The sequence below is a fragment of the Balaenoptera ricei genome, chromosome 5 (assembly GCF_028023285.1).
Source record: "Balaenoptera ricei isolate mBalRic1 chromosome 5, mBalRic1.hap2, whole genome shotgun sequence".
Taxonomy (NCBI): domain Eukaryota; kingdom Metazoa; phylum Chordata; class Mammalia; order Artiodactyla; family Balaenopteridae; genus Balaenoptera; species Balaenoptera ricei.
Window position 1 is genome coordinate 21520748 of NC_082643.1, and position 144179 is coordinate 21664926.

Sequence of the window (144179 nt, forward strand, 5' to 3'; positions counted from 1 at the left end):
GTAAAAAGAAAAATAATTAGATGATTCTAATTATTTTAAAAATACAAATGTCAAAATTAAAAATTCAAATGGTCTTTGTGTCAGTTTTTAGTTGGAAGCAGCAGAAACTATGGATGGTTTAAACACAGATGGAGTAGCTCTAGAACCTGTGGCAGGCATTTAACTAGGCTACTCATCTGTGAATAGTGGTCAGAGTCATGTTATAGAATCATGAATCTATCACAGTTGTTGAGTGCTATCCTTTGTGGCTTGATCACAACTGATAATAGACCCCATGGGCTGGAACTAATACAGCTGCTCCTTTACCCCAGAAAACGGATGTGGCTGATATTGGCTTCTCTAGCATGAACGTAGAGCAATCCCTGTACCTTTGGAACCATAGCAACTGATTTAGTTAGTCTAGGCTCTGTGCGGTCTGTGCCCCGGGTGTGGTGTCTATGCCTTACCTGAAGGGAAGCTACGGAAGCCAGTATCAGGCATGTTCATCCTCTAGTCAGAGGCAAGCTCATAAGACGGCGAGACTCCATAATTGGAAGGGTGTTTAGATTCTGGATGGCCAAAACAATTGACAGTTGTCATCAGCAGTTCTCAACTAATTTTCTCCTTTTTTGGGGCAGAGGTCTTTATGTTTTTATTTTTTATTGTTTTGGCCATGCCGTGCAGCTTGTGGGATCTTAGTTCCCCGACCAGGGATTGTACCGGCGCCCCTGCAGTGGGAGCGCGGAGTCTTAACCACTGGACCGCCAGGGAAGTCCCATGGGCAGAGGTCTTTAAAAGACTGCCACTTGAGAATCCAGACTAATACTCTGTTTCTTCTCTTGGCCTGAAATATTGAGGGCTAAAGAGGAAAATAATTGGTCCTCTCTTCACATAGCCTGATCAGAGTTTGGCTGGGACAGGAAATAGGAGGATACAGGTGAAGAAATAGCTGCCAAAGCCAAAATTTATGCAAAGCCAAAATTTATGCCTGAAAGTACCAATTTTTAATCCTTTACAATACTTTGATTTTAAAATTATACAGTCTCTTTCCATCTGCTTACTTTTTCTCAAAATTGATTTTTTTTAAATTTTTATTTTTTGGCCGCGTTGGGTCTTCATTGCTGTGAGTGGACTTTCTCTAGTAGCAGCAAGCAGGGGCTACTCTTCATTGTGGTGCACGGGCTTCTCATTGTGGTGGCTTCATTGTTGCGGAGCACGGGCTCTAGGTGCGCAGGCTTCGATAGATGCGGCGCAGTGGGCTCAGTAGTTGTGGCTCGAGGGCTTACTTGCTCCGCGGCATGTGGGATCTTCCCAGACCACAGATCGAACCCGTGTGCCCTGCATTGACAGGCAGATTCTTAACCACTGCGCCACCAGGGAAGTTCCTCAAAAATGATTTAACACACTAATATTGTCTTGATGAAAATAACGATTTATTGTTTTTCTATTTTCTAGAATTACAACAGTCAAGTTAGAGCTAGCCATGAAGATACACATGGCCTAAAAATAGTTAATATAATTCCTTTCCCCCAGGCTAATTGCATTAGTTTGTTAGAACTGCTGTAACCAAGTACCACAAACTAGGTGGCTTAAACAACAGAAATTGAATGTCTCACACTCCAGGAGACTGGAAGTCCAAGGCCAAGGTGTCAGCAGGGTTGGTTCCTTCTGCGGGCCGTGAGGGAAGGATCTGTTCCAGGCTTCTCTCCTTGGCTTGTATATGGCTGTCATCTCCTGGTGTCTACACATCATCTTTCCTCTGTACGTGTCTCTGCATCCAAATTTATCATTTTTACAAGGACAACAGTCATATTGGATTAGGGCCCATCCAGATGATCTTGTTTTAACGTATTTATGTCAATAAAGATCCTATCTCCAAATAAGGTCACATTCAGAGGTACTACAGATGAGGACGGCAACATACGAATTTTGAGAGGGATACAACCAACATCAATCTTGTTGCTAATCTTAGTAAAAATGTGCGTTTAGGAGAGGAGGAAAGGAGACTGTAAAAGACTCTTTTGGTTGCATTGGCTTCTAATTTGGGAAGAAAGTAGTGCCAAGGGTCATGAGTCTGAGATAATGGCATTTCCAAATGTGGACAGGCCTGAGAGATCTCTCAGTATACAATCTACTGTAGTGATATTTTAAAAGAATAATTCGCGGGCATGATCTAGGCAATTAAATATACAGCACTAGAAACATTTTTTGTGTGTGTGACTTAAAAAAGCACAACTTCTCTAATTCACTTTAGGTGCTAAAACTTATTCTGGAAACAATTTGACAACATTGCAATAGAACTTAATCTTACCAATTTTACTAAATTTTTCTTTGATTATAGGATATCATATACAAAATCTCAAAACTCACGAGTATTTTCATATGGATTCATCCAATCAAATGAGACCAACTTTTTCTGAGCACCTGTATTTAAAGCAAAATGCAGTAAAGAAATGTACTAGAGTCAGAAAGTATTTTAATGGAAACTCCTCTAATCCTTCTGTCTTATCTATCTCACAGGACTAAAAAACAGTACTGTAGTATAAACTGCATAAAGCTCTACAAGTCCAAGGTATTTTTATACCAAGCTATGAGCACAGCCTAACTTTTGCTTTTAGGTTACTGAGACATATGGCAAATTCTTTGTGGGTCTCAAGCACCTCAGAATTAAAATAGAGATGATTGCTGAGATGTTGCAAGGAACTAATAGTATAAACAATTACTGTCAAGTTTTATTAAATAGCTTTATTAAAATACAGGCTTAAGGTTTTTAAAATAGACTGTAGTCTAAGACAGTTGACTCTCGCCTGAGTCTCCTTTGCACTTAGTCTGTCTATTTAGGTTCCTACCATATTCTATCCTGTATTTTGGCAAACTACATGTATATTTCACAACTCTGGCAAATTATACCTATTTTATGCCGTACTCTGCAATAAGCTCATGGGAAGAATGTATTCTCCTCACTTGGGGCTTCCTCCTTTGCATGCTGCTGAATAACAATAAACATTGTTATCTTTGAAACATTTGAATGTAAATGAGCAAAGCAACCACATGATGGCAGCATGTTAAAAGAATAAAGAGTCCTTCACTCGATGCTATCCTTTTAATTTAAAAAAATCTGTGTGAACAAAGAGGAAAATCTCAACTACCTACTTAGTGAACCTCTTATTCTAGCTGATTTTTACAGCTGCAGGAACTGAGGGTAAATGACGGTTTCCAGATCTCAAGAATAACAAGGTGCAAGAGAGCAGAGAGCTCTGAGTTCTGAGATTTTAAACTAGAACCAGACAACCAGGTTGTGACATTCTTCAAACTGAATGGTTTTTGGTAACAAGTAAGGGAATTATTTGGTGAATTGTACAAAGAAGAATGATAATTTACAGATTGTGCCTAATTTTACTGTCTAGTAGTTATACAAGATGTTTGGAGTTGCTCTGCTGATTAAATTGAAAAACCTCTCAGTTATTATATACATGTTATGTGCTACTTGTTTTTGAATGAATTGCCAAAACATTGTAATGATGAATTTGAACAACCTCCTTGCCTTGTCATCTGTGACTAAGGATTTTTATTTCATTAGAAAACAAATTGGTCAACATTTGTCGAAAACCTCCAACTGTATGATAATTGTCTGGGAATGAGAGAGAGAGTGAGGGAGAGCCTCTTGTATTGGAAAAAGTCTGGGTGTGATTAACAATGTCATCAGACGTGTCTTTCTCTTTCAAACTCTTGACTCTGTTTTCTTTTGCATGGGTTTCATTTTCAGCCAGGCTTTCTTTTGTGATGATGAACATTGCTCCAGGTTGTGTTTAGCTGGAGGTATAGCCGCTTCAAAAAGAGAATGGTCTTTCCCAATGGTTTCAGCAAAAGTTCTGGGGCTGGGTCCCATTGGCCGGGCGTGGATCACTTACAAATTCCTGAACCAATCACAGTGGCAGGGAGGAATGGGGTGCTGTGACTTGCTAGGTGGGTCACAGGTACTCAGCCGGACCCCGGCTTGAGCCACTTTCCTCCCCACTAACAACATGGACTGAGAATGCAAGAACAGAGGTTTCCCAAAGGAAAATCAGGATTCTGTTACCAAAATAAGGGGAGGAATGTTAGGCAGGCAGAAGCAATAGCTGTCCATTAAAAGAAAATAAAAGATGCAGTTCCTGCCCTCAAGAACTAAACTTGAAAAGAATCAAGAGCTGAAGAAATATGGTCTTCAACATTTTGTTTAAAGTCACTTTAGAGTTTTTGAAATACTTATTTCATGTAATACTTACAAGAAGAGTGTCAGGTCAGTCCTATTTTGTAATTAAGGACAAAGAGAAGCATAAACATTAAAGTATTTAACTGCTGCTTATCATGCCCAACATAGAACTTATATCAAAGTTGAAAGTCATATTTATATTTCCCAGATGACAGTAGTTCTACCTATTACAACAGTGTGGAAGGCTTATGAGTATTTATTTGTGAGTGAGTAAAAAATAAGTTTATATTATATGATCGAATATGCAATAATCAAGCGGTGTTTGACATAAGAAAAATCATCTAGCACACTGTTTCTCAAATTGTGATCTACCCACAGAGTAATTTTCTGGGGTGTTTGTTATAAATACAAATTCTAGGGCTTCATCCTTCAGACTTCCTGAATCAGAGTCTCCAGAGATGGGGTCCTAGAAATCAGTATTTTTATACCAGAGGCTCACATGATTTTTATGCACCATGATGTTTTAGAATCTCTGACTTATATTTAATTGCATGCAGCCTTAGAGATCGTGTATTTACAGAAATGAAATCAGAGATCTACAGGATTCTGCTCAGTCCCTCCTTTAGGTTTTGCCTCTTAATCTGGTCATACTTCCCTTTTTGTTCTTCTCTCTTCCCTTTAAGTTAAAATACTCATAAATTAGAAAGGCTAAAAATTATGCCATCATGCCATCTAATTTGTGACATTCCAAATTAATCAGTGAATAAGAGTATCAGTTTTCACAGTAAATACCATAAAATAAAAATTTAGAATTAGAAAGGAACTTAGCTGAACGGCTCTTAGGCTCAGATAAGGAAACCGATTTCCAGAAAACTAAAGTGAGTTGCTTAGCTAGGCAATTAGTACGGATGGCCCTTTTGAAATTACTCGTTTTAAAATGACTATTTCATTTGGGGAAATCGTCATAAAAGTCAGTTAGCATTTAGAATTAAAACCCAGCTTTAGTTACATTTAATTGTGTGCGCACTAGAGCATAGAATTCAATTTCAGAATCCTGAACCATATTTTATGACTTGTCTTTATTAATAGTTATTGGACATTTGCTATTCCTATGCATGTATTCCTCATTGTATGTCCACAGTGGTAGGAGTAAGTACTAGTATTCCCATTTTATAAATGAGGAAGCTGGGGCATGTGTAGATTAAAAGAAGCAACTGGGAAACAGGAGGTCAGGGGTTTCCTGGTAAGGCCAGCGGGTCCTGTTTTCTAAGGTGGGCTAGTTAAGCTGAGTTGGGAGATGGTGATTGGCGTATGTTAGGTTTTCTTGACAGAGGTTTTCCGTTAAGTGCAATCTGGCTTAGGTTTAGATTTGTGATGTTGGCCTGGCCACTGGGGTGGCCTCCATTTTGTGGGTCCGGATGTACAGATTAACTTTATCAATATAATATAACCATGTATTACATTTGCTTCATGATTTCTAACTTACCTTACTTTGCTTTCCATTTTCCTTGGTGTTCCTACAGCTCATTTTCTCCTGATTGGTCTTTTCATCCTATAGTTTCTTTTTGAGCAAAACCACTTGCTTTTTACTATACTGCTATAATTTTAACAGTTACTAAAAATGAAGAAGATTCAAGTTAGTCACCTTTTATATTGTATTACTTTGGTAAAAACAGCCTTTTCTCTGTTTTATTTTTCTTCAGGTGAGGTAATTTGATTGACTTGGTTTGTTCAAACAGAGTGACAAGAGGAAAGAAATCTGGCTGTTCAGCATAAAAAAGAGCTAATGACAAAGCTATTTTTAGGGCAAGGGACTTTTTGTCTTTCCTAGGTTATTCTTCATGTAGGTTTGATATCTCTGTTCTCTGCTTCTTATCTTTAAAAGACAGCTGCTTTACCCCAGGCGTAAATCAGAAGAGAAAAACCAGCTACCCAGTGAAGCTGGGCCGGAGAGAGGATGAAAGGGAAAAGGCATCGAGAGGAGGAGGAGGGAAGAATAAAGGACCCCTGGAGAGTCCACTGGGCCAAACACAACAAACCGAAGGCCTCTAACCAACCATTCCGGTGAACACAGACAGAACAGAGGCGCCAACTAGGGAAGAAAAAGATGAAGCCTTTGATGCCTCAAAAGCAGAAAAGAAGATCCCAGGCAAGTGACATATATGCCTTGGGAGCCAATCTGCCCCGGAAGTACAAGGCACACACTCTGGATTCATGGAATACATGGGAGGTAAGGGCTTAATTCCAGGACATGAGACCCAACAGGAAAAAAGGGAGAAATGCTGTTAATTGTAAATCATAGTTGCATCAAATAGGGACCACACTGTGTTTTTCCACAATGCTCTAGAGTTAAGAGCTTATAGAGGGAATACTTGTTTTCTTGGAAAATATATTGAAAATAGATTTATTCAAGATTACATGCATCAAAACAATTTCAAAATTGAAATGTACACACAAATTTGGACTTCCTGACTTAACCAGTTAATTTATTTAAAAACCAGTAAACAAATAAAGAACTCACACACACACACACAAAAGCTCATTAAAATTTAGTCAATTATTTGATACTGGCTAGCCAGCTTTGCTTTTTTCCATTTTTTAGTCAGCTGCTAGAAATCATATAAACACAGTTTAATTGATACAAACTTAGCTGGAAAATTGGAGGATTAGTATCAATTTCATTTAATGATCTTATCTTTTAAAAATTTGTTTGGTATCAAACATTTAGAGCTTTTAAAAAATTGAAAGTCTGTGTAAGAAGAATAAAAATCTACTATGAAACTTGCTTGCTATTGGTGTTCTCAGCCCATTCATATTTTAACATACTCTTACCCTAAGGTATTAGAAAGTGGATTATTTAAATGCAGGTAAATAAAGGTGATGGGGGCTGCAGAGGTGGTGGAAGAGGTAAATGCCAGCAGTTTTGTGATGGCAAACTAAAGAAAATGTATTTATGAATAGATGAAAACGTGCAAATTTTTAGACATCTATTGCAGCTAGAAATCCAACTTTAGGCCCTTTAATGTGCCGGTCTCGGTTTGTATTACTCCTTACAGCTCCCTTTAAATCTACCACTCTATCTGTCTGCATTTCTTTTCTCTTAGTTGATGGCTAATAGACATTGCACACCTGATATTCTCCCAAAGAAATGAAACTAGAAGGACCTTTAGGGAGCATAAAAATTCAGCTCTGAGCTGTGAACACACACACACACACACACACACACACACACACACCCCAGAAACCAAAGGAAGTTAGGGAGAAGCTGTGATGTATTCATAAGAAAAAAAGCGTTGGAATATATTAATGTAGAACTCAGTTTTACAGAATATTCTTGAACAGATACTATTGTAATTGCTATGCTATTAGGCAATACTGATGTCTGAGTAAGAGCAATTATACGAATATTATAAAACTATAGATACCCCCTTACGTATAGCATTTTAAAAAATCAGCTTAAAAAAACTTTTGCACCATATGAATATGGTGCAAAATTCAAGAATTATGTAGTAAGAAGAAGCCCCCTAACCCATTATCACAAGTTCCTACTCTATCACTCCTAACCTCCACCCACCAAATTCTCCTCCCTAGAGGCTACCACTGTTAAAATATCTTGTGTATTGTCCAGAGACATTATGTGGAAGATTTTAAACTCTCTTTTCTGTCCCTTAGTTGAAACTTAAGAAGCTGAGTTTTTCACTGATTTGAAACAACAAAACTCTAGTCTTTGATCCTGACCTGAAAACGAATTCTGTTATCAGTCCAGATAACTGAGAACTTGCTGGATATGCCAGGGGTAGTCCTGATTCTGCCTCGGGAGAGAGTTCTTTCCTCTGGCAGTGAGATAAATAAGTGACTCTTAGGAAACAGTCCTCCCTTAATGGGCCCTATTTCATTATTTCATTGCTGAGAAATTACAGCCGAATCCAAATGAAAATGTAAAATGAATGTGATCTACTTGTATAGGTTGAATGATATGGGTGGCCCGGACTGTGAAAAGAAACAGATTACTCTGTTTTTTGTTGTTATGTCCAAGCTTTCTTATCTGCTTTGGGTGAGTTATTACCAGGCACCTGAAAATACACTGATAAAAAAAGACAAGGAGAAGCTACACATCTTCCTCTTTGTAGAGTGCTGATAAATTTATATGACTATGTTGTCTGTATAAAATACCAATTATTAATAATTCAGCAATAGATCTTTTGAGTTCTAAGCTCTTCAAAATTGATGATGTCACCAAAATATCTATAATTTGCAACCATTTAAAACTTCCCAGGATGGTACAGCAGAAAGTCCTCATCAAAATATCCATGGTTCTTATAATACCAAAGTTTTGTTTTGATATTTATAGCAGAGTTAACGAAATGCCAGCACGGTGTTAGTTGTCATTGCTATAAGTGTGAGATTAAATTAGAATGATTGTGACAAACAAGCTATGATGACAATAAATGATGGAAACACTTTCTTTTATTCCCTGCTTCCACCTAAATTGGTCCACATAGCAGCACAACAGGTGGGCCGCTGGGTGCAAATAGGACTCTGTAGCAACATCATTCAAATTTGAAGGAACAGTTACATAGTGATGGTGTTCAAGATGAGAATGTCATATCTCAGAAAGTATTCTAATGGTATTGCTCGTTATGAATCATTACACCCTTAGTATGTGCCAGCAGGAAGTCACAAGTGTCTGAACCTGCTCAATACTTATTTTCCTTGGTTGAAGAAATGTTCAATTGTCATTACTTATAAATTAAATTTGAGTCTCTGAAGATAAAACAGTCATTTTTTTCTACCTTTTAAATTAATTTTATTTTTAAAGCTATAAACAGGCGTAATTTAAAAAGTCAAGTATTTCACAAGACGTATCATTTAAAAACAGCAGTCTTCTCCCCCTTCCTTCTCCTGATTATTGCTCCTCAAAAACCACTTTCAACTTTTAGATCTTTTTCCTGGTGTTTACTGCCATCTTTCTAAATAACATTCATGTAATGCTATTTTGTTCAATTTATATACAACTGATAAATTCCTATTTCTAACCTCTGCCCTCCTGTCCTTCAAACACAAAGTTACCCTCTCTTCGTTCTAGTATAGCTACAGCTTTCTTTTTGCTAACCAATATTCTATTTTCATTATTATGACCATTTAAATATTATTTACAGCTGACTCATGTAGTATATTGTAGGGGAGGAAAATAGTTTTCCTTGACCCTTTTGATTGAGTCTGAAAATTAAACTGACAAAGACAGATTAATAGGAGAAAAGCATATACATTTATTTAACATGTTTTACTTGACATGGGAACCTTCATAAAGAAATGAAGACCTGAAGAAGTGGTTAAACCTGAATTTATTTTTCTAGGTCTGATAAAGAGTGGACAGCCATGGAGAAACATAATAGGACGAAAGGTGTGAGGTCAGTGTAATGACTGGGGAAAACTTAGCAAGGCCTGTTCATTTGGATTCTGGGTCTTAGAGATAAGGGTGCTCCTTTCCTACAGGTATAGGGAGGGCATCTCTCAAATAAGGATCTCGTGACCTGCTTCAGGGGAGAAGGACGGGGGTAGGTCAAAGAGACCCTCTTGCTTCTTCTGTTTTCTCAAACTCTTTCAGCTTAAAATATTCAATATGCCAAGGTGCCATATTTTGGGTCTCCTGTTCTGAACTCCATCAATACCATGATTATAATTACTTTCTTCCATAACTTTGTTTTCTGGGTAGTTATAATTCCATTTCTTTTTTTTTTTTTTTTGGCTTAATTTTCCATATGCCCACTTCTAATTCATCTTGTGTTGCCTTACAAAGTATTACCTTCCTCTTAATATATTCTAACACTTTGGATAATCTCTGTTTCCCCTTTGTCTTGAAGACACACCTTCCATCCTGTTGCTCCAATCTGGAAATTTGTTCTCTCCGCCTGCTCCTCAGGGGCCTTCCTGGGATTTCCCAGCACATCTTGCTGGAAATCCCCTTCGCCTTGCTCCTGAACTGGATCCCTTATTCTTGGATCCTGAGACATCCTCCTTCTTGGTTTACTCTCCTGTTCTGTTGGAGTACATCCTCAAGTAGCTGCCTACGAGATTGCATGAGAGGTAGACTTTAAGACCTTTGTGTATCTGAACAGGAAAATGTCCTAATTCTTACTTACCATCACACTTACTTTACAGGTAGACTAGGTGTAGAATTCTAGATTTCAAATGCTTCATTCTTAAAATTGGAAGGGATTGTTCTACTATTTTCCAGATAACAGCTTTGGGGCTGAGACATTTGGAGTATTCTGATTCATGCTTCTTGGTATGTGACTTCCCTTCCTTTCCCTTCTCTTCCCTCCCCTCCCCTTTCCTTCTCCCTCTTCTCTTCCCTTCCCTTCCCTTCCCCTCCCTTCTCTTCCCTTGTCTTCCCTTCCTTCCCATCTCTTCTCTTCTCTTCTCTTCTCTTCTCTTCTCTTCTCTTCTCTTCTCTTCTCATCCCCCACCCTCAGAAGCTTTTAGAATCTCTTTTCTATAGCCAGTGCTCTGAAGTTTCTCAGTGGTATGCATTTATGTGATGTTTTTTCCTTCCCATAGTGCTGGACATATTTCATCATGGTGTGACCTTTCAGTCTGGAAACTCCTGTCCTTCAGTTCTGGGAAATTTTCTTGAATCATTTGTTTGGTAATTTTCCCCTTTTCATTTTTTCTGATTTCTTTGTGGTACTCTGATTATTTGGAAGTCAGATTTCCTGGAAAGATGCTCTAATTCTCTTCTATCTTTTTGTTTTCCTGTTCTGTCTCTCATTGGTTTCCTGCTTATGAAGGGGTTGAAGTTTTGCAGGAAACTAACTACTCTCTAAGAACTAGTGGCTGAACCCTAGTGGCCAGTGATTAAGCAGGTGATTGACATGGGAGTATCCTTTTTATTATTCAAATATGAAATTACCTTACATGAAAACTTCTATGAGGCTGCCTGACTAAATACCTATTAGATAGTCTAGAAATGCATCCACAAAATTTAGGATAGGGAAATGATTTCAATTCCCAAGGAAGAGGAAAAAAACCCAAAATAAATCCCTTGAATGAAATTTCTACCTTGTCCCTAACATTAAACTGGTCCCAAATATCAGTGGCACTCTCTTGGCCATAAAAGCACCCAACAGAAAAAATACAAACATGTCTTTTTACTACTGATCTGATTTAAAAAATACTACAGTCACTAGAATTAATTTATAGATAAGAAAAGAAAATGCCAAATTTCATCCTAGTTTGAACTTCATTTTTTTTTAGCCTTCTTCCTCGATAATTATGATTCAAGGAGCATTCAAGAATGCATGCTCCTGTATTGTGGTTCTCTTTTAGCTAACAGTGGCTTTCAATATTCCTTATGTGTTCCCCCAAGATTTCACTCCTCTGATGTGAACCAGGAGCAGTCTTTTCGGCTGCACAGACACACATGTGGATTACAGGCGCTGCTACCAGCTTTTCCTCTTCCAACATGAACACCAGATCTGTCATTCAGGAAGCACGTGCAGAACGCCTCCGATTACTCCTGGGCTAAATACTCGCAGGAAGAATGAATATGTTGGATAATGTAGGAGACACATAGCAGCCATGAGAGAAGGAGACACACACTTAATTGGAGAAGCCATAGGTTTTGTTATCTTATAATTCAAGAGTATCTTTTCCCTCCCAATTTACCTGCTGCTCAGTTATTTATTAAAGCTGAGGATGTGAAAGGGCAGTAGGCCATGAGTAAAGGGTTAACAGCAAGCTAGGGCTGATTCAGGCCTGCCTAGGAATGTCTTCTCACAGTACTATTTCCTTGGCTACTTCAGAGTGAAGATAAAATGTGGAATGTTGTGTCTATTTTTCTTTATTTACCCTTGGTCTGTGCAGCTGCCCCTGGGTTGGGGCTTCTGTGAGTTGGGATGCAGACCTTAGGCTGACATGACTGGAACAGTTTAAAAGATAGGTGGGAAGTTGAGGGCGGCTTCACTGAGGCCCGGTGACCACACACACCTGCTCTGTGGCAGCCCTACGAGCTGTGGCTGAGGGGTGGCTTCTGGGCCCCCGGATGAGATGCAGAGACTATACTTACTGTATTTCCTGTCCCATCTCCCTCCATAAAGCGGAGCAAACATACTGTTAGACTAAATCCTATTTGTGGCTTGTGATCCTGACTGTCAAGCTGGACATAGCAACCACTGCGGCACTGTAAAGGCAAATTCAAACAGTTATCTCAGGTTCTTTTTGTGTGTGTGCGTATTTTTAAAAATTTTCATTTCATAAATTACCAATATAGTTTATGTTTTCATATTTCTCAATAAATACTTGAATGTCCTCAACTGGTTTTCCTTAGTTGAAGCTAAGGACAAGCTAGAAATAGCCAGTAAATTTCATAAATTAAGTTCAAGTTCTGCTCCACTCAAACTCATTCATTCAGCTGTTAAAGGAGCTACAGTGTATGAGGCAGGTAGCCGGGAGGCAGGAATGCAAATAAAAATGAAAATAAACAAAACAACCTTTCCTTTGTGGAGCCTATAAAATGTGGGTTTCTGTGTGTGGGAGGGCAGGTATCACTGATACTGCAACAGAGGTGGGTACCTGTGGCTATGGAAGGAGAGGAGGACCCTCTCACCCCCTGGCTGTGGTCTGCGGAATGGGCTGGAGGGCTCACGGCTCGGCCTGGAGAGGAGCGCAGTCTTGGTTCAGGTGAGATGGCGGTGGCTGAAGTGAGTCTGTGACAGCTGGGGAAAGAGAAGAGCGGACATACAAGAGACGAGGAGTCATCACACAGGACCTGGAACTGATTGAATGTAAGGGAAGTGACGAGGCGTGAGTTGTGCGGGAGAAGATAGGGAATTCAATTTTGGACAAGTTGTATTTTATTTGCCTGTGGGATGTTTAAGTGGGGACTTGAATCGGGAGCCCAGAAGGGAGGTTTGCTCTGGAAATAGGCATTAGGGTGTCATTCACACGTAGGTACGAGTTGAAGCCGTGGGAGTTGAGGTTATGGGAGGAAAGTATCTAGTTGAAGGGAGTTCAGAGGAGGTTTGCTGATGGAATCTGAGGGAGCGTGGACATTTAGGGGCAGCAAGAGAAGACGATCGCATATGTATCAAGAGAAGAGAGGGTTCAAGGAACGAGTACTTAGCATTGATGGGGTTCAGGATAGGCTACCCTAAAATATGGCACCTTCGCATATTGAGTATTTTAAGCTGAAAGAGTTTGAGAAACAGCAGAAGCAGGAAGGTTTCTTTGACCTTCCCTCCCTTTCCTCTCCTGAAGCAAGTAATAAGACCATTGCGCGAGAGGTGCCTCCCCTTACCCACAGGAAAGGAGCAACCTTAGCTCCAAGATGGAGAGACACCAAGAAGAATTTGAATCAGTAAACCTTGCTCAGTTTCTCCCACTTACTCCTTTGTCTTACCATGTTTCTCCCCAACTGTCCACTCGTCATCAAACCTAGCAATAAGAACACTCAGGCTTTGGTAATTGCAATCATTGTTGCTTTTGTTGTGGTCATCCATTTACAATGCTTGGTGTCAGTTTATTTATCTCTTGTAAAAGTAAAATACAGTGTGTGTGTGTGTGTGTGTGAAAAAAAAAAAAAGAACACTCAGGCTTAAGCGTTTTTTCTGGGGGTCTTCATTTCCTTATGAAGGCTCCCACGCGTTTAAACGTATATTAAATAAATATGCATGCTTTCCTCCTGTTAACCTGTCTTTGTCAGTTTAATTTTTAGATCCAGCCAGGGACTCTGAGAGGGTTGAGAAAACCTTTTTCCTCCCCTACAGTTTCCCCGAGGAGGAGCAGTTGATTACTGTGGCAGGCGCTGTGCTGAGGGCTTTGTGCGGCATCTCATTTAATTTTCAAATCTACACTTTAAGTTTCTAACACTATCCTCCGCACTTAATCATTGTAGTAAAGGCAGCTCAGAGGGCATAAATAACTCGTCGAAGTCACATATCTAATAAACGGCAGAACCAGAACAAGAATCCAGGTCTGTCTGCTGCATGTTACGTGTGTTGACAGTTCCATCCTATGTGTGAATTTCTTTCATCTGGAAGGCTTTCCTGACTCTGTTTTTCTTGCTCAAACTTCAGGGCTGTATGACTATAAAGATAATAAATAATTGTTATTTTGCAAGGCCTACAGTGTGTGGGGCACTAATAATTTGTATATACTCTTTAAAATGTTCATCAGATGCTTGGGTGCCCTGATACACCCAAGTAGGGATTGTATGATTGAGAGTTAAAAGGGTTTTAGGTGATTAATACGAAATATATCCAACTGCACATATCAAAGTTTCTAATTTATTTTGAAGCTAAGGCTTGAGAATAAAATTGATGTATACTTAATTAACACTAAAATATATATTTTAGTCATAAAGGAATAATAAGCCTTAGTGGTCATTCCTGATGGGGCTCATTTCTATACAATAATTATTCACTTCCCTTACACAAAACCTGAGGGCTCATCTACTTGTGTATCCATAACACAAAACTGAGGTGATGATGTGTAAGCCCTACTTTGAACGCCAGAGCATCCTGTACCCGATACAGGGCTCTTCTCTGTGCCTCAAAACCAGTTAAAGAAGAACTTTGCAATTTTATGTGCTAACTATTCTCCAGGCCAGAAAATGTTGGTCATATCAGTGACACAACATTTGGAAGAAATCTACTAGACAGAATTAGGTACCATCCTCTCTTCTCCCCTGAAGCTTTGTACATTCTGCATCTTTATAAAAGAGCTTATCGTTCTGTTTTGCAACTCACTTGTATCTCTGCTCCACAACTTTGAAATGCTTGAAAGCAAGGTCTAGGTCATATGTTTATCTTCATAACCACAGAGTGTAGCACAAATTACGTCCTCAAATTTATAGAAATGACCGTAGTTGGGGACTGAAATATTGATTTCAGTCTTTCATCACTAAGGATCCAGTTAAAACTAGTTTCTCCCTTAATGAATTTTGTGTTTTAATAGAATTCCACCAAGCAAACTGCAATATAAAAATAATCTCTGGCTTCTGATCCTTGTTGATATAAACACACACCATATCGCTTAAAAAAATTCCAACCAAGAGTAAAGCAACCTGATGTTTTGGTTAGTTTTAGCAATGTTATTGTAGTTAAATAGTATTTTCATTCAATTATGAAATACTGAAATAACTTGGAACTTCCTTTTTGTCCTTAACGTGGATTTCTAGGATTTATGCCTGTTGACGTAGCTAACTTCAGCCCATTCTCACTTGAAAGCATCCAGTAGAATGTTGCCCCCTTAATGCTGGCTTAGTGGTCACCTCTAGGAAGAGATAAGGATGAGTGCGTTTTTATTTCTACAATGCTTTAATTCTTTAAAAAACTCCGGTGTGAATATGACAAAATATAAATCTACCAAATATGGCTGGTGGGTGCATGGGTATCTAATTTATTTTCTGTGTGTTTAAAAGTTTCATACTTTAAAAAGTGAAGCTGCTGATTTCAAATACCTTTTATTTTTTTCTTTTCAAATGACTCTTTTAAACAAGTACCCATATAAAAAGTCATTAATACATTTACTCGTGAAAAAAAAGTACCGTGAAATTCTCTTCTAACAACCCGGATTGAAAACATCTGCCCTTAACATTAGAAAGGATAACTTTAAAAACATCAGAGTAACTATAGAATTTCAATACTGACAACAGGGGAAGACAGATCACAAGGGATATGAGAATTTCAAAAATGGAAATTTTGATATTTAAAGGTAAGATTTCATTAAAGCCTATAAAACCTAAATTACCAACTTTATAAATACATAAATGTGTTTATAAATATATTTATGAATACATAAATTTATTTATAAATAAATAAATTTTATTTTGTTTTGCCAAACAAAAGTAAAGCACCCCTGCCCCCTCTCCCCTCTGCACATCCTAACCTGGTTCTCTTATTCCAGGGACAGCAGTCACTGCAAGTCAGAAACCCAGGGCAAGTTTTTGGTCATTAAGCCTTGCAATTAGCATTCACTTCACCCCAGGTTTCTTTACAAGAGTCTTTTTAAAATTGTGTCCACTTTATGAAAGGTATTTCAATTAAACTAGCATTATGTCCATAAACTCATACATACACGAACTGAGACACAGCCAATGAGTGGAAGTACGTGAATGAATGAGGGCTCCCCAGGCAACGCTGTGGAACAGTCCTGCTTTCCTTGGCTTGTCTCTACTCCCCCAAAAGACATATTATCACCTGACATATAGACTAAGCGAATCGCTGGACTAAATATCAGTAGAGCTTACATTTTTAATATAATATGTTAACATAAGCTCAAATATTTTCCTTGCTCCCCAGTGGAACATCTTGTGTACTTCACTTTGGCAGCTGCAGTTCTACACTGCAGTTTTATATATACTGTATTTAGTACCTAGTTTTGAAACTCAAAATGATCATGTTCCCCCCAACTCATTATCTCCCCTTACCCCATATACATGAACACTCCAGAGATGTCCTATTGCTCTTAAAATGGAGACCAAAATCCTTAACATGGCCCTTTGATCAAAAGTTTTCATGATTTGCCCTGTCTCCTTCTCTAGCTTCATCTTCCCAAAACGAACCCTTACTCTTTGATACAAAGAAACGAAGAACTGAACCTCCTTACTATACGGTTGCATTCTAGTACTTACCACAGTTGTAATTTTACTTGCATATTTTATTATTTTATTGTTAGTGTTTATCTCCCATATCATTTAAGCCATATGTGTTTTCATTCTTGTTTTTGTTTTGATCACTGCCTAATATCTAGCATAGTGCCTGGCTCATTTTTTTTAACGAACAAATGATCCAAAAGAGAAAGAAGATAAAGCGTTCTCTCAGAAGATTGATATTTACATAGTGCCTCTGCGTGTGAACACAGATAAAAGAAGGGCATGTGAAAAATTTAAGCATCAATCAATAAAGGGCAAATATAAGAAAATAACATTAATGTGCCTACAGGAAGAAAATGGAGGCTCCTTAAAATTGGAAAGGTATAAAGGTGGTTGTAGATTTATTTGGGGGAAAGGCATAGACTCACTGCTTTGAGCTGATGGCATAACATTACAGATGACAGTGATAAATTTGACTTTTATTTCTTTATCAGTATTGTCATTTGGGTATGCGGATTATGGGAAACGGCCTAGATGTTGTTTTTTTTTAAATTAATTTATTTATTTCGGCTGTGTTAGGTCTTCATTTCTGTGCGAGGGCTTTCTCTAGTTGCGGCAATCGGGGGCCACTCTTCATCGCGGTGCGCGGGCCTCTCACTATCGCGGCCTCTCTTGTTGCGGAGCACGGGCTCCAGACTCACAGGCTCAGTAATTGTGGCTCACGGGCCTAGTTGCTCTGCGGCATGTGGGATCTTCCCCGACCAGAGCTCGAACCCGTGTCCCCTGCATTGGCAGGCAGATTCTCAACCACTGTGCCACCAGGGAAGCCTGGCCTAGATGTTCTTTTTTTTTTTTTTTTTTTTAAACATCTTTATTGGAGTATAATTGCTTTACAATGGTGTGTTAGTTTCTGCTTTATAACAAAGTGAATCAGTTATACATATACATATGTTCCCATATCTCTTCCCTCTTGCGTCTCCCTCTAGATGTTAATAGGTTAGCCTATATATCTTTTGGGTCCAAATGAATTACACACCTAGGAACAGAAAAAGCTTACAGATGAGATTAATAAACCATATATATATGAAGAGTCGTGATACTGTTTTTTATGTTAAAAATATTTTTTGAACTACTTTCAGATCTACAGAAATGTCGTCAGGATAGACTGAAAACTCTTGTATTCTCATCATCTGGGTGGGTGATCAGTTAACTTTTCACTACATTTGTTCTCTTTCTTTCTCCCCCGTTGAATTGATGCCCCCTAAATTCATCACCCCCTAAATACTCCAGTTATACCTCCCCCAAACTGGAATATTCTGCTACTGTAACAACAGATAATTCAGCCAATGAGAAAATCAGCATTGATAGAACATGACCAGGGAGTCCACAGACTTCATTCACATTTTGCCAACCATCCCAGTAATGTTTCTTTTCCCTTTTTGGTTTAGTATTTTGTCCTGGAAATTGCATTACATTTAGTGGTCAGGTCTCTTCAGATTCCTTCAATCTAGGGACAGTTTTAGTCTTGCACTATCTCTCAAGACCCTGAGTTGTAAAGAATATGTGACTTTTACTCTACAGGATGACCCTAAACCTGAGTATGTCTGATGTTCCTTCATGACCAGACACAAGACATGCTTTCTCGTCAGGAATATCACAGAAATGATGATGTGTTCTTCTTAGTGCCTCGTATCAAGGGCCACACAATGTTGATCTGTTCCACCTTTGGATCTTATGTTTGTGTCTATCAGATTTTCCATTGTAATGTCCTCAATTTTCCTTTAATAACCAATTAACACTTGTATGCAGGGATTCTAAGATTTTACACTAATACCCTGTTCCTCATCAAGTTTCCCACATCAGCCTTAGTATTCATTCATAACTCCTGCCTCAGTCAACCATCATACTGAGGGCTGCCAAATGGTGATTCCTTATTTGCATCATTCCTTTTACATTTATTAGTTGACCTTCTAGTATAAGGAAGAGCTTTCTTTCTGCCTTTTGTTTGTTTGTTTCAGTATGGACTCATGGATTCCAATTTTATTTAGTTGTTTCCAATCTGATAATCTCATTATTTATTATGATGCAGAAATTGTCCCTGATTTGGCCAGTGGAAGCTCCCTCAATCTGTCTTCTGTATCCTTTTGACATGTCCCCATCATTTGCTGAACATTACTTTTATGGATGACAGTATGCTCCAGGCACATTTTGTTCATTCCATATTTCAGCCCTGGAATTAGCCATTTCTTAAAGGACCTCTGGTTTCTTTTGGACGATAATATTTAGAAATAAAAATTAGGGTGCTCAGTGTGATCGTTGCTACTGAGGTGTCATTGCATCCAGGCCTTTTCAGTGAAGAGAGCTAGAAATTTATGTGTATACACACATACACATGTGTGTATACACATGCATACAATTATAACTAACTCTGTGTGTGTGTGTGTGTGTGTGTGTGTTTAAACTTGAATTCAAGTTGAAATTTTCAGTTTAATCCTATGCCTTGGAATTCTTTCCAGCAGGCTCTTTATATGTTGTAAATTCCTTCTTGGATAGTAAGAAATGTAGTTTTCATTATCTTTAATATATTTCCCTATATGCTCAATGCTACAGTGTTTTCTCATTGTAATCAATTTTCCAACCACTCAGTAGCGTCCTCTGTATCTGCCCCCTTACCCCTGGACCTGCTTGAACTCTGGACTCACTGACTTCTCCATGGTGGGAAAGGATGGGAGGGCAGGGAAGAAAAGGTGGGAAGATGAAGGAAAGATGAGAAGGGGAAAGGGAGATCCCAACAAGGTATTTGATAGTTCACAGCATTCCTACAGCTGGAGTCTTAATAGCCCAGTTTTTGAATGTAACATGATCTATCCTTACTGGATCTCAAACCAGCACAACTCATTGGTAGCTAACAACCCTGAAGAAGGTAAAAAAGCCAAAGCCACTTGCCCACAGCAAGTTTAAGTGAATTTCTGATTTATTGATTGTGATATTTAGTGATCAGAGTAATCAGAAAGAAGGGTATTAAGACATGAGTTGTAAATGCTTAGGACAAGGAATTAGTGATCATTATGAGCCAGCAATGCTCCCGAACAAAATTACAGCTGACAAACCTTCTTTTTTTAAATGGAATTAATAGCTTTGATATAGCTATTAATCAGTATAATGTAGATCAGTTGTTTTTGAATTTTAACAAACAAATGTCCAAACATGATGTTTGGAAGACAAAATAAAGAAATGTAAGCTGAGTGTTAGAACAGTTAAGTGAACTAATTTAACTGGTGCTGATTTTTTTTAAAGAGATCGGAGTTTATTTATTTATTTATGTATTTATTTTTGGCTGTGTTGGGTCCTCGTTTCTGTGCGAGGGCTTTTTCTCTAGCTGTGGCAAGCGGGGGCCACTCTTCATCGCGGTGTGCGGGCCTCTCACTATCGCGGCCCCTCCCTTGTTGCGGAGCACAGGCTCCAGACGCGCAGGCTCAGTAGTTGTGGCTCACGGGCCCAGTTGCTCCACGGCATGTGGGATCTTCCCAGACCAGGGCTCGAACCCGTGTCCCCTGCATTGGCAGGCAGATTCTCAACCACTGCGCCACCAGGGAAGCCCCACTGGTGCTGATTTAACTATATGGAGCTTTCGGTAAGTTCAGGGTATAATCAGGATACAGAATACAGTGAATGAAATGCGTCTTTCCTTCACAGTCTGTCCCATCTCAGGAAATAGAACTACTATTCACCCTTTTGCTCAGGTCATGAGCCTTGAGGTTATCCTTGATTCTTCTATTTATCTCACTCTTCGTGTCCAATTCATTGGTAAGTTCTATCAGCCTTATTGAGAACTATAGAGTCTGAGATTTTACCTGCATACAAGCTAACAAATCAGCCTGCCACTGTTTCATGGATGCTGGCAAGAGCCACGAGACTGCTGGGTCAGAGATAAAGGACCGCTTATTACAGAAACAGCAGTAGCCAGCGTATCAGTATTTGCACCAGTTTATGGAGTCCCAATTCCCAGAGGGTGAGGTCAGGTGACACCTGCACATGCAGCGGGTGGAATTACAGCCGAGGATTTGGGGGAATTCAGATTTGGGGGAATTCAGATCTTTTATAACAGACAGTAAGCCTGCCTAACCTTTGCTTTGGAGGGTGTATTTATTTCCTACGTAACAAAGAACCACAAACAGAGTGACTGAAAACAACAGAAACTTATTCTGTCACAGCTCTGGAGGCCAGAAGTCTGAGATCAAGTTATCGGCAGGTTTGGTTATTTCTGGAGGCTCTGAAGGAGAATCCATTCCATGATTCTCTCCCAGCTTCCAGTGACTCTGGAAATCCTAGGTGTGAATGAGGCTCTCTACATACTGCTCCTCAAGTACAACTCCCTGAATATAGTTTCTCTCTACCTGTGCCCCGTGAGACTACAGAGACAAGTCAGCTGACTCCATACACCCAACATGCAATGGTGGGACCAACACAGGAAAACTGCCATGGACATTTCAGTTCAAAAAGGGGGGAAAATGGGAGTCACAAAGGAGTTCTCAGTCCATAGCAGTTTTGAGGTGCAGCCAGGCAAAATGGGAAGTTCCTTGATTGGGTTCCAAGGTCTGCTTGGAACCACCCTCTGAGGCTTTGGGCTCCACCCTCTGAGGCTTTTGGCTCCACCTTCTTAGCTCTTGGTTTCACTCTCTGATTCATCCTTTCTTCATGACAGGTAGCATGTATTTGCAGGTGAATAGTTTTCTTAGCCTGCTCCTGAAAGTAGACAATTGGAGGTCCAATGACCTCATTTCATTTCGTACCCTCTCTGTCCCTGGGAGTGTTTTTGCGATACAGCTCTCTCAGATCTTCCCAGGCATCCTGTGACGGTCACTGGGCTTCACTTCATTAAACAGAGCCACAACCACACATTCCTTTTCTACTTCTCTTTGCCCGCCATTTTCATCCACCCTTTTGAAATTTGTACCTCTTGCCTCATCATTTCCTATCCTCCTTCTGTTCTTTCTCTATCACACTTATTACCTTCCAATACATCATGTTTTACTTATTTAGTTTATTATCTGTTCCCTCGTTTTCCACCCCAATTATAATTTAAGCTACAATAGGCCAGTGAATTTTGCTTGTTTTGTTCACTATTTTATCCACAGTGATTAGAGCAGTGTCAAACACATTTAAATAAATACTGAATAAATGAAATAATTTCAAAAAGGATTGAAGGAGTCTCAATACAGGCATTCATCTTCTGTGAAACCTTGTAACATATAGAAATATGTGAAAGATCATCTGTTCACAAAGCAGAATCAATAGAGATGATTTTGAATGCCCTAAAAAGAGGATAAATAATTAAAATATCTCCCAACATACACGCCAACTCCCCCAAAATCTTCAGTAACAAAGAACACCACTACCATCACACACACATACCCACTCACACACACTTGTGCAAAGATTGAAACATAAACTTTGCCATACATTGTTATGAATAACCAACAACTCCCTAATGAGGGAAGAGATATGTTGTCAAAGCTGAAATCAGATTATGGAAATTTTTTAGAGTAATGTATGACTTATAAGTATGTTTATAAGTATAGTTATAACTTACAGTTTTGTCTATATTGGATTATGCTAAGATAATTATTTTCTTCTCTCTTGTATCTTCAATATGACCATTAAAAATATTTAATGATCTTTATTTTGTGCTTATAATGATTCTGAATAAAAGTCTGCAAAACTCCTTCTCTCGTTCTCCAAGTTTTCAATCCCCGACTTATTTGTTTGTCTAAAAGACTTGAATTTCAAAGTCTATTTTTTTTTTTTACAAATTTATTTTATTTATTTATTTTTGGCTCCGTTGGGTCTTTGCTGCTGTGCGCGGGCTTTCTCTAGTTGCAGTGAGCGGGGGCTACTATTCGTTGTGGTGTGTGGGCTTCTCATTGCGGTGGCTTCTCTTATTGCAGAACACAGGCTCTAGGCGTGCGGTCTTCAGTAATTGTGGTGCATGGGCTCAGTAGTTGTGGCACACGGGCTTAGTTGCTCTGCGGCATGTGGGATCTTCCCGGACCAGGGCTCGAACCCGTGTACCCCTGTATTGGCAGGCGGATTCTTAACCACTGTGCCACCAGGGAAGCCCTCAAAGTCTATTTGTAAGGGCAGCTCTTGGTCTTGGAGTAAGTAATAGATCTTTACCTTTCATGGCAGCACTTGAGAATAGGGTTTTTAGGTTTGAAGCTGCATTTTTAACTTCTCCTAGAAGTAGAATCACACCTGAAGGGGAAGATGTCAGTCCCACTGTATTTTTTTCAGAGTCTGAGCTCCTCCTTAGAAGCCAGCTGAGTGTGGCCAAGAGATGGGTCTGGGGCCCCTGAGCTGTCCGTGCTCGTGGAGCACTTTGTGGTCTTGCTACATTTCAAGGCTGCCACACATGACTGAGTTCCCTCTCTGCCCCTGACACCTGCATGAACTGACATCTCAGAAGGTGTTTGCTATATTTCAGGAAACAGTAATGGCCATTCTGATTCGGTTGTTGGACAATGTAAACTTGTTTGGGCATCAACGCATTGCTGAAGTACAAGCTTCTGATGGGAAAGGACCTCACTTAGAAGGGCTTCTTGAAGAGAACTGAGCAGTATGTTCAAGCTGCTAGAGAAGATTGATGTTGGGGGTTCCCTGGTGGCCTAGTTGTTAGGACTCCGGGCTTTCACTGCCGTGGCCTGGGTTCAAGCCCTGGCTGGGGAACTACTGAGATCCCTCAAGAAGCGCGGTGGAAAAAAAAAAAAAAGATTGATGTCAAAGCTCCGGTTAATCCACCAGCTTTTTTAGGAAGTATCCTCCAACTGTCAGCCTAGGATACTGGTATGGGCTAGATTTTGTCCCCCATCAAATTCATATGTTAAAGTCTTAACCCCCAGTACCTCAGAATGTGACTATTTGGAGTCAGGGTCTTAACAGAGGTAATTAAGTTAAAATAAGGTCATTAAGGTGGGCCCTAATCCAATATGACTGGTGTCCTTATAAGAAGAGGAAATTTGGACACAGAGATGTACAAAGGAAAGATGATATGAAGTTACAGGGAGAAGACAGTTATTTATAAATCAAGGAGAAAGACCTAGAAGAAACCAACCCTGCCGACACCTTGATCTGGAAAATCTAACTGTAGATTGTGAGAAAATTAATTTCTGTTGTGTAAGCCATCCAGTTTGTCATATTTTGCTATGGCAGCCCTAGCAAACTGTGAGTTCTCATCTTCCTTCATCTTCTGGAGGCCCACCGGCTCCCCTGGACCTCTTCAGAGGGGAAGTTGAAAGTGCCATCCGTAGGTCTTTTACTCCTGTAGAAGCAGCCGAAAGTGTCAGAAAAACAGACCAGGGCTGCGGGTTCTCCAGACTGTGGCAGAGCCGGGCAGGAATCTCCCTTCCATCTTAGCCTCCACGATATTTCTGCCCAAATAGCACACATACTAATTCTCTTTTCTACTTCCTCTTTTGTTTTTGCCTCCATTTTTTCCCTTTTATAAACAGCAAGATCCTATTGGTCAGCATCTAATCCTAGTTAATTACCTAATCCAGTTATATTACATCACCCAGAAAAAGTACATATCAGAATGACTAAAAACAAAAGACTAGTGACAGTAAATTACATCTCATTCTGAAATGCCTTTCTCGTAGAATATACTCATTCCTCCCACATACGAACCATATCTGAAGTATATCCCCACACTTCTTTTCTTGTTCCTTTTTTTTTTTTTTTTTCCAGCTCCTGGTCATAATGGGAAGCATGATCTCTCTGCTTTACATCTGGCTGTATTCCCAGAGCTTCCATTTCCACGTGGCATATCTTTACGCTCACTTTGGGTACCCCAGTGCTCAGCATATTGTTGGCCAGAGATACCTGAAAGGTAACGTTTTTGTTCCTCTGATGCTTATTCTACTGGGGGACGGGGTTGGAGAGGGGTTTGCTGGTTAGATTTATGTATCTCTAGGTACATAGAAGATTTTAGCATCAAGCAGTTAACTGAGTCCCTTTTTTTCTATGCTACCTTTTGGTTTTACCTGGGAGCTGGTGTGGTGAAGGATGAAGAGATGGCAATGCATTGGTTTAGGTAAGAAAGACAACACCTACCAAAAGCAAAACTCTAGAGCTGTCATTTCAGGAAGTATGGAAATACAAAACCTTATGATTTGGGTACTTTTCCCCTAGAATAAAAATAAGGTAAACTCTCTTAAAGTCTTGGTACCATCTCTTCTTTTTCAGCTTGGTGGTGAAGTAAGAGTAGTGATGGAGGTGATGTGTTTGATACATTTAAAAACAGTCTACACAATGTAAGCAAACAATAGATTAGCTTTAAAAGAGCTAAATTGGAGAATATGTACCATTCTAGGTTAAGATTCAGAACATCAATAATTTTATTAACAGTGCTCTGTATTAGCATTACCTGTTTATTAAAAATTTGAGCTCTTGATCATAAGAGACACATTTATTTGAAATTTAAAAGTAGAAATACATCTTACCTATTGTTTATTCCATTTTTGGCCTAAATTTCATTCAACTTGTTCATATCCAGTGTGCAAATTTTTCCACAGGCAGCTTTCATAATTCTGATTGTATAACATTGACCTGATGAGTTCTCAAAGAAAAATATTTCATATTATATTTACAGTTTGAGAAAGTAAGAATAACTTTGGAAACATACACTTGAACACTCCACCTGACACTCTAAAGGTTAGAGAATGGAAATAAATAGGCTCTGAGATGTTAGAAACTCCATTCTACATGGAGATGGTGGGAGAAAATCAGGACAAGTTAAGTCCGAAGTCTCTTAATATAGAGAACTGGCTTTGGGTTCATCTAGTCTCAATTTATTTAAAAGTAGAAACCCCCTAAAGTAGAATTTTGCCATAGTACTCTTTAAAGGGATATTGTCCAATATGGCAATGACTAGCCACCTAGGCCATTGAGCACTTGAAATGTGGTTAGTCTGAATGGAGGTGTGCTGTACTTGAAAAATACACACTGGATTTCCCAGATTTCATATGAAGAAAGGAATGTAAGATATCTCACTAACAATTCTTTATATTGATTACACATTGAATGATAATGTGGTGGATATATAGGGTTAAATAAAACATACTATTTAAGTTAATTTTACTTATTTCTTTGAAAACTTTTAATGTGGCTATCAGGACATTTAAAATTACACATGGCTTGCACTGTATTTCTATAGGGTAATGCTAAAGTACAGAGTTTCTTATGATCCTGAGAAGTGTTTGATTATCTGAGAGAGAAGGGAGCACAGCTATGGATTTGCCATTGCCCGTGTATTGATGAGATCATCCTTCTCAGATGCTTTCTTTCTTCCCACTAGAATAGTGAGTGACAAACTTGGCTACATATTTAAGTCCCCTGGGGAGCTTTTGAAACATACTAATGCCTAGCTCCAGATTGATTGAACTGTGCAGAAAAGCTCCCCAGGTAGCTGTAACGTGTAGCCAGGTCAAACCGCTACTCTAGAAGTCTGCATTGGTTTTTAAAGTAAACACCAACCAGCAGAGGAAGCCATTTCAGTAACACATTTCAACATGAAGTTTGAAGTGGATATTCTGACCAAGTTCACCTGCCAATGGAAGAAATACCTTTGAGAATCAGGAAGGGAATTACATGGTTCTACAGTGGCTAAGCATGGTTGGTGCTTAACTGTATTTGGCTGAAACCCTTGCTACTGAGACTAAGACCTCACACACACACCACTGGCATCACTAGGTGGGCACTTGTTAGAAATGCAGCATCTGACGTCATAACCCAGCCCTACTGAAGCAGAATCTTCATTATAACAAGATTCTGAGGTGACTAGTATGTGCATTAAAGTTTTAGAAGTGTTGTCCTAAACAACATTTTGTAAGCCAGACCTTCCTTACATGGGACCATACAATTAAAAGCCAATTTGAAAAATCTTTCCATTTTTCAGTGATGGAGTCCACTGTCAGGAATGGGATGGGAAAAGCATTACAAAGGCAAGATTTCCCCCAGCATATTTTAAAAATATATTTTATGGTTTACGACTTACAAAAGAATTTAGGCCTAATGAGGAAAACATTGAAAAAACCAAAAGTCACCTGTATCCCATAGCACAGTAAAAACTACTTTTGACATTTTGGTGAGTATTCTTCTAGACTTTTTTCCAATTAATATGTACATAATATACCTTAATTTACTTGAATATTTCACTCTTTTATGTTTAGTCCTTTTTTCCATTTTCTTACTATCATTAACTGCTGTTGGGAAGAGCCTTTCATGTACATCTTTTTGTGCATCTGACTAGTGATTTTTTTCTTTTTTTTTGGTAAAGAAATAAAAATGGAATTATCAGGTCAGACAATCCTCATTTCTAAAGTTTTTGATATGTATTACCAAACTACCCTGAAAAATCGTCTGGGTTCCCTCTAGTATAAATGCTCATCGGCTTATGAATATTGTTTTTAATCATTTGTTAATCTTTGCCAACTTGAATAACAACATAAAGTGTATCATTACATTTTTCTCTTTTTTGTCAGTTGTGAAGCTTTCCTTTCTAAATGTCTATTGTAATTTTAATATTTTTTTCCTGCAAAAGGCCTATTCATGTAGTCTGCCCACTTTTCCACTGGATTTTGTTATTTTCCTGCTCATTTTTCAAAATTTTTATGCATTAATGATAGCAAACTTTTGTACATTTCCCTTGTATTTTGGACTTTTGTCCCTAATTTTAATTAACATGAAAAGAACTGCAAAGTAACAAGACAATTATATAATTTATACTGTCCAATATGATGGCCACTAGCCACATGTGGTCATTTAAATTTAAATGAATTAAAAATAAAAATTCAGTTCCTCAGTTGTACTATCTACATTTCAAGTATTCAATAGCCACATGTGGCTAATGGCTACTATAGTCGATGGTGTAGACATAGAACATTTCCATCTTTGTAGAAAGTTCTGTTGGAATGTACTGGCAGATTACATTTATATTTCGGCAATTGGAAATAGTGCTTAAGGATCAGGTCACATGTTACTGAATTCCTAACATTCCCAGATAGTCCTTTCCTATATTTTGATTTCCTATATATTTTGGAGAGAAGATTGTAATTATTCTAATATTTGGAAAAGCTGATGAATGGGTTTGGAACAAATAAGTGATTTAAATATTCTTACAACATCTGTGTTTTAAAAAGTGCTGTACTTGTTTCAAATAAGAGACAAGATTTTTAAACGAAAGAGGCTTATTAACATTTGTCCAGATATATAAGACGGAAGTAATGGTTTCCAGTAATGGTTACATATATGTGTTGGCACTGCCTTTGGTTTGATAAAGGGGATGCATTTTCACAGATTGTTTCCTTGTTTTCTTGTTGCATACCCCTCCCCAACCCCATCTCCACTCCCCTTTTCTTTTCCTTTCTTTTTCAGAAGAGCCTCCCAGCAGGACCATCCTCAGGCTTCCTTTAACCTTGCAGTAGGAAAAGTGAAAAACATGACTGGGTCCATGGCAGTAGGGCAATGAAATTAGCTATCTTTTCTCTTCCAGCTGAGATGTCATTCCTTCTAAACCTGCCCCCATATATTACCTGCAATTGACAGACAAAAGCATTTTATATATAGTTCACTTCCCACTCTTGCCTTTTTATCTATTATACTTACATGGCTATGAGTTATGATAAAAGTCACAAAGTAAAGGAATCTAAGATTCATACACGTGCATAGAGCCCACGGAATAAGTTCTTAAGGTAGCCCATGAGTCCAAGATGAAAGACCAGGTTATTTCATGATCCTAAGAGTCTCCTGTGAATTTCTAAGGCTCCTTGGAGTACCATCTTTACAGCCTTATAGCATTTTCTTATAAACAGAATGGAACATATATGAATATAAGGTGGAAAGCTCTTTTGGGGCACAAATTCTCCTTGTGTTTATTGGACTAATCATCTTTTGATTACTCGCAGTCATCAAGAGAAATACTACTATTTTCTCTGGAGAAGTTTTTCTTAATGTTTTTGAATAGTTCATAGTCTGTGACATTTTTATGCAGCAATTTGGAGTCAGAGACATTTTGATAGGGCCCCCCAAATAAACCGTTAAACTTTCAGCTTGTTTTAAGTAATGTAACTGACATATATTCCATTATCAAGTCATGTGTATAACCTCTCCCCCCAACTCTGGCCCTTAATCCACCTCAGGCTGAGGAGTAGACAAGGTTCAGAAAGGGGGAGTCTCAGTGAGAGGCTGAAGGATGGGGTGAGTCTTGGGAATTGGTATAATGCTCAGGGATATTTGTTGCATGCGTTACTTGGTAACGAAATTTTGAAATGACCAGTTGGAAGCAGCCGAGTCAAAATGGTGCGGTCAATATGTTCTCTTTTACAACTGCTGGTTGGCAGTTTTACAACTGACTTATGAGCAGGTTGAACGGAGCCTCACTCCAGTTACCACTCCCAGACCAAAATATAGAATTTGCTGGCAAGAGAGGGGTGTCTCAGACATTACCTAAGAGTCTTGGCTAGAAAAACTTTTCTAAATAGGGCAAAAGTATCCAGCTGGATTCTGACGTTGTAAGACTGCTTCTTTGGGTAGCTTTGACTTTATTATGAAGACACTCATGATGAAACCCAGATGAAACGGCATGTGTTTCCCTCGGTTTCTTAGAATGAGCCTAAACAGGTGTTAACCTGGCCCTTAGCCTAAATACTTGGACATGCAGGTTCTTTCGGTTTACTCTTTCTTTATGCTAAGTAACTGCCTCTCCTAGGGATATAGAGATGCTCCTTCATGTTGCTGTGAGACAGGGGATACAAGAAGCCCAGGAACTTCTGGAGAATGTTATTTGGACTAAAAGCAAGCCCCTGACAACTAAACGAATGGGAAGTTTTTATAAACATTAATGCATGTCCTGCATGTTCTTTCTGGAACAGGGCATGTGAATCTCACGCGTTCACTGTAGCCTTGCAATGCTTTGTGTGTAGAGTTGGCTTTCAGTTACAGTTTTGTATGCTGCTGCAGCTTCAATTTGCTGTTCCAAGTCCTTTAAAGCCAAGTATTGCTTCTGTGTTTTCCTGGGATGTGAGTTTGATCTCTTCTGGATGGACGAGTAATTTCTTTGGATTGCATGACTGCTCACCTCAGCTAAGTTTCAAGTCAGTGAGCATTGTATGCAGTGGTGGGAGGGAAAGAAGGAAGCAACCTGTCACACAGCGATTTGGTTTCTTGGATGTGTGAGTTGGCACCTACAGATCCACTGTGATGGAGCTAAACTCATCATCGGCCTAATCTATGACATGTGGTATTTTGCTTAAAATAAACTTGTTTTCATCTCTCTACATTTCAATTTTCTGCTCTATTAGGTTTCTGTGGTATTTTATTGTGTCCACTTTTTATATTACAAAAAGTCCTTCATGGGGAAAAATAAAAAGGCTGTGAATATTGTCAACGGGAGGGAAAAGGTTAAAGTATAAGAGCTCACAGTTATTGAGCTCCTGCCACGTGTACGGTAGTTTCCTAACTGCTTTACAAGTATGTTAGCATTCACTTGTGATAAAAGCCTTATGAGGTGGGTAGTATTATGATTCCCATTTTACAGATGTGGAAACAGATGTAGAGAAGTAATATGTGCAGTCATAGAATGAGTGGTAAAATAGGTTTAAACTTCTTAACTAGTTGGACTAACATTTCTCCCCCGAATTATTATCTCCTTCCTAAGAAATTCAAAGATGCTCCGAGGGCAGGTACACGGGTTTATTACTAGCACACAGTGAGAACTTACCTTACCCAATAACTCAGCCACATTTTCTAACTGTATTATTATTTGAGCACAAGCCATATATTCCTATTCTTTTAAAGTAGTATTTTTAATCTTAAATATAGTTACCTGTATTTATTGCATTTAGCTTAAAGCACAATTTCTCCTGGGACTATAAATTCAGAAACATGATGTGAGGATGACAAAAGTGTGAAACTAGAATTCAATAAAATGACTAAGCTGTGTATAAGATACTTGTTTCGCTTTTAAGTTCAAGTGTCAAGTTTACACTATATGCGCTTGCAAGATGACTGCCTGAGATTCAATCTCTTTGTCCAAACTTGAACACATAAGCTTTTAAAGGATGTAGGTCAAAATGGTCAAAGGTTTTTTTTTTCCGGATTCATTATTTTATGAAGCACTTTAAAACTCTTCAGTGTAGAAAATCCAAAATCCATAAACTAAATTCTTCACTTGAACATTTGGTAAGTATTTCTGTCATCCTTAGAACCACTTCAAGTTTTCCTTACATTTTCCCAGAGGACATAGTCTTCATTTCAATCTATGTTGTTTGAGATATAACTCTGAAAATTTTATCCTGAGCCATGAATACCTATTTGGATAATACTAGGACAATAATTTCAACCATCGTGTAAATGTGCATTTTTTACCTTCACAATGATACCCACTCTACTTTTAAAGTAGTATTTCAAAGCCTTCTTATAGTGACAACTAAAACTGGCCACTGTGAAGATATACCGTAGAAATAATCACTAAATGGTGTTAAATTTATTTGTTTATTATTAAAATTTATTTATGATTAAAAAATTCTTTCAGGTGACTCCTATAAGCATCTCCAACTGATACTGATTTTGTTTGCGTTAGGGTGCAGGTAATGTCTTTTTACAGTCCATTGCTGCTGAAATAAAGTAATGAACAAATTGAAAAGGTGTAACTACAATTAGAAAGACTATATAAGGACTCACTATAAAACCCCTTTAACTTTGACCTTTATTCTAGAGTGTTAAATAGGGCATGACCTGCAAATCCATTAGGGTTGAAGCTGAACCCTTCATGCAAAACCAGAGAGTGAGAAGGATCAGGAATCCCTGGAAGCCAAAGCAATGCTTCTACCTTTCCTTACTGTAGTTGGAGAAAGAGTCAAGTGGGAAATGCAAGAGGTAAAGAGGGAGAGAGGAAGAGAAAGAGAGAACCTCTACCTGTTTGTTTACTCAGAGATACCCCAGATTTTGCTGACCTCCTTCCTTCTTCCTCTATGCTCCTTCCAAATCACAGTGGTTGAGACTCTTTGCTGCCTTCTAGATGTTCCCAGGTTCCTGTTTAGTTGTTTTGATATCTTGATCCTTTTTCTTTTCAAGGCAGGTCTTGTTACAGTGCAAGAGCTTGTTGCCCAATGAGCATAGAAGCCAATACTATGGCACCAGCTTTGGAGAAAAGAAAGAGCTTTTGTGAGATTGACTGGCAAGGAGACAGGAGGCAAAACTCTCAAATCTGTCTCCCTGATCCAGGGCTGGGGTGAAATTTAAGGTGTTAGGGGAATTTCAAACTTGAAAGCTGATTGGCTAGTCTTGAATCAGTCCATATAAGCTACTTGTGCGGCAGGCAGCCAGATTTTCCTTACTGAAGGCCTTCTCACTTTGTAAAGAGTGGTCGCATTTCTTTAAGTTCTGTAGACTGAAGATTCTTGGTTCCAGGATCATCCTGGAGACGTGGGTACCTGTCTTGCACGTGCGTGGTGCTGTTTGTGTAAAATAATTGAGTCTGATTAATCTATCAGCCTATTTTAAGGAGGCAAAACCAGTTTAAGCTGGTCAGTGTTTTACATGCTGTTTCAGTCTGCCTTGATGTCAATATAAAAAATATTTTAAAGTATATATTTATGGTACACAAATCTTAAGTCTACAATCAATGAATTTTACATGTATATCACCTGCTTAGCCACCACTCAGATGAAGATGTAGTTTTCCAATATTCCTTCCTAATCAATACCCCTAGGTAACTACTATGCTGTTAGCTACCACTACAGATTAGTTTTGCCTACTTGTGAATGCTGTCATATTTGTTTGGAAACTTAGTTGTAAATATTATACTACACAGTGTGTTATGTCTGCATTCTTTCATCATGCTTGTTAGTGAGATTTACCCTGTTTTGCCTGCAGTTAGTTCATTCTCATTTCTGTATAGTATTCTATTGTGTAATTATACCACAATATACCCTTTCTACTTTTGATGGGCATTTAGGTTCTTTTCAATTTCTGGCTATTATGAAAAAAGTGCCTATGAACATTCTTGTATGTGTCTTTTATGGATATAAACACTCATTTCTTTTGGATATATAGCCAGGAATGGAATTGCTGGGTTATAGAGAATACATACATTTAGCTTTAGTGAGTTCTGCCAAATACTTATGTAAAGTTGTGCCATTTTACATTCTCACCATCAATTTTTGAGAGTTCCAGTTTCTCCACATCCTTGCCAACACTTGGTTTTGTCAGTTTTAAAATTTAAGCTCTTCTAGTCATTGTTAGAGTGGTATCTTATTGTAGTTTTACTTTACATTTCTCTGATGAGTAATAATGGGGAGCACATCTGTTTGGAAGTGTTTGTGAAAGGGGGTTGGGTACATAATGCAGCATGTAATGCATTTAAGATCCCCAAAAGAGCCTGTCTATGATTTCCTGGAGGTGAACTTCCCCATGTGGCCACATTCTCAGAGGGATTTAGGATAGACAAATAGCACAAACCTAAACAGTAAATTGGTGACTTTCAATGATCTGAACAGAGCTAAGGTTTTGGTGGTAGGTTGTCACCCTGCAAATTTTTCTGGTAATAATGGATATAAACTTAGCCAGGAAACCAAAGAAAATTATATTAGTAGTTCCTTGGATTCAAATGGAATAATTTCAATATGCTCATGCTTTATTACACAGACTCTTCTAGGGTACAATCTATACATACTATTCTAGTAAGAAATATCAAATCAGGCCCCATATATGTTATTTAGTAAGGTCCATTGAAACTTTTTTTTAACATCTTTATTGGAGTATAATTGCTTTACAATGGAGTGTTAGATTCTGCTTTATAACAAAGTGAATCAGCTATACATATACACATATCCCCATATCTCCTCCCTCAAGGTCCATTGAATCTTGATTTAAAAATGGAAACAATATATTTTTAATTTTATTAGAAAATGTTATTTGGCATATCTTAAAAACTGAGTTAAACTGTTGATGAAGGCTCATCCAAGTAATGCAAAGGCAGTACTAATATCTGAATAAACTTTTTAGGCTAGAACCCAACTTACTGCTAAGAGGTATTGATGCATTTTATTTTATTTATTTTTTATTTTTAAAAAATATTTACATGGTGAGAGAATTGAGAAAGTCTGCTTATTTATTTTGGCTGTTCTGGGTCTTAGTTGTGGCATGCGGGCTCTTCGTTGTGGCATGCATATGGGATCTAGGTCCCCGACCAGAGATCGAACCTGGGCCCCCTGTATTGGGAACGTGGAGTCTTATTCACTGGACCACCAGGGAAGTCCCTATTAATGCATCTTAAATTCTTAAAAAGACTTTGATATCTATGCATGTTATTTTTGTGCCGAAGTATGCATAGTAAGCTCTTCTCTTGTTCTTTTTCCACTCTAAATTCATTCCATTCTCTCAAGGAAGCACAAGTTTGTGTGCCGGCTTTGGAAACAACTGCACTAGTTTTGCAATCTTGAACATGTAGCTTTACCTTTCAAAGTCAATGTTTCCTCAGCTGTGCAGTAATAACTACTCCATAGTGTCATTGTGAGGATTAAATGAGCTAATGTTTAAAAACCACAAAGCACAATGCTTTGCATGAAGCAGTAAGTCGAATGGAAGATGGGTATAAAAGTTGTCTGGTGTGAGACAGTGAGAGAGTAGTCATTTTCTGTCAGAGGTGTTCTCACAATGAAGCAAATGAAGCTAAGCCTCAGGGCCTCACTAACAGGAACCCCTCACAAATGTACTCAGAAAAGGTATTTTAACTGCTGTTGGCTAGGGTCACTTTCTCTTCTCATTTTGACTTCCTCTCTATCACGTTTGCCTTTGCATAAACTGGCATTGGAGGGATGCAGGCATTTCTGGGTTTCAGTTGTGGGAAAGTTGAGTTGGGAATATGTTTAGTTTGGGTTTTTTGGGATATATGTGACTCACACTTCCACGTATAGTTGAGTTACTGCTAGACATCTTGGTGTTGGAATGGCTTCTAGAAAACCTCAGCTGCCCACTGTGATTTGTGCGGGTGCAAGACCAGAGGTGCGGTCAAGCTGTTGAGTGTGTGTACAGTATCTGGCCTCAGAAATATGTGCGTGGCAGAGGGGGACATGGTTTGATATGGACTAAACTAGATGCAACTGGTAGAAAATTCTTCTAAACCCTAGAGCTCACATTATAGAAACTTGGTAAAAGCCTTCCCAATATTGACCATAACCCTAAAAATTCATAGGAAGTTACCAATAATGAGTTGTGAAGCTGAAAGTTTTTCTAAATTATCAATAAAATAAAATTTGAAAACCCTGCTTACAGAGTTACTGAAGTCCTTCTATTCTTGCTATAGAAATTTTGATGTAATTGTCATATGAAAAGGTGCTCCAAAAGCATGAAGTCTAAAAAATAGGGGAAAAAGGCTGATAGAAGTATGCCAGGAAGCTAATACCATTATGTTGTTTTTTTCTGGATGTTTATAGTATATGTCAGTTTTTAGTTTGTTATTCATTGTGATTTCTTTTTTTATTCCCTGATACATTTGTACTCGTTTTTGTATTCACAAGTTTGTAATTCTTTTTCTAAAGGGAGGCCTCAAATTGTACAATCTTCTAGGGCACACTACTTGAATCTGGCCCTCTTTGTGATTGTCTACCCAATGGCCCAAAAGGACCTTGATAAACACACCTCAGTTTGTGGCTTTCCTTGTCTGTGAGTCCTGAAGCACCGTGAAACTGAGAAACCTGAATATAATAGTCAGCACTCCGCATCCGCGGCTTCTGCATCCATGGGTTCTGTATCCATGGGTTCTGCATCCTTTGATAAGGAGGGCCGACTGGGCCATTTTATATAAGGAACGTGAGCATCCGTGGATTGTGGTATCTGCTGGGGTGGGAGTCCTTGTACCAATCCCCAGTGGACACTGGAGGGGCAACTGTATTTGTAGGGATGAGATTTTTAAAAAATTTCATTCTGCTCTCATATTGCTTCAATTCCTTTTGGCAAGCCAAGTATTGGCTTTGCATTGCTGAGGGAGAAATTGGGGGTTCTTAGTCCCCTTCTTTCCCTGTGTAATCACACGGAAGACTTTGAAGCTATAGATGCCTGACCGTACATAATGAAATGACAAACTATGCATCAAATAAAGGGACCATGCCCCAGAATTAAATTGGAGAAAATACATCAATATAATTACAGTTGCTTTATGGGAAAAGAAACTGAGGCCTGAGGAGGTCCACCTGATTAACCACGGACACAGTGATTGGGATTAAACCCAATTAACAGTTGGATTAACTAATGTCTATAACTCCTTGCTACGTTGCTAAACGATTCACTTCAAAAACAGGAGGAAGAAAGATTTACCTTGAATGTACTTAGGTATTGATGTTTCCTTGGCAACAGATTCTAAGTTAAAAGCAAAATAGTGATTGAACATATGCACTTTTGTTAAAAAATTGTGGGCTCTGAAGCAACAGTCTCAGAAGCTCTTTCCCATCCTTTGTTAATTGAAAGAGAAGTTCTTTTTTTTGGATGTTGTTATGTAGCAGTTATTTTAGAAAAATCTGTCTTCTAGGCATAATAATAGGGGGCCGTTTCCCTTTCCCCCTGATTCTCCCTCTGCTTTGGCCTTTTTAACTTTCTTGCAGTTAGAGCCATGTGTGTAATTAGCACTTACCACAACCTCATTGAGATCTTGTCATCAGTACCTGTCTCTAGCTGAAATGATTAGTTACAATTTTGTTGCAGTTAAAGGAAACTAGCATGAACATAAGCTATGTATATTATTAGTAGAATACCTATTTTTTTCTCTAGATACTTTAAATTCCTGCGTTAGGATAAACCACTCCAGTGCTACATTCCTTGTATAGTTTTGTTTTTAGAACGAGATGCTTTCACTGAAATGCTTTGTTTTAGGCCATCCCCTTCCTTAAAGGGATTGTGTAAGATAGAACCTCTTGAAATTGTTGGGATATTGTGCCCTACAGCTATGCCAGTCGCAGTGGGGTCTGGGCCAGCAGCGTGAATATCTCCTGAGAGCTGGGGAGAAATGCAGAATCTCAAACCCCACCCCAGATCTACTGAATCAGAATCTGCATTTTAAGAACCCCAGGTGGTCTATATGCACGTTGAAGTTTGAAATGCACTGTTCTTCAATGTTTGGTCTATTTTCTTGAGGACTTATGGGGAAAAATTATTTCAGATATAATCTAGTGGTTAACTTCCTGGGCTTGAGGAAGGCAAGGAGTTTACTTGATTGGAGGTTGCCAGCCCTTACTGGTGAGGTGCTTTTAGGAAATCCTTAACTTCTTTAAGACCCAGTTTTCTTCTCTGTAGAATGGAGACTATAATAGTCCTCATCTCATGGGCTTATTGTGACCACCAAACAAAAACAATTTATAAATTAATCAAGCCCCATATTATAGTAGTACATGATAACCAATAAATGCTAGCCATCGTTACTGTTACTCCTACTACCAGAAGTTAATTTTCATTTTTTTTTAAACATCTTTATTAAAGTATAATTGCTTTACAATGGTGTGTTAGTTTCTGCTGTATAACAAAGTGAATCAGTTATACATATACATATGTTCCCATATCTCTTCCCTCTTGCATCTCCCTACCTCCCACACTCCCCATCCCACCCCTCTAGGTGGTCACAAAGCACCGAGCTGATCTCCCTGTGCTATGCGGCTGCTTCCCACTAGCTATCTATTTTACATTTGGTAGTGTATATATGTCCATGACACTCTCTCACCCTGTCACATCTCACCCCTCCCCCTCCCCATATCCTCAAGTCCATTCTCTAGTAGGTCTGTGTCTTTATTCCCGTCTTGCCACTAGGTTCTTCATGGCCTTTTTTTTCCCCCTTAGATTCCATATATATGTGTTAGCGTACTGTATTTGTTTTTCTCTTTCTGACTTACTTCACTCTGTATGACAGACTCTAACTCCATCCACCTCATTACAAATACCTCCATTTCATTTCTTTTTATGGCTGAGTAATATTCCATTGTATATATGTGCCACATCTTCTTTATCCATTCATCCGATGATGGACACTTTGGTTGCTTCCATGTCCTGGCTATTGTAAATAGAGCTGCAATGAACATTTTGGTACATGACTCTTTTTGAATTATGGTTTTCTCAGGGTATATGCCCAGTACTGGGATTGCTGGGTCGTATGTTGTTCTATTTTTAGTTTTTTAAGGAACCTCCATACTGTTCTCCATAGTGGCTGTATCAATTTACATTCCCACCAACAGTGCAAGAGTGTCTCCTTTTCTCCACACCCTCTCCAGCATTTATTATTTCTAGATTTTTTGATGATGGCCATTCTGACGGGTGTGAGATGATACCTCATTGTAGTTTTGATTTGCATTTCTCTAATGATTAATGATGTTGAGCATTCTTTCATGTGTCTGTTGGCAATCTGTATATCTTCTTTGGAGAAATGTCTATTTAGGTCTTCTGCCCATTTTTGGATTGGGTTGTTCGTTTTTTTGTTATTGAGCTGCATGAGCTGCTTGTAAATCTTGGAGATTAATCCTTTGTCAGTTGCTTCATTTGCAAATATTTTCTCCCATTCTGAGGGTTGTCTTTTTGTCTTGTTTATGGTTTCCTTTGCTGTGCAAAAGCTTTTAAGTTTCATTAGGTCCCATTTGTTTATTTGTGTTTTTATTTCCATTTCTCTAGGAGCTGGGTCAAAAAGAATCTTGCTGTTATTTATGTCATAGAGTGTTCTGCCTATGTTTTCCTCTAAGAGTTTGATAGTGTCTGGCCTTACGCTTAGGTCTTTAATCCATTTTGAATTTATTTTTGTGTATGGTGTCAGGGAGTGTTCTAATTTCATACTTTTACATGTATCTGTCCAATTTTCCCAGCACCACTTATTGAAGAGGCTGTCTTTTCTCCACTGTATATGCTTGCCTCCTTTATCAAAGATAAGGTGATCGTATGTGCGTGGGTTTATCTCTGGGCTTTCTATCCTGTTCCATTGATCTATATTTCTGTTTTTGTGCCAGTACCAAACTGTCTTGATTACTGTAGCCTTGTAATATAGTCTGAAGTCAGGGAGCCTGATTCCTCCAGCTCCATTTTTCGTTCTCAAGATTGCTTTGGCTATTCTGGGTCTTTTGTGTTTCCATACAAATTGTGAAATTTTTTGTTCTAGTTCTGTGAAAAATGCCAGTGGTAGTTTGATAGGAATTGCACTGCATCTGTAGATTGCTTTGGGTAGTAGAGTCATTTTCACAATGTTGATTCTTCCAATCCAAGAACATGGTATAGCTCTCCATCTATTTGTAGCATCTTTAATTTCTTTCATCAGTGTCTTATAATTTTCTGCATATAGGTTTTTGTCTCCTTAGGTAGGTTTATTCCTAGATATTTTATTCTTTTTGTTACAATGGTAAACGGGAGTGTTTTCTTAATTTCACTTTCAGATTTTTTGTCATTAGTGTAAAGAAATGCAAGAGATTTCTGTGCATTAATTTTGTATCCTGCTACTTTACCAAATTCATTGATTAGCCCTAGTAGTTTTCTGGTAGCATCTTTAGGATTCTCTATGTATAGTATCATGTCATCTGAAAACAGTGACAGCTTTACTTCTTCTTTTCCAATTTGGATTCCTTTTATTTCTTTTTCTTCTCTGATTGCTGTGGCTAACACTTCCAAAACTATGTTGAATAATAGTGGTGAGAGTGGGCAACCTTGTCTTGTTCCTGATCTTAGTGGAAATGGTTTCAGTTTTTCACCATTGAGGACAATGTTGGCTGTGGGTTTGTCATATATGGCCTTTATTATGTTGAGGAAAGTTCCTTCTATGCCTACTTTCTGCAGGGCTTTTATCATAAATGGGTGTTGAATTTTGTCAAAAGCTTTCTCTGCATCTATTGAGATGATCATATGGTTTTTCTCCTTCAATTTGTTAATATGGTGTATCACATTGATTGATTTGCGTATATTGAAGAATCCTTGCATTCCTGGGATAAATCCCACTTGATCATGGTGTATGATCCTTTTAATGTGCTGTTGGATTCTGTTTGCTAGTATTTTGTTGAGGATTTTTGCATCTATGTTCATCAGTGATATTGGCCTATAGTTTTCTTTCTTTGTGACATCTTTGTCTGGTTTTGGTATCAGGGTGATGGTGGCCTCGTAGAATGAGTTGGGGAGTGTTCCTCCCTCTGCAATATTTTGGAAGGGTTTGAGAAGGATAGGTGTTAGCTCTTCTCTAAATGTTTGGTAGAATTCGCCTGTGAAGCCATCTGGTCCTGGGCTTTTGTTTGTTGGAAGATTTTTAATCACAGTTTCAATTTCAGTGGTTGTGATTGGTCTGTTCATATTTTCTATTTCTTCCTGGTTCAGTCTCGGCAGGTTGTGCATTTTTAAGAATCTGTCCATTTCTTCCAGGTTGTCCATTTTATTGGCATAGAGTTGCTTGTAGTAATCTCTCATGATCTTTTGTATTTCTGCAGTGTCAGTGGTTACTTCTCCTTTTTCATTTCTAATTCTATTGATTTGAGTCTTCTCCCTTTTTCTCTTGATGAGTCTGGCTAATGGTTTATCAATTTTGTTTATCTTCTCAAAGAACCAGCTTTTAGTTTCATTGATTTTTGCTATTGTTTCCTTCATTTCTTTTTCATTTATTTCTGATCTGATCTTTATGATTTCTTTCCTTCTGCTAGCTTTGGGGTTTTTTTGTTCTTCTTTCTCTAATTGCTTCAGGTGCAAGGTTAGGTTGTTTATTCGAGATGTTTCCTGTTTCTTGAGGTAGGCTTGTATTGCTATAAACTTCCCTCTTAGCACTGCTTTTGCTGCGTCCCATAGGATTTGGGTCGCCGTGTCTCCATTGTCATTTGTTTCTAGGTATTTTTTGATTTCCCCTTTGATTTCTTCAGTGATCACTTCGTTATTAAGTAGTGTATTGTGTAGCCTCCATGTGTTTGTATTTTTTACAGATCTTTTCCTGTAATTGATATCTAGTCTCATAGCGTTGTGGTCGGAAAAGATACTTGATACGACTTCAATTTTCTTAAATTTACCAAGGCTTGATTTGTGACCCAAGATATGATCTATCCTGGAGAATGTTCCATGAGCACTTGAGAAAAATGTGTATTCTGTTGTTTTGGGGTAGAATGTCCTATAAATATCCATTAAGTCCATCTTGTTTAATGTATCATTTAAAGCTTGTGTTTCCTTATTTATTTTCATTTTGGATGATTTGTCCATTGGTGAAAGTGGGGTGTTAAAGTCCCCTACTATGATTGTGTTGCTGTCGATTTTCCCCTTTTATGGCTGTTAGTATTTGCCTTATGTATTGAGGTGCTCCTATGTTGGGTGCCTAAATATTTACAATTGTTATACCTTCCTCTTGGATCGATCCCTTGATCATTATATAGTGTCCTTCTTTGTCTCTTGTAATAGTCTTTATTTTAAAGTCTATTTTGTCTGATATGAGAATTGCTACTCCAGCTTTCTTTTGATTTCCATTTGCATGGAATATCTTTTTCCATCCCCTGACTTTCAGTCTGTATGTGTCTCTAGGTCTGAAGTGGGTCTCTTGTAGACAGCATATATATGGGTCTTGTTTTTGTATCCATTCAGCCAGTCTGTGTCTTTTGGTGGGAGCATTTAATCCATTTACATTCAAGGTAATTATCGATATGTATGTTCCTATTCCCATTTTCTTAATTATTTTGGGTTTGTTATTGTAGGTGTTTTCCTTCTCTTGTGTTTCTTGCCTAGAGAAGTTCCTTTAACATTTGTTGTAAAGCTGGTTTGGTGGTGCTGAACTCTCTCAGCTTTTGCTTGTCTGTAAAGGTTTTAATTTCTCCATCAAGTCTGAATGAGATCCTTGCTGGGTAGAGTAATCTTGGTTGTAGGTTTTTCTCCTTCATCACTTTAAGTATATCCTGCCACTCCCTTCTGGCTTGCAGATTTTCTGCTGAAAGATCAGATGTTAACCTTATGGGGATTCCCTTGTGTGTTATTTGTTGTTTTTCCCTTGCTGCTTTTAATATGTTTTCTTTATATTTAATTTTTGACAGTTTGATTAATATGTGTCTTGGCGTGTTTCTCCTTGGGTTTATCCTGTATGGGACTCTCTGTGCTTCCAGGACTTGATTAACTATTTCCTTTCCCATATTAGGGAAGTTTTCAACTATAATCTCTTCAAATATTTTCTCAGTCCCTTTCTTTTTGTCTTCTTCTTCTGGGACCCCTATAATTCGAATGTTGGTGCGTTTAATGTTGTCCCAGAGGTCTCTGAGACTGTCCTCAGTTCTTTTCATTCTTTTTTCTTTATTCTGCTCTGCAGTAGTTATTTCCACCATTTTATCTTCCAGGTCACTTATCCGTTCTTCTGCCTCAGTTATTCTGCTATTGATCCCATCTAGAGTATTTTTAATTTCATTTATTGTGTTTTTCATCGTTGCTTGGTTCCTCTTTAGTTCTTCTACGTCCTTGTTAAATGTTTCTTGCATTTTGTCTATTCTATTTCCAAGGTTCTGGATCATCCTTACTATCATTATTCTGAATTCTTTTTCGGGTAGACTACCTATTTCCTCTTCATTTGTTAGGTCTGGTGTGTTTTGACCCTGCTCCTTCATCTGTTGTGTGTTTTTCTGTCGTCTCATTTTGCTTATCTTACTGTGTTTGGGGTCTCCTTTTCACAGGCTGCAGGTTCGTAGTTCCCATTGTTTTTGGTATCTGTTCCCAGTGGCTAAGGTTGGTTCAGTGGGTTGTGTAGGCTTCCTGGTGCAGGGAACTAGTGCCTGAGTTCTGGTGGATGAGGCTGGATCTTGTCTTTCTGGTGGGCACGTCCACGTCTGGTGGTGTATTTTGGGGTGTCTGTGGCCTTATTATGATTTTAGGCAGCCTCTCTGCTAATGGATGGGGCTGTGTTCCTGTCTTGCTAGTTGTTTGGCATAGGGTGTCCAGCACTGTAGCTTGCTGGTCGTTGAATGAAGCTGGGTCTTGATGTTGAGATGGAGATGTCTGGGAGATTTTCACCGTTTGGTATTACGTGGAGCTGGGAGGTCTCTTGTGGACCAGTGTCCTGAAGTTGGCTCTCCCACCTCAGAGGCACAGCCCTGATGCCTGGCTGGAGCACCAAGAGCCTTTCATCCACACGGCTCAGAGTAAAAGGGAGAAAAAATAGAAAGAAAAAAGAAAGAGGGGGCTTCCCTGGTGGCGCAGTGGTTGAGAATCTGCCTGCTAATGCAGGGGACACGGGTTCGATCCCTGGGAAGATCCCACATGCCGCGGAGCAACTAGGCCCGTGAGCCACAACTACTGAGCCTGCGCGTCTGGAGCCTGAGCTCCGCAACGAGAGAGGCCGCAATAGTGAGAGGCCCACGCACCGCGATGAGGAGTGGCCCCCGCTTGCCACAACTAGAGAAAGCCCTCGCACAGAAACGAAGACCCAACACAGCCAAAAACTAAATAAATAAATAAATTTAAAAAAAAAAAAAAAAAAAGAAAGAGGATATAATATAGTGAAGTAAAATAGAGCTATTATAAAACAAAGCTATACAGACAAAATCTCACCCAGAAGCATATACATATACACTCACAAAAAAAGGAAAAGGGGAAAAATTAATACATCCTGCTCCCAAAGTCCACCTCCTGAATTTGGGATGATTCGTTGTCTATTCAGGTATTCAACAGATGCAGGCACATCAAGTTGTTTGTGGAGTTTTAATCCGCTGCTCCTGAGGCTGCTGGGAGAGATTTCCCTTTCTCTTCTTTGGTCGCACAGCTCCCAGGGTTCAGCTTTGGATTTGGACCCTCCTCTGCGTGTAGGTCGCCTGAGGGCGTCTGTTCTTCGCTCAGACAGGACGGGGTTAAAGGAGCAGCTGCTTCAGGGGCTCTGGCTCACTCAGGCCGGGGGGAGGGAGGGGTATGGAGGAGGCGGGGCGAGCCTGCGGCGTCAGAGGCGTCGTGACGTTGCACCAGCCCGAGGTGCGCTGTGCGTTCTCCCGGGGAAGTTGTCCCGGGATCACGGGAGCCTGGCAGTGGCGGGCTGCACCGGCTCCTGGGAGGGGCGGTGTGGAGAGTGACCTGTGCTCGCACACAGGCTTTTTGGTGGCGGCAGCAGCAGCCTTAGCGTCTCCTGCCCGTCTCTGGGGTCTGCGCTGATGGCCTTGGCTCGCGCCCGTCTCTGGAGCTCGTTTAGGCGGCGCTCTGAATCCCCTCTCCTCGCGCACCAGGAAACAAAGAGGTAAGAAAAAGTCTCTTGCTTGTTTGGCAGCTGCAGACCTTTTCCCGGACTCCCTCCCGGCTAGCCGTGGTGCACTAACCCCTTCAGGCTGTGTTCACACCGCCAACCCCAGTCCTCTCCCTGCGATCCGACCGACCGAAGCCCGAGCCTCAGCTCCCAGCCCCGCCCGCCCCGGCGGGGGAGCAGACAAGCCTCTCAGGCTGGTGAGCGCTGCTCGGCGCCGCTCCTCTGTGCGGGAATCTCTCCGCTTTGCCCTCCGCACCCCTGTGGCTGTGCTCTCCTCCGTGGCTCCGAAGCTTCCCCCTCCGCCACCCGCAGTCTCTGCCCACGAAGGGGCTTCTAGTGTGTGGAAACCTTTCCTCCTTCACAGCTCCCTCCCACTGGTGCAGTTCCCGTCCGTATTCTCTTGTCTCTGTTATTTCTTTTTTCTTTTGCCCTACCCAAGTACGTGGGGATTTTCTTGCCTTTTGGGAGGTCTGACATTTTCTGCCAGCGTTCAGTGGGTGTTCTGTAGGAGCAGTTCCACGTGTAGATGTATTTCTAATGTATTTGTGGGAAGGAAGGTGATCTCCGCGTCTTACTCTTCCGCCATCTTGCCCTATCTCATTTTTTTAATTGAATGGTTTATTTTGCCTTATGGGACCATATAACTGATGATTTTTTTTTTAGGGGGGGGTGAGTTTGACTGCTAGGAAGTATAGAGCCAAATTTACAGCCCTTTCCAGAAGGTATTTGACTTTTTGATTGACCTCACCCCAGCTTCATCTTACTTTTTATATTTATTTTTCTTTCCTCCAATTTCCTTAGATTTTTACATTTTATTCTGTTCACCGTGGTATCTTTGTAAGCCACTTCAAAATCATTTTAAATCGAGGTATGACATAAAGATAATCATCACAATTACAAATTTATTAGTTCACAACTTCACTCCAAATTATGTTGACAGCCTTGTCTTACATTTTTTTCTCTACCAACTTCTTGCTATCGTTACACTGGTTAACCTGGTAACCTTGTAAGGCAGGGATGCTTAAAACAATTTTCAAAGAATATTTCCCTCGCGTTACCTTTTTGTTCACCACTGTATCTCCAGCATGGTACCTTACACATACTAGGTGTATAAGACATATATTGAGTGGATAATTATGTACAAATTTACATCTAACATCACTTACAGACTTAATCTCTTCACGTTTGCTATTTAACTCAAACCTGGAATGGGCTTTCTTCATCTTTTGACTTGTCCAGTACACAAGACGCAGATCAAGTTTCACCCTTGCTGGGAAGACTTCCTTGACCCTTCAGCCCGGACAGGGGAGCTCTCTCTTCCCAAAACTATGGAATTGACTGCCTGTCTTACCCAGCTGGCACTTGCCATTCCTCCTTGTTGGTCACTCTCCTTGATTGACAGCGCAAGTTTTGGAATCAAGAAGTCACAGGTTCAATCCTATCTGGGCCACTTACCAGCTGTGTGACTTTAGAAACATTACTCAGTTTCTCTAGGATTGTCATCTCATCTGTAAAATGGGGAAAATTGGGTGTTATATCGCTATGACAGATAATGTATTGGTTGATTAGTATATTACCTGGATATACTGTCATAATTGTGCCTTTTTTCCCCCAAATTAAATTCAGTAATCTTCTCTTGTGGAATCAGCAGGAAATTATTATGGGGTTATGAGTGAAGCCCTATTCCTATAACTCTTGAGGATTCTTTTTGCTTCAGGCTCCCACGGCTGACAGAAGCTGCTGGAGTTGTGTCTGGTGATGATTTGCGGTGAATGTAGGTGTGATTCAGTATGGTCTAGCTTTCACGTCTAAGTTTCATGATTTTTCAGGGGTGGTGCAGGAGGAAGGTAGGAAATATTTACTGTTACCCAGGGATTGCTTCAAAACACAATTTCAAACTCTCCTTGGATTCCCTTTTGTTGTTTTTCTTTATTTTCCCTCTTTTTATTCTGTAGTGTTATTTCTCTTTTTTGCATTTCTCTTCCTAAGAATACATTATAGATATCAGAGCTAATTTATTTCCAAGGGAGTGCTGAGTTTTTTGTTTTCCTTTTGGAAGTTTCCTTTAAAATAATCTCCAGCCTCCCTGAGCTCTATGTAGGGGCATATTTTCAAGGTTCTGAAATGCAAAATGCATGAGAGTCAAACAAACAAATCTTTGAGTCTCAGAATTCTGAAAAAGAGATTAATTAAAACCATTCTCTTATAAGAAACTATACAAAGTTACATGAGATGCTTTCTCTATCCACCAAATCCTTGGGGATATGGATATATTCTACTATGAAGTTTATCTGTGTATTTTCAGAATTTTTTCTCATGAATATATATCGAATAAAAGAAGAGTTCTTTGATCAGCAAGAAGGCTGGTGCATCAGAATAGTGTACTCATTATACATTTGATATAGACCTCTAACTATTCTATTTCATTCTCCATATGACAGTTGAGGAGACCTTTCTGATCATCTTGCTTTCTGATTAAAGTCCCACTGGCTCCCTATTGCCTACAGTATTAAATCCAGGATGAAAGCCTTTGCTTATTCTGGCTCCAAATAATCTCCCCTGCCCTAGCTTCTGCCCCTGGAGCTTGTGCTCCAGGAGCTCCAGCTACAAAGGCCTTCTTACCCTCACTGCCTACAGGTGGTGCTCTTTCCCAGCTGGGCCTCTGCACAGGCTCTATCTTCCTGTTTATTGTCAAGAACCAGCCCAAATGCCCTTTCCACCTTGGAATTCCCCAAACAATTATTCTTTCCTCTTGGGGCCCATAACAATTCATAGATGACATTTACATAGCACTTATTATGCTGGCTAATAATTTTTCCATTTATAAATCTCTGATTAGCTTATGGGCTATTTGAAGGTGGGGATGTTACCTCTTTTATTTGTATCACCCACAATAGTCAACACAATGGCTGTCATGTAGAAAATACCCAATACAAGTTAGCTATTCATGGACACATTAGTGCACACATATATTTTAAGGAACACCATGCATTTTGCTTCTATCAGGTTCAATTTAATTTTGTTGTTCTTATATACATGTAATGAATATTAATGCAATGAATACTTGTATCTTCTAATTAATTTTCAAAATAAGCCCAAGTTCACATTGATTTTTGCAATTATGAGTATTGGAAAACACATTAAACATTTTTTGTCCTTGTGTGGACCTGTTATTTGAAGGCATATGTCAGCTCCCAAATGCCTCAGGTTGCCTGAGTTCCTCTGCTGTGATCAGCGTGTCAGTGCAACTGCAGTTCAGATTCCCTGTTGGTCACTCAGCTGATCTTTTTGGTAGGTAAGGGACCAAGACTACCCACAGAACTCCGTAACCATGGTGATAAGATGCCCTATTTTAACTTTTCAACAGAAAAGTTGAGATGCTCTAGCACTTCCGTGCCTTTGGTTCCCAGTGGAATTTTTGGAAGCCATTCAAGCATTTAAGCTATAGGATCAGGCCTTGAACTGATAATTACTTTTTCCTTTATACTAGATACCTTTTAAATTAGGGGTGGTGACGGATAGCACAAACAGTCCATGACCTGGTAAATGTGAGGTCTAGGGCAGACCTGGGAGGCTTGTCATTCTTACAATACACCAATTGGGAAAAACCTCCTTTAAGCCAAGGGCTTTACTTTTTAAATAAAATTGGAGTACTTACCAAAATAATGACTGTGTGCTTTTTTACGTGTGATGAAATAAAACTATTATGGAAGATGGATGTGATTCTTGTATAAAATCAACGTGTTTAATTAGACTATGTTATCCAACAAGGTTAGTCGTAGACCTTGCTAGAATGGGCAGTTGCGTGCATCTGAGATTTAGGGGCCACTAGGAAGGTACAGTGTTCAATCTCCTCCTTTGTCTTTTTTTTTTTTTTATATAATGTTTTGCTTTTTTAAATTTATTTATTTATTTTTGGCTGTGTTGGGTCTTCATTTCTGTGCAAGGGCTTTCTCTAGTTGCGGTGAGCGGGGGCCACTCTTCACTGCAGTGCGCGGGCCTCTCACTATCGTGGCCTCTCTTATTGCGGAGCACAGGCTCCAGACGCGCAGGCTCAGTAGTTGTGGCTCACGGGCCTAGTTGCTCTGCGGCATGTGGGATCTTCCCAGACCAGGGCTCGAACCCGTGTCCCCTGCATTGGCAGGCAGATTCTCAACCACTGCGCCACCAGGGAAGCCCTCCTCCTTTGTCTTTAGTCTGAAAATCTAACTTGCTAGAATTTTTCCCTTTAAAGGTTTACAAACCATAATAATATAAGTATTTCTGGGAAAGGCATCACAGTAAGGGAGAAGCTGAAATTTAGTGGTCTGTGACATAAAACTGGTTTGTAGCCATATTTGCTTGGCCTGAAGCGTGTTTCACGTATTGTTTTGAATCAACATTTAATCAGAAGGGGACTTCACAGAAAAAAACTATATTACCGTTAAACAACAAGAGATGTGGCAAAACTAAATTCTTAGGATGTTGGAGGCCAATAGCTGTTGTCCTATTTAAGGAAGCCAGATTTTCTCTACGTTGTCACAGCCTTCATTCCTCCCAACTTATATTCAGATACAATTCTTTAGGCCTTCCTCACTCATTTCTTTACCCTCCTGGCTCCTGTTGGTAAAGAATACAGAGTAGCCTCAGTAACTGTGACAATTTGGGGGTTGACAATAAAGCATCTGCTTCGTGTTTGGCCCAGGATTGCCTTCATCTCTAAGAGATCTGTAAGACTTTTTCATGCCTCTTCTCTTGTGCTGTTCCTGCTTGCTATGGACTAAATGTTGTGTCCCTCCCAAATTCATAAGTTGAAACCCTCACCACTAACTTTGATGGTGTTTGGAGATAGGGATCTTTGGGAGGTAATTAGGCGGAGATGAGGGTGAGGCCCTCTTATGGGATTAGTGTCCTTGTAAGAAGACCAGAGAGCTCGTTCCCTCTCTCTTTCATATGAGGACACAGCAAGAAGGTGGCTGTGTCTATAAACCAAGAAGAAGGTCCTCACCAAGAACTCTACCCTGATCTCAGGCTTCCAGCCTCCAGAACTGTGAGAAATCAATGTTTATTGTTTAAGCCATCCAGTCTGTGGCATTCTGTTACCGCAGCCCTAATTGATTAACACGCTGCCCCCATTCTCCCCTTGGGATATTATCAGAAAACAAACAAACCAAAGAAACATAAAATATGTGTTTCTAATACATTTCCCTTCAAGCATTCATTCAAAGACTTCTTATTTACATTTGTAGCACAAATACATACATACATACCACATACATACATAAATGTGCCAGAGGAATTCTGCTTTTACTTGAGGCTGACTTGAATTGACTGAGTTTTCTCAAGTTGTTGAGCATCACCTCAATTGGGAAGGTATTTTAGCTGTACTTGAGCAATGCAGCAAATTTGAGTTGAGGAATGGAACTTATTCTATAAATTTAATTGGTGTGAAAAAAAGTTGAATAATCTATTCCCAAACCCCATCCTCCACAGGAGAGACACTGTTTAGGCAAGAGGTTTACTTGACGCTGTTGCATGACGAGGAGTTTGAGAAGAGCCAAAACATTGGGCAAAGTCTGGCGATGCTTCAAGACTGGGAGGGGAAATATGGAGAATGCTTTCTTTCTTCCTTGAAAGACTTTAGAGTCTTAGGAGTTGATCAAAGTCCTCTAATTTTCTCTGTCCAAATTTCTTACATGTTCAATGATTTCTGAAATACAATTGATATTTTATAATTTGCAATAAAGCTGAAAGTGCAGACATTTGTGCAGGAGTTTATATGCAAACATCCTTGGAAGCATAAACACCTTGAGTTATATTCATTCACATTAAGCTCTATGTGGTGGCCATGGAGGTGAACCACTCTAATGTCCCTTTAAGGGAAGCTACAGTGGGGAACACAGTGAACTGACAGCCCAGTTGTTACACCTTTGGATCCACCATGGCTACACTTTCCCCAGGCTGCTGTTCACCAATCACCGATCGCGGTGTGGGGACCAGAGCCAGCTCAGATTCAGTGTGGGGACACCCCATTGGCTGGCTGAGACTTTGCTTCTATCTGAGGCTCTTCCTGCCCCATCCCTCCTTCCCTTTCTCTATGCAAATGTCAGACCTATGTCAGAGTCTGAAGGCTCTCCCTGCCTTCTCTTGCTTTTTTCTCTTCACAGCCATTTCCTCCAATAAATCCCTTGCACTTCTATCTTGTTTCGACATCTGCTTCTCAGAGGATCCAAATGACACATTGTAAATGACTAATTATTATTGGCATAGTCAAGAGGAATTATAGCGCAATGTCACATGAGAACCTGAGAAGGACCGTGTGGGTGCCTTAATAAAGGGCACAAAATGATCAAAAAGAACAAAGTTTCCTATCAATCAGCATGGGTATTATGTCTCTAGATACTGTGAGGATCCAAATACATTTTAGAACAAGATGCTGGTTACTGCTCTTTGGAAGTGGTAGCAGAGATCAAATCTAGTAGAGGCTTGGCATTAACTCATTAAATAATAACAATAGATAATACAATAAACAGAAAAAGTTTCAGTGATGTATTGCCAGTTGTTACGGTCAATAAATGTTCTGAGTTCAGAGAGAGGAAGGAGAGACACCTGGGACTTTAGAACTTTGGGGGAACATTTTAGGATAAACCTTCTTTCTAAAAGCTGGATATCACAACTGGATAAGGGTTGGTTACTTTCACCATTGAGGTGAAAGTAACTTTTCACCTCAATGTAATGGAGGAGGCTGAAAGAGAGGGGTTATATGAATATTAGGGCAGGTAGTTACCAAGCAATATTTCAGAGCTGTATTTCCATGAGGAATCATAAGTTATCGAAATTGAAAAATACTATGTTTTCATTTTGATGCTGAAACAAGAGGGAAGGGGGCAGGGACAACCTTTAAGAGAATGACATCGCCTGAGGACACGACATAAACTGATTAGAACCAAACAGGTCCAAGATGGCAGACGAGTCGACTTCCACTGGACCTGGAGCCTCAGTACATGCGCATCATATAACACATCAGCAAGCTAAAGGACACACCCACAGGCGCCATGACAGTTCCAAGGCTGACCATAAAGGTCAAAAAGTGGGCGGTGGCCCAATTCCCGGAAATCCCCACCCCTTCTCCAAAATAGCTGGAATACTCTTCCCACTCATTAGCTTATGAAATTACCCACCCCTATAAAAACTGACAACCCCGTACCCTGCAGCCACTCTCACCTCTGAGATGGCCCACGCTCTGTCTGTGTTTCTCTCTAAATAAATCCACTTCTTACCTATCACTTTGTCTCTCACTGAATTCTTTCTGCGATGAGACATCAAGAACCTGAGCTTCATTAAGTCCTGAGACCAGGTGTGTGATCTCAGTTAAAAGACTGTGTGTTCAAGTCCGAATCTGGGTTTTGGCTGGGTTCAAGTCTCAATCTGAATTACACAGTTTCAATGCTAGTATAAAAATATGGTATTTGCATACTTGGGACCCCTTGAATCATCTTCTAATCGAGGGCTACCTCTCAATTTCTTTGCCTCCTTTTGTATTTATGTTCATAATTATGTTGGCCCCAAATAGTACCACTTTTCTCATCACAAGGTGATGAGAAAAAACAGAAGCAGTCTTAATACGTAAATAAAGAATTCTTGTCAAGTGAAGGCCAAGTGAGCATCATTTGTGTACTGCAGAAATAATTATTTTGCAGAACAGTAGTTTGAATAGAGAAGAGTCGTGACAAAATTGAATCATCACCTAGTACAGGATTATATATATCACAAACTCAAAGCCATCGTGTACTGATAGGTGTGACATGGCAGACTCAGCAAAACAATTTTAATTTTCACATTAAATGAATGTGGTAAATTTGGACATATTGCTTTTTACTGTTTAAAATAGGATTTGTAAGTTTGATTTGGCTTGATTTGTAAGTTTGATTTGCTAATTTGCATAAAATCTAAAAGCGTAAGGAGTCTATACTCAGTTTTATGTACAATACGATTCACGTGTGAGTATTCTCAGCCTTTCTCCTGTCCCCGTCCCCAAAAGGGAGAACTGTTTCCTCACCTAGCTTACCTCTGCTCCCTCCCACTCCAGAGCAGGGGCTGCTTCTGAGCAGATAATTGGAAAAGAACCCCATGGTAGGTGAAGCCCAGCTGACTTGGGGGACAGCAGCAGGCGCGTGGGTGTGAGTGGAGCCCAAGTTTGAAGTCAGTGCTGCTTTAGCCCTTGAGCTGGTGCTTTTGTGTAGCATACAGACTCCTTAGCCACGCTGGGGACCTTCAACAGGACCCCTGAATTACAAGGAGAGGGATCAGGTTCTTAGCAAGAGAAGCAAAGTATATCAAAGAGCAGAGAAAGAAAAAAAAAAGTCACAAGTTTAGGGGAGTTGAGAGTTTGGGGGGATTGGGGTAAGAATGATGCCGAAAGCTCAGCTTCTCTGTACACCAGTGCTGAATCAAATCTCGGAGACAGAGTTTTGGGTGCAGTGGAAAAGGATAGCTTTATTACCTTTCCAGGCAAAGGGGGACACGGTGGTCTCTTGCCTCGAAAAACTATGTGTCCCAACTTGGAGAGGATAGTGAGAAGTTTTATAGTAATGGTTCAACGAAGTCGTGATCAGCTTGTGGACATTCTTCTGATTGGTTGGTGGTGAGGTAAGTAGGCATCAGCATCGTCCACCTTCAGGTTCCAGCTGGTCTGGGGTCCACATGCTGTGGGCAGCATATCATCGTTAATCATTAACTTCTCCCGCCTGGAAGGGGTTTCAGTATCTGCAAAACAGCTCAAAGATATTGTTGTGTGTATCCTTTGATGGGGAACCAGGACCTTGCCCCCAGGGCTGCACTGCACTATTGTTTCTCTCGACTGTTTGTTTCTCCCTGGCCTTGCATCCCCTCCCTTCCCTAATTAACAACTGCTTGAATCTGCTCGTTGGAACTCTGGAAAGGTCGTGGAGGCTGAATGAAGGCTATTTCCTGTAATCAAAGAAATGGGGGACACAGAAAGGCTTTGTGCCCAGGAGTGCCACAGGACCCTCCCAGTGTCAAGAAAGAAAGTGTAGAGCATTTGAGGAGGCTGGAGAGTTTGGGGGCAAAGCCAACCTGAGAAACATTTCTGGGGGTTACAAATAAGATGCTCTTAGTGTCTTTCCTGGAGTCACAGGTAAAAGCTGGAATTCCTTGTTCAGAACTGTGAGGAGGGAGACCTGTATAAGCTTAAAGACAGGAGGGGATCCTCAGGGTTGGGTCTTTTGATATTCCCATCCCTGTAGACTGCTGATATGCTGGTTCCTCTAACTGTGAACCAATTAAGTTAAGCAGGAAATTTCTCAAGGACATACATTACATTTCAAGGGAAGTATTGAGAAAGGAAATAGCCTCTCCTGTAAAAAGGCACCCAGCCCCAATCCAAAGTCTGAGCTGCTATTATTTTCTGAAGTAGGGGAATTAACATTTGATTTCTTTCCTGCTTTGCCTGGGGGTCTTACCAGAATAAGAAGGAGGGATACAGCCGTCTTGAGTAGCTCCAGGTTCATAAATTCTTTAGGGTCACAATTCTCCCACTGCATTAGCTAAATGGAGTTTTACGGTAGTGCTTATCTGTAGCAAGAAACCTACGTCAGAGAAGGCAACTAGCGGCCAGGTAAAATGCAGTTAGCTCAGCATATAAAATGTAATTAGCATCCTGTCAACTGTACATCCCGAAGAGCTCTGGCAGCTGCCCATTCCTCTCCATCTCCACTCTCTTTGATCTCATCTGCATTGTTGTAGGAGTTTTTAATAGGAACCCGTGCTTCCAGGAGGTGTGTTTTCCTCCACGTGTTTGTGGTCATTCTTGGAACATACTGTATCTCATCACCATCCCTATGGGTTACTCATGTGTTAGATGCTGCAGTGAGGCCCCTCAGACAGTCTCTGCCTCTGCAGGTTACAGCCTAGCGGGGACAGAGACCTTAAATGAGAAATAATTCAAATGCTGAGCGTGAGAGGGCTTCCGGGATCTCATTACAGGGGAAGGGAAAGTGGGAGCTCAGAGAAAGGCAGCCTGAGATGCCCGGAGGGTCTTTACCCTGAGGCCAGAAAGATGAGGAGGAATTCGCCAAGCAGAGGGCCAGCCGAGAACAGTGGGACAAGAACGTTCCCAGCACCCCCTCCACCTCCCCCCGGGAGAGACTGAACAGTGCCCAGGAGAAAGGAGAGGACCTGCATTTCGGGGCTGACTTAGCTGGGGGTCAGCCCCAGTGAGGAGGTCTGGCCTCAGTCTCAGATCTAGAATAGCCCTGTAATCCAGGGAAAGGTTTGGTTTTTTATTCTAAGGGCTGTGGGAAGGCAATTAAGGTTTTTAACCTGGCAGTGATAAGATTGGCTGTAGAGTGGGGAATTCATTCCAAATGGCAGCTAATCTGTTTTGAGTGCAATCTGATTATGTCACTCTTGTTTTAAAAATTTTAGTGACTCCTTAATGCCATCAGAATGACATTTAAATTTTTAATGAGGTGTGCAAGGCCCCGCTTGAACTAATTCCTGCTACCTTTCCAGGCTCATCTTAGATTCCCTGCCCCCATCTCCCCTCTCGGCACTCCTGCTCACCCCACACTTCTTCTCCCCTGCTCCAGCCTAGGGCCTTTCACGCCTTTGTGACCTTAACCCAGTAAATCATTTTCAGCTTTTTACACTGTGATCCGTTATGGAGACATGCACACATACACAGAATATAACAGAGAAAAGTTTTATGGAAAAAATGGAAGATACATACTAATATTTTCCCTCCTTTTTTCTTTTCTTCCCTAGCAATGTGGGTTAATACCCAGTTAATTTTATGACCCCCCTCTTCTTATGTGACTTCACACCTGTGCTTTCCCTCCTACTCTGTTCCCTGGGCAAGTCCTACTTGACCTTCCCACCTCAACCTAACTAGAAGGGCTCAGAGAATCTTGGCTGACTTAGCAAGTCCAGCTCAGGAACTCTTTTTTTTTAAATATTTATTTATTTATTTATTGGCTGCGTCAGGTCTTTGTTGCGGCACAGGGGATCTTCTGTTGCGGCACGCGAGCTCTTTGTTGCGGCGGGCGGGCTTCTCTCTAGTTGTAGGGCATGGGCTCCAGAGCGCGTGTTCTCTGTAGTTGTGGCGCATGGGCTTAGTTGCCCTGCAGCATGTGGGATCTTAGTTCCCCTGCATGGCAAGATGGCTTCTTAACCACTGGACCACCAGGGAAGTCCCCAGGAACTCTTTCTTAGACCCCTCATGGCACCCTGTCTGCCTGTTCTTCTTTCCTCCTTTCCTTCCCTTCTTTTGTTTCACAAATATTTAATGAAAGCCTACTGGATGCCAGGCACTGTTTTAGGCACGGGGCAGGGCAGCTTCACAAGCTCTGAGCTCAGCAGAGTCCCACATTTGGCTGAATGCCCTGCTGTTGCTGTTTGAAATTCTTAACAATTTTTTTTTTTTTTTTTAAATAAAGAGCCCCACATTTTCATTTTGTACTGGCTCTCATAAATTACGTTGCTGTTCCTGCACTGAGGTAATGGACAAAACAGACCCAAAGCCCTACCTTCATAGAGCTCACATTCTGGTGCTTACTATGTACTGACTTCCTACCTTAGCAGTTGTCACCTGCATAGTATTTGCCTAGTTGCCTGTCTATTGCCCCAAATAGATTGTAAGCTCCTTGAGGGCAAATACTACTTCCCGCTATGATCTCCAGCACACATTATACTGCCTGCTACCCTGCATACACAAACAAATTTATGTAGAACAAATTAATGAACATATGATGCTCCCAACATTTGTCCCATAATGCGTGGTTCCCCTGATCAAGGTTATCCTTGATATGCCTTTAAAAATTTTTTAAATAATGTTTTTATTTAATCTGGTATATATAAAATATAATTTCTATTTCAATTTGCAAAACATCAACGCATTTTACATTCATGTTTTCCATACTAAACCTTCAAAATCCAGTGTGCATGTTTACACATATAGCGTATACTTGATATTCCTTTGATAAGATTTTACTTGTATTAAAGCTCCTTCACTGGCTATTTGCCCATCAACTCTGAAGTGATAGTTTTAGAGGAGTTAAAATTGGAAGTACATTAGTGAGTTTCATTTACATTTATGAGTGTGAAGAATTCACCAAGCAGGTCATTGAAAACAAGATTTTGAAGCCAAGGATCATTTTCAAAGTGAACAGAGGACCTTTAAAAATGTTATGATTAATGAAATGGATGAGGGCAGAGAAAGAGCATCAAGCACTGAGAACTCAAGGGAAACTGAGATGGAAAGCTTGCCTTATGCTTCTGAATGTTCTCTAAACTACAACTGAGTTATTTTATAAGTTACTTATAATAATATTGGTTCAAACTTGAAGATAGAGGTATAGGAAGCACAGAATCTGTAAGATGTCATGATCATAAATTGGGCAAATAAAATGTTACTTGAGGAAACCAATTTTAGTCAAAGGACTCCGGTATTCAGGATTTTTTTGTTTGTTTCTATATCTAATTTTAAGAATAGTTTACAAGTTATATTCAGATACTCAAAGTTTTGTATATCTTTAAAACACTTTTAAGGGCCTTTAAGGGCTAGTAAAATACATGGCCTAGCCTTATCTCTTACTTTTTACTGCCATCATGTGGCCATTTCATTTTCTAGGTAAAAATCCATTTGCAAAACCTTATTTTCCATCTTTATCACGGATTATGGTTTCAGATTAATCAGTCCTCAATTCACAGAGGTAAACTACAATACACATATTTAGTAGCATTTTGCTATATTAAGATGTTCCATCACACAGTAGTATAATATGTAATCATTATGGAATTTTAATACCGAGCGAGCGTTCGTGTGATATTTTTCAAAAGGGCTCTCTTCAAACATCTCCTTGTTTCTTTTCATCCTCCGTCCCTGACCTGGCTTTTCGGTGGATGCTTAGGCAGTAGCAGTTTATTGTAGTCTCAAGGACACACTCCCTGGTTTGTCTCTCTGTTTGAAATGCAGATACGTTCTTCTGGAATCCAGGTTTGGATTTCCTTTCTTGGATGTCCCATCTTCTGATCCTCTAGGCTTCTACTAAGTCCCAGTGCCCTGAATCAATCTGCCCAAAGTCATATAGTTTGAGTCAGGATTTAGCAGAAGCAACATATATGTGATAGATATTAATTGTCTTCTGAGTCTCTCATCTCATCTTCCGGGTCTCTGGACCTGGTCGTCTTTTCTGCCTCTCTCTGCACAGAGATCCTGTCCCAGGAGCTAACACCACCTTCCTCTTTGAGCCATGAGATTCATTTTCTCCTTCTCCTTTAGAGCATCTCGACTTTCCCTAAAGATTTGGACTCTCGGGCATGAAACCTCTCACTGTAACTTTTTTGTTTATTTCTAACTTTGAGTTATACAATTTATCACATAGAGAAGTATGTATTTTGTACAATTTAATAATATTTTTTAAATGACTACTTGTGTACCCACCACCCGTCTTAAGAAAAAGAACATTCCAGTGCCTCAGAAGTCCCCTGTGTGTCCCTCCTTAATGCTGTCCTCCCCCCACCCACCAGAGGACACCAGTATCTTGAATTTTGTGTAAGACGTCCCCTTGCTTGTCTGTATAGCTGTGTTGCTCTATCAGTCAGGGTTTAATAAGGAAAGCAGAGCCACTGTGAGTGATGTGGGATAAGGGGTTTCTTATAGGAATTACACCTTAGACCTTTCAGTGAAGATCTGCAAAGGGCCATGGGGGAAATGGAGGAAAAACCATTAAGCAGCCTCCTGAGGCACGGTGGGTTTGGGCAAGCCAGACCTCCAGGAAAATCTAAGGATCCAAGCACATCCTCCAGCCAAGGAGTGGGGCCGTAAAGAGGGAGCTGGAGCCGACTGTGGACGTGATTGCCTCTGCACAGCCGCCCCTCTGCGGGACCACTGCCGACTGTCTGCCCTTGGTCCAGTGCCAGCAGCGGGAAAGAAGGGCTGGGGGCTGAGCGGAGGGGAGGAAGTTCAGCTGGGACTTCTTAGCACCTCCGCTCTGTCCACCACCGCATTTGATGGCTCACACCTTGCAAGAAAATGGGCTGCTGCTTCCCTTCTGCCTCCAATATTTTGCTCAAGTTCCTCAAGTCTAACCTCAAACCATTAAAACAAAAAAAAAGGGAATTCTGAGATTTGTAGTTTCTAGCTTAGTCAAGTTGGCAACAGAATCAACCAGCACTGTCCCCTATGAGTGACTCCAAAGACAATATGCTGTTTAGTTTATCATCATAGAAGTCATGCCATATATTTTCTATGACTTGCTTCGTCTTTTTTTGTTGTTATTGTTGTTAATATCATTTTTGAGATTCCTTTCTGATGAGTCATTCACTTTTAACTACTGTATATAGAATTCCAAAGTATGAAAGTATAATTTATCCACTTAAATATCATTAGATATTTATTTTTTTCCTCAGATTTTGCTCTTCTGAGCAATATTTCTATAAATATTATGTATGTCTCCTCATGACTTTCTCTAGTGTATACACCTAGGAGGGAAATTGCTGGGGTAGAGAATGTACCACGTGCAACTTTATTATATTTTGCTAAATTGTTTTCCACCAGGGTTGTGTTCCCACTGATAGGGTATAACTGTTTCTGATGCTACGTATCTCCATTATGAAGACATTTGGCATGTCAGATACTTTAATATTTGCAAAATCAGGGAGGCATAAAATGCCATCTGATTCTGATTTCAATTTTTTCCCCTAATTATGAATGAGTCTGGACATCTTTTTATATATTTATTCATCACAAGTATTTCCTCTTCTCTGAAATGCTTGTTTATGTCTTGTCATTTTTTTCTTTACAGAGGTTGTTCATGAATTCTAGATACCAATTTTTTATTAGTTATTTGTATTGCAAAAATTCTATTCCAGTTTGTGGCTCGTGACCAGTTTGAGCCACTTCTGCCTTGCTGTTCTATTCCAGTCATCTATTTACTGATCCCTCTCCCTTTTCCATGCTGTCTCACCTTTATGTGCTCTTTATAGTGTCTTTTGATGAACAGAAGGCCCACATTTTAGTATAGTCGAATGTGGCCTCTTTTCTCCCCTTATGGTAACTTTGGGTCTTACATAAGGGATCCTTCTTTTCTTCCAGATCATAAGGATATTCTCTGTTGCCTTCTAGAATTGTTTTGCTTTTGCCTTTCACAATGAAGTCTTTAGTCCTTAATTTTCCACAGATAATATAATACATACTCATTTATAATTGAATTTCAGTATGTCTGTAGGTTTGTTTCTGGCTTCTAGTCTCTTCCGTTGGTCTTGACACCTGCAAGGGCAAGTGTTCCCAGCTTGTTTTTCTTTAGCATTGTCTTACTCTTCTTATATAGAAAAGCCACTTTTTTTTTTTGCATATATTTTAGAATCAAATTGTCAAGTTCCCCCCAAAACTCTGTAGTGATTTTGATGAGAAGTGGGGGACAATTGAAATCTTTACAGACTGCTAATTTGTTCCTACTCAATCTGTTCTTCCTACTCATAAGCTTACGGCTGCAATTTGAAGACTCTCACCCTCCTCGGCTGCTAGTTTTAGCCATGTGTGGTAGAGTTCCTACAAACTGGCTGCAAGTATTCCCTTTGCTGTATCCATACTCTTTGCAATGTGACTTTGCTGCTTCTCCTCTCAATAGGTACAGTCTATTTCTCTACCCTTTGAATATGCGCTGGCCTTATGACTTGCTTTGCCTAATGCAGTGGGTATGCTATTGTATCAGGTCAGAGCCTAGGTCTCAGTAGGTCCTCACTCTGTCTTAGAATGTTGCTGCTCTCTGTGAACAAGCCTGGGCTAGCCTGCTGGATGGTGAGAGACACATGGTTAGTCACATCTTTTCTTCATTTGGCAGTCAGCCAATCCCCAGTAGCAAAACTGCCTGGTTGACCTGACACTGACCAAAGATGCATGAGAAATTCCAACAGAGACCAGAAGAGCTACCCAACTGAGTCTAGTCTAAATTGTCAACCCATGGAATAATGAGCTGGATAAAATGTTTTTTGCTTTAAGCCAGGGAGTTTTGGGGGTGGGTTGTTACTCAGAAATAACCAGTGAATACCAAGTGACCAAGTTCTCACCAGTATAATATGAGCAGAAGTGACACCTACATGCTTGGCTTCACTAGCTTTCCCCTTAAAGAGGCTGATACGGAGGCACCTGACCTGGACCATGCAGATGTGGACAGGACTCCAGGGCAGCTGATCTCAAAGTGTGGTCTACAGACTCCTGCAAGTCTCCAAGGCACTCTTGAGGGTCTGAGAGGTCAAAACAATTTTAATAATAGTATTAAGTTGTAATTTGTCTTTTTCACTATGTTGACATTGACACTGATGGTGCAAAGCCAACAGTGGATAAAGCTGCTGTTACTTTAGCATAGATTTAGGCAGTTCACTATACTGGTAGGGCAGGAGAAACAGATTAGAATTGGCTAGTTTGAATGACTTTGGGGAGGTTGAGCCTACAGGGATGACCCCTCATTGCCTGGCACCTGGCCCTGGGATTTTTAAGATAAAGGAATATTGCCTCCTGGGAAGCAGAGATGCTTCACATCTAGGCCAGCATTTGGTGTTGTCAGTGTTTTGGATTTTCATGGGTTCTCAGTAATTTTTAAGAGTATAAAGGGATTCTGAGACAACAGGTTTGAGAACCACTACCCTGGACAGTCCCAAGCATGAAGATGGCAGGAACTTGAGTCCTAAGCTAGTTAATCAAGCAAAGTAGCCTCTCCAGTCCAGAAAAGTCAAGCTTCACTCTTACTTAATCTATTCTATTTTAGGTCTCTCTGTTACAGACGCTTAGCCTTCAGCTAATTATAAGTCATATTAGAATGGGACTCTTCATGCTTCAGCTTCAACTGAGGCACAGATATAATAGGTACTGATAGAAAAACTGGGTGTGAGGCAAATCTGTAAATGAAGAGTCTGGTAAGGGAAACCTCTGAGAACCAGTTCCCTGACTTAGTGGATCAAGGACATCAAAAGTATTGAGAGTATGGAGAGAAAGAAGAGTGCCAAAGAAATGTATTCAGAGAGAAGTATTTTCATCTGAGGCTGCATCACCTGCCTCTGAAAGAAGGTGGCAGGGGATTTTCCATCCTAATCAAGCTTAATGAAAGAGGGGGTGCCTGGAAGACTTTGAAACGGATTCCCTTAAGTTGTGAGACGCAGCGGAAGGTGCCTCTCTCCTATCCGAGAAACTGGAGGGAACTGTGCCTGGGGGTCCGATTCTTGTCCATAAAGTCTCGAGGGGGAGATACTTTGGTGGGGATCGGCCTGCCTTCAAGACATTGTTGGGTTGGAGGTGCCTGAGTGTCTCCCCAGGTGTGGGCTGCACATCTGTCCGAAAGGCCTCCTAGTGTGCGGAGGAGTCCTCGGCATAAGGAGCCTGGAGGTGCGCCTGAGAAAGGAGTCGTGACCCCCCGGAGGAGAAGTGCAGCCTTCTGGGTCAAGGGGACAACAGGAGGGAGGGGCACGATGGTAAAGCACTGAGCAACCCACTACAGCACCACCACCAGAGACAGGGGTCCCCTCGGTCGCCCACCGGGACCAGGGAATATGAGGCTGTCTCATGGCTAATTAGTCCCTTCTTTCTCCTCTGCCTTCATCCCTCCTCTGAACCAACCCCAGAGGGCCAGGAGCCCATTGCTCTGGCGGCTGGCGGAAGCCACAGGAACAAATTGAAATGAAGCGACCACATGCACCTTGCTCGCTGCAGGCGTCCAGCCTGAAGCCAGAGCTGGGGGGGAAGGGCAGGAGCCAGAAGTCCAGTTTGGAGTTTTAATTATTATGTGAGACTGGGCATTTAACATTTGTATTGAGACTTTTTTGGTGTGATTTAAACTCATTGTACGTTCCTGAGGAGTGAATTAAAAAAGGCCTTGAACCTGCTATAGTTTTCCTCCTGGTGTGGAGATTGCCCAACTGAATGTATTTAAAGACAGGATGGGGAACCAAAAGTAAAGTTGCATTTTAATTATGTCATGTTTCATGCTTGCATTTTCAACATACCCCGTATTAAAATAATCCGCCTGCATTTCCATATTTTGATTTTTTTAGGTTTTCTTAGGGAGGGTACATTTATAACGGTAAATAATAGTTAAGAACATGCTCAGAGGATTTGCAGGTTTGTGGGAACGGCAGTGAGGTTAGTTTGGAAATGTTGGCTTTGTATTATCTGACCAGCGGATTGATGGATTGGATGATTTTTATATAAAGTCTTATAACAGTGTTGAACAGATAGTAAAGATTGTATAATTTTTAGCTACGATAAGAATATTATTTTGGATTTAAATATCTGATGTAAACCGATTCACTTCTCCATCCTTAGACATGACGGTCATATCCAATGATTTAAAAGAGGAAGCAAAGTAAGCAAACATAAAAACACCAGTTTTCCTAACTGCAATAGAGTATGTTTTCTCATTCTCTTCCCACCTGGATTTGAAGCATTAGAGTATAGATCTTCTGAGTCTGTAAATCCTGGCTGTATTTCTGAGCGTTACAGATGTCAATTGCTGTTCAGAACACTACTCTGGCAATTAGTAGAGTTTTCTTCCCAGTAAATTATAATCTAGTTCAGTTTATATTAAGTATACTTTAGTGGCAATGACATTATGTAAATTGTAACTTTATTAACTTAATATATTTTGACTGTGGTCATACTGCAAATTAGAGATGATTGAAATGTTTTTAAAAATTTTATTATGCTCTACTTTTGCTGAGTACTAAAGCATGCAAAATGCATTTGAAGCACATCAGTGAATAAAAGTGTAGTTATCTCCATTTCGTTTATGTTAATTGAAGTTTATTTTCTGGAAAACATTTTCATATTTTGATTGAATTCTTTAAAAACAAGCTTAGCAAAAATAAAAGGCAATTCATTCTGATGGAATATCATTTTTATTCACAAATTTTATGTATAGTAATTTAAAGCACTCAGTAATTCTTGAGTAACTATGTAATAAAATAATCCAGAGAGTTGAAGTTCCAAATCTTAAAAAAAAATAGCATTTACTTTTGGCTTAATTGATCCATACTATTTTATAAAATCACCATATACTTATCCATTATTAATCTTCCACTATAAACTATCCATAGGGGAAAAAAGTGTCTTTTCTTTTCTCTTTTGATAAACAGGTTCCAGGAAGCAGTACAATATTAGGTTAGTTTGTTAAGTCATTCATTTATTTATTCAAAATAGCTTGTAAAGAACAGATCATGGGCTAGGTGCTTGTCAAGATACTGGACTTATTAAAAACAATGACAAACAAACCACCTTCATGGACTTTATGTTCTTGCAGGGTAAACAGATAAAAACCATGTAAATGAACAAATCAATAATATGATTTCTAGAGAGTGGTAGTGCTATAAAGAAAATAAAATATGGCAATGGGACAGAGAACAACTCTTCCATTATTAAGGTAACTATTTTTCTTTTATTTCAGTTGGAAAGACTTACATCTCATATTGTTATCACCTGTCTTGATGTTCAGTAATAATTTGATAATGTTTATTGAGCATGCAATTTGTGCTAGGCACTCTGTGAAGCAGTTACATGAATTATCTCATTTAATCCTCAACACTCCCCAAAGAGTGGGTGTTATTAATATCTGCATTTTCTACGTGAAGACTGAAAGCTTAGAAAGATTTATTGTTTTCCCTCAGGCTACATGGATTATAAAAGGCACAGCTGGGGTTTAAGTATAAGTCAACATGACTCTGGAGTCGGGTGTCCAACATGGTAGCCACTAGGCACATGTGGCTGTTTAAACTTAAATTAATTAAAATGTAAAATCAGTTTATTAATCACATTAGCCACATTTCAAGTGCCCAATAGCCATGTGTGGCTAGCGGCAACCATATTGGATTGCACAGATATATAATATAATCCATAATCTTCTGTAATCGCAGGAAGTGGTATTGGGTAACACTGCCTACAGCCTGGTTCTTAACCATGTGACCATACAGCCTCCATCTGACTATATTTTCCTTAAATATAAGGAAAGGGTCTAAGTTTTTAGACTTTGACTCTCAGAAGAATGATAGAAATATTTCTTTAGGGTTTTGCACTGGTACCAAACATTTATTGAATAAATGTCTCTCATGGGATTTTTCTATACCCCACCTTTCCTTCTCAGGGGGCGGTGTTTTCCTTTCCTTTGGGGAAATCTGAAATTTTGGTATCACTCGATTGTTTAGACATCTGCCTTAGAATGCTCCTCCCGTGTTATGGGTCATGTGCTTCCCAAGCTTTGCTCCCGGACACCCCTTGATACTACCCAAGGTGCAGCACCGCGTAGTAAATTGATACCCCTTCTCTGCTGGAGCCCGGCGTCGAGGGGGACAAGCTCATTTCCCCTAACAACCCTCTTCGCTTGGTATTCTTAAAGCACGACCTGAGACTGGGAATTTCATCTTTCTATTCCTGTTAAACTTGGAGGTTAGTTATTTTATATTTAGATATCAGAATTTGAGGCTAAAAAGCCTTCTAAAAACCATCACATCCAATCTCTTTTTTTTAAAAAAGTTTGTCTTATTATTTACTTATTTATTTTATTTTTATATCAGCTTCATTGAGGTTTAATTGATATATAAAATTGTAAGATACCTAAAGTGTACATCGAGGTCATTTGAAATACATGTATATACTGTGAAAGGATTCCCCCCATCCAGTGAATTAACACATCCATCACCACACGTATTTATCATTTTTTTTTGGTGAGAACATTTAAGTTTTATTCTCTTAGCAAATTTCAGTTATACAATAGAGTGTTATCAACCTCACTCACCATGCTTTCCATTAGATCTTCAGGCCTTATTCATCTTATAGTTGGGTTTGTACTCTTTTACCAACCTCTCTCTATTTTTCCCTCCTTCCTCCCACCACCAGTCCCTGGCAACTACTCTTCTACTTTCTGTTTTATGAGTTTGACTTATTTATTTATTTTATTTTTTAAATTAAAAAAATGTTTTTAAAAAATTTTCTTATTTTTATGTTTTTGGCTGCACCAAAAAAATTAAAGGCTTGTGGGGTGAGACTTGTAGGATATTACTCCCTTGACCAGGGATAGAACCCCGGGCCCACAGCAGTGGAAGCACTGAGTCCTAACCACTGGCTGCCAGGGAATTCCAATTTATTTTAGATTCCACATATAAGTGATACCACGCAATATCTGTCTTTCTCTGTCTGACTTATTTCACTTAGCATAATGCCCTCAAGTTCCATCCATGTTGTCTCAAATGGAAAGATTTCCTCCTTTTTAATGGCTGAATAATATTCCATTGCATATATACACATCACATCTTCTTTATCCATTCATCTGTCGATGGACACTTAGGTTATTTCCATGTCTTGACTATTGTGAATAATGCTGCATTGGAGGTGGGAGTGCAGTGAGATTGGGAATTTCTGTATCAGAGGGTGAAGGCAGGGGGAATTACAAAGTAAAAGAGACAGTTTAGCTCAGTCGTGCTTTGCCTTGACTCTCAGAAGGAAGGCACCCAACAGGCCAGCACTCCCTGGGCAACCTTAGCTGCCAGAGGCTGGCTCTCCTACCCTCAAAGTGTTTTACGTTTTATCTTTTGGTCATTGCTCCACAAAAACTACCCTTTTTAAAACAAGCTTCTCAGTCTGAAAAATCTGCAATCCACTCCCCCCATGGCCCCTGCTGGTGCAAAATCTCAGGGAAAGCTTACCCTTTGGGGGAAGATGGTGAGTGTGGGCATGGGGAGAGGTGGGGCTCCAGTTCCCTGGTGGGGAACAGCCTAGCAACCTGAGTTTCTTTTTTAACATTCCCAGGGAAACTGCAGGCCTGCTGGTTCCTTTACTGGCCAACCTGTAAAGTCAACAACACCTTTCAAGGACAAACATTAATTTTGTTCTCAGAGACAGTAAAGTTTCAAAGGATATTGAGGGAAGAACATTTGTCCGTTAGTGAGAAGCCTGCCCTGACTGGCCCTGGGAGTCCATAACCGATAGAAGGATGCCGAATGGCAACTTTTTTGTCTCTGAGGGATGGGGGCATCAGCAGTGGGGTTTCCTCTGATTGGGGGCTGCGGTGTGGGTAGAGGGAGACTGACAATGCCTCCAGCCACATAGAAATGAAGGACATGGTCCCCCAGTCCCAGCCTAAAGAGAAGTCAAGCATCAACCATCCACACAATGAGATGAGCTCTGTAACAGTCAGGCAGGAGTGCCCCGGGGGTACAGAAGAAAAGATCTTAATCCTCCCTGGGGTTGTTAAATGGAGAGCTTCAGGGAAAGCTTCGCTAGGAAGTGACATTTCAACTCAGTCCTGAAGAATGAGTACCGTTTGCCTGAAAGGCTGAGGGGTGAGTGGGGAGGTAGTGGCACCAAGTCATGGAGAAATAGTCTTAGAGAGTTTTCCCAGTTTATTAGATTTTCTTTTACCTAGACACATGTCTTCCTTGGCTTTGAACATGATATTAACAAAGAGAAATATAAAATATCACAGGATAACCCATTTGTCACCTACTTTTTTTCATTGATTACCTCTTTCTCCTTCCAATTTCCAAAAATATGTGTTAAATGTCTAGTATGAACAAAACTACCAGGTACATGGACTGGGGTTAAGGCATCATTGCTAGGCTTTGCTGCCTACTAACTGTTCAACCTTGAGCAAGGTGCGTCAACTTCCTCACTCTAACATGGGGATAATAATAACATCCACCCAATAGTGTAGTTATAAGGATTAAATGGGTTAACACATGGAAAGCACTTAGAAGAGGGTCTGGCACATAATAAGGACTTTTTGAGGATTAGATATTATCATCATGACCCAAAAGATTGCACATAGTGGGCTAATATGGAAAATAACAACCTGACTTGCCTAGTGTATAGAATGTGGATGAGTGGGAAGAAATGGCTGGGAAGGTAGAAGGGAGCAAGATTGTGGATAGCCTTGAAGGCCAGTCTCAGACACACGAGTTCTTACAGATTTATTCTTACAGATATTAGGGCACCACTGAAAGTTTTAAGCAGTTAAGAAGCGTGATCAATCTATCCACAGCTTTAGATAAATTCTCACATTAAAAAGTCTACCGTAATTTTACCAACCTCTCCACAAGTTACTCACTGAAGATGCACTTGATGGAAAGGAATCTTTTTTTTTTTTTTAAACATCTTTATTGGAGTATAATTGCTTTACAATGGTGTGTTAGTTTCTGCTTTATAACAAAGTGAATCAGTTATACATATACATATGTTCCCATATCTCTTCCCTCTTGCGTCTCCCTCCCTCCCACCCTCCCTATCCCACCCCTCTAGGTGGTCACAAAGCACAGAGCTGATCTCCCTGTGCTATGCGGGAAAGGAATCTTGAAGTGTTAATTTATTTGGGGATTTGCATAGGTGAATGGGTTTGTTTATATTCACTTGTTTGGGGAGCTGTTTCTTTTGCAACAAAAGCTGAAGAATCTGTGATGCAGTTTATGTTTGAGAATTGGGCAACTTATAGCTGGTCATTAAGCTGTGTTGTAGACGTACCTCCTTGGTCATTGCCTGGAGCTGTGATAAATAGTCAATGTGTTTATTTAAAATATATATATATATTCAACAGATACTTATTTTATTTGCATTTTATGCAAAAAATAAAACAAATAGAAGACTGATCCTTGCTGATTTGAAGCTTGCAGTCCATTGGGCAATACAGACAAATAAATTGCACTTTTATAATGTAGTATGATTAATGCTCTACAACAGGAGCACCTATTGGATATCTGGATTTAGAGAGATGTGAAAACTGAGATCTGATGGATTGTTCAGAATTTTCTAGGCAGAAGGAGGCTATGGGTTTCCTCTGACAGAGGAAACAGACTGTGCAGGGGCCTGGAGGCAAGAGAAAACATGGGGAGGGTTTTACTAATATGTACATATTTGTGGGAATATCATTTATCAATATTAATATTTTCACTTTTATTCCTGAAATTATATTACGGACAGTGTCACAAAGCCAGGCGGGCTGCATAAAGCTAGTGGCTGTGGGTTGCTTACCAATGTATTAGATTCTTACCTAATCAACCTTTGGTAGGGGAAATACACTTAAGAAATAAATTACTGACAAGCTAAGGAGGTAGCTTAGTTAATAATCTGAAAAGTAAATGAGGAGAGAGGATATCAGTGATGATACATGTCAAGATTTGCATGTGGAAGGAAAGAGCTCAAGCAAAAGGCTTATGCGTTGAATCCTCAACCGATTCATGGGCAGAGGATTCTGTATACTGTTTATATACACACATATACTGCCAGACACAGTGAATTTCAAACACAGGGTGCCCTAGTGTATTTGGTTTTATGTTACTAGATTAATCTACTGTTCCTTACTGCTTAATTTTGATGGCTTTGCCTGGCATACAGTAAACACTCAATAAATATTAGCTACCATTATCATTTCATCATTATAAGAATAATATATGATTCAAAGTAATTTAACAATGGAGCCATGTAGAGGGTGACAGTTGGAAAACACTGCAAATATAGTTGACTCTTGATTCTTCTCTCTCTCTCCCATAGCCATTTTTATTATTCATGGCTACTTCTATACAAAGGGGATACAGAAAGATGTGACTGAATTCTAGTGACAGATTAGTGTTGGGAGTTGGGCAATTTTGATTCCCTGAACCAATTCCACCCTGACCCTTAAGCAGTGAGTGCTGGTGGATTGCACACCAGGGGATTTTTCAATAAAGCTGCGGATAGGTGACTGTTCAAGGTGGAGGACCAAAACTATTGTCTATATTGTTCGAATTAGATCCGATTGGCTCAAATATTAAAGCAAGGCTGCTACGCTGATAGGAGCATATTCAAGAAATATATTCAAGGATGAATCAATGTGAAAATGTAAAGCTAGCTACGCATGAGCTTAGGAGTGACCTAGAAAACACGTGGGCCTTGAGCTGTTAGGAAGACTGAAAGATAGAAATAAAACAATCCCCTCACTCTCCTACCCCTAAATTCACCAATACAAACACTACCACCACCACACCCTCTGCAAATAATTTGGAATTTCCAAATTATGGAGAAAGAAAAATTTATGTTTTATTTTCATTTTGTATGAAACCATCATTTAGGCAGGTGTAATGGAGGAAAAAATTTGTAATTAGTCATATATGTTGTATTTAGCATAAACAGATATTTTTCAAGGAAACTTGCACCATGTTTGTAAAGCAGAAAATTTAAATGACATTAATTCATGTTTATTGGGCATCTTCTAAGTACCAGATATTAAGCAAGAGACACGGGGCACGCTGGGGATGCAGCAGTGAACAACAGACAAGCTGATTTACTGTCTAGAGGAGGAGGTTAATCACGAGTCAAATAGCCACAGAACTAAATGTCAAAATGTAACTGTGACAAGTGCTACAAATGAGATCATGTAGTGGGACATTTGACTCTGCTTGGGGCTGGGAGTGTTGGTTCAAGTCAGATCCGAAGGAGAAATGATAATTGAATAGTTAGGAGGGGTGGGCTGTGCAGGTGGAGAGTGATCCAGAGGAGAAGAGCGCATGCAAAGACCTTCTGCTGGAAGGAACTGGAATCTGTTCAAGGGCCAGGAGCAGGTCTGTGTAGCAGAGCTTGGCGGGGGGGTGGTGGTGAGCACAGAGCAAGGGGAGGCTACAGAGGTAGGAATAGGGCAGTAATAAAACCCCACGTTGTAAGCTGGTACATCGCTACTTGGGAAAAAGACTATATTTCTCAGCTCTCTTGTGGCTACGTTTGGCCGTGTGGCTAAGTTTTGGCCAAGGGGATGTAAGTAGAAGTACTGACTGCAACTTCTAAGAATTTTCTTTAAAATGAAAAGACATGTTCTTTCCACCCATTTTGTCCTTCCTATGGATAGAAATTTGGATAAAGTAGCCATTTTGAGATATGAAGTGACCTTGCGATAGTAGTCCCATGTACAGCAGAGCAACTAGATGGAAGGAACCTGGGTCCCTAACACTTTTGAGTGTCATACTAGTCTTAGCTTGATTACCTAGACTTCTTGGAGAGAGAAATAAAAATATCCTTTTCTCTTGTGTAAGCCACTGTTATTCAGTTTTTTCCTGTTATTCACAGATGATCTAATCCTAAAGATAACTACAGGGTTTCAGAAGTCTAGAACTGGCATAGCTAAATCCATAGAGTTCTTCAATTTTAGTGTACTCTACTGCCACTCATTTCTCTGTGAATGGTTAGAGAGGGAAGAGATTTCTAGCTAACAGGAAATTCATCTGGTTGGTTGCCCTTGGCTTCATTTAAGCACTACTGTGAAGCAACTGAAGCATCTCACCAGGGTAAGATCCTTAGAAAATATTTAGGCAAAGTGTGAAAACTGAACCATGGTATGATGAAGTTTAAAAATATTTTACATAATTGATGTATGTCTTTCAGTTAAGTGAAGCCTCCTTTCCTGAGAAGGAAACAGGATATTTTAGAGGAGTGGATGTCAATCAAAGGGGAGACAGAACCGGAAGAAAGGAGAGAAAGTTCCATGCCCTTTGCTAAGTGTAGATAGATCCTGGTGAACTACTGACTGTACTTTAAAAGGTAGAAATCCCTGGACAAAACATATGCTACACAGCATAATTTCATGTTCTCTAGGCTATACCAACTTGAGGCAGTGTTTTTCAGATTTTTCTGTAAGCCATGGAACACTTTATTATTATTATTATTATTTTATTGAATTACAGTTGATTTACAATGATTCAGGTGTACAGCAAAGTTATACATATATATGTATATTCAGTTATACATATATATGTATATTCTTTTTCAGATTCTTTTCCATTATAGTTTATTACAAGATATTGAATATAGTTTCCTGTGCTATACAGTAGGACCTTGTTGTTTACCTATTTATCTATAGTAGTTTGTATCTGTTAATCCCTAATTCCCAATTTATCCCTCCCCTTTCCCCCTTTGGTAACCATGTTTGTTTTCCATGTCTGTGAGTCTGTTTCTATTTTGTAAATAAGTTCACTTGTATCATTTTCTTAGACTCCACGTATAAGTGGTATCCTATGATATTTGTCTTTCTCTTACTTCACTTAGTCTGATAATCTCCAGGTCCACCCATTCTTTTTTTTAATGGCTGAGTAATATTCCCTTGTATATATGGACCACATCTTCTTTATCCAGTCATTTGTGGAACACTTCATTAAATAAAAGCTTACTTGGAAGTCATATGTATATCAAGCTGGCCTCACACAGCTGTTCTGATTGGCAGGGACATCAGGGATATAGAATCCTGCCTGAATCCCCTCCAAATCTCCCTCCAGTAGTGACTCCAAGAGGGGTTTTAACAGAACACCTTAGGACTCAAGGAACGATGTTTGAAGTGCAATTTTGGGGGAAAAAGGGCACAGTAACTGTTACAAAGTAGCATTTTTCTGGCTCCACCTGACTTTCTCTGGAAAAAGTCCAGCCCCATTCTGATTCTTTCTAATTTTTTTCTGGGCATTTCTGAATGTTATCAGCTAAAATGTCACCTCCTCAAAGAGGCCTTCCCTGATTACACAGTTTGGTAAAGAATAGCACCCCTCAATCACTCTTTACCACATCACCATGTTTGACATTTATCTGTAGGGCTTTTCTCTCTCAGAAATTTTCTTGTTTTATTCACCAGTGTATTATCTCTTCCCTCCTTGTAGATAAACTCTATGAGAGTGATGTCTGTCTTCTTTACTGCTATTATATATTCCCAGTACCTGGCATGGTGTTTGGCATAGTGAATGTGCTCAGTAAATATATTTTTTGCAAATGTATTAATTCCTGGAATTGCCTTTAAAAAGTACCACAAATTGGGTGGCTTAAGGAAGCAGAAGTGTATTCTTTCACGGTTCTGGAGGCCACGAGTCTGAAATAAAACGCCTGCAGAGCTGTGCTCCCTCAGAAGGGTCTGGGGGAGGATCCTTCCTTACCTCCTGCAGCCTCTGGCAGCCCTAGGCATTCCTTGCCTCGTGGTTGCATAACTCCAATCTCTGTCTCTGTCTTCACATGACCTTCTCCTCTCTCTCTGTGTTTTTTCTGGGTCTCTTATAAGGACACTTGTCATTGGATTTAGGGCCTACTCAGATAATCCAGGATGATCTCATTTTAAGATCTTTAATTTAATTACATCTGCAAAGACCTTTTCCCAAATAAGGTCATGTTCACAGGTTCAGGGGGTTGGACACGGACAAGTATTTTGGGGGCCACCATTCGACCCACTTCAAGCACACTTGAAAGAGGCGTGAATGAACAAATTAACTAGCCCTGCGGCTGCCTGTGTTGTCTGCCATTTTCCTCTTCTGCTCTGGCTGTCTGGGGTCATGTTTCCTGTCACCGTTGATGCCCAAAGTGACAGTTCTAACTCCAGTGATTAGGTCAGGGATGTCGGCAGGGCAGCCAGAGACACTAAGGTTACACGTTTCTAAAGATGTGGCCCTTAGCGGCTGTGCCCAGGCTGCTGTCTCCAGGCACCGCTGAAGCTGTGGTGACTTGTCTCCTAGCAGATGTCACACCTGGTGACTCTTTATCTCCTCTAACTGCTGCGGGAGGAGCTACTTTGGGGCGTCTTTGTTGCCTCATTCCATATATACAATGGAATATTACTCAGCCATAAAAAGGAACGAAACTGGGTCATTAGTAGAGATCATGGATGGATCTAGAGACTGTCATACAGAGTGAAGTAAGTCAGAAAGAGAAAAACAAATATCGTATATTAACGCATATATGTGGAACCTAGAAAAATGGTACAGATGAACCAGTTTGCAGGGCAGAAATTGAGACACAGATGTAGAGGACAAACGTATGGATACCAAAGGGGGAAAGCCACGGGGGAGGGGGGTGGTGGTGTGATGAATTGGGAGATTGGGATTGACATGTATACACTAATCTGTATAAAATAGATAACTAATAAGAACCTGTTGTATAAAAAATAAATAAAATAAAATTCAAAAAAGTAAATAAAATAAAATCACCCCTCCCACCCCTCTTTGAAACAAGCTTGTATTTATTTCCCCAGTCTTTCCCCAAAAGGAGAAGTTCCTACCCAGGAGTGTCTTGGTACTTCGTGTAACTAAATCCCTGTTGGTCCATCTTTGTTCCCAGACACCCCTGGAGTGTAGGCTGAACCATTTATTATTTATTCCCCAGCATTATAAAGCTTTACTGCTTATTTGCATCAGAGCTAGAGGAATAAAGATTCAGGCAGAAGAAATGCACGAGCTACAGCAGTTGTTTACGAGCAGGACAGCTCGACCTTTGTCTGTTTCTTCCCCGGTGTCTGCGGGAATGGCTCTCAGGAGGGGCCTGGCCTGCGGTCCCAGCGATGCGGTCCTCAGGAAAGGAGGGCTGAGACAGGACACGCTCTGCTCGGCTGGCTTCCTTCATCCCGCACCTGCTTGCCCTGCCTCCTGCTTTCCTGGCTGGGGATAACAAAGAATGGTTTAGATCTCTCTCCCGATTCGAAGCCACCGTGTTTGATGCCCGTGCCACATAGCACTCCAATTTCTAAACCTAAGGCCTGTTCAGGAGGTTACAAAGCGGTTGCTTGCTCACCACTAATTTCCCAGCAAAGAACCCCTGATCACTGGGAAGAGAAGACAAATACAACTGAAGCTCAGGTATTTTCCCCAAGGCCGCAAGCTTTTTTTTTTTTAACGGAGAAACCTATGACTCCTGATGACCACTGGGGGTCCCCAGCGGGCTTTTCCAAGGCACCAGAGGCACCTCATCCCTCACCCCTCCCGTCCCTTCCCACGGATGCCCGGCCGCCCGGGGGCAAAAACAACGTTCAGCGGTGACGTCAGCCAGCCGGGGAGCCGCGCTGCGATTGTGTCCATAGGTACAGCTAAGCCTCCGCGGACTGGGGCCTTGTGCTTTCCCTGCCAGCCCAGTTTTCAGCTTAAATCATTGCCCTAATGTTATTTTAATGTGCTTTGGGGCCCTGGTGGGTAGAGGGGGTGGCAGGGGAACAGCGTTTAATTTGCTTTGGAGTTTGGAATGTGCCTGACACTTCTTGAATACTTGGGGGAATGAGAAAGAGTCCATAATCCTTGCCGTGACAAGCAACTTCGGGCTCCTTTTTTTCATGGCAAAGTTAAATTTTTGCTAGGGGAGAAGAAAAAGGGAAACAAATATTTATGAAATGCCTAACATGTATCATGCAGTTTACATTCATTATATTATTTCATCTTCAATATAACCTTATGAGGTTGGGGTTATTGTTCCAAATGTGCAGATTAGGGAGGAAACATTCAGAGAGATTAACTTGTCTACTGTTTTACTGCTGATCTGTGGCCTAGTGGAGCCGTTGTCCTGGTCCATTTGGATGCACAGCGTGGGCTGTGCTCTTTGTACCATATCCCTCAGCCTTCTGGTTTTACTGGGAGGGCTTTTGCAAAGGCCTCTATTCAGAGTTCTACCTGAAGCCTTCAAAGTACATAACCAAATCCAAAAGGTGAAGTAGCACTTTTTTGGATAATAAAATTCAAGTCTAAATTTAATCAAGCAAATGCTGATTAAGTACTGTTTATCCACCGGGTGTTACGTCTGCTGCGGGTTCAGTTGAGGGCCTCCTGTGCTACATCAGGATAAGAAAAAAAAGCACTACTCTTGGGGGAAACGTGTTATTTTGACCGGAATGACATCGATTGGCTGTGTCTGCATGAAATCAGTAAAGGGAAGAAGACAATGATCTGATGAATTGCTGCAGAAGAGAAACACATGATTCTTTACTACACCATCACACGAAGGATAGCTTGACAAATAAAGAAGAATGACCAGCCTCAGAGCACGGAGAAAAGTGCCGGTCGATACTCAGAAAATTCAGCAACAGGGAAAAAACATAAGGGCCTCTTTTAATCAGCTCCGTCACAGGGCCCAGCCCAGGGCCTGCTGCAGAGTAGGCTCTCCAGAAATGCGGACCCAGTGTTCAATGACGCTTTTAAAAGTGTTGATGGGCCCGCAGTGTGCGTCCACACTCCCTTCAGCAGACGTCGCACTCGTGTGTACGCCATTCAGCCTGCCCTCCAAAGGAAAGCTTAAAATGAGAAACCAAACCTAAACTCTTCAAACACCAGAGCACCCTCTTCTCAGATTCCTCCCAAGTTATTTGCAGAGGAATGTATTTGGCTACTAATAGCCACCCAGCGCTTATATATTTACAGGAAATATGCCTCATCCCCAAGTATTACACTCGCTACATCCTCTAGTTTTATCATGCAGAAATCCCAAAGATTTGTGGAGGTGAAATGACTCCAAAGTCCATCAGATGAGGCATCTTAAATGGCCCATCTCTTCTGGAATTTGAAGGAGCTGAACTAGAGCAGGAAGGGCTGATGGCCAAAATACATGCTATATAATTTTTAGTCACTTGCACATGATTGAAAGCTGAATCACTGTCGTCTTAAGAGAAAATGGTCATGAAATTTATTTGTGCTTATGCTACCATCTCCCCACCAAAGGCCTTAAAACTAACTTTCAATTGTGTCTACAGGGAATTCCCTGGCGGTCCAGTGGTTAAGACTCTGTGCTTCCACTGCAGGGGCTGCGGGTTTGATCCCTGTTTGGGGAACTAAGATCCCATACCCTGCGAGGCGCGGCCAAAAAAAAAAATAGTGCCTATAAAATAGATAAGCCAGTCGGAGTCTTTGTAGAAACATTGGTGCCTCCTTTTTGAAAGAAAACAAAGTGCAAAAAAGAAAAAGAAGATCTGGAGAGGAAAATTCAAAGTCAGGGTCTTAATTTCATCTAGGCTCATGGGTGATAGGAAGTGAGCATTTGGTAAATAAGATGCTTGGAAATTCAGAATCTTAAAAATAATAATTAGGGTTGACATATATACACTACCGTGTGTAAAATAGCTAGCTAGTGGGAACCTCTATAATGCACAGGAGACTCAGCTAGGTGCTCTGTGACCGCCTAGATGGGTAGGATGGGGGTTCGGGGTGGGAAGGAGGGGATATAGGTATACATACAGCTGATTCACTTCACTGTACAGCAGAAACTAAAGCAACATCGTAAAGCAAATTATACTCCAATAAAAAAGTAAATATAAAGCAATTAAAAATATAAAGCATGACAAAAATTTTTAAAAAATAACAGTATCAATCTTTTCAATTTATAAAAAGGGAATAGCAGTAAAAACAGCCACCATTTATTGGGTGCTTACTATGTGCCAGGCACTGATCTGACCTAAACGCTAAAATAACAATTTCTCTTAATCCTTAGAAGTTATTAACCCCATGAGTTTGAGGAACAAATTTAGAGCAGTCAAGTACCTTTGCCTATCATCTGACAGCCAACGAGGTTTGATGGTTCCTTGAGCTGTTGGGAAGATTTGCTAACCCAGGTGGTCTCACTGTGCTTTTTCATTAGGGTACACGGTTATGTTAAATAAAGGTGACCTTGGCCTAGTGTTGACAAAAATAACAGCTACAATTTATTGAAAGTCTACTGTGAATCAGTCTCTTCACATATATCATCTGTTAATTTTCACCAAAATATCTGCCAGAAAGGTTCTATCTTTTCCTTTTCACAGAGAGGGAAACTGAGGCTTATACTGCTAGAAACTGTTGGAACCAGGAGTCAAACCTAGCTTTGTCTGGCCTCAAAATCTGTTCCTTCCACGTTCCAGGGCCAAGTTCCTCATGAGAATCATCCTGAACACTGACCTGCTTGCACGGGACAAACTCCCCCTGGTGGAAGTGAGAGGTACACCATCAATGCCATTGTATGAAACCGAAGCCTTCTTCCTGGTTTCAAGAGAGAGCCCTCAGTCCTACTACTTACTGTTTTTTTTTTTTTTTTTTTGTCATCTTCCGATCCTTAGCCAGAGACCCTAAATTTGCATCTTCTATTTGGGACGCACTCTGTTTTTCTGTTTTGCTCATTATTAATAAAAATAGCTGACAAAACAAACAGTAGGACAACCCACAAAATATGAATGAACAACACATCCTCACAGCCTTTCCTTTTTTTGTTTTGTTTTGTTTCCCATTTTAGACACACTGGGTGGTTGACAAAATCTACCAGAATATATCTTACTTGTTTTCAGGATCTGTCAGAAAATTGTTATGTTGTCTTGGATCTTGAGCCTGCTTTTTAGCCCACACCCTTGTTTGGTATGAGGTGAGCCCAGGAATAAGAGAATAAACAGTTGCTTGTACGATATTTCCATAGAGAGGAAGTTTTTATATGTCACCCGAATGGAGAAGCTGTCCTTCTTAATCCAGGAGGACTGAGGGTACCAACGCTCTCCCTTCAGCTCTGCAACCACAAGCTTGCCTTCTCTCACTGCCTTTAGCACCCTGCTTCTTCCCTTTACATATGAGTTTATTTATTTAGTGTTTTCCTCACCCATGACACAGTAAGCTTTATGACAATGGGGACCAAGTTTCCTGTTTTAATTCTTTCTAGCAATAATTGGTTTTCAGTCAAAAGTAGTGGGGAAAATATTAAGAAGATAAATAAGTTGGGTATGAGTTCAAGGACCTGACAAGGAATTTGGACTTTATCTTAGAGTCTGGTGGTTCTCAACTTCGGCCCCTACACTAGCATGTAAAGGATGTGATCCACTCCTACCAGTAATTCTTATTCCCTGCTTGGGTGCATGTGAGTGGACTGAGGAGGCAAGCAGAGAGCAGTCATGTAGTTAGATCTCCAAAGAGAGGCATTTGGGGAAAAAAATCTCTCAGCGAATTGCGAAAACCATTTCCCCAACCACCACCAGAGGCAGTGAAGAGAGGGAAGAGTCAATGAAATATTCGAATGGGAGCAGGGAAAGACGAAGAAGCATTTTTGGAATGACATTGTTCAAGTGTCCTGGGTCAGGGTGGGCATGAAATCAGAGACAGAAGGAAATTATAGTCAGCTTGTTTTAATGCTATAAAATCTTGGCTATATTGTGGATAGAGGCCTAAAGAGGAAGGGTGAAAGTGAGAAATACTTTGAAGGAAGAATTGATAGGAGGAAGAAAGAAAAAGTTACCGCTATACTTAGAGAATCTGAGCTTCACTGATTGAGGAAGAGTGATTCTAGTAACAGAAATAGGGTAGGAGAATGAAGATGCTCATTTAAGGCAAAGGAATGATGAGTTTTCACTTACCTTCCTAAGTTGGCATCAGTTAGCATTAACTATTGTTTAATTTTCATTTCTGCAAAGAGTTTTGGAATCAAGGATTCCCCCTTACAAATGTTTAGTTTTGGGGGTGTTTAGTTTGCTAGGTACAGATAATTTGATGGCATCAAAACCCATCTTTACACATGTTTCTTCCTCTGTGAACTAAGACCATTTTATTTCCCATGTAATCTTTCTTTGTTGATATTAACATGTGAGAGCTTATACCTAATAGAAACACCTGTGAGTAATGACAGTTTGAACAGGCGGAATTGGTCAAATTCCCTTAGGGTCGATTCATGTCTATAGATCAGTTTTTATAACTCAGATCACCGTTCTTTCCTCTATGGGAAAAATATTCCATGGCTTAATTGGTAGGTATTCTTCAAAGACAGCTGTCAATAAATCTTCCCCTTTATCTATGCACATGCCACTTTTTCCATCAAGAGGTGGATTCTATTTCCCTTCCCCTGAATCTTGACTGGTTTTGTGGCAGGCTTCAACCAATAGGCTTAGTGACAGAAGCGATGCACTGCCAGTTCTGGGCCTAACCCTTCACAGCCAGGCAACTTCTGCTTTTGCTGTAAGGAACTCTAGGCTATCCTGCTAAAGAGGAAGGTCTTGAGGAAAGGCCGCTGATGATCAGAAAGCATGTAGAAAGAAAAGACATGTGAAGGAGAACCAAAAGTGCCCCAGCTAAGAGCCAGCACCACAACCCCTAGTTCCAAGAGTCAGGTCTTCTTGGACCTTCCAGCCCAGCCCTGCCACCTGCTGGTACAGCTTCATGAGAGACTCTAGCCAGTACCACAGGGAGCAGAGAGACTTCCTAGTAAACTGACAAAATTGAGAGCAAGAATAAATAATTGTTTAAGCCACTAAGTGTTTGCATGATTTGTTGCACAGCGATTGATAGCTTATATATTTACATGCTTGAAATTCCTTTTTATCATGTAACATAAACAGATAAAAATAAATATAAAAATATAGGTCATAATGTGTAGGGGAGGGAAAGTTTCTCCTCTTCATGCTTTGGGTTTCTGGCTGGGTCCGACATAAGACATATTAACAGGAGAAAAGCATACACATTTTATAACATTTTATGTGTACATGGAGTCCCCACAGGAAAATGAAGACTCAAAAGAAGTGGCTAGTGCTTATATACTAGGTTGAACAAAGGGTGGCAATTGTGGAAAAGTAAATACAAAATATGGGGAGACTAAAAGAAGGTAAGAGTTATTTTAACAAGGTCTGTTTGTACCAGTTTCTCTTGGCCTTGATTCCTCATCTCTGGTGATAAGAAGTGTTCTTTCCTCCTGGTTTAGGGAAGGCATCCTTCACATGGGAATTTCATCTTCTGCTACCGGAAGGGAAAAAGGAAGGTCAGAACGCCCTTCTTGCATCTGCTGTTTTTTCAAGTGCCTTTAACTCAAAATAATCAATATGCCAAAGCAGCATATTTTGGGGGTGTGTGTTTTGAACCCCTTCAAATGCACAATAATAAAACAAGCACTTATGTGAACCTGCCACATAACAGCTAGAATATTTTCAAAATCATTGAAACTAAATCTGTGACCCAGTGAGAAGTAATCACTATCCTCAATTCTGTATTGATTATCTCTTTGCTTTAAAAAAATAGCATTATCATTTATCTGTTAGCAAATAACATAACATTTTAGTGAGATGGGCATATTTGGAGAAAGCTGTGTTCTGAGCCCTATCTCTTTTCTAACCTCTGAAAGGGAGGATGGATGGGGATTATATCTCCTTAACTTCAAGACCAGAGAGGGAGACTTTAAGTAGAAGACTCAGAAAGCTCAGCATGTGACCCCTGCTGCTGGGGTTTTAGTGGACAGAAGTCTGCCTCTCACTAGGGAAATCTAGAGGATGAGAGATGAGCTAACTAACTCAGCTCATCTCAGATGTGCTTTGGTGGCACAGACAGGGGAGTGTCTATTGCTTTGGAATCAGCCTGCAATCCCAAGATTTATCAAGGCAGTGGTTGTACAAGGGTTTTCCATGGACCATGGACACTGAGAGACAGAGAGTGAGACTAAGAGACATAGACACACACAGAGAGATAGATGCAGAGAGAGATAGACAGAGAGAGAGAGAGAGAGAGAGAGATCTTTTTAGTCTTGGCCAGTAGGGGCATCCAGAGGGCCAAAGAGAGCCTAGCAGCAAGAAGATAGAGGTAGATCTAGATTCCTAAGGGCTGGTGAAGAAAAAGCAAGTGAGAACCCAGAAGAGAGATTTATAAACCAGGTCAAGATAACTGCAAGTTGGAGACCCCCAGGGATCCAAATCTCTGGGGAGCTCTTGAGCACCCCCCTAAGATAGTTGGCTTTAAACATCTGCCAGCCCCGGGAGGCCCAAAGCCAACTCAAGATCATGCCGATCCCAGTAACAAGTTTCTTATCTTTGTTCATCTGCTCTCTCTGTCCTGCAGCCCCTTGCTGCTCAGAGTGTGGTCCTAGGGCCAGTTGCATCAGCGTCACGTGGGAGCCTGTTAGAAGCGATGAAACTCAGGCCCCACCCTGACCTATTGAATGACCCACATTTTAACAAGATCTCTGATGTGCAGACACATTGCAGTTTGAGGAGCAGGGTAAGCCAAGCTGGGGTTCACAGATCTGTAGGTGTGTGTGTGCGTGAGTGAGTGTGTGTGTGTGTGTGTGTGTGTGTGTGTGTGTGTAAGATTTCTGGGAATGAGAAACATGAACCATCAAGGGGTTCATTTTCACTGAGGAAAGCCTTCTTCACTGAACACATAGTAGAGGCGAAGTTGGAGATAAAAGTAAAGCAGAAATTTATTTACATCCCTCATGCTGTGAGAGAGTTCATGTTGCGCTTGTTCAAAATACTACGCACCCGGCATTCATGTAAGGCTGGTTTATTTCCTTCCTTTCTGTATTTAGAATAGCTGTTTCTCAAAGCGTGGTCTGCTTCAAAATCACCTGGGCTACTTGCTCTCCAGAGCTGATGAATTGGACCCTACCTGGGAGTGCACTTTTAACAAGCACCCTAGGGGACCCCTTTGGACACTAACACTTAAGATGACTGACCTAGCATTTCCTGGGCCCCCAAACTTTGCCCTGATGCTGCGACTCCTTTCTCACCCTACTGTTTCCTTACCATTATCCACAAGCTGATCACATCAGAGACCAGGAGAGAGGGCAAGACTGACGTGGGTGGAAGGGGAGGGTAAATTCTATCCTGTTGCTGAATAAGACCATTCCCCTCAACCAAGCCCCTCTCTTCCCACTCTTCCCATCTCTTGCTTTGTGCACACGTTATCCCATTTTCTGCCCAGCCCGCCTGAGCTCCCTACCTCTTAACCTTCCGGTGTTCTTAACGCGGATTAGGGGAGCTCAGCTTGGAAATGGAGCGAACCCACTCTCCCTGCCTCAGACTTTTGTGGGGTGGTGAGAGTGGGGTTGGTGGTCAGCTCTCCCTGCCAGGGCGGAGGCAGTAGGGATGAGATGTACTTTCAAGTCCCAGTTGCGTCTCTGAATGACTTTGGTTATAGAAACAAATGTTACACTTTATATCAATTCGGTGGGCTGGTCTGAGAATAAGACTGACATTGGTACTGGCTTTTAGTAGAAAATCCATTAGAGTTTGACTTATTAATCTGGAGTCCAACCCATTTGTACACTGGGGACTGCTTATGTCACTGTCTAAGCTTGCCAATGGTAAGAATGCCTTCATGTGTAGACTCCTTGGCAGGTGGTAACTGTCTTTCTGGACAAAAGAAGCTTACAGGCATCTCAGTAACACCTGAAGATGCCTTAGTCACGAGCATATGGCTACCCCGAATATTATATCTATCACATTACCTTCATCAGGAAGACCAGCTTGTTGTAAAAAACGTCTTTTAGGTTTCAAGTGCAATTCTGATTTTTAAATAGGATTCCAAAATCAAATGCCTTTCAATAATCTGTTTTTGTTTAAGATAAGCTTTGTGATATTTCTTGGGCTGTAGAGGAACTGAGAAGAGGAAGGAAAGTAAGGAGCATATGGAGAACCCTTTCGGGGTGGTGCCTGAGCTCCTCCTGGGGCTAGTTTAGCTAGACAATTAGACTCCACAGGCTGCATGTTTCCGAGGGATTACTGCAAACCGGGTTGCTGTCAGGGACAAAGCAAAAGGCAGAGTGGTGTCGAAGCCCTGTTGCCCAGCATGTCTTGCTGCAGACATGAAACAGAAATTACAAAGGAGGAAAATGTCATTTTTACGAACTTACAACAGGTCTTGAGAGGGTTCCTTCGTGTCTTTTTAAATTTTTTCTATAAGCAACTCACATTCACAGAGAGAGGAGGCTATTTTCTCTAAAGACGGTTTATTCTAAAGGAAGGTTTATTCACATATCCCACAGACAGCCTTGTATGGGATTTGGGAAGAAGCAATTCGGAAATCTTGGTTTTGGAAACTGTGATGATTCTCACATGTAATAGAATCATGGATACTGAATCTTAACAAAATAGTGTATTACGTAGATAAATGTCACATACTGTGCTTGTATATTTATAATTTTTTTTTTCACTAAAGCAATGTGGTTTAGTGGAAGAAATATGCATTCTAGAATCAGACAGAGATAGGTACAAATTCTAATTTGCCCACTTCAGTGTTCCTGGGCAAAGCATTGGGAATCTATCAGGGTTTCTCATTTAAACAATGGGAATAGAAATAGCTACTTCGCAGGGCTATTGTGAGGATGAAATGATGTAACAACATCGAGAACATGCCTGCCCGCAGTGGGCTCAATAATGTTTGTTCAATAAATTGGGTATTTCACTTTCTATTCTGATACCATTTTCACATATATAGTAAAAGTACTTTTTAAAATCAAAATCAATTAATTGTGGTAAAAAATGTTATGAATGTTTAAAGTAAGTATAGATTTAATTTATGATGGTGACCCACTTTGATGGGTTAAGGAAGTATATTTATTTTGTATTTCCTACTAACTGCCTTTCTTGCTTGACTACACAACATGGAATGAAATGTCATGAAAGAATAAGTAAAAATTTACCTGCCACAAACTGTATGTAAATCCAAAAATAAAATGTGATGAAAAGGAATAAGAAATACTAGATTGAATGAAAGATTGATCAGTTTGTTGATTGATGGCTCCCAGCCCTCTTTTCCTTCTTCAAATAAAGCCAATTGCATTGTTCTCATTTTGAGGAATTTACTGCTAATCTGTACAGAAAGAGAGGAAGAAATAAACAATAACAGCATGGGGGAGTTGATGAAGCTTGGGACATGGTAGAGTTCTTAACACCAGGATCTTTACACCCAGGTCTATATATGTTGACTCCCTGCTAAGACGGTAAATGGAAACCCTCTTTGCCCTCTATTTCTAGTTTGGGGAGTGTTTTGAAACTTACCAAAGCTTCCATCGTCTCCATTCTGTGTCCATCTGACCATCTTTGCCAACTGCCACACAGACTAATTCCTTCTCAGTGGCTCTTCTCTCCAGTCCAGAAGATGCCAACAAGGCAGAAAAACAGGAAAAGGCTCCTGGTCTCAGGGGCAGAATCTCTAGTGCTGGTTACAACTGTACCATTGTCTTGAGCTTCTGTTCCAGATATCCAGATGAATCTCATGCATATTCAGTTTTCACTTTAAAATAGCTATGCTTATATGTTGAAATATATTAATTTATTTAAGAAAAAGTTATTAAGTGCCTATGTGGTGGCTTGGTACTATGTCAGCTTTACTAAACTGAAACTGGTTTCCAGAATTCTCTTGCATGTGTGTTTCAGGGTTAGACGTGTCCACAAGAGAAATCTGCGTGGTATTTGGAAGACAAAAAAGAAGCACAGCCATTTTTTCATGCTCTGAAATTTGGTGCAGCGTGCCAGGCACTGCGGCGGCCTGTGAATGTTGTCATTGATCTGCTGGCTTACCTTGGCGGCCAGGTGGGCCACACCTGGGCCTGCAGCTTCTCCGGCTTTTGCTGGATCGTCTGCTGCAGCTTCTCTGCTCCCTGGGTGGGCGCACGTGCTGCTCTGTGTCAATGGCATTAACTTTTCCTGCAGATCACCTGCGTCATTGAGGCTGGAGGTGGTGAGAGACAGATGTGGGCTCCTGTTTATCCTTACTCTCCCCTGCTTCCTATCCAGTTGTCCTTCTCAAGTACTGTTCCAGCTTACCTATCGCGGCTTCAGGCCGCACATCAGAGGCAGACAACAAGCTCCTTTATTTTACAACACTCATCATGGTTCTGTTTCTCTGGTCGACCTATGCATGACCAATACAACTTGCATATACCAGACACTGTGCTGGGCTTTAGGGATAAAAATGGTGAGCCAGAGAAGTACTCACCTTCTTTACAGAGCTTAAAGTCCAGTTGAGTATATTATTATTATAATACAAAAGGAGTAACACATGGTGTTTTTAATTTTCAACCAGCCTGAGGATTGGTAATAATATATTTTTATAGCATTTAAAAATGTTCAAAGATTTTTCTTGTTATTTAATCACTGTCACAACATCTTTACAGATGCAAAGAAGACTAAGGGGGGATTTAAGGTTTCCCTTAAGGCTAAGCAGGGATTTCAGGTGACTCCTATCCAAAGGTCATACAGTTTGTAAGTGGCAGATATTTAATCTTCAGGTTCGTATTCCAGCACTTGTTTAAATGCAATAGTTATGAAAATAAACCAATTTCTTAGTTCCACAGAGCAAATATTACTATCATTTGTGTCTCTACATGACCAAAATGCTTATTAATCCAGAAAAATACATAAATCCAAAAGGATACCAATCTAATTGGCACTATGCCAAAAACCACATGGGCTTTTTCAGCTTTCAAACAGTTATCTTGATGTTCAGTAAATATGACCATAGAAATATGAACAAATAAAATGTCAGTCATCTTGGTGACCTTTCTTTTAATGCTAAGCTTCACATAATAGGCACCTACAGGTTTCACATTTAGATCATGTCTTCCCATGGAGTTGCGGGAGAGATGCTGAGATCTTCACTGAAACTTGCACTAGAGGTGATTAACTCCAATCTATCCACACAGGGGCAGAGCTGGAGAGACAGACACTTCTGCCAGTTATGCCACCTAGATGGAATTTGACAAAAAGTGATTGTTCTGATAGTGTTTCCTCCAGAGCCTAAGAACTGCTAAATAGGTCAGACCAGTAATATAGCCAGCAATGTATTCTGTCTCTCAAGAGAGGGGCCTTTGCCCTCTGTGATGTCATTCCTTAAGAATTGGGGCATATACCCATCATCTTTAACCTGTTCTTTAAATTTTTTAATAATAAAATTAATACATGTTGGTTTGTAATATTAAACTCTGTAGAAGTGCATGGAGAAAAAAGAGGTCTCCTATCCACCACCTCTGCATCCCTTCCATCCTACTCCCATTCTATTCTCAGAAAGTAACACATGCATATAATGCATCAAGTATTTATTGAATGCCTTCTAATTACCAGGCACTACTCTTGGTCTTAGAATTATGGCAATGAACAATACTGACCAAAAAAATCATTTAGTTTAGGTCTTAGTCTGTTCAGGCTGCTGTGACAAATCACCATAGACTGAATGGCTTAAACAACAAACATTTATTTCTCACAGTTCTGGAGGTTGGGAAGTTCAAGTTCAAGACACAGCAGATTCAGTGTCTGGTGAAGGCCCGCTTCCTGGTTTGCAGATGGCTCTCTTCTCATTGTATCCTTACAAAGTGGAGAGCAGAGAGGGAACAGGCTCTAGTTTCCTTTCTTACAAGGGCACTAATCTCATTCATGAGGGCTCCACCCTCATGACTTCCCAGAGGTTCCACCTCCTAATATCATCACATGGGTGTTAACATTTCAACATGTGAATTTTGGGGGGGATAGAAACTTTCACTCCATAAGAGTTTACATTTAGCCCGTGGTAATATATATACATGTGTTAGTTAAGGTATGCCAACACTTGTAACACATAGACCCCAAATATTTAATAGCTTCAAATTACAGAAATTTATTTGTTGCATATGTAACATGATTGGACTGTGAACAGTCACTCAGGCACCCAGGAAGATGGAGGCTCTACCACCTTTAAGAGATATATTCCAAACTTGCACAACAGTGGTCTTTATCCTGGTCAGCTGGATGGGTCATGGAGGGCAGCACAAGGGAGGTTTTTTATGGGCGTAGCTTGGGAGTAGAGCACCACACCTCCATTCACATTTCATTAGCTAGAACTCTGTTGACCTCACCACACCATTTACTACCTGTATGACCTTGGGAAACTTACTTAACCTCTCTGTGCCTCAGGTTCCTCATGCATAAAATGCAGATAATGTGTATCTGCTCCTAGGGCTGTTGTGTTAACTAAATTGTATAATACATATAAAGCCTTTTGAACAGCTCCAGGAAGAAGAAGTGAATAAGCATTTTAGTGAGAAGTTAGCTGTTCCTGCTCAACAGGTCTAAGCTTTTTCCTTTATACAAACAGGATTCAATTTTAACTACTCTTCTGAAACATGTTTTAAATTTAATATGTCCCAATGTCTAACATGTCTTCCATGTTAGAACTGTAAGTCTACCTACCATTTTAACAGCTATTCAGTATTTGCCTCCATCCTCTGTGGACGTACCATAACATATTTAACTCTTTGATGAATATCCTTGCTCACCAATTGTGTTGCATATCCATGCTGTGTGCTGTAAATCCTTGGCAGTGAAATTCTTAACTTGTACTGTCATATTCCATGTACACGGAAACATTCAGCTATCAAACACAGGAAAATCACTCTAGTCTTTTGTGGGGTCGTCTCATGGTTTTGAATTACAAGTCCAGTCTTATCATTATTACACTGCCTATTATAAGCCAAAATGGGGGAAATATTAAAACTGTTTTAAAAAGCTTTTTTTAAAGAGAAAAATAGTTCACTTTATAAGGAAATAATATTAACAATAGCTAGCATTTATTGCATGTGTTTTATTTCTAATTCCTATAATGATCTTCTAAAAAACATCACTATGTCCATTCAACAGATGAAGAAACTAAGGATCAGAGAATTTAAGTAAATTGTCTCCAGTCAATTTTGTGGGAGAAGTTTATGGGAAAGCTGCCACTTGGACTTAATTGAGCCTAATTCCAAAATCCCTCTTCTATGTGAGTCAGTCTCCAGAAGAGGACAACCATTATTCCTTGGGACTCACTCTGCCAGTAAATGGGATTAGAGCTTGAACTGACAGGCTGGGTTTTAGCTGCAGCCTCAAGTCCTTTGTTCATCTTACCTTCGCCCCAGCTGGGCCGGAAGCCCTGCTCTGAGCTAGGCCAGCATTCAGCGCTCTGGGACTTATTCTTATTGTAGCATCTTTCCCACTCTCCTCAAATGGCCTCTTCCTTTGTCTCATTCACCAGAGCTGAGCTTCTCTATGTCTGGTCTGCGGAGAACCTGTATGGAAATCACTTGGGATACTGGTTTAAAAGGTGCTTTCTTGGCTTTGGGGGTTGGACCCAGTAATCTGCATTTTAAACAAGTTCCCTAGGTATTTTTATGAACAGTAAGATTTAAGAACCACTTTGCTTAGCTTTTTTCAGGGAAGGACTGTCTTATTCACTGCTATTTCTAGGGGGCCTGAGATTCATTAAGCACTCTATTTATTTCTTAAGAAAACTCATGAACCAGGCTGTAGTTCCTAAACAAATACAGGTCCATGGTGTTCATCTCTGCAGCCTTGGCACCTATCACGTGTTTGGAACATTGTAGGAACTCAATCAATGTTACAAATGAAGTCTAATTATAATTGGTTATGTGCTGATTCTGTGACTTTGAGCAATTCACAAAACCTCTTTTAACCTGAATTTCCACATAAATCAGATCATGATATTCATCTATATATCTCACAGCTCATTGTGGATACCAAATCTGTAAGTGAAATTTCGTATATAAACCACTTAACATGATGTCTGGCACCGAGCAACTGCTGAATAAAATGGTGTTCACTGTAATGAAAATAACAATAACAATGCCTGTAAAAATGCTCTATAAAGCACCATGCAGTTATTAAGCACTGTGATTATTCTCATTGTGAACTTAATCAAGCAGGCTGTGTAGACCATTGAACTTTGCTTTGCCCATAAAATAGGAACAGCAGCAGGAGGTGTTTGATGTGTAGAGGAGTCCAGAGAAAGACAGGAGGTGAGTTGCAGCCTCCAACTACTTGCTTCCCGTGTGGCCCAGTGGAGAAGGCTGTGCACCAAGACAATATCCGACCCAACTGATACTGTGTTAGCATCTTTCCTTGAGGGAGCAGCTGCCTTTTCAGGTGCTGCTGCTCAGGTCCGGAAGGGAAGGGCTGATGAGAGCACACAAGACCCGACAAGTAATATCCATCAGCTTCTTGCCCTAAGGTGAAAACAAAACAAATGTTACATGCAAAGAATGTTACAAGTCAATTTCAGGCCTTGCTTTTTGATATTTTTCCAGTTTAGGGGTTTTCTCATCCTTCCGCTGACAAATCAGATTTTGATCCACTTCAAAGGGATTTTCCATTAAAGTAACAATAACCAGGGCTTAGGGTAAGCCTTGTGTCTGCTACACACTTGCAAGGCTGCCGTGTGGGTCTGCACGGAAGATGTCAAGTCTAATGGATTTCATTTCTTTAAGTAAGATACATGTTTTGAGGGTAGTATTTAGAGGTTTGGGAAGATGACAAAATTGTCTGAAGGAAGGAAATGGCAGTGGACAGATTTCAGCTATAAGTGGAGTTCTATAGCTGAGCAGATGCTTTCCAATCAAAATTCATGGGGAAAATGACCATCTACTGGGAAAAAAATCAGTCATCAAAAAAGTTAAGCAAATTCCCATAATCATGCAACGTGACTGTCAAAAAAGCAAATATTAATTTTTTGAAGTACTAACTATATTTCAGGGTACCCACTAGACTGCACAGTTTTCTGGGGAAATTTACCCTGTATAAACCCTGCAGTTTATGGCCATGTCTTATGGTAGGCCACTGTTCCAAAGGTCAAGTCTAATGGGAGGAGGAATGGACACCTTGTCCCAGTAAGATCTTCATGTAGGCTGGCCAGTGAGCTGCTACAGGTATGGCCTGTCTCAAGGACATGAGCTAGCCAATTGATTCTTAATCTTGAGTAAACAGAAGGAAGTTGGTGTTGAGCCTAGCAAGTAAATCTACGTGCAGTGTGGCCATAAAGGCCATATGTAAATTGTGCATGCAAAGCCTGGCTGCTAGGAGGGAAACTTGAAGCTGGTGTACAGAGAGGTCATAGTGGTCTCCCCAGAAACCGACAGAGAGTAACCTCAGTTCCTTATGTTTTCCCAGTTCTAGATCCCAGGAGGCTTGACTGTTCTTTGGTCTTGTTCTTAGTTTGCTCCAAGATTCCACTCTGTATATCTCCCCTCTTGAACTGGAGCTTGCTTGGGTAAGCCTTTCTTCCTTCTAACCAGTAGAAGTTCAATTAGAGCGGTCAAAGAGATTAGTCTCAGTTGCATTATAGTGTAATGGTTAAGAACATAGGCTCTGGAAGTAGATGACCTGGGTCCACCTCTAGAAGCAGGTGGTGGGGAGTGGAGGATAGAAAAAGGTTAGCTGGAGGGCATATCGCCCATGAGGAAATGGTGCAGTGCCGAGTTCAGCCCTGACTATCCACTGGGACCAGAAAGCACCAGCATTAGATTATAATGGAACTACTCAAGCAGGACCTGTTTCTTTTTTTCTCACCTCATTGTCATCCAATGGGGTGGGAACATTGGTGTGAAGTTTGTGTGGGGTGAAGGATTTAGGAATTATGATAAGGGAGCTGGGAGGAGAAGAACTAACATTGCGGAAATAGAGAAGGTTGACCAGGTGTTTCATCCCTTCCCTGCTACAGGTTTCTGCCTGAAGTAGACCTGAGCTAAGGGGGAGAAGTTAGAATGTTACATTAAACTGGACTGCTGTTATGTTTAGCAGCAACTGAGAATACTATATGACCTGCTCACGTTTTTATCTAGGGACAAGGAGAAGGGTGAGAGGGTTTGCAGGGGGTATATTTGTGATAAAGAATAGACTTGTTGGAGTTTTCACCCTTTTGAGTTCTACTTGTTCACACACTACCTATTATATACAGCATAATAGTTACCTACACAATATAAGCAATTATATATATAATATATATAGTTTTATAATATGTATTTTTAGCATATAAGACATTATATCTCATTTTGAAGTTTAAGGGGTTCAAAAATTTGGTTGATGAATATAGCACAAACATTTTTTCCAAAGAGGCAGTATTGAACTTATATTACGTACCTTAGGTCATTTAAGTTGACCCAAAACATTCTAACGAGAATTCACTGAAAGTGGGTAAAGCCACACAGAAAATTTGGTGTTCCCTCTCCACACCTCTGTCTCTAGAATTCACCTAGGGTAGCAGTTCTCAAACATTATTATGCATCCGAATTATCTAGAAGTTTGGTTAAAACACAGCTTGCTGGGCCCTTCCTTCAGGGTGGATCCTGGGGAATTTGTATTTCTAACAAATTTCCAGGTGATGCTGATATTTCTGGCTCAGGGACCACACTTTGAAAATCACTCATCTCGACCACAGTCTGACTGTTGCTTGCGAATCCATGGACTCTATTTGTCTCCAAACCTGGGCTCTGGGAATTCACTTAAGGTGTCATTTGTTTTGAAGATTTTTTTCTGTTTGTGCTACTCATAGTCAACCTTAGCATTTCCTTTGATATTAGTCCTATGGCATCATGAGTATCTGTGCGTTTTGAATGCTTACCTTACTTGGGAAGAAAGATGGAACAGTTTTCAGTTGAAGTTTTCTTTTAAGCTAAGGAGAGCATTATGGTGTTGGCAACCGATAATGATTGAAGACTCTCCTATTAATAAAACAAAGCAAAGCAAAGCAAAGCAAAACAAAACAGAGACCCTTCCTCTGTTTAACCCAGGCCTCCCCAACCCCCGGGCTGTGGACCAGTACCAGTCCGAGGCCTGTTAGGAACCGGGCCGCACAGCAGGAGGTGAGCGGCAGGCAAGCGAGCGAAGCTTCACCTGCCTCCCCATCGCTCCCCACCGCTCACATTACCTCCTGAACCATCATTTCCCCCCCCACCCCTGGGAGAAAAATTGTCTTCCACGAAACCAGTCCCTGGTGCCAAAAAGGTTGGGGACTGCTGGTTTAACCTCTCAGATTACCTTCCAGAAGTTACCTTGTAGCAAAAGAATCACGTGGTAGCATCTGGAACCACCACTTTCCATGGAGAAATAAATATATATATATATATATTTTACATTTAATTTTCTCTGCTAATTATGGATAGTTCTTTTGGAAGGAAAAGGATACTTTTTAATAAATTTTTCTTCCATACGAGCATAGGCACACACATTAAAGATTTATTGTTCACACAGGACTCCACAGACTCAAGCTTCACTTAGGTTTTAAAGTATTCCAGATTGTACAACTTCTAAGTCAATTTCTTTCATATCACAAGGTCAGGTCTCTCATTTTGCTCTGTCACTCTACTCACTGATCCATCACTCCAACTCCAGATGGTGCACATTTGTGCAGTAGCATGCTTTCTAACAGGTAAGAGTCCTTGCTCTGTTTAAGGCTTGCCTAATGTTGGTGTATGTTATTGAAATGTAGAAGTTATATACAGATGACAGGTTATGGCAGTATTGCAAATATATTTCTGCAATCATTTTTACAGAGGAAACATGCTGTAACAAAAGAGGAGAGGATTGGTTTCTAAAGCATAGGAGATACGTTCAAACAGCTATCTTCCCCAAAACATAAACTTGACCAACTTTGACGTCAGATCTTGGCAGGTACTCTTTTTTCTCTCTTCAAGGCAGGATTTGATTTTTAAGTTTTCCATGTCTCTTTCCATGCCCATTACATTTCTTTTCTGATTTTGGCAATTCTCCTTAGGTATTTCAATGACTAGTCAAGAAATCACACAAATAGAAACTTACTTAATGAATTGCTTATGCGAATTAGCATGAAGATGATTCAACTGCTTGTAGCCAATGCTTGCCTGTTCCACATGCTTCTTTTTCCCTCTCTTCTCTCCTGATACAATTAGCCATCAAGGTTTTAAGTGCAGCCACCTTGGAAGATTCTCAGACAGTCCTGTATAAGAAAATGCTTACCCAGCATTTTAAGAATCCTGTTTTAAGATTTTATCCATTTGCCTACTGTGGTTTGCTCTGTTAAATAAAGTGCCTTAAAAAATAATGAAGATAAGATTCACTAGAACCTGATTCCATTTAGTCTCCCTTCTAACTTTCCTAAGTCTTTCTTGCTAAAATAAAATATTGCTACTACATTTGTTATAGGTTGAATTTTTAGAGAAAGTTCTGGCATGATCTTCATTAAATACAAATTCCATCAATTTCATAAAACAGCAAAAATAATTTTATCACAAACACTACCCGGTAAGAAGTTATGCAAATTCTAAGGAAATTTTCTTCTAGAAACTTTATTTCCTTTTCACTTCATCTAAATCAGTTATCCTTGCTTTCAAGTTACTTCTCGAATAACAGAAACCCTGTCAAATATACTTTTTCAGAGGCCCCAAATACTACCATGAAAAGCTTTTTTTTTTTTTAATTCTCTTTTATTTTTACTTCTTTGGCTGCGCTGCACAGCTTGTGGGATCCTAGTTCCCCGCCCGACCAGGAATGGAACCCACGCCCTCGGCAGTGACAGCGCAGAGTCCTAAACACTGGACAGCCAGGGAACTCCCATGAAAAGCTTTTGAGAGCCCTTGTTCTCAGGCTGAGTCAATACGAAATAAGATTTTACAGTCACCTGAGAGCCTCTTAGCCTCCCCTAACTCCTCCGATGTCTCCTCTCTCATCCTCCAGTGACATCCTGACAGTGGCCGCTCTTCCAGGCCATCCAGCTAATATCTTTGTGCAGAAAATATTACTCAAGGGAAAAATAAATATCCTTACCTCTAATCTCTAAGAAGGAATCTATAATAAAATAGTAAACATATTTACATATATACTACCTTCCTCTTAGATATTCCAACACTAGAAGACACTGGCAGATAGAAATAATGTGGATAGATTCATGACCTAGGAAACTTCCAGAACTGAGGCTGGGTCAGTCAAAGGTAGTTTCCTCCACAGCCTTGGATAAGAGCAGTTTTTTTTGAACAAGACTCATTTATTCTTCTTTTTCTTTTAGCATGCAGTATCTGTAATACCTTTTCTTCTATAATCAGAAAATGTTAAGAGATGTGTTTCAGGATGCGTGCCATAGCAATAGATTATTGGACTAGAAAATGGATAAATGACCTAAAAGCCATTAAGCCACAAACTGGTCAGCATTCTGTGAAGTCTAGCTCTAACAAAGGAGCCCTACCAGGCAGGGTCTCCCTGGTGAGACTTTTGTGCTAAGAAACTCGGTGACAACTGAAACCAGCTACAGAGTTTGAGCTGAAAAGTCACATAGAGTCGGGGTTAGGGCAGTTGTTTTGAGGCTACATGCAAGACGCTTAAACAAAGGAAGCAGAGAGAGAATGGTGCAGATTCACAGAAAGAGGCAGAAGAGAGAAACCACAAGTCCGGGAGAGTGAAAGCAGAGCACAGAGAGAGTGAGCTTGGACCTTGAGTTTTTTTGGCGTTGGTGTTTCCAGAAGCTCAGCTTTCTTTTGCTTCTTGATATTGAAGTCTATGAAATCCCTGTACCCTAAAAGTAAGCCTCCTTTTTCTCCCCGTTTTACTTGGTAATTTGAGTAGGTTTTTGTGCTTGTGCAGCAGGGTAATATTTTGACATAGTCACTGAAGGGCTGTTTTTGCTCAGGACGTCCTGTTCTTTCTCCCTATTTAGGCAGCAGGGAGGGCCTTCCACATTCCATATCCCTAGGCTAGGATTTTCACTTGGAAAAACGTTCAAGTCTTAGCATTTGAGCTTTTCAAGTAGACTTTCACAAATGCATGACAGAGATAATCACTGCCACGCATTGAGAAAAGACTTTTCAGGGATCAAGGGCCAAGATCCCTTGATGCCTGGACCACGGAGAGGAACAGGAGGAAGGATGAAGCCTTGAAGGACTAAGATTTGCCAAGACCTTGGTTTGACTAAGACATCAATGAATTTGTCTGAGTTTTATCCAGAAGTGAGTGAATGAATTTTCTGCCATCAGGGAAAAATTGGGGACTGAGAAAGAAATAAAGTCCATCTATAGAAAAATTTAAAGTCAATGTAAAAGAAGGAGCTCCATTTTCCTCTCTGAGTTTATAGCCTGTGAAAATTGTATCCAGAATACCAAGCCATAAGAAAACATAGCAATTCGAAAGGGAGGTTATACAAAGAAATAAAAATAACATATTTCCTCTTGCAACATGCACACATAACAGCCTGGGATAGGCACTCTCACATAAAACCCTGCAGGGAGCAGAGGCGGTCTCCATATGTCAAAGAATAGAATAATAGCTAACATTTACTGAATGCTTGTCACTCCTGAACTATGAAATAAGAATTCTACTCCAATTATCTCATTTAATCTACAACTACCACATGGCAATAGACTTATCATTATCCCTGTTTTGTAGATGAGGAAACTGAGGCCTAAAGAGATCAGTGTCTGTGGTTTCAAAGCTAGCAAGCCAAGCTCCATTATAATTACATATTTGCCAGCTCCACTAGGGCAATAAACTCCTTGAGCAGGGTCTGAGTACCAGTAGGGCTATTCAAGAACTGTTTGTCTTCATAGTGTCTGGGAAGCATTTTGGTACCATGAAATGATCATGGACTTTGGAATCAAGCTTGGGTTTTAAGTCTGTGTTAAATTAATTAAACATCCTGGTCATTAGAATGAGGTGACTCTAATGCTGTGGCAGCCTGTGGAAGCAACCCAAAATCTAAGCCCGTAAATGCCTCAAGGTTATAAAATTGAAATCTAAGGACAATCAATCACAAACAGTCAACTAGGCTTTAAGCTATAGCAAATCGTGTAATTTCCTTTCTTTGCTTCCACAGCTTCTCTAGATAAGCCTCTCCCCAAGCTCATGTTGGTGGAGCACCCCTAACCACTTCCAGTTTGGGGCTGCCCTGTTAAAATCAGTTTTTGCTCAAAGAAACACTTCAAATTTTTAATATGCCTCATTTTATCTTTTAACACCTGGCTCCGTTAAACATAAGCATGAGAACGTGGGGAAGTTAAACCTCTCTGAGCCTCACTTTTCTCCTCTCTAAAGAGGAGCCGTTATGTCTCACTTGCAAGCTGTCATGATAATTAAATAATGTAATGGATATAATGAGTGCATAGCATGTGTTTATTTGATGGGAGCTTTATTTACCCAATGCCTGGCTCATCAGGGATATTCAGCAAATGGCTGTTGGGTGAATGAGTGCGTAAGAACCACCCATATCTAAGCATTAAGGATTATTATTCAGAAAATGTATTATTTGTTCCATAAAGTATAGATTTTGATCTGAGGAAATAATATTTTTGAATAGAGAATGCTCTTTTAACTGAATTGGGAGAAAAATGAATATTTCAACCATTTCTTGTCTGTTGATTCCTACCCATGTTTTATTTGGAAAATATGCCCATACAGAGGATATCCCTGTGGTAAAGCATTAACAAATTAAGCCAAATGTCATTAAGTCTGTCTCATTTCTCATTCATGTGGAACTTTAGTAGATCACAGAAGTGGGCATACTAATTCTCTATGCTCTATATTTTTCCATTTTTCAACTGCTCTTTATTTTATCCTGCTTATTTAATTAAGGATTGCCTACTTATCAGGCTGCAGAAGAATCCCTTTTGGCTGCCTTCCATTTTGCAAAGTTGAAGGAGAGAGGTGTCTCATTTGGATTGTTCAGACACCTGTGACTTTGCTCATTCATATTCATGAGCCGCCTCTCCCCCCCAGTTGTGTTTTCTCTGTGTGAATTTCTCTTAACAGATCATTCTCCCTCAAACCCACAGGAACGTTAGCAGCAGGTGAAATCTCCATTACTGGTGGGTAGACAGGAATGCTAATTGATTTCAAATATTAACCAGTATTTCCTCTAAACTTATCTTTTAAATATTTCACTTACAGCTATTTGAATTTAGGAGTTTCTAAAGACAAGACTGCTTCAATGTGAATAGAAGCCTTACAGTAGTAGGTGAAGCAAAGACAACCGTGACAGTTTAACAAGCCTTAAAATTACCTCCAGATTACTCTAGGGTCAATGCAGGCATGACTGGAGAAGAAACTTTTAAAATTTTCTCCCTCACTCTTTTTTTAAATGAATTTATTTATTTATTAATTTATTTTTGGCTGCGTTGGGTCTTCGTTTCTGCGCTGGTTTTCTCCAGTTGCGGCGAGCAGCGGCTACTCTTGGTTGCGGTGCGCGGGCTTCTCATCGCGGTGGCTTCTCTTGTTGTGGAGCACGGGCTCTAGGCTTGCGGGCTTCAGTAGTTGTGGCTCACGAGATCTAGAGCTCAGACTCGGTAGTTGCGGTGCACGGACTTAGTTGCTCCGCAGCATGTGAGATCTTCCCCAAACAGGGCTCGAACCTGTGTCCCCTGCATTGGCAGGTGAATTCTTAACCACTGCACCACCAGGGAAGTCCCCTCCCTCCCTCTTAATTTTACTAGTTCATCCTGTGCTCGTGGTTTATGTTTCCTGGATCTTAGCAGTGCTAGTGAAGAAGGTGACTAGAATTGAAAGCCTTTCGGAATAGGTCTTAGAACCTAAATAGACATTTCTCCAGAGAAGACATACAGATGGCCACTAGGCACTTGAAAAGATGCTCAACATTGCTAACTATTTGAGAAATGCAAATCAAAACTATAATGAGGTACCACCTCACAAATACTGGAAAGGATGTGTAGAAAAGGGAACCCTCCTACACTGTTGGTGGGAATGTAAACTGGTGCAGCCACTATGGAGAACAGTATGGAGGTTCTTCAAAAAAACTAAAAACAGAGTTACCATATGATCCAGCAATCCCACTCCTGGGCATATATCCAGAGAAAACTATAATTCGAAAAGATACATGCAGCCCAATGTTCATAGCAACACTATTCACAATAGCCAGGACATGGAAACAACCTAAATGTCCATCGACAGATGAGTAAAGAATATAGGGTATGTGTGTGTGTATATATATATATATATGCATATATATATAAAATGGAATATTACTCAGCTGTACAAAAGAATAAAATAATGCCATTTGCAGCTACATGGATGGACCTAGAGATTATCATACTAAGTGAAATAAGCCAGACAGAGAAAGACAAATACCATATGATATCACTTATATATGGAACCCAAAATATGACACAAACGAATTTGTCTACGAAACAGAAACAGACTCACAGACATAGAGAACAGACTAGTGGTTGCCAAGGGGAAGGTGGGGTGGGGAAGTGTTGGATTGGGAGTTTGGGATTAGCAGATGCAAACTATTATATATAGAATGGATCGACAATAAGGTACTACTGTATAGCACAGGGAACTATTGATATATTCAATATCCTGTAATAAACCATAATGGAAAAGAATATGAAAAAAGAATATATATATATATGTATAACTGAGTCACTTTGCTATATACCAGAAACTAACACAACATTGTAAATCAACTATACTTCAGTTAAAAAAAAAAAAATAGGTCTTAGAAATCATTATCTTGTCCAAACTTCCTCTATTTAAGTGGAGATTCAAAGAAGAGAATTGACGAACAGTACACTCTAGCGAGTGTCGGAGCTGGGCCAAACACTCAGGCTCCTTGTGTTCTCTACTAGCTACAGCATGGAGTATAATCGTCATGAAGTCAGGGGCCAGTCTAATTGGAACCATTCAGTAGGCCTATAGGGTATTTAATACCATGCAGTGTTTAACTTAAGTTCACCAATGGGGTGAAGTTTCCTTTTGCATGGACATCTGCGAGGGCTCCCGGCCGCAGTTGGGCCTATGTCTCGTCAGTCTCTTTGGGGATTCCCTCCTGGCAGCGTGAGACGCTTCTCTCCTCTTTGCACTTTTCCCTCTCATTTTTCCCCCAATTAATGGGCTCAGAACAGAGGAATAGCCATTTGTTTTACTCAGTAGGGAGCTGGCTGGGCACAGGTAGAATCCACATTCTGCTTTAGGGCTGCAGAGGTGATGGGTTCTTGGTGTCTCCAGTTGGAACTCAGGATACTTTGTCTTAGAAACATGAGATGCAGTGCGTAGGTTGGAGGCAGTACTGAATAGTGGTTAAAGTGATGGGTTTCTGCAACTGAAAGACCCGTCTTGAGAACTTTTGCTAGCAATTAGTAGCTCAAGCTTCAGTTTTCCCACCTATTCGAGCTGCTGTTGCTGCTGCTGCTGCTAATAATAATAATAATAATAAAAAACACCTAACTCATCGTATTGTTGTAAAGATTAAATGGGGGTAATAACTGGCATATGTTACGCGTTTAAGACATGTCAGCTATTAGTTTCAATTTTCGGATACACTCGCCTCCCATCCAAGTTCCAAATAGGCTAAAATAAAAGCCTTTTGTGGATTTGCCTAGAAATCAATGTGTATTATATAAGGTTGTATATATGGGAAAACATTCTGATTTCTGAATGAATTTGGAATGTCATCTGTTTGTAAATTAGATCTGCCACTTCTCTCTCTCTCTTTCTTTCCGCCTTAATATCTCTTTAATTGGATATAATGACTGAAATATCCTGAGTCATTTTGCAGATTTTGCTACTCACGTGAATCTGCTTTCAGAAAGGTATTCTGTACTTCTGTACATATACATTAAGCAGATTATTTGGTTTGGCTCTTTATGTAGATCCAAAAGATAGGGTGACCAATCTCTTATTCATTTGACCTGTAGCTATAACCCAAGTGCACTCTCTCCATGTGTACGTGTACTTGGCATCCGCTGGCTTGGCCATGAGGAGTGTGGACTGATGCCTTGAAGGAATCAAGGAAGGGGCCCTGATTAGTGTGCTGAAAACCCAAAACACGCTTGAAGACCCCTGAGCAATTTTGGAGACTCTTTTTGAGAAGGTACTTTTGAATGATAGACTGTTTTAATAGTAACATCTTAAAGAAAGGAAAAAAAGAGGCCCAGTGATGATGGCCGTTTTTCATCATCTTGTTTCACTGGATGGATGATCCCTATTGGGATATAATTTTGCCCAGAAAGCATGATTTGCTCTACATATACGTCAAAAGATATAAAGATCCATAGGATCAACCAAGATGTTTCTTTTTCTTACACACAGAAAAGTGTTAGAATCCACATCTGTGTGTGTGGCAACTAGCCTGGGGATAGGATGGCAAGCAGGTTCCTGGAAGAGAAGTGAAAGCGAGCATGATTCGCAGAGAACTCCTTTGCTCACCGTGTTGGGAGAGAAAATCAGGTGTGACTAAGTGCAGATTCCATAAAGGTTTGGTGTTGGCAGCAGTACAATTAAGTAGAACCAGATGGAATTATCTGAATTCTTTCCGTTTTTTAAAGGTTTGATTAAAGCTGGAAATTATTTAGAATTCAGAAAAGTGTTTAAAAAACAAGATACTTAAGAAAAGGTAGGAAGGCAGAAATTGAATTGCACTTCCTAGGGCCTGAGAGAAATAGTTACTTCTAGTAAAAGTGAGCAGAGGATACAGGGAAAGCAGCTGACTGTACTGGCACCCCCCTGCCCCCCACCCCCAGACAGGGCCTAGTGCAGGCTGAGAACACAGTAGAGACGTAGATAATACCTGAGGGACTGAGGACTGAAAAAGGGCTCAGTGGTGGTTTAATGACAAGAAAAATTGACCTGTCAATTTTATTGCACATTTGAGCAGCTTTGATCATTAAGCATTTCCTCCTAATATTGAAATAAAACCTGCCTTTGTGAACCTTTATTCACGGCTTCTAGTTCTGCCTTCTGATGTGATAGAGAAGAAATCATATGCTTCCGCTGAATGACAACTCTTCAAATATTTAAAGACAGCCAAGTTATATCCCTGTAGCTTCCAATCCATTCTTACCCGTCCCAAGCCATCTTTAATTTTATTTATTTGGTTAAATATTACTGATTTCTTCAACTATTCTTTGTATGATCTGTTTTATAGATACTTTATTCTCCTGGCTTCTGGAGGCATTACAGTTAGTCAATAGATTTTTTTTTTTTTTTTAACATTCATCTATTGTTTTTATTATGTTTTATTAGTTTTCCTTTAACCCAGAACAATCCTTCCACCTTTTCTTTCCCCATGACATTAATTTTTTTTGTTTTGGAAGAATCCAGGCCAGTTGTCTTGTACCACATTTGGATTCCTGTAACTTCTTTTTTTTTCCCTTCTTTTCTATTTTTTTTTTTAAAATCTTTATTAGATTATAATTGCTTTACAATGTTGTGTTAGTTTCTTCTGTACAACAAAGTGAATCAGCTACATGTATACATATATGCCCATATCCCCTCCCTCTTGAGCCTCCCTCACAGCCTCCCCATCCCACCCCTATGGGTCGTCACAAAGCATCGAGCTGATCTCCCTGTGCTATACAGCAGTTTCCCACTAGCTGTCTAGTGGGAAACGTTGCCCTGAACAAAATATTACAGGCTTAGGGTAGCCATTTCAAAACAGTGAGAGACCATCCTTGTCTTGGATGCTGTGCTTCTAATGAATGGAAACTAACTTTCCCTTAAAGTTTCTGGTGGCCTCATCTCATCATCGGCTCAATCTGAACTTTCATTCAGTTAAATACCTAGGTCTTTTTCATGCTGACTTTGCTAAGAAAATCTCCTTCATTCTATTCTTCTGTGGTTAATTGAAAAGTATTATCTTGAAACCTTATTCTGACCTCTATTAAAACTCATTTTATTTGTTCAGCTTACTGTTCCAGCATGATCTAAGCTTTTTGAATCTTAATTTTTGCCATCAAAAGCATATTTTCTTTCTTACAATTGTGGCATAGGCTGATATGATAAACATGCCTTCTGTGCTAAATAGAAATGTCAGTTGAAGTAATGAGATTGCATTTTACACGTTAAGTTAGAAAAGAAGTAAAAGAATGAGACAGGTATGGGGGGAAGAGCCATTTTCATAAACTATTAGTAGGAGTATAGACTGATGCAAATATCCTGGAAAACAATTTGACAATAGGTAGCAAAATGTCAAAGAATGCACATTATTTTGGAAGTATAATTTCTCTTCTCGGAAAGAATGCAAAGGAATTAATCTGATCGGAGAGAATAGGATATTTATTTCAACATAATTTAGAATACTGAATAATTACGGAAATCTAGAAGTAATCTAGAAGTAGAAGGAAATCTAGTAGAAGATTGAGTTAAATTCTATGTAAACCATAAAATGGAATATTAAACAACCAGTAAAAATGATATTTTTATTTGGTTAAATGAGAAAACAACAGTATATCTATCTATCTATCTATCTATCTATCTATATATATATATATATGTGTGTATGTGTATATATATATAGTTTTTTTGTAAAAACATAAATATGCATGTGTGTGATGAGTCCATAGTGAAATATCTGGAAGGCCAGTTCAATAACAATTATATATATTGCTGGTAGAATTGCAGGTGATTTTGACATTCTTGGTTATACTTTTCTCTATTACGTAAATTTTCTAAAATGAACAAGCCTTAGTTTTATAATTAGAAGAAATTCAATTTTGGATTTTGGGGGGAAAAGTGTGAGTGAATCACAGTTATCCACATGGCATATCACAGGAAGTTCCTCTCTAGGTTGACACAAATGTTTTAACAAATCGTCAGATCTGCATCAGAGTTATTATTTGCAATAACTGTATTGTTCTAGCCAAAGCCTCTCGATGTTCTGTAAGGTGGAGTCAATACCTCTTCCTCTTTATTTTTTACCCTATTGATTACGTCTGAGGTTGGGTTCCCTGGAAACAGACTCTGAAGTGGAGTTTGGCTGCCAGGGTCGACTGAGGAGTGCTCTCCCTTGTATACACTTGTATGGAGCGAAGGGAGCAGGGCTGAGCAGGGGCAGAGGTTGAACTGCAATGCAGTTGCCACAGAGGCCTCCGTCAATCCTCTGAGGAGCTCGGAAGCTGAGATAGCCATTCACATATGTCCTGTATTGAGGCAAGGGCAAGGCTGTGTTCTCTGGTCTTTTTTTTTTACTTTATATTTTATTTTTAAATTTTTTATACAGTTTTAAAGGTTACTTTCTGTTTACAGTTATTACAAAATATTGGCTCTATTCCCCGTGTTGTACAATACATCCTTGTAGCCTACCTTTCACCCAATAGTGTGTGCCTCCCACTCCCCCGCTCTTATTACCCACCCACCACCACCACTGGTAACCACTAGTTTGTTCTCTATATCTGTGATGCACTGTGGTCTTGACTAGTCATTGGATGGGGGCTGCCCCACAGGGAACATAAGCTTGCGTGAGACGCCTCCCTTTGACTGAGGGCAATTCTCAAGGAAGGATTCATCTTTAAGTCACCAGCGAACCTTCTCAGCAGTTGGAGGGGGTGAGTACCTTTATCCTGAAGGATGCACCTGGGTGATGCGCCACAGGATCTACCACAGAAGGGTACTAGTGCACTCCTGCCCTTTGCCCTAATTATCTTACTTTTTTTTTTGTACATGAAAATAATTCTGTTTCCCCTCACAATCCTTTCCTTCTCCATCTGTCCACTTACAGATTCCCACAGTTAAAACGCCATGATTCAAATATGATTCTATGAAGAGTTGGACTGAGGACTCATTCATTAATTCATTATTTATATTTAATGAGAGTTTTCTATTGCAACAGGCATTGTTCTAGGTGCTGAAAACACTACAGGGAACAAAACTCCCTTTCTCATAGGTCTTATATTCTAAGCGGCTGCCTCTTGGCCATACTTAAGTTTTTATGTCTCCCATCATCACTGAGGCTTTGTCACTGGGCCAGGTTGACTGACTCTACTTGTACGCTGAGCCTGCTCCCTTTAAGAAGTGCCTTAGTCACATGTGGATATAGATTTCTGACTGCTTTCCTTAAGAATTAGTCTTTCAGACGTGCCCAGAAAAGTTTGAATCCTAGCTGTGGGTTCCACTTTTGGTAAAACTAAACAAGAAACAATAAGTAAACAAGCTAAAAGTAATTGCTTAGCCTTGTGCAGGTGAAATAGGCAATTGTCTGATGACTATTCCCTTCTCCAGCACTTTCTATCGCCATTTAGATATAACCTAAAATACTCTGTCTCAGATTACTTCCAGGGATGTTTTTCCTGAATGAACACAGACTTTAAAATAGCTTTCTTGACTCCTATTTGCTTGGCATCTCTCCTAGATAAATATGATTTGCTTTCGGGTCTCAGTTATAAAATGAAATTGAGCAAGTAACTTTGTGCTAAGATCAGTCTTAAGAAGTGGGGGAAGATTAAGAAAATTGGTAAGATGATTTCTCTCAGTGGTACAATTCCCACATTTTGAGAAGAAAGGCCACATTATTTCAGATGTGCTGAAGAAATAGCTTCCCTGGCTATTAAAAAAAAAAAAAAAAGATCTAGTGGGAAAGAAATGAAGCCAAGTGGATAGAATAGGAATGCTACATTTTTTTTCCAGATTTTTCTCCTCAAGACTTAGTGAGTAGTTAAACATAGAAACTAAATTACATTTTTTAAGCTTGTAATTATTTCTTTGTGGGTTTTCTTTTGTTGTTGTTAAATAAAAGTTTGGTGATTGAATTCAATTTTTAAAAACTAACCCTGCCGTGTTTATTCTTTCATATGAAAGTGGGAAAGGATAATTGGTGTAACTAATAGACATAATTTTGTTGACCATTATCTCTACATTCAGGGTTAGAATCTCATTAAGCTCCTGTGAATCTTCTGAAAATGACTGAGATACTTAACAAAATGTTCATGCATTCATAGCAATTTTCTCCTTAAAAACAAAGTGAAAGTTAATTATGCAGATTTATATTCTGACCCACTCTTGCTGATTCAGATTAAAGGCTTTACATGAAACAAAGCACAGTCACAAATCAGGTACTGTTTCTTCTTTTCAGTGGACAATTGTATTTCCACACTGGTAAAAACCTAAGGCTGGGAATCTTGCCATGAAATATTAAAATAATCGACAATAAAAAATACACTGCCAATTATACAAATTCATTAAGCTAAATCCTGTAACTAATCCTCATCCTGAAGTGAGAGTTCAAGTTAAATTCACTGACCAACATTTTACAAAATCAGTCATATTCCATGCAAGAATATTTTGTATAAAACTAATAATGGGGTCATTCTTACTTAGGTTTATTTGTTCTATTCATTCTTTAGCTTATCAACACTTTTTTTTTCAGATACTAATAAGCAATATCTCAAGAAAAAAACACCATAGAGGGGACTTCCCTGGTGGCGCAGTGATTGGGAGTCAGGCTGCCAATGCAGGGGACACGGGTTCGAGCCCTGATCCGGGAAGATCCCACATGCCGCGGAGCAGCTAAGCCTGTGCGCCACAACTGCTGAGCCTGCGCTCTAGAGCCTGCGAGCCACAGCTACTGAGCCCGTGTGCTGCAACTACTGAGGCCCACGCGCCTAGAAGCCCGTGCTCTGCAACAGGGGAGGCCACCGCAATGAGAAGCCCCCAGTCGTCGCAACTGGAGAGAGCCCGTGTGCAGCAACAAAGACTCAACGCAGCCAAAAATAAATAAATTAATTAAAAACAAACAAAACAAACACCATAGAGTTAAATTTTTAGCCACCCACATCAGCATCATCTTTATGACCATCATCATTATCAATTCCACCAAAGCACTGCATAATTCTTCAATAAAAGTGACATTTTGAGAATTTCCTACTGAAAATAAGTGCTTTTTTGATTTGTGTTACACTAATCAGTTTCAAATCACTTAGAATGAAAGTAGGTTTTTATTAAGTATCTTCTTTTTACATTTATTACATTATTTCAAAAGAGTTTGTGACTAAGATATTAAAAGGAAGAAGAGTGTTCTTATTAGTGTGGATGAAAAATAATATTAACCGGAAGAATGCCCCTGCAAACTTTTTTTTTTTTTTAACATCTTTATTGGAGTATAATTGCTTTACAATAGTGTGTTAGTTTCTGCTTTATAACAAAGTGAATCAGTTATACATATACATATGTTCCCATATCTCTTCCCTCTTCCGTCTCCCTCCCTCCCACCCTCCCTATCCCACCCCTCTAGGTGGTCACAAAGCACCGAGCTGATCTCCCTGTGCTATGCGGCTGCTTCCCACTAGCGATCTATTTTACATTTGGTAGTGTATATATGTCCATGCCACTCTCTCACCCTGTCACATCTTACCCCTCCCCCTCCCCATATCCTCAAGTCCATTCTCTAGTAGGTCTGTGTCTTTATTCCCCTCTTGCCACTAGGTTCTTCATGACCTTTATTTTCCCTTAGATTCCATATATATGTGTTAGCATACTGTATTTGTTTTTCTCTTTCTGGCTTACTTCACTCTGTATGACAGACTCTAACTCCATCCACCTCACTACAAATACCTCCATTTCATTTCTTTTTATGGCTGAGTAATATTCCATTGTATATATGTGCCACATCTTCTTTATCCATTCATCCGATGATGGACACTTAGGTTGCTTCCATGTCCTGGCTATTGTAAATAGAGCTGCAATGAACATTTTGGTACATGACTCTTTTTGAACTATGGTTTTCTCAGGGTATATGCCCAGTAGTGGGATTGCTGGGTCGTATGGTAGTTCTATTTTTAGTTTTTTAAGGAACCTCCATACTGTTCTCTATAGTGGCTGTATCAATTTACGTTCCCACCAACAGTGCAAGAGTGTTCCCTTTTCTCCACACCCTCTCCAGCATTTATTGTTTCTAGATTTTTTTTTTAATTCTTTTTTAAAAAAATTTTTATTTATTTATTTATTTATTTATTTATTTATTCCTGGCTGTGTTGGGTCCTCGCTTCTGTGCGAGGGCTTCCCCTAGCCGCGGCAAGTGGGGGCCACTCTTCATCGCGGTGCGCGGGCCTCACTATCGTGGCCTTTTGTTGCGGAGCACAGGCTCCAGATGCACAGGCTCAGCAGTTGTGGCTCACGGGCCCAGTTGCTCCGCGGCATGTGGGATCCTCCCAGACCAGGGCTCGAACCCGTGTCCTCCGCACCAGCAGGCAGGCTCTCAACCACTGCGCCACCAGGGAAGCCCCTAGATTTTTTGATAATGGCCATTCTGACCGGTGTGAGATGATATCTCACTGTAGTTTTGATTTGCATTTCTCTAATGATTAATGATGTTGAGCATTCTTTCATGTGCCTGTAGGCAATCTGTATATCTTCTTTGGAGAAATGTCTATTTAGGTCTTCTGCCCATTTTTGGATGGGGTTGTTTGTTTTTTTGATATTGAGCTGTATGACCTGCTTCTGTATTTTGGAAATTAATCCTTTGTCAGTTGCTTCATTTGCAAATATTTTCTCCCATTCTGAGGGTTGTCTTTTGATCTTGTTTATGCTTTCCTTTGCTGTGCAAAAGCTTTTAAGTTTCATTAGGTCCCATTTGTTTATTTGTGTTTTTATTTCCATTTCTCTAGGAGTTGGGTCAAAAAGGATCTTGCTGTGATTTAAAGAGTTGGTTCAATCAAGTTCCTGGATATTAGTTAGGGTTCTCTAGAGAAACAGACACAGAAGGGTATCTATCTCTCTGTGTACGTATGTATGTATGTATGTATGTATCAATCACCTATCTATCTAACCAATAGGATTCCTTTATTTTTTTAATTGTAATATTTACTTATTTATTGTAAGGAATTGGCTCATGTGATTAAGGTGGCTAGCAACTTTAAAATCAGCAGAGCTGATGTCCCAGTTTGAGTCTGAAGGCTGGCAGGCTCCTGTGGAACCAGGAAGTACTGATCCCCCAGTTTGAAGGCCATCAAGCTAGAGACTTCTCTTTACTTGGGGTAGGGGCAGGCATTCAACTGATTGGATGAAGCCTACCCACGTTAGAAAGAGCAACCTGCTTTGCTCAGTCTACTGATTTAAATGTTAATCTCATCCAAAATTCACCCTTACAGAAACTTATCCAGAATAACATTTGATCAAATATCTGGGCACTGTGTAGTACCATTAAGGCTTTTGTCTCAGGGATGAGGCAGGGGAGAAGGACCCAGATTGCCTTTTGTGCCTTTCCTGCAGCCCCTTCTTCTTCCTCTCCCAGGTATGCACCCAAGGGAGGATTTCATGGATCTCTCTCTTTCTGCCACCCATCTTTCTGGTGAGCACACAGTTAAGTCTGTGAGAAAAGCCAGTAATTTTTCATACGTCTGCAGCTCCCAGGATTATATTATTCTCACCCTAGCCTATACTTGGCCTTAAGTAGTTAAATAAAAAGTGTAGCTGAATTCTTCTTACTGTCCCTTATGGTGGCTTCTTCTCATGCTCTGCCACTGTGACTTGTACTGGTTTCCCATCTGTCCTTGGAGTCAATGTCTTACTTTAGATTTCAGGTTATTTGGTTGCCATGTGACTTTAGTTATTTGGTAAGTTCAAGAAAAGTTGTGGTTTTGAAGATTATCTGGTAAGTTTTTTTTTTTTTTTTTAAAGACTAATTTTTACAGAAAGCAATTTAGCAACCTAGCCTTTTTTTTTTTTTAATTTATTTATTTTATTTTTTTAAAATTTTTGTCTGTGTTGGGTCTTTGTTTCTGTGCGAGGGCTTTCTCTAGTTGTGGCAAGCGGCGGCCACTCTTCATCGCGGTGCGCGGGCCTCTCACTATCGCAGCCTCTCTTGTTGCAGAGCACAGGCTCCAGACGCGCAGGCTCAGTAGTTGTGGCTCACGGGCCTAGCTGCTCCGTGGCATGTGGGATCTTCCCAGACCAAGGCTCGAACCCGTGTCCCCTGCATTAGCAGGCAGATTCTCAACCACTGCGCCACCAGGGAAGCCCTATTTGGTAAGTTTTTTGATGTAAAGTTGAGAGTGATGTTCTTTCCAGCTTTCTATATCCTAAGTGGAAGCTAGAAATGTAGTAATTTGTTCTTAAAGGTAAGGTAAGGATCAGCTGTTTTCCAGATATGATTAAGGTGATGAAGAGGAGCTAATCACCTTGAGAGATGAATAGAAGCTATTAAAAATTGGTAATTGCCTCAGTCCATTGGGGCTTGTATAACAAAATACCATAGACTGATGACTTTATTTCTCACAGTCTGGAGGCTGGAAATTCAAGATTAAGGTGCCCACATGGTAGGGTTCTTGTGAAAGCCTTCTTCTGGGCTGCAGACTGCCAACTTCTCATGGTGTCCTCGCATGGTAGGGGAACTAGCGAGTTCTGTGGGGCCTCTATTATAAGAGCACTAATCCCAATCATGAGCGGCCCACCCTCATGACTTAATCACCACCCAAAGGCACCACCTCTTAATACCATCATATTGAAGATGAGGGTTTCACTATATGAATTTTGAGGGGACACAAACATTTAGACCACAGCAGTAATCTTCCAGGACTAAAAAATAGCTTAACCTTTGGACTGGCAGCTTGATAAGAAACTCATGCTGGAGGTAACCTCATATAAATCAGAACTAATTTAAACACCCAGTTACTTATCACTTGTCAGTGTAAAGTAGCGTGGAAAACTGGAATGGATCTAGCCAGGATACAGATGGAGGCTGGATGTCTTTTAGTCTAGGGAAAAATGTAGAAGAAATCTAAGATCAGGTAACAAGAGAAATCTTTACGTTTTTCTCCTCTTTGACCAGATGTCTTCTGAGAACTCTTCAGTATAAGTTATTCTAGGCTCATAGTGTGCCTGTCTTGCTTTGTACCTGGAATCTGCTATTTCTCAAAACAGCCCTGGCTTCCTTTAGTGGGAAATGATATTTCAGGAACACCTGAGTATAAGGGAGCTCTTTGCTACTGTTTTGGTCGTGTTTCTAAACCTTTTCAGTGGACAAAACTAAGACATACATAACACACACACACACACGTGCACACACAGACACATATACACTAATGTAAAAAACTTTATTAAGTTAAAAAATTTCAGGACTATAGGGCTTTTTATTTTACCTCTTCTGTTTTATATCGGTATCTCCTTTCTTCCAACATCAAAATCCCTAGTTCTCAAGGACACAGGGAATAATAGAATTTGAACATCCCATAATTATTCATTTACTTTATTCTGTATAGCAGTCTCAGAATAACAATAATACTATTACCACAGCAATGTAATTACTAAGTACAGTTATTTTGAATATGTTTTTTCCATATCACTCCCTTTACTAGTTGTACTATTTCCGCATTTTTGGATCATATGGCCGTTGCATCCAATATTCTCTCTCTGTTTACTTTCATTTTTGCCTTAGTTCTATAAATAGTATGTTTAACCTTATCCACTAGTTCTTATGTTGATATCTCTATAGTTATTTTAGTTTTTTGAAGACTGTTCTCTAGTAGATTCCTCAGGAAAGACCCATGAGAATAATAGTCTCTGAGTTCTTGAATGTTGATAATTCCTCTGTATCCTTTTTTAAAAAATCCATTTTCTCTGGATATAAGCTCTGTACCTTACATTTTCTTTCCTTGATCATCTTAAATATGTTCTTCCATTTTTTTCTGGCATAAAGTGTTGCTTTTGAAAAAATACCCTATTTTTCTTCTGCTAATAAGTCATTTGTTGTTTCTGCCTAGATTCTCAAAGGATTATCTCTTTATTTTTTAAAATTCTTTTCTATTACTATTATTTTTTTTAAATTAACTAATTTATTTTTGACTGAGTTGGGTCTTCATTGCCATGCGCGGGCTTTCTCTAGTTGTGGCGAGCGGGGGCTACTCTTTGTCGCGGTGCGTGGGCTTCTCATTGTGGTGGCTTCTCTTGTTGTGGAGCACGGGCTCTAGGTGCGCGGGCTTCAGGAGTTGTGGCACGCGGGCTCAGTAGTTGTGGCGCACGGGCTTAGTTGCTCCGTGGCATGTGGGATCTTCCCAGACCAGGGCTCGAACCTGTGTCCCCTGCATTGGCAGGCGGATTCTTAACCACTGCGCCACCAGGGAAGTCCTCCCTTAGTCTTTAGGGAAATCTTTCCCTCCCTCCAAATGTTTTCTTTCTCTTATGTTTTAGTAGGCTCCATTGTTTATTTCCTGGATGAGCTCACTGACTCAGGGAAGAGCTATCCAGGATGGCGTTTTTCAACCAAGTTCAGTTTCCTTTGTCTCCTTTATTGTTCACTTGGGCTCAGGCAACTTTTCTCAATCTAAACCTGAAGGTCAGAATGTAACGTTTTACTCTTACTCTGTTTGTAATGCCTGACGGGTATTCATCACAAATGACTATGCTAGGACCGAAGTGCAGCTTCTGCCCCGGCTGTGCTGGGGAACCAGCTGAAGTTCTTTGCACCATGTCGTGTACGAAGCAGTACACCCGTCTCAGCACTCCCAGCTCTCTTTTGTCTCTTTTAATTGTGTGTGTGTGTGTGTGTGTGTGTGTGTGTGTTTTAAATACAAAACATGCTTGGATACTATCTTAATGCTCCTCTCTATTCCTACTAATAGAATGGAAAAATAAAAAGAGAAGAGAGCTGATGGAAGTGACAGAAAAGGAGGACAGGACATGGTTACTTCTGAAAATAATTACTTGCTTGTTTTCCTACAGAATCTAGCCATTATATTCTGGAGTTTGTTATACCAAGGGGAAATGAGTCAGAGGTTTTTCCTTTTCTCTTCTTTGGTGAGCAGCTTTTGCTTTTGGGTCAGATGATTATGATACAGAGTCCAATAATTTGCTTTTCAATCTACCCTTACTGACAATGTATTTAGGGGAAATTGCATGGAAAATTTGGTACATTATTATTTTTTTCTTTTGCTATTGTCAGTTTTTGTCTTCTTCTTTTATCTTCATGAATGTTTTAATGGGAGACAGAAGACCAGAAACATCTGATCTGTATTCATGTTCCTTATTAAATCTCATTTGATTTGGGGGAATTGTACTAGTGTTTATGAAGACAAAAACTCTATTAGTAAATTCAACAGGAGCTTGTTTATATTTTTATTGCAAAAGACAATAAAACAGAGATAGCCTCTGTTTCTGGGGCACAGAATCTCTACAGTACAGTGAGTAATAGCATGGACTTTGAATCAGATAGATATGGGTCTAAATTTAGTCATCACAACTTTCTGTGACTTTCGGCTACTTACTCAACCATTCTGAACCTCTTTGCTGAAGTTTTCTCATGTGTGAAATGGATATAATAGTACTTACTTTATAGGGTTGCTGTGAGGAATGTACTTAGCACTGTGTTTGGCATATCATAAATACCCAGTAGTTGGTAGCCATGATTGATTATTACAAATATGATAAAAGATATTATCTTTGAATATCATGAGTGCCTGTGAAGTTCATAAGCCTTGTAAGCAAGATTATCTTATTCAATACTTTTAGAAAATAATCTTTATGATAGACCTAAGCCATTACATAAGCTAACATATAATTATTTTAACAATATGCCACAAATAATTTTCCTGTGCTACGCACCTTGCCCATGTATGTTAGCATGCAAATATATCCCTAGGCAATTTGTGTAGGAAGTGATTATTTAGTTACTCAATTAGGAAAGTGGCAATTGATTCACACAGAGTATATGTCTAAAATAAAATTGGTAACTTGATTTGCCTACAGGCATAATGGTCTCTTTTAAGAAAACAACAATTTCCCACATAAGAAAGAAAACAAAAGGTTCTTGATAAAAATAGGAAGACAAGTTTGCACTAGTCATGTAGAGCTTTGTCAGAGTCCAGCAGAGGAAGGTCTCTCAAAATACCACATGAGTGCATCCAAAAGCAGACCAGCAGAGGCCCAGCTCATAGTCAGTGGGTCTCAAGGTCACAGAGCTTTGTCCTGCTGTAGCAGGATAGGCATTCTGGATCAAACAACACGATTTGCATCCAAACTGGCATAATTCTGAAAACAGAATATACATATGTTCTTGTTAATTTCACCAAACCATTTCATATGCCAAGAAAGTTACTAACTAAAGTATCCACCTAAAGCCAATTCTTGATTACACTGGAATGAAATGCACAGTTTATCGCTTATCTGGCTGTATTGTTGCTTATTCTCGTTTTCTTCTTTCTCTGCTGCCTCATCCTTTTACAATCTCACTGTTTGCTAAATTCCTCACCCATGGAGTCAGCCCCCTTCTACAACCGAAGTTTCACTATTTCACCTCTGATAGCCACTCATATAAAATACTTGAAAAAGGAGAAAGTTGAAACTACAATTTTTAACAGGGTATTTAAATATGTGAATTTCATTTATTTGAGACTATTATCCTTAAAAACAGCCGAGTGTATTTTTATTTTAAAACATATCTAGCTTCATGCAGTGTATTGAAAAAGAGAGTAAAAGAAAAAGTTTAGCAACTGCTAGGTTGTAAGATAGAAATGACCATCAATTAGGGAGAAGTTGTTCGTTCAGAGGAAAGCTGACTTCTAAGGGCGCTCACTGCCTTGGATACAGTGGAAGGAGAGCTGGGCAATTAACGCACAGTTTGATATAGATTCAAGTCTTCAAGAAATTCAAAATGCCATCTGCTTAACTGTGAGGTGTGGTTCAAATATAAACTCTATCATGTTTATATAGATTCTTCTAATGAGGAGTCTGAGAAAATGCGGGGGTTGAAAGTTCAAAACAGCACAGTAAATGAGACCTTTGCTTGGAGAAATTAAGCATAGTCTCGCAGAATAGAGACAATTCTCAATGAAGGGGACAAGGCAGCATAATGTAATGGATAAGAGCATAAACCCTGGTTCCAGAATGTCTGGGTTTGAATCTCAGGTCTGCCACTTACCTGGTGTGTTATATTTCTGTTTCTTAGTTTTATCATCTGTGAAACAAGAATGATAATAATGGGGCTTACCTAGTGTGGTTTTAAGGATAAAATATGTGTAAAATGCTTAGTATCCAGCCTATAATGCATTCTATGGAAATACTTATTAAGTAAATTCTGAGAAGGGAGAAATCAATTTTTAAACAAATAGCCTTGACAGTTTGGTATTAAGAGCATATACTTCATACGTGGGTGCTTACTATGTGAATATTTATTACTCTAACTTGGATATTATGTGGTCTGAAGAAGAAACGAAAATTAATTTAAAAATCTATGTTTTAATTTGCATATAGGATTAAACAATGAAGTGGCTTGAAAGTAATGTATGCTTGGGTCTTGGTGCTGTTGACTCTTTGTACCAGTCATAGGAGATCTATAGGATGTCACAACAATCCATCTGAATTTGAATAGCACAAACTTCCCTAAAGTCCCTAAGAAAACCAATAAGAAGGATATTCGGAAGAAGGAGATCTGAGTTTCCCACAGTAGGACCAAAACACTCACAAAGTATTATAAATAGCTGCACACAATTCTATAAGAGGAAGCTGTAGGAAAGTGTAATATCTAGCTTTAGCTCCTATGGTGTGAAGAATTGGAGTGGTGGATGGGAGCTATCACTGCAGCACAGTATTGTGACAGGTGGGATTATTCTCAGTTGTTTGCTCTCTGTCATGTGCTTTGGCCAATGAGATGTGAGTGGGTATGATAGTTGTCTCACCCAATAGAAGCTTAAATGCAGTTGGGCGCTTTGTCTTGAGCCCTTTCCTCCTGCCCTTTACTGTGAGAATAGCGGTATCAGATAGTGGCATCTGGATTTGGGAATGGGAAGACACATGAGGCCTGCTGAGTCCAGCTGAGCTCAGCAGGCCCCAAGCTTCAAGTAACAGGAGGAAAAAGCAGGTGCTGGTTGTAAGCTGCTGAGTGATTGGGGCTGTTTTTTCCTGCAACAAAAGTTGACACATACAGTGTAGCTTGGTACAGTTTCCTCTTCCTACTCCTTAAGGACATGGTCTAAGTGGTCTAGGGAAATTTGTGGTGCCAGAAAAGCACTTTGGGACATTAGTCAAACTTAAATGTCCTTATTATCATAGTCAGGATGTCTATATGATGTAAAGTCAGTAAATATCAGAATTGGTAAATTGATATTCTAAATTTGGGGCCCTTTTGGTCTATATCTTTGAAGGATTAGTAATAGAGGACCCTTGGGGGACAAGGGTCTGTTGTCTTTCTCTACTGCTGTTGCAAAGTACAACACATATTTGTGGCACTTGAACTGTAATAATTTATTTGGAGTAGGTGAAATGATAACACTCTGACTTTTCATTTCTACAGCTTCTTCAGTCTAAGGCAGTCAAAGAACTCTTTAGACAGTGTCTCACTGGTTGCTACAATTCTTCCACAAGGAGTGAGGTACCTATAATTATTGCACAGTGTTTGCAAGGTGGAAATATAGAAGCTAGTGAAAGATGGTTCTGGGCAATAAAATACCCGGGTATTTGAAATTACATAGGCAAAGTGTCAGTGACCAACTACATTTAAAATAATTTCTATTATAAATTATAATATATAGTATACTATTTGGGGACAATAAAATGTTCAACTTTATAGTGGAACAGAGCAGGTAAGTGATGTCAGATATAACATGAAGCATCTGTTTTCAACCCTACTTTGAATATTCTGACAAATGTCCTTACCTTCCTTATAACTTCCTTACATTCTCTGTAAAAGTGATATAATTTTTTTTCTCCTTTCATTAATTGGAATTTTTTAAAGGATTTCTTTGTGGTTAAGTACATGATTCAGTTATAAACATTTAATAGATTCAATATAACAATATATATTCTTGGTTAACATGGTACATAGTTCTAGACATTTCTATCAAAGTAGGTTTATTCATTGTGAATTGCATTTCTTTAGAGCCTTAATTATGTTTTCTCTGCTTGATTTATTAAGTTCTGAAAGAGACATATTAAAATCCTTCACTATGATCATGATTGTTGTCAGAATTAGTTATCAATATTCTGTTCAATCCTATTCCTTCATTGAAGATTTCAGCACGGTTCACTACTCCAGTCCTTTTTCTTGATGGTTTCAGCATTCCTGTAGATGAACCAACCATTCAACACTCGTTTCTCTTATTATCAATTATTTTTTATTCCACCTTTCCTCAGCCACCCTCTCAGCCATTATCAATAATTTTCAAAATTGTCATTACCAGCAACCAAAATGGTTTCAATTTCAAGCATTCCACATTCTGTCCATCATCTTTTCCCATCTTTTTTCAGCCCATTTCCCATTGTCGCAGTTCTTCAACTACCATATCCAACCTGTTAATCCCACCATTCTTTTATTGCCCATCATCTACCTCATGTTTTATTTTTTTCTACTTACTCATTTTAAAGTTCGTGGTCCCTCGCTGTAATCGGTCCTTTGTATAAACCTTCCATTCCTTTGCTCCACTCTACCCCCATTACATGCTGCTTGAAAACTCTGGTTGCATCCAACTTTACCTACTCCACGCTTACCAGTGAGCACTGAAACATGGCTGGAGAAAATAAGTCAGGTTGGCTGGTTTCACTTTTCATTTGTAACCACGAAAGGAACACTGTCACCTTTACTACATTCCTCACTCACCTAGGAAACGATTTTGCAATTCCTCTTTGTTGTTTCCCCTTCGCAGTATCTTTATTCTTCCTTCCCACTTCCTCGTTCTCAGCTAATAATATCACTTTTATTTCACTGAGAAAATAGAAGCTCTCAGAAGACAACTCCCAGCTCTTCTCACCACCAGATCTACCCACTCACCAGCATTGTATCTATATACTCTTCCTCACCTTTTCTTATGGTGATGGATCCCTGCTGCTTTTGGGACCAACCTCTCCCTTTTGGCTACTTTTGGCTACTTTTCTACTCATGGATTTGTTTGCTCTATTCCAGCAATTATTCTTTCTCTTTCTTTCCCTCCAACATCACTAATCTTTTACCTTCTATCAATCATTCCCATCAGCATATAAACAGACTGTAAAACACCCATAAAAACACAAACCTTTCTCAGATCCCATAGCTTCCCCCCAGATACTGCACCATTTCTCTCCTTCCTTGAACTATTCATCGTGTCCAGTTCTCACTCTACATTCACTCTAGAACCCACTCCTCTCAGGCTCTGTCTTTCCAGTTCGCCAGAACTATTCTTTTAAAATTACTGATGACCTCCGTGTTGCCAAATCCAGCCATCAGTCCTTAGTCCCCACCTTCAACGACCTGGCAGCATTTTTATACAAAGAATTTTTCCTTCCTTGAAATACTTCACTTAGCTTCTGGGACACCTCACTCTCCTTGTTTTCCTTTACCTCCCTCTCTGTTCCTATTTGTCTCCTTCAGAGCTCCCCTCCTCTTTGTCATGTCCAAATGATGGAGCGCCCCAGGGCTTAGGACTATTTCTCATCTCCATATACAAGATTTTTCTGATTTTCTCAACCAAGAGTATTATAATGCTTTATATATTGAAGACTCCTAAATTAGCCTCTGCAGTCTCAGCTCCTCCCCTGAGCTGTAGGCTTGTAAATCCAACTTTCTACCCTTTAGATGCCTCATAAGCATTTCAAACAGAACTCTTGATTTTTTCTGTTCATATCTGCTGCTCTCTTAGTCTTTCCGTCTCTGTGGCACTATCACAACTAGTTATCTATGCCAAAAATCTAGGAGTTATCTTTGATTCCTCTCTTTTCCTCATACCACACATCAATCTATCATCTTTTTTTTCATTTTCAATCTGCTCTTAAAATTTTTTAAATTTTGTATACAATTTTTAAATGTTACTTTCCCTTTACAATTATTACAAAATGTTGGCTATATTCCCCGTGTCGTACAAAATATCCTTGAGCCTGTCTTACTTCCAATAGTTTGTGCCTCCCACTCTCCCACTCCTACACTCCCCTCCCCTCTTCCCTCTCCCACTAGTTTGTTCTCTGTATCTGTGAATCTGCTTCTTTTTTGTTATATTCACTAGTGTGTTGTATTTTTTAGATTCCACATATAAGTGATATCATACAGTATTTGTCTTTCTCTGTCTGACTTATTTCACTTAGCATGATGCCCTCCAAGTCCATCCATGTTGCTGCAAATGGCAAAATCAATCTATCATCTTTAAAATAGAACCCAGATTCAGTCATTTCTCAGCACATTCACTGCTACCACCATCTCTCTTTTTGATTCCTACCAACCTCCTAACTCCTCTTCCTTGCTTTTACTTGTGTCTCCCTTCAGTCAGTTCTCTAGGACAGCAGTGGGAGTGATGTTTTACCAATGAAAACTGCTTAAAATCTTCCAGTAATATCCAATTTTCTTAATAAAATAAAACTTCCGTGCAGTGGCTCACAGGGCCTACGTGACCTGGCCCTGACTGCCCCTCCGGGCATCTCCTGCTCTGCCTTGCTCCATCAGCTCGAGCCACGCCACTTTTCTCACTGCTCTTTGAACGCTGCAGACTTGCCCTTGCTTTAGGGTCTTCGTGCTTTTGCTCCTCACATTGCTCCATTCAGCACTCACGGCCGAGTGGGAAACGTCAGGCAGCTGCAAACAATAAAAGTCTGCAGTGCATTCATACTCAGTTGGTGACATGTCCAATATGACGATCTTTTAAAATTGCCTCACATGCATAAAATCATGGAGTATTTTCTCATGTCATCAACCCCAAGCCAGTTGCTGATAATCTAAAACCAGTTCCTCACATTTCCTGCAGTGTGCTTCCTCCAGAGCCCCACGGTGCCCTCTAGCTTAAATAGCTTTGCTATTTGCTTAAATAGCACATTTTAAGAGAGACCCTCCTTGATAATCATTTCCTAAATAATCTTCAGTACCTTCCTCTAGTCTCTTATTCTGCTTTGTTATATTATATATTTCTTTCTTTATGGACTATTTTCTTCCGTGCTGAAATGTAAAAAGTTCTCATGATTGTGAGAAATGTGTCTGTCATGCAAGAATCAGTCTATTCACCGATATATCTCAACTGAGTAATGCTTAGCAGATTGTTCAACAGATATTTGTTGAATGACTATATGCATGAATTACTTTTGACACTGGCATAGGAACATTGTTGTATCCTCTTTGTGGATGGTAAATTTTATAATTTAAAAATATCCTTCGTTCCAATTAATGTGCTGCTTATCTGATTTCCATATTATGCTGCCTGTTTTCTTTACAGTAGACCACTCTGTCTTCATGCCTCTTTTTATTTATTAGCTTTTATGCATAGTGCTATCTCCCATTTCATTGCTGATTTGCCAAATTCAGATCGAATTGTTCCATGGGAACAGTGGTTTAGCGGTGGCTAAGCTACACAGAAACATCAACAGCTGCAATTCTTTAGATCAGGTATTTTTCTTGAAGTTAGCCTCTTGAATAAGAGTCTTCTCCTGGGGCCTGGCCAGCTGTGGGGTAAAGGAAAAGGCTGTAATCTGTGGGCCCTCCTCATTTGCTTTTGTCAAGTTCAAATATTATTTGTGTGCAAGGAGCCAGGATGGGCAGAGATGGGAGCCTTATGTCAAGTTGCTAGTAGATGGCATATGGCAGCCCTAAAGGGTTGATCTGAGTGGAACGTTCCTCACTAAGCTCATTTTGAATGGATCCTGGTATTGAATGACAGTACAAGGTAGAATCCTGGGGGTAACTCACCCATTCACTAATATGAGTCATATTATAGTTGAACTCCTCTCTTAAACTCATTTCCACAGCAGTTTTTCTAAGCTGGGACCAACCAAGACTGTCATTTCTCCCTCATTGTAATCGTTAATATCGCTGTCCAAGGACCATCTGCACTCACGGCCGAGTGGGGAACGTCAGGCAGCTGCAAACAATAAAAGTCTGCAGTGCATTCATACTCAGTTGGTGACATGTCCAATATGACGATCTTTTAAAATTGCCTCACATGCATAAAATCATGGAGTATTTTCTCATGTCATCAACGCCAAGACAGTTGCTGATAATCTAAAACCAGTGCCTCACTTTTCTAGACAAATGTGTCACTCACCTTAATATCTTTCTTGACAAAGGCAACTAAGCACCAAATAATCGCTGGTCAGATTAATAAAAGAAATAAAAATCAGAAGAGGCCAACTTGGGGGGGGGCGTTATTTTTTATCCCATTTAAATCTTATTATAAACTTATTACCTTGAAAAAGCTCAAGTGTAATACATCAGCATGGAAAGGTCCAAGTTTGGCCATCAGATCCAATAATGAGAGCAGATTCTGAGACGTAGTTACTGATAGCATTCATTTAATGAGGAGGGCTATGTAAACTCAAGCCTACTACACACTGAAGCTTGTTTAACTGACTTCTACAAAACCAGTTCAATTTTTTTGAATTTTTATATTTTAGGGAACTTGCTGATTGGGTTAGTAATTCTCTTGTATATCAGGAATAAAAAAAAAATAACAAAAAACCCTCAGATTAAATGAAAGACCTGGGGAGGATTTCCTGCCCCTGCTTTGATAGGTAGGTTCTCTTCCTCACCAATTAGTCAACTTTTTTGACCACTTCCTAAATATTCACTCACTTGTTTATCCACTTATTCATTCAGTATTTGCTGGGTAACTTCTATGTGTTAAGAACTGTTCTAAGATCTGAGGATAGGTCAGCAAACAAAATAGACACATTCTTGCACTATGGAGTGTTCATTTTATTAAGGGGAACCAATATTTTAAAAATAAGCAAATAGACATATAAAATAATAGCAGTTTGTGAAAACTGCTACAGGGACAAATAAAACTAAGAACTCAGTGGGTAACTGACCTCATTATTAAAGAGAGACAAACTTTTGCTCTTCAGCTGTGTGATTACCAGTGTGACATGCCACTTAAAAGGTATTCCAGCTATCATGTTGATAAACTGAAAGCCTTGTTTTCTTTTTTCTTCAGGATAATGGTTCTATGAGAGATTACCCAGCATGGTAGCATTGGAATTTCTTGGAGGCCCTTATTTAAAATACAGATTCCTGGGTCCCACCCAAGGTTCATTAAACCTTAATCTTGAGGGATCAGACCTGAGCTTGTGTGCCTTTGAGCGAGCACCCTGGATAACTGGATGTGCTGCCAGGATGGGAATCACTGAAGCTACATAAGGTATAAAAAGGGCATTAGGCACAGTCGCTCTCTTTATTATCAGCACATGGAGAAGTCTGTTAGGAGCAAGCATAAGATAGTTTGTGGCTTTTATTGACCTTTCCTCATCCTTAGTCTCTGCAGGAAGGAAAAGGTGAGAACCAGTTTCATGACCTCTGTATAGAGCCTTGGTTACCGAGGCTCCTGCAGTACTTCAGTATTACTTTGAGGTCAAATCAGGCAGGTGTTTTGATGGATCAGGTAGCAATTTATAGTTGGGCACGACTGTGATGTGATTTGTTCTTCTAACTCTCTGCGCTGGATACACAATGATTCGACTCTTAGATGAGCTGTATGTAAACCCATGAAATAGAGAATAAAAGGTGATCACCCATATATGTGACATGGCTTTATCGTCACAACTGTAGTGCCTTAGTAGACAAGAAATGGACCAAAATTTCAAAAAGGACAGGAGATAATAATTTTTGACCGACGTTCCTCAATTTTTAGTAGGACTTTGGACAATAATCCAGCATATAGCAAGTAACTTTGTTAATTACCTAGTGTATTATTTGTAATCAGTAAACCTCAGAGGACACATCAGGAAGTTATGTTGCTTGAGGTTAAAGATGAGCTGGGGGTTTAATGATTGTGGGTATGTTCTGTGGTGGTGTTTTACAAACCTACCTTCATATTGCTAAGTCACTGAGGAGCTTAAAAAAGTCTGCCCCACCTCCACATTTTCTGAATTGGTCTAAGGTGGAGCCTAGGCAATTAATTTTTTTAAAGAAAAGCTTCCTGAGTGATTCCAGTGTGTGGCCCAAGTAGAGGAGTACTGTTCTGTGGCTTACACATGTGGTGCCTTGACCTTCGAGTATCTTCACACAGGATCAGACCCCATGTGTTCTTATCTGTCCCATCTCTTTTCCCAATTTTCACATTTAACCAGAAACAAAAGCACACATTAGTCACACCTAGGTACTTGTTAGGGAATGGACCCTTGAACTCACCACCACTCAGTACCCATCAGAAGTTGACCTAGAAGAACATTACTAAAGATCATTCAATAAAACCTCATTGGGTTTCAGATAAGAAAAAAAAAAACCCCACAAGTATTACTATAAAACTAATAACCACTAGTACCTAGTTTTTAACCACTAGCAGAAGAACTTATTATAAACTCTCTTGTCTTTTTTTATTCGATTCTATGTATTAATTTGCACTATTAAAATTTTTTTGACACATAAAAATCCCCTATCAATGTACTCAGATGACAAGCTTTTAAAAGCAGGGACTATATCTTTTATGATTACTTTTACCTTTTATATTCCCTCAGAATACAGATGGTGCCAGGAATCTAGTAGGTGTTTGATAAATATTTTTAAAAGAATGAATAAATCAATGAATGAACAATTGATCCTTGTATCTCAGGTGACAATATTAATTGTATCTCCATAGAATTGTAAATATCTTAGGAAAGTTAAGTTAAAGTTCTTAAGTTTTGTACTTCAGAATTTTAAGTACAAAAATAAAAGAAAGTACCATAAGCTGTATTAAAAAGCAAAATAAATCCTGCTAATGACATCCTTCCCTAGGTGGGTTCAGGCCTTCGTCTTCTCTCTGCTGAGTATTTTGTATTCCATACTTTTAGCAAGTCCATAGCTAAGTGAGAACCTGTGTGCATGCTTAGCAGGAGTGATGCATGGCAATTTATCAGTTTCTTTCTATATTGGTGGCTGAAACTTATGGTTCTCAGCACTTCCCAGTTGCTGGTGATTGATGGGTTTGTTTACTACTTCTTCCTTTGGTCTGGAGGGAGATACTGAGTGGGGTTTCTGCCAGCATTCTGGAAGGTTTGGCTCAGTCCCAGAGCCAAGAGCTCTGCAGCCCAAGCTGTGTTTACACCACAGAAGCCCTTGAGCTTTTTTGGATTTTAATCACTTTCTGAACAGATGCATTTCTGTTAGGATGGACAAGGTATTGAAACTTGCACTTGGCTCATTAAAACCTAAACTCTGTTTGGTTATAAAGCAGTGTTTATTTTTCGCTTCCAACAAAGAAATTAAGTGGAAAATGTTGTTTCTTTCAATCTGATTGCTATTTCCACTGTTGTATTTCTGACTAAAATTAAAGAGACTACTGAACTGTAATCTCAAATTATTAGTAACCCCTTTTTGGTTGAACAAGAGAGTTAAATGGAAACAAATATGTAAGATACCAGCAAACTCCCTGTGCACAGTAAGCATATATAAATTAGCATGCTGTTCGCTGTGAGAAAGGAAAATGTGAGAAAGGAAAATGTGTGTGTGCGCGCATGCATGAATAATTATGCTTTACACACACAAGCAACATGTCTTTACTTTTCATTACGTGACAAGGTCCATAGTGTGTTACTTAGTTGCAAACATTGGCTTTCACACAAAAATAGGAGTTACTTTTAATTTCATAGAACTGTCCTACGAAAAAGGAGGGTGGGAAATCAAGCCAAAATTAATAAAACAATGTTTTGTACTTTCTGTCAGAAAACATCGTATATGCAGTCTGATAATCGACTCGTATTGCTTTGTATACCTGGCGGCCTCTCTCTCTTTTTTATTTCTCCTGTTTTGTTTACTGCCTTCTCTGAAAAGCCCATGGAAACCAGATCTGGTATTTTTATTGTGTTGAAACGATTCTGGTAAAAACAGGTTCTAAATAAACATGACAGGTGTCAAGAAAAGCAGCTGGATCTGGTTTAGAGGTCTAAGAGATGGGAAAACATTAAACTGGAAATGGAGAGAAAGAACCCTTGATTGTCTGATACAGACACCATGGTGGTTGTGGGTTTTTGACCATTTTCAAGAGCTTCTAGCCACCAGCCTTCATCAAATTGTGACATTGAGTTGGAAGTGAAAAATGCCAAGAGAATTAAACTGAAGAGAGATGTCCCTTAGAGGGCAGGAAGAGGGAAGACGAGGCTATATCTAGTTGACTCAAAACTTTGGTTAGAAAAATACGGTGCTTTTCTGAATGGCTCTTTGGTGAATAAAGATTCTTTATAATAAAATTGTCTGTGCTATAATAAGTAACAAATAGAGATTTCATAAATTGTATAAATCAATGTTGCTATGTTTCCTACCCTTGTAACCTCTGATTCTTCAGGCCATATGAGCCAGGAGCTAAACCTTGAATATTGGCAACAGTAACAGATTATTTCTCTAGCTGAGGTCTTTGCAGAATCTCCCTGCATTCCAGTGTTTCTGGAAACGTCCAAGGTATGCTTTGTCTAAGTTCACCAAGACACCCCTTTTTAGCTTTAACACTTCTTCCTTTTTTGCTCTTTCTCTTAATTTCCTGCGGTTCCTTCAGTTCTTAAGTCTTGTGAGAGTGCCTTTCAATTGCTGCCACCATTTACAGTGTGTGTGGGGGTCAATATACTGGGACTTTTGGTTGCAAGTGACAGAAACCCAGTTTAGTTTTACCTTGATTGGCTGATGAAATCCAATGGCAGGATTGTAGCCATCTCAGGAGCAAGGGGAGTCAGGGAATCCAATCCTACCAGGAGTCTCCCTCTAGCTTTTCACATTTTTGCCTTTGCTTTATTCTTATCTTCAGGCTAGCTTTCTATTCTTCTCCACGTCACATGCTTATAGTTTCTGATCTTTGTATTTTGTAATCCAGGCACCCCAAAGAGTCTGCCAACTCTCTCAGTTCTGGAATTACCAAACAAGGGCCTTGCTGGCTCAGTGTGGGTCGGGGGCTGTCCTCTGGATCCATCAACTGTGGCTGTGGAGGAATAACACGATAATGGGCTCAGCATGGGTCGGGGCCCCACTCGTGGGTCATCATTGGTGGTCAGGGAGCGAGCTGTCGTGGTAACGCGGCTGCCAAGCGAAATGTGGTCAGAAGTCATGTCTGCCTTCCTCACTGCCAAATCCAGGGCACTTAGCATAGACCTCCTTAGTGGTAGGTATTTTAAAAATTGCAGAATGAATGGATTATGTGTGTGCACACGTGCGTGCATGCATGTGCGGTGTGTGCGTGTGTAGCATGGGGTGGTGGGGCGTAGGGAAAAGAAAGGGTTTCCCTGACAGGAGATCAGCCCAGACGGCAGAGTAGAGAAGCCCTGAGCTCACTGCTCTTACAAGCACACCAAAATCACAACTGTCAGCGAACAACCATGGATGAAAAGGCTGAAACCTGCCAGAAAAGATCTTCTACAACGAAAGACCTAAGGAAGGAATCACAACCAGGGGGGTAGGAGGGGCAGAGTTGCTATACAGTCAATTCCCATACCCCTGGGGGGCAGGGGGGAGGTGGGATGGGGGGCTGGGGAGGCTGACCCACAAACTGGAGAATAATTACACAGGAGAGTAATTATTGAGAGTATTGAGAGTACTCAGAGGCCCACGTCGGGCTCCCCAGCCCAAGGGTCCTGCACCAAGAAGATGAGCCCACAGAGAATTTGGTTTTGAAGGCCAGTAGGGCTTACTTTCAAGGAGTCCTGGGCTTAGAAATAGAAACTCACTCCTAAAGGGTGCACACAAAATCTCACATGCTCCAGGACCCAGGGCAAAAGCAGTAATCCGATAGGAGTCTGGGCCAGACCTCCCTGCTGGTCTTGGAGAGTCTCCTGGAGAAGCAGGGGGCAGCTGCAGCTCACGCTGGGGACACAGACCCTGGCGGCAGCCACTCCTGGGAGCTCGTTCCACAGCGTGGACACTCGCAGGTGGCAGAGTGGGGACCTCCCTCTAGTTCATTAGCGCCGAGATCTGGCCCCATCCGCCAGTGCCGGGACGGCTCGGGCCAAGTGCTGGGGTGCAGGCCCGCCCATCACCAGAGAGGCTGCCCAGAGACCTCGTAAGCCCACAGCCATTTCTAGACACGGCGCCACCCACCAGAGGGCCAGGACCCAGCTCCACCCACCAGTGGGCAGGCACCACCCCCAGAATCCCCTACTGCCCACCTTGCCCTCAGGAAGCTGGCTCTAGCCCCTGGACCAGCCTCACCCACCAGGCGGCAGACACCGGACACAAGAACACCACAATCCTGCAGCCTGCGGACCCTGCCCTAGGACCAGCTGGGCCTTGGCCCTGCCCCGTAGCAGGTCAACACAAGCTTCGAGACACCCGGGACCCCATATCCAACCGTGTCAGGAGCCAGCCTTCACAACCCACCGCTCCCTCAGTGGTCTGACACCAGCTCTGGGATAGGCCAGTACTAACCACAGGACCTGGCTCCACCCACCAGTGGGCAGGAAATAACCCCGGAGTCTTCTGGACCCTGACTCCGCCCACTAGTGATCCACCTTAAGCCCCGGGATGCCCTGGGGTTCTGCAGTCAGCCCCCTGGTGAACTGGTCCTGCCAACCAGTGGCCAGCAGCCTCCGCAGAAGGCAGGGCCTGGTGACCAGTAGGACTAAGGGCCAGTGACACCAGACCAGCCACAATAGTCAGCCCTCATAGGGGGCGCCCCTAGAGCATGTACGTCCGGTAGTGAGAGGGGAGTGCACTGCTGGAGCTCACTGGGCGTCTCTTACAAAAGGCTGCTTCTCCAAGGTTGAGAAATGTAACCAACCTACTAGATACATAAAGATACAAACAGCAACTTAGGCAAAATGAGGCAGCAGAGGAACATGTTCCAGACAAAGGTACAAGCTAAGACCCCAGAAGAAGAACTAAGTGAAGTGGAGATAGGCCACCTACCCGAGTTCAGGGTAGTGATGGTAAAGATGATCAAAAACTCGGGAGAAGAATGGATGCAGAGGAAGGGTTTCCTATGCACTCCTATCACTGCCATTTCCCACTGATGCCTGGAGCGACCACACTGAACCAAACCGAAGGTACTCCACTCTTCCAGCGTCAGGCTGCTTTCTAACACTGAAGGATCTTGTGGTAGTCTCTTCTGTGTTCTGTGCTTCAACGAGGTAAAGGGAATTCCTTTCCTATGGCTGATGCTGTGGTCTCTGTGCTGGGGCTACTCTTGCATGTTAGTCACTGGCACCTGGAGAATAACGGTACGTGACGGGTGGTTGTGCTGTCATTCACACAGACCACATGGCATCATCTGTTTAAAAGAGGAGAAGCAGCTTTTCCCAGCAAGCTACAGGCTGTCTGCATCTCAGGAGAAAACTGAAAGGTGCTCAAGAATTATCCAAGGGCGCCGGGTCCTGAATGGAGGTGCTCCTACAAGGTGTTGTTGCTGGAGCATCGGAGGTTCGTTCTCACCTCAGATCCGGGGCGGGTCAGGTTCCAGGTTCGTGATCTTCCCCTGAGATCTCCCTCATCTCCCTCAGCTTCAGGAAGATGGCTGAAGCAATGGACTCCAAGATGCAGGAAAGTTTCAAAACTGTTACTTTCTGGAGGAAGAAGAGGGAACAAGAAGAATTCCATAAACTCTTTATTGGTGGCTTGAGCTCTGAAACCACAGAAGAAAATCTGAGGAACTACTACCAGCAATGGGGAAAACTTCCAGGCTGTGTGATCATAAGGGATCCTGCCAGCAAAAGCTCAAGAGGATTCGGTTTTGTAACTTTCTCATCCACGGCCGAGGTGATGCTGCCATGACCGCCAGCCCTCATTCCACGGATAGGAAACGGTTGCCCGAGATGTGCTGTCCTGAGAGAGGATTCTGGACAGCGGGGCGCTTTCCTAACCGTGAAGAGGCTGCTTGTTGGTGGAACTGAAGAAGATACTGAGGAGCATCACCTTAGAGATTACTTTGAGAAATATGGAAAAATCGATGGCATTGAGATAATTACTGATGGGGAGTCTGGAAAGAAAAGAGGCTTTGGATTTGTTATTTTTGATGGCTGTGATCCGGTGGATAGACTTGTGCTGCAGAAATACCATACCATCCACGGTCATCATGCAGAAGTAAGAAAGGCCTTTTCTCGACCTCAGATGCAGGAAATCCACAGTTCTAGAGGTGGAAGAGGAGGCAACATCGGAGATTCTCCTGGCGGTGGTGGAAATGTTGGACCAGGACCAGGACGAGAAAGTAAGCTTGGAGGACGATCTGATGGATTCAGGGGTGGTCGGTGGACTTGGTCATGGCTCTAGTAGGTGTGGAGGAAGACCTGGAGGTGGCAGCTTTGGAGGTGGCCCAGGCTATGGAGGAGGCTACGGTGGCAGAGGACCTGGACCTGGCAACCGGGGGGGGGGGGGCCCGGGGGTGGTACGGCATCTATGGAGGAGGAAAGTGTGGAAGTGGAAATGGCAGTGGTTTTCGGAAATCGTAACCAGCAACCTTCTAACTAAGCTTAGCGAAAAGTGGAAACTTTGGTAGCGGGCACGAGAATTACACGGTGGAGGAAACTATGGTCCAGGTGGCAGTGGAGGAAGTGGGGGTTATGGAGGGACCAGCCAATACTGAGTTTCTTTCTATTGGCCATGGGCAAATAGGAGAGGATGTATGAATAGGAGAGAATGAGACCCCAGAGGTAACAGAACATCTTCAGGTCGTGGAAACTCTCAATCATACGGAAATACGCAGAGCGGAAGACATCAGAGCAGATGCAGAGAGCCATTTGTGAATGGTTTGAATTATTTAAGAACATTACCTTACTATGGAGGAAAGATTGTGAAAAAAAAATGCTTTTGAGACAGTTTCTTAGCTTTTTAACTGTTTCTTTCTAGTGGTCTTTGTAAGAGTGTAGAAACATACCTTCTTTGATAATGTTAAAATTTGTAAGAGTCGGGTGGCATGTGGAACCTTTTTCAAGATTTTTCTCACAAAGTTTTGAAAAGCTGCTATCCAGGATCATGGTGTAATGAGACATAATGTTACATGTATTCCTTTTAAAAACTGAAGTGCCTGTGTAGACTTAAGAAGCTGTTGTACATTTACGATCTAATAAAGACTTCTAAAGGAAAAAGATAAATAAATAAAAAGAATAAAAGGGGAGAAGCTTCTCCTGCTCGCAGGTCAAAGGCCCTACAGCAGAGCTGCCCTGTGCTTTTAGAGGTTTTTTCTGTTTTTTGTTTTTTTGGAGGTTTTATATATTTCAGCATCACCTGAAGTCCCTTCTCCCCAGGACTCAAATCGTGAGTTCATTGCTAGAGGGCAGGCAGTCTCAGACCCCAATATCACGTTCTGCTGCTAATAATTCCTTTTCCTTCTGAGATTTTGGCATCCAGACTGGGTCAAGTTTGTGTTCCAGAACAACTCTTCCTTTAGGATGAGTTATTTCCATTTGTTCCTGTGTGCTTCGTGCAAATCCTGCTGTGCTGTGTCCTCCAGACATGCCTGGAAATGTCTGAACCTTAAAATACGCATAATTTAGCCTTGGACTGCCCCATTGTGGATGTCTGGCTGGACAGGGCTAGCTAGAATGGCCGCAGCACGCAACTTCCATTCAAACACCCTACACAAGTTGGGGAACAGGACTGCCCTCAGGTATAATTGTGAATGCTGGGAAGATTGTCTTTACAGGCTCCACCTTTCCCTTCTTGTATCCACTTACTTCCCCTCTGGATGGTGCCACATTGTAATATAGATTGTCTGTTGATGCTTCCAGTTAGTGGAAAGAGAGACATTGGTGAATGTTGGCAGAGGCTGCGTAGGGCTGAAATCAGTCCCAGGGACATCCCGAGTTCAGGCTTTTAAAAGGTGAGGTTTCAGTATGAGTGATGATCCCTGCCCCTTTTTCTCTCCAAAGATTCCTTGGGTCCTTGCATAGAATGAATCAGGAGGCACCCAAACAGAGTCCAAGGGAGGGTTGTTTCCAGGAGCTTCAAGGATGGAGGAGTAAGGGGTCATTGTCACCTGCTTCTTTGAGACCTGGAGTTCAACCCAGAGCTGCTCCGTCTCCACCACCATCAGCTACTGTCCTGGCAGATGACCTGTTCCTTCTTCCCTGGCCTGAATGCAAGTCAATCTTATCTCTTAACCTCAATAACTCTTATTCCAAAGGCATATTTTTTCAGACTTATTGCAATTACTTTTTTTAAATTTGAAACTAATACCAACACAATAACAAAAAACTTGAAAAACAGAGAAAAGATTAAAAAAAAGATGTTCACCATCCTAATGAAAAAAATGTTCGTTTTGTGTATATAATAATTCCTTTCTGAAATTGATTATTTTCTATTCTGCTTATTAAATATTTTACCAATTTATTAATTATTGTAACAAATGTCTGGTAAAGGATTACTGTCCTTAATATATAAAATTCTTGTGCAGAATAATTAAAAACTAAAGATAAATGCTCAAAATAAAAATAATAATTCCTTTCTGTTTTTTCCCTAAGCATAGTTTTAAAAAATGTCAACACATATAAAATAATTTTAACCTATTTTTAGTCTTGCTCGTTTTACTTATTCTTTTTTTTTTTAATATTTATTTATTTATTTATTTATTTATTTTTGGCTGTGTTCGGTTTTCATTTCTGTGCGAGGGCTTTCTCTAGTTGCGGCAAGCGGGGGCCACTCTTCATCGCGGTGCGTGGGCCTCTCACTATCGCGGCCTCTCTTGTTGCGGAGCACAGGCTCCAGACGCGCAGGCTCAGTAATTGTGGCTCACGGGCCTAGTTGCTCCGCAGCATGTGGGATCTTCCCAGACCAGGGCTTGAACCCGTGTGCCCTGCACTGGCAGGCAGACTCTCAACCACTGCACCACCAGGGAGGCCCTACTTACTCTTGTGTATGCTTTATATACATCCTGGCATGGTCTTCATAACCAGATGGTATGTTTTTTAACATAAATTAGATTAGTATTTAATTATGTTTGCACCCCATGATCCAGAATGCTTCTTTGATTTTAACTTCTGGTAATAAAGCCTCTAACAATGGAATCTGTTTTTAGAAAAATCCTCTTTAATAATAGATGTAATGCCGCAGTCAGTTTGGAGCTTAGAGCTCCCCTGATAACTGAATTGGGTCATAAGACTGCACAGTTTTGCTGTTTGAGATAGCCCCAAACACCCATCCGTCACAAAGTTCAGTTGGCTAGTTATGTAACCTAATGTAAGGGAAAGGGAGAGGAAACATTTATGTTGTATTTCATTTAAGATGGCTTTAACACTTTATAAACTAAATGAGAGCGCATCTGCTGCTCAGGGGACATTTTGAGGCTTCTTTTCATCTCTCACTCTATTTTTTTATGTTTCTCCCCCAAATCTCAAAAATCTTTGATAATTTCCCTTTCATTGATCATCTGGTAGAAAGGACAGCACCTCACAATCTCAGCTTACAGAAAGTAAATCACCGAATTAGGCCACTTTCCAGATGTTTCAAGTTATCTCCCAATCCTAGTTCCCCAAACAAATAAAACCCCTAGAACAATTCCCTACTGTCTCAATTATCTGACTATTTCAGGTGCATATGGATTATTTTGGCCTGGATTGTTTTGCAATTGCACTATTGGTGCACATCTGTTTACCTAAGAGAGGGAAGTATACGTATCCCTGCAAAGGTCTGAAATGATTACTTTAGAAATATATTCTGGCCTGTAGTAAAAGACTGGTTTTCCAAGTTGTCTGTTTTGAAAGAATGCCAGAAAACACCACTGAATAATTATTGTGGCTTAATTCTGGAGCTCTGCTTGCTGCAGCTTTAGGTGTGACATGCATTAGCTCTGCAGCGCAGAAGGCCATCCTCCGAAGCTGGGGAGGGCCTGAGAGTGAACTGCGGGAATTTGTTGAGTCCTTTGGGATCAATCATCTCTGGGTGGCCAGTGTCCCCAGAGATCAAGGGACAGGCTGGGGAGGGAAGCTCTTTGCTTCCTTTCTTTTTCAATGTGGATACAACTTCCGGTATATTAGATTGCAAGTTATTATATTGTATTTGTGTCTATAAATAATTTTAAGGAGAATTTATGTGAAGCAAATTAATTTGAGAGACCCACTATTTTGGCTTGTGAGTTTGATTTCTCTCTTCTTTTTCTTCAGTCTACCCCCCAAATTTACTTCTATTTCTAATTTTGTGTGGTAGAGGATGTTGAGTTGACATGATGTGTTTTAAAGGGTCTTTGTAGTTCTAACAGTTGTAATTGTGCCTTTAGAGGAGGATCACAGCAAAAGGACCGAAAGAGACTCTTGGCGTGGGAGGAACTCCATCAAGGATCAGTGAAGGGAGTGTGCAAATTTCAAATGTGGCCACTTTATGTATCTGGAGTGAATAGTTCATTTTGTGGATATTTTATATTTAAATATCTGAATATTTGGTGTCACCTAGGTCAGTAGTTTCAGACTTTTTGGTCTCAGGGCCACTTTACTCTTCTAAAAATTATTTAGATTTTTAAAGAGTTGTTGCTTACATGGCTTATATCTATCAGTATTACCATTTAGAAATCAAAGCTGAGAAACTGGATCCATTTAAGATTCTAAAATAATAAACCAGTTATGTGTAATGTAAATAACATTTTTACTGAAATTATTCATCTTCTTTAAAATAAAAAAATCAGTGAGAAGAGTGGCATTGTTTCACATTTTTGAAATTTCTTGTACTTAGTACATGACAGTTGGGTTTTCATATCTCCTTCTGAGTTCAATCTGTTGCAATATGTTATTTTGGTTGAAGTATGTATGGATATGTAGTTTGGGAAGGCTGTTTTAACAGCCTTAAAAAGGTCATTATGAGTAATCTTTTTTGATATTACACCACAACTAGGCAAGTGGTAATCCTTAAAGGTTAGTTGCAATGTGGAATCTGAAGCCGTATCAGTGAACTTTCTGTGTGCTATTGCATTTGAATCCTTTTGTCTATCTTGCAATGTGACAATGTTTTAACCACGTTTGGTTTTATAACATCATGCATTGGTTAGTTGGAAAATATTGGTTCACTGAGCTATGCATATTTTCCAAATGTTAACATATTTTATTATTCAATATGATGAAATCACATTCATTAATATCACCACAGATCCCATAGAAAAGCCTTTCAGTATTTTGAAACTATCAACCTGAGTGCTGGGTATGAGTTTTCAAACTGCTAATTTTTGTTGAAAGCTTAAAATCAATCACTGGCAACAGATACAATTAGTTGTTTTCCTTAAAGTAAGAGGCTTACATTGTTCATTTTTGAGAAAGTATCTGCCAACACCCAAGTCTGAATAATCACAATCAGGATTGTTAGTTGGTCTTTCAAGTAAAAAAAATTTCCATGAAAAGAGCAGCTATTTCAGATCACAACTCAAACAATGGCCTAAGAGCTTTCCCTTGAGATCAGCATTGTACTTCTATATGCAGCAGAAGTGCTTTAAAAGTTGGTAAGAGAGTAGATCTTAAAAGTCTCTTCATAAGAAAAGAAAATTGTAGCTCTGTGTGGTGATGGATGTTATGACTTATCGTGGTGCTCATTTAGCAATATATAAAAATATTAAATCATTGCTATGTTGTACATCTGAAACTAATATATTATATGTCACTTATAGCTCAACAACAACAACAATCGCAAAAAAGAAGAGCTTTAAGCGTAGGTCCCATTTCTTCACACAGAGTATTAAAAATACATGACTTAAGTCTTGAATTTTTTAAAATTAACATTTCTTTTGCTTCATGAAGAGCATCATTGAGTGAAACTTACAATCATATTACTATTATCATCATTAGTATTTTTATTTCAAGTACACTATAAGCACATTGGGTGTCATTACCTTGATCTGTGCTTAAGTACTGTTTCTCCTGCGATAGCTTTTCACCATCAATATAAATGCCAACACTGTGGAAAAGACACTAACATCATAGTATTGTTATGAAAATAGCTCTGACCTCATAGACTCCCTGAAAGTATCTCAGGGGTTCCCAGGGGTCTGGATATCACACTTTTAGAAACACTGATCTAGGTCCTCAACTGACTGTTTTTCTTTTTGGTTTACATTTTTGACACATTATAGAAGCAGACTAAGTGAAAAAAATTGCGGGACATGAAATTTTAATTATTTTACAGATTATAAGTTTTTACAAGAGTTTTTATGCTAAAAGAAATAGCAATATATTTTACACTGGACAAAAATAATTTCTAAAAGTCAAAACCAATTTGTTCTCAAATTTATGTTAGAAATGAGGATGAGAAGCAGAATTCAAGCTTTCTGGTACTTGCTTGTGCAACAAATATTTTAAAATACTATTATTAAGTTATACAGAAATGAGAAATGAGAAAATTTAGAAGTGATAAATATATATTGATATACTTTTGTTGTTGTTGTTTTTAATTTTCTATTTAATAAATTTATACCCCCTTTGCCCATTTATCCTGATACAATTTTATTAAAAATTTTTAATAACTTAAAATCTACTATTTATGTGTATGTTTCATAGAGCAAATTTCATTTGTCTATTTAAACGAATATTTATTTTGATTTTAGGTAGAAGAATCCTGGTATTAAATCAATTCTGTGAGCACGGCCAGCGCTGCTACAAAGTAAGTAGAAATGTTATATGAAATCCAGAGTCCTTGCTGCACAAAGTTCTCTTTTTCCCCCTCTTTCTTCCTTCCTCCCTCCTTTTCTTTTTTTCCTGTCTTCCATTTGTTATGGAAAGTTTGTTTTTTAAAAAAAGTATCCACAGTGAACTTTCTTCAGTCTGAAAAAACACAGGCATTACCTATGTTTCTATTTTCTTTTTTAAAGAAACAGTCTATTCTTGCTAAAATGTATCTCTTGGAATGAACCTGAAATAATTATCACACATCACTCTGTCCTTCCTTTTCATTTTTATTCTCCAGCTCAAGTATCTCTGTGAATCCCTTTCCACATAGAGGAAGGTTATTGTCAGATCTATTCCGTATAGCAGTACTAGTACCAACGTAACAGACAGGTCACTCTGCTCTTGTATTCTAGGAGGAGCGGGTAGCAGTTGAGAGCTCAGGCTCTGCAGTAAAGTGGCCTTGGGTCTCAATCCTGTATCTGTTGACCTTGGTGAAGTTACTTAACCTCAAAAGCTTTGGTTTCTTCATCTGTAAAGATGGACCAACATTAGTACCTACTACATGAAGTTTAATTGAGATAATACATGCATCGTACTTAGCACGGTGACTGGCACATAGTTTAAGGTATGCTTGTTATTACTTCTGAGTCTCAGTGTCCTCAGCATTCACGTTACGTGACATACAAGGCTTCTGACAATAAATGAGAATTCCTTTCTGTATGGTTGACTTTTGTGCTGATAAAATTTCTGAAAACTATTGGTCCTTGTTAAAAAGAAAATCTATTGGTATAAGGAGGATCACAAATTTATACACACGGATATAAAAAGAACATGCAGTTTATGTTCTCTCTCACGTATTTGATCTTCCTTTCAAGGATCTAATCTACAGAGTAGCAAAGTGGAACAATTTATTCTAATCCAATAATTTTAGTCTAATCCAATTTAAGTCTTTAGGCAACCTAATATTTTTTTGGTCTAAATCCCAGTATTTTGGTCTCCTCCTTCTCAACCTCCTTCTCTCCAACATGGTGTCTGTGTATACTGAAGGGGGCATCCTGTGGTGAAGGGAAAGAGATGGTCTCTAAGATGTTTTTTCAAACCTGTGTACTGTCCTTTTGTCCCTATGGAAATGCCTCTTGTTTACCTATGACTACTGCTTGCCCTGTTAGAGGCTGAGGTTGTTGTCTATTCTCTATAAATCCAGGGTCAGGGCCAAGGTCTCTTTGGTGATTAGCCTTAAGATCTCTCTGACAGCCACTCAGTCCCTGGAACACTTTGCCCTTGCCACACTGACTGCCTGACTCTGAGCCAAGTCAGACTATGAGCTGACTTCTGTGTGCTATGTTGGGGTCAGGTGGGAACATCTATTTTAGGAGAACTCAGCTAAGACCCTTCTTCTGCCTAATCACACGATGCTACAGCTTTTAATCGGTTGCCACCTCCCACCCCTTCCCTACGTAAAGTAGGACAAAAGTGCTTGTGTTTTAGGCATTTCCCTAAATTGAATACTCTGAGATAGGAGAGCAGGACACATATATCTCACCTACGTTTGCTCGCTTTTCTTCAGCCAGGCTGGAAGGGTGGGCTTCCCACCTCCTTTATGCCACATCCTGGATTCTGTGATCTGGTGCACCAGCCCTGCATCTCCACGTGCTTAAAGTGGGCTTAACGTGGTGCTTTGTGAGGTAGACAACTTTTTCTCTCTTTGTCCTGACAGCCTGGCTTTCAAGTCCACTTTCTCCCTTAAAGAGTTCAAAAAGTTAGCTCTGAGAATCAAAGTTGAGCAATACTGACTTTGTTCTAGGCTCTTTCCTTCCCTAGAGCAATAAACCTCAGGCTCAAATTGGTGACGAAAAGCTGAAAGGGGGAAATTAAGAACACTGTTTTAATATTCACAACATAAGATCCGCTGTTACGTTAATTTACCAATGTTTGTCTAACTACAAAACCCATGCTTTTTCCAATGCTTTTTCCAACTTTTGGCACTGGATAAGTCCATGGTCTTTCAGGGCAAGATAGAAGAAAATCAGAAATCAGAGGATATAGAGAGACTTGAAGTAGTTGGAGTTTGGAAACAAGTGGTGAGGAAGGAGAGAGACAGACATATTTAAGATTCTCTGAGAACGCTCATGCCAAGTATTATTGCTGTAGAAATGGAAGTACTCCGATCATTTTATGATGTTGCCTTCAACTTACATACCCTCATTTTAAAGAGCTATTAGTAAAATGATTACTTGGAGTCCAACACAGATTATTCTCATCCAATTGTATATCCAAAATAATTAGGTTATAATCTAAAATATTGTTGTTATTAGGTAGCATTTCTTTAACACTTCAACGTTAGTTTGAGATCACCTAAAATGAATTAAGACACTGGAGTCAGTCTGTCCGGGTTTGAGTCCTGGACCACACTCACAGGGCATGTGAGAATTTCAGTTTTCTCACCTATAAAATGAGGATTATTATAGTCAACATTTATTGAGTGTTTTTGTACACCAGGCACTCTTCTCAGCACTTGTATATTAACTTATGTAATCGATAAATAACCTCAGGATGTATTACTGTCATCTGTTTGGAGATAACACAACTGTGTCTCTGAGAATTAAGTTATTTGTTCATGATCCTATAGTTAGTTAGAGGTGAAAGTGGGATTAGAACCCAGGCAGTGTGGCTCTAGATCTGAATGATAACAGCTAACACTTTTTTATATATTCTATGCCAGGGCTGAACTAAGCACTCTATGTCCTGTAAGAGAGAAACTCTTTTTATCTCATTTTATAGATTAGAAAACTGAGCATGGCGAGGTTAAGTATTTTGCTCAAGCTGACGCTACAAGTAAATGTGGAGCCGATTCATGCAGTCTGGCTCCAGAGTTTGTGCTGTCTACCTCCCTGCTGAACAGTCTCAAAGGAATTTCATGAGCAATGACTGAGCAAATCCATGCGCAATACTTAGCACAGCACTTGGCACAGAGAAAATGCTAGATAAATACTAATTAATTATTAGTAACCAGGAAACCCTATACATTGGCAAATACGATGGAGATCCCTTAAGAATGGAGTGTTCTGTACAGGTAAACCTTTTGTTATATGTGTTATTCTTGTACCTATCCCCATTATTTGGTTTTATATAATTTCATTCATTCATTCACTCAATCAGTCAATCTTGCCTCATGTTACTTTTAATGTGCCAACACTGTGCAAGGTGTTCTGGTATGTGATGGGCAGATACCTTTGAAAAAAGGCTCATAGACTTGTACTGAAGTTAAAGATGCACTAAGCAACTTTTGTAAAAATTCCATACTAGCAGTAGGGCTTCTCTAACTAGCTAATTTCAATTGTTTGGAAGGAATGTATCCTGGGCTTGGGTGATACCTACCAACACTGTGCCATTTAGCTCTTTCAAGCTAAGTTTTTGCACCTGTCTTGTAACATTTTCACATGCCTAACTTTGATGTGCTTTATCTCTTAATCTGGAAGCTGTGTGCCAAAACTCTATAGCTTTTCACTTAATGTCTTACTCTGTGTTATTTCCTTAAATATTTAAAAAACACAGCCTCTGTTCTAAATGCCATTTTGCTTCTGCTAAGGGGAGAGAGTCTGGATAGCCTAAAAACACAGGTTTCAGAATCAGAGCATTAGTTCAAAGCCAATTCTCCTGGCTCTTCGAGCTCTAGCGTGTTATTTAACTATGTTGAACCTCAGCTTCCTCATTTGTGACTGAGGATAAAAATTTATATCCCGCAGGATTTCTGGGTGATTAAATAATGAAGGCAAAACCTTCAAAACCTCCTTGTTCCTCTAAGACACTCTATTTGTGCATTATATTTCTATATTTTTACTGCATTATTATTATTCTAATATTACGAAAGTATAATTTCATCTTTTTTTAGTTTGGAGTCATAAACAGTTGGTCATTACTTTTCTAAAATCCATTTGCTTTCGTATGAGTAAATCCTGTTTTTTCTTTTTCTTCCAGTTTTTCCATAGTGATGATAGTGATAGAAATGGAGTGATGCAATGCAATTTTAGGCTGATGCAAATATGTTAGGGGGAATAAATTCTTATCATTAGGGGTACCAACATAGTAGATTAGATAGGGTGACGAGGAAAGAAAGTGACCCAAGTAGAATTTTAACTCAATAAAAAGAGGAAAGGTAAGAAAAAAAACCGATTTCAAAACTGGTATGAATAAAGAGAAGAATCAAAACAATGAGATCTGCCGTGACTTTTGCAAGCCAATATTTGAAATGATAAAACACTTGAATCTTAGAATTTGAGAGGCTGTTAACAGCCACAGGGGGTCTCGTATCTGCCGCAGGAATCCCATCCACAGCGTCTCCGCCGGATGGTCATCCAGCCTTGCTTTCTAGAGAGAAAGGGCTTTTGTCTTTGTGAGAATTATAAGGCAGTTCTCATGGCTACAAAGTGCTCTGTTAGTCCGATTGAGATGCCCTTTCACAAAAAATACCATTCTCGGAAAGATCACATAATTATCTTTTATAGGAAAGTCCTTCAAATATTCAAAGATAGTACTTTCTTCAAATTAAACAACGTCTTCTCTCTTAATTGTTCTCTACTGGTTGCCAGTGTTTCCCTTAGAATGTAGAGCACAGAACAGGCGTGATTAACAAGTACTTTTTCATACAAATTGTTGTTAAGTCAGATCTATCCCCTACTGCCATGTGGATTATTTTTATCACCTGAAAGAAGATTTTAGTAATACCTGAATCAGGATTTAAACTGACACCCAAATGGTTTCAAAGGTATGGTTTTTCTAGCACCATATTACTCTACTATAGCCTCCATTCTAGGCACAAGAAACTGATATTTTCCAAATACCCCACATTCCTCCCATTACCGTAATTCTCCACAAGCTGTCACTTCTGCCTGTAATGCTTCTTCTCATTTCGGTTCTTGTAAATTTTCACTCAGCTGTCCATAATCAGAAGAACTCCACCTTTTGATCCTCAGGCCTGACCCTGCCACCCAAGACAGACAGTTCTTTTTTCATGATCTCATACAACAGACTTCTTCTATGTTTATTGAGAAGAAAATGGAGGCAGGGATCCAGGTTGTTGGCATTTTAAAATCAGCTTGATTAAAAAAATTTTTCATTGGTTTTAATTTTTATTGAAATGTAGTTGATTTACAATGTTGTGTTAGTTTCAGGTATACAGCGAAGTGATTCAGTTTCTTATATATATACATATATATTCTTTTTTAAATTCTTTGCAATTATAGGTTATTACAAGATATGGAGTATAATTCCCTGTGCTATACAGGAGGCGCTTGTTGTTTACCTATTTTATATACAGTAGTGTGTATCTGTTAATCCCAAACTCCTAATTTATCCCTCTCCCACTTTCCCCTTTGGTAACCATAAGTTTGTCTTCTATGACTGTGAGTCTATTTCTGTTTTATAAATAAGTTCATTTGTATTATTTTTTTAGACTCCACATATAAGTGATATTATATGATATTTGTCTTTCTCTGTCTGGCTTAGTATGATAATCTCTAAGTCCATCCATGTTGCTACAAATGGCATTATTTCCTTCTTTTTATGGCTGAGTAATATTCCACTGTGTATATAGACCACATTTTCTTGATCCATTCATCTGTCGGTGGACACTTATGTTGCTTCCATGTCTTGGCTATTGTAAATAGTGCTGCTATGAACATTGGGGTGCATATATCTTTTCGAATTACAGTTTTCTCTGAATATATTCCCAAGAGTGGGATCACTGGATCATATGGTAACTCTATTTTAGTTTTTTTAAGGAACCTCCATACTGTTCTCCATAGTGGCTGCACCAATGTACATTCCCACCAACAGTGTAGGAGGGTTCCTTTTTCTCCACACCCTCTCCAGCATTTATTATTTGTAGACTTTTTAATGATGGTCATTCTGACTGAGCTTGATTTTATTCAAAATAAACTCACAGAGGATTAACCATGTCTGCAATGCCTTTGAAACAAGAATGTTTGAATCAAGTATTTTTTCTGGATTTACTTATTTAAGATAGAGCTGGAAATATTTCAGGAACAGATATTTAGAGGTCTTTAATCAAGAAATCCTATACATCTCTCAAAACATTGTAGTTTTCTAAAAGTTTTCAGTAAAATTCAAATTTATCTTTTAAATAATAGAAACAAAGAAAATAGGTTACTTTTAGTGTTACGTGCTTCTGAACAATTTTAAGAGAACACTTTTAAGTAAGGAAACATTTTAGAAATGGATTTTTCACGTTTTAAAACATCAGGTAGCTTGCTTTCCATCAAGTCATATTTTATTTTGTATTTTCTTACTGTATATTAATCACAGAAATGAGTATTTTACTTAATATTATTTAGCAGACACATTTATAAAAACTGACTAATATCTTACTTCTACTGAGAATTTCCTGAGGATTTTCTTGTTTCTGAGTTTTAAGGATAGTAAGACTGCCTGATACCTAATGACTAAGGGGATTAATTTACATTATATTTAGAAACAACCTCCCACATGTTACTACATCTAAGTGTTAGCCAGCAGTTTTAGCTTGAGCAAAAACAGCTTTATTTTCTTTACCTGATACCAACAAACCCTGCCTAGGTTTTTAATTTTTGTTTTTAATCACCATTTTATTTTGAACAATGCTACTGTGAGTCTATTTTTCTCATTTATGCTAATAGCATGATCTACCTTAACACATTAATGAAACTGTTCCTTTCAAGATTTTTACTTTCTGAAGAATATAAATCAATAAAGTCTGCAGAGTTCAAGGAGGAGGTCTTGATGTAGTTGAATATAAAAAAATCCAATGTATTTAATCGCAGCATGTATTGAAGTAATGGGACAGAAGTCGTTTAAAAATAGATAGCTGCTACAGTAATTTACCCTTCAGCATGCATTTATCAGCTACAGGAGAGAATCAAAAAGTTCTTTTGAAGCACTTGAATTTCCTGTCCTTATTCTTAAAGTTGCTTTGAAATTTGAGAGAGAGAAACATTGCAGCTGTTGGCCAAAGAACTACCAAATAGGACATATGTTTAAAGCAGAGAATGGTGCTAGATTCTTATTGAAAAGGACACACAGGGCCTGATAGTGTCATAAACAACTAACAACAACAAAAAATGGAGATTGTTGAGTGACTTTTAGACTCGGGAAATTAAAGAATCAGAGAATCTTTTTAATGAGGGAAGGGGAACTTTCTTTGCATTTATTAAGATTATCTGAGATATCAAATGCATTTCAGACAGATGGTATAAAGTAGTGTCTGGGTCAGGTGGGGACAATGGCCTTCTGGAATGCATATAGCCAGCCACGGAAGGGGCTTCCATTCAGTACCAGTGTCTTGTTACTCTAAGGGAATGCAGGCCTTGCACACGTCATGGGATTTCTTAAGAGAAGACAGTAATCTGGATTTTAATGTGAAAGTTTCCGGGTCACTTTGCACAACTGCACAAATTGTGAACACACAGTATGCACAGTGTATGTAGTATGCCTATTTGTGAACCAAACAAAAGATTGCACAAAGGATAAATTTGGCAGGCAGTTTGCAGCCTCTGGTTCAGACTGTTAGAAAAGCCTTTTATTGAACTGAGATCTATTTTTCAGTAGCTTCGGTTCCTTGGATCTTAGGGTCTTGTGAACAAATGTAATCTTTACACATGCACACAACAGTATTTAAAATATTTGAAGCCAGTTGTCATATTTCTTTACCCAAATTTAGGGGCTGGTAAGCCAAAGAGATAAATTGTGTGTTGTGAGTGAATGACAGTGAGTGTAGGCTGGTCCCTACTTTTCTCTTCTCCCTCATCTGAGTGCTAACCATCACTTTAATAATGCATCTGGAATCTTGCCTTAAATCAAATCAACATGACTGGTCTGTTGTTTGGAGGCTCTGTCAATCTCTGGCCTACCCAGTGAAGAGTTCTAAGGTCTGCCACCTGTGGGGTCCTTCCTGCCAAGTCCCTGAACCCATGAGAGCATGGCTGGCAGGGGATTTGGTGAGTGGGATCCTAAAATAGTCTGTTGTGTCCACACCTGATGTTGAGGGAATTTAGCCCCTTGGTGACTTGATGAGCTTTAGACTATATCCTCTTCTCACTAATTCCCTCTGTGTGTGGCTGGTCTCTTTTAGACTAAAAAGGTCATGCTTAAAAGCCAGTGGTACAGACTATGTACTGAGCTTGCCCTGTGTACAGTTCGAAGCACTGCTTTGTGTATATTGTCATTACATGCTCGCAGTAACTCTGTGAAGTATTAGCTTTCATTATTAGAGACAAGGAAGGAAACTGAGCACAAGAAACCCAACCACGACTACACAATTAATCAGTAGTAAAGTAGGGATGCAAACCCAGGAGTTTGGCTTCAGGATGTTTACATCTTCCTTCCTATGGCTCAGCCTAGGTCCCTGGGTCTTCACTACCAGTTACAATGGCTTCACAGACTGGAATTGGACTGTGAATAATACCCACTTTTGTAGAGACCGTGATCTCCTCTCTGCCCTGTGTCTGGCTTGCAGGCAGTGTGACCTCCCCGTGTGCTTCATACCATCTCTGTAGCAGCCTGCAAAGACAGTGGCAAATGCTCTTGGGTGTTCATGTAATGGCCAAGGAAGTCTTATTGCTTGTTGCTGACCTACCTTGCTCTCCTCCTCTTTTCATCCCATGTTACCTCTAGGCTCTGAAATCACCATCTACTCTGACTGTACAATTTGGTGTTTGTACTTGGTCTTCTCTACATTTGAACCTTGACCTGATTTGACTTGACTTTCTAGCATTTAATGCCTCATGCTGGCCTGGCCCTGTTAAACTTCAAACCGACATGGGTTTGCATTTGGATTCTACAACTTCATGGCTGTAAGATTTTGAGCAAGTTAAATATCTCTTTGAGGTTTACCCTTAGCAAAATGGAGAAATTATACCTCACTTACTGAGTTATGAGAATTAACAAGCAACATGTATAAAATGTGTAGTACAGTATATAACACAAAAGTGTTCAAATGATACTTATTATGACAGTCATCATTGGGAAGTAGGAAGTGAGTAATTCCTAACCAGGCCTTTAAAATCTCAACTAAGCCTTTACACTAAGCCTCAGATAGTTGCCCAGGATAAGATGAAAGCACTTGTTGCAATCTTTGAATAGTTGGCAGCTCCAAGTTTAAAAACACTAGGCCCTAAGATGTCCTTATCTATGATAAGATATGAATTTATCAAGAATGATCAATCACAATGATCGTTTATAGTATATGCAATGAAAGAAACATGTAATAATTTTATTATGCATTCATTTAATTAAGCTACTATTTTATTTAAAAAATCCTAACAGGATTATGTTTATGATTATCTGATTTTTTTTTTTTTTCAGCTTTGTTCTACAATCCATCCTCTGTTAAGTACTATCTTTTGGGGGTTCAAACGAACTCCACTTAAAAAAAAGTAACCCATTTATTGCTTTTTGATCATTAAGAAATATTTGGAAAATATAGAAAGGTATAGAAAAGAAAATTAAAATTACCCATAATTTTTTTTATAAACCAGAAATAAATGCAGATAACACTTTGGTGTATATCCTTCTAGTCTTTCTACTTTGTAAATATGTAGTAAATAGAGATATAGTAATAAGAAATAAAGAAAAGAATTTCCCAAGTCATTAAATCATCCTTGAAAAGCAGATTTCAGGTGCTGGTATATGAATACCGTCCTGTGGGTATATGGCTGTGTGATAACAATTAACAAGTTATCTGATAAAATTACAATTTTTACTGCTATAAAATTGATATCTTTAAAGGATATGGCTCTCTATTTTTCCTTTCAGCATCTGAATCCTCCTTCTATGTTCAGGACTCATCCCCACCCCCAACTATAGAAGCTGACAGAGATGCCAGATACTTGATTTGCCAGCCTCCCTTGCAGCTAGAGTGTGGGCTCTCCTAGACCTTGCATAGAAGGGTAGAGGGTTGAAGAAGTGGGGCTATGCTGAATGCATGTGCTGGGAAGGGTGGCAGCCGGAAGAGTGCGCAGTGGTGCCAGGAGCAGCCTCAGGGATGCTTGCAAGGAAGTCACTGAGTTTAAAAGTATGAACACTTCAAGTCTCTTTATTTAAATATCCTCTTAGAAAGCTAATTTAACATACATTCCTGTAGCCATCAACATAACCAATCTCAGTCCTTTACTTCTAAAATGTGTGTTTCCATTACACACATTACCTCAAAAGTTATTGTTAAATAGGGTGAAGATGTCAGTATAATATGGAATTTGGTTTGGGCATAAGCAATTTCACCGCAGTTGCCAACAAGTAACAAAAACTGAGTGCAAGTTATATTAACACAGGGGAGGCAGCAAGCAACAGAAGAATATAATGCTGTGTGTGGGACCCCTTCACCTCCTGGGCTTCCTCTAGAATCGATTTGGCCACTTGCTCGGTCTAGGAGGTGCGTGATGCTTGATTCTCCCATATCGTTTTACAGTTTTTGTCTTTGTCTCCACGATTTGACAGTCTAATCCTTCTTTACATACTTTTCATTAAGCCAGCTTTCACTTTCTTTCAATAAGAAAATCCTGTATTTACTGTAGTACAATATTTCTTTAGTGTTGTAGCTTTTTGTTTGTCTTAATTAGGATTGTTATTGTTTTTGTTAGTGCTCTGGTTACAACATGACACAGGTTTTGCGTGGCCTTCCCTAGCCCTATTTTTTTCTGTGAACTGTTATTTTTAGAGTGCAGTTCAGCAAAAGGCAGTTTCTTAGGAATGCTACATAGCATTCTGGGCTATAGCAGAAGCGAGGGCAGTTCCTTCTCTTGCCCCGTCGTATCAAACCCAGAGAGACTTGTTAAACATACAGATTTCAGAATCCACCTCAGATGTGATTCAGAATCTCCA

The 144179-nt window shown here is 39.9% G+C and overlaps 1 pseudogene; it reads left to right on the top strand.

Annotated features, from left to right (window-relative positions):
- Positions 1–126270: 126270 nt before the first annotated feature.
- On the top strand, positions 126271–127315 carry LOC132366351 (heterogeneous nuclear ribonucleoproteins A2/B1-like; annotated as a pseudogene).
- Positions 127316–144179: the final 16864 nt, after the last annotated feature.